At 53.5% G+C, this 119,999-nt stretch overlaps 2 protein-coding genes and 1 long non-coding RNA gene across 7 annotated transcripts; 1 reads left to right on the top strand and 2 right to left on the bottom strand.

Annotated features, from left to right (window-relative positions):
* Positions 1–2,122: 2,122 nt before the first annotated feature.
* VAV2 (vav guanine nucleotide exchange factor 2) lies at positions 2,123–107,539 on the bottom strand. Of its 5 annotated transcripts, XM_061352379.1 has the most exons (29): positions 107,027–107,538; positions 81,556–81,672; positions 46,039–46,097; positions 35,725–35,793; positions 26,944–27,046; positions 25,999–26,097; positions 24,559–24,627; positions 23,832–23,932; positions 20,919–21,018; positions 19,600–19,695; positions 19,023–19,091; positions 16,446–16,532; positions 15,015–15,100; positions 14,632–14,764; positions 13,908–13,922; positions 13,386–13,495; positions 12,742–12,843; positions 12,550–12,638; positions 12,040–12,056; positions 11,816–11,837; positions 10,576–10,703; positions 10,332–10,406; positions 9,740–9,792; positions 8,907–9,023; positions 8,716–8,803; positions 8,502–8,625; positions 7,672–7,758; positions 5,462–5,616; positions 2,123–4,850 (listed from the first exon to the last, which is right to left on the bottom strand). In XM_061352379.1, the coding sequence occupies exons 1-29, from the start codon at positions 107,228–107,230 to the stop codon at positions 4,803–4,805; spliced, it is 2,622 nt and encodes an 873-aa protein (XP_061208363.1). In that variant the 5' UTR covers positions 107,231–107,538; the 3' UTR covers positions 2,123–4,802. The 5 variants fall into 5 exon arrangements, with proteins under 5 accessions (XP_061208363.1, XP_061208364.1, XP_061208365.1 ...); XM_061352380.1 differs by lacking the exon at positions 13,908–13,922 and having other exon boundaries at positions 107,027–107,537; XM_061352381.1 differs by lacking the exon at positions 7,672–7,758 and having other exon boundaries at positions 107,027–107,536.
* Positions 107,540–112,506: 4,967 nt separating this feature from the next.
* Positions 112,507–113,373, top strand: BRD3OS (BRD3 opposite strand). Its single transcript, XM_061352304.1, has one exon. It carries the CDS (start codon positions 112,543–112,545, stop codon positions 112,810–112,812), a length of 270 nt encoding a protein of 89 aa, XP_061208288.1. The 5' UTR covers positions 112,507–112,542; the 3' UTR covers positions 112,813–113,373.
* A 2,886-nt stretch (positions 113,374–116,259) lies between these two features.
* Positions 116,260–118,246, bottom strand: LOC133211778 (uncharacterized). Its single transcript, XR_009725281.1, has 2 exons — positions 117,676–118,246; positions 116,260–116,655 (listed from the first exon to the last, which is right to left on the bottom strand). It is a non-coding gene; the product is annotated as an uncharacterized LOC133211778 (long non-coding RNA).
* Between the last annotated feature and the right edge of the window lie 1,753 nt (positions 118,247–119,999).

Here is a 119,999-nt window from a genome sequence, read left to right on the forward strand (position 1 = left end):
GCAGCATCGAGCGCCCCTGGCCCAGGGAGCCCCCAGCAGCCAAGGGATGGTGCTTTGGGGAACCCCAGCATTCAACAGCACCATGACCCTGGGAACAGCCCTCACTGCTCCCCTGATCTGGGCTTGCATCCAAATCCCCCAGCTTGAGAAGGGTTTGAACAGCAGTGGAGGGGTTCCTTGTTCTAGCATGAGCCTCTATCTCCATCAGCATTTCTCTCCCTCCCAAAGATAAAATCAGTGTCTAAGTTTTAAAGCAAGAGCCCCAGTACCTCCAGACTTCTCCATGGACTAATTGCACAAAACAAACCACAGAGATGCAAACAAATCTAACCTCCTGTTTGCAGTGGGGTGTTTCTGTTTGACAGGCCAGAACCATTTCATCAGCATGCACTAATTATAAACATGACCTTTGGGTCAAAACAGATCTAAAACAGTACAAGCCTGAATAGGCATTCAGCAGCCCCAAAATCAGGACAGACACCTCAGAAAGCGGCACAGACTGCGGTCCCTGGGGCACTGGTGCAACTCCAGAGCAGGAAAAAGGTGGTTGTCCTTGATGGAGGGAACCTACCCCAGTTCAGGCTTTGCACTGTAATCCTTAGGTTAATTCTGACATGAAGGAGCACGGTGGTTTGCGTGCGCCAGCTGCAGTTTTCCAGGTCACAGAGAACGTTTTAGGTAATGCAGGAACATGACAGCCAGCCATGCTCATCACCATGGGACCAGCCTCAGGCGTGAGCCATCAGTGTCCCATCGCACTAAGCCCTGCACCACAGTGAATTTGTGCTTGGGAAAGCTTTCCCAGTTTGCTCAGAGCAGGGGCAGCGCCAGGCGAGCCCAGTGGATGGGGAGGTCACATCAGCACCTGCCACTGCTGGGGATAACAGAGGAAAGAAAGAAACCCGTGCCTGGCGCATCCCCTCTTGGGGCAGGTGCTGTGCGCAGCTGGAACCAGCCGTGCTGCCCAAGTCTGGAGATCCATCCTCCTGTTAACACCCCTGGGAGTGCTGCTCCGGGTCTGGTTACAGCACCTGGCTGTGGCTGTGCTCCATGAATAAATGTCCCATTTATCTATAAGGCATCAGACCCGGCGTGGGTGCAGCCTCCATGGGGAGGTTTAGGCATGGAGCCAGCAAAGCCGGCTGTCGAGGCAGCCATCGGCCCAGGCTGCAAGCACCCCCTGAGGGTTACATGTCACCTGCTGCCAGGGATGCCCCCAGAGCAGGACCCTGCATGGAAGCAGGTCACTGCATTTACCTGCTCCTGCAGCCATCAATCGGTTCCAGGCTCCAGCGCTGCAGCTGCAGTGCGATGGGCACCCGATGATGATCCTGACCCACACAGGGCCCAATGATCACCACCCAAGGAGAGCACCCAGGTACCAAACCCTGCGGTTCCACACGTGGTGCATGTTGGAGAGCTCCCCTCAGACTGAACAGCATTTATCCAGGCAGGGGTCATCACCTCAACCAAGGCTAACTGGCTGAGCAGCATCTTTCCAAATCATCATCCAAAAGCTCATGTCCTGCTCCTCTGAGTAAAACACCTCAGCTCACTGCTACAGCGCCTTCCAGCTGACCCTGTGAAAGCTGAACCAAGAAAGACAAAGCTCTGGGGACTCCAAGAGCAGGAAAAACGAACACTGTTAATGAAACGACCCGACAGCTCAGAGCAGCACCTCGTGCGCTGCTCTGGGGTGAAACCTCCAGCACAGCCTCAGCCATTTTATAAGTGCAGTGTCTTTCCTTGCTCTGGGAATGATGTTTTGTGCAGGGATGAGGAGAGGAGACTTGGGAGTGACTGAAAGCTATGGAAAATCCTCCTCTCCCCCCGCAGCGGGCTCAGCTCAGGAGGGAGAGGAGCCCCCGGAACACTGCCAGCAGGAGCCTGGGACAACTGTACCAGGCAGCTGCCCCAGGGACAAAGGGAACCCGACAGGCTTCAGGGTGCACACACGGTTCGTGGCAGGGACTGGGAAGGCTCCATCCCCAGGAGCACACACCCACCATAGTCCGGCCATGCCATCCTTCAGCTCCAGCACAGCCATGGGGGCTTTAGTGACAAGAACCCCCCCGCGAGCCCAAGGCTCCAGCACGGTAAAAACCATGGCTGGGAAAAGCCCTATCAGCAAAATTACACTTTATTTTTGCGTTGTGGAATTTACTTTGATGTATGGTAACTAAAAAAAAGTCTGGAAAAACCACATGCAAAAGGGTTTCTAAGTAGCAGCTGAAGTGTCTATTCCAGCATTACAAGCTATTCCAAATGATTTCCAGATTCCCAGCTATAAACTATTCCATAAACAAACAGTTTTATCTTTAAATCCCCTCCACCCTACCCCACTTAGTGCAGTGCAAAGGAAAGACCCAAGGAATTTACATATTATTTTCCAACGTATCCCATTGCAATTTTGACTGACCTGCGATGAACTAAAATATATACAATTTTCTCGCCATCATAAAAAACATTTCCCTTTCTTATTCACAGATATATATTGTGGCAAAGGGCTGAAGAATTACTTACAAACAAAACAATCTTTTTAACAAGTTTCTTACAACAGTAAACACGGGAGGGAGCTCTCCACAGAGAAGGGGCTCGGAGGGGAGCACGGGGGGGCAGCGGCTGAGGTTGGGGACCGCTCTGGGGCTCCAAGGTCCCCGTGATGGGGCACGTGCTCGTCCAGGGGGATGTTCTTACAGAACCAGCCACGTTCAACAGGAGGGTTCTGTAAGGCTTTAGGATCTGAGGCATAACACGAGCCATCATTCATCTTGCTTGTTTGCGAGCATCCCATCCAATTTAAATACTCCCTTGGCTTCAGCACAGCTACAGGAATGGAGAAGGGTCTTTTGCTTTGCACAGGAGGAGCAGGGCACCACCAGCTCCCACCTGGCTGCTCCTCCTGAGTGCACCCCAAGCTGAGCTGGGAGAGGTTAACACGAAACAGTAGCGTGGGGAAGCCCCGAGTCCCATCTGCACCCCTACCTCGCAGAGCAAGACCCTAGTGTGCATCTACCCCAGCCAGGCCCTGCAGCACACAGAACTGGGGCACCCATGGGGCTCCACAGTGAATGGGCACCAAACTGGGGCTGCTCTGGGCTTGTCACTCAGCAACAACAATTTCCAAGTTACTATCTTTCCCTTTGCCTTGAGAGCCCCAGGCTCTTCCATTTATTACCCCTTGCTGCTCCATTTGCAGCAAGGCTTCGGATGCAGCTGTGCTACCCACCATGCCAGGGATTGAGGGCATCAGGATCACTCACCCACCCAACATTGGCATCTCCCAGACCTGGACCACTGTGGTGCCAAGAGCTGCCCTATGGCAGGACCACCACTAGCGACAGGGGAACAGCATCAGGGCATAGAACCACCAGCTCAAAATGCCACCCAGAGAGGCTGGAAGACATCCCTGAGGCTCAGATACTGGATAGAAAATAATTGTTCCCTGTCACACTCCTGCACACGTATTTGTTCATATTTGCATTCTGGAAGGAAGTTCTGGAGCTGGAGAGCAAAACCAGTTCCTGACAGAAGAGAATGGCTGGGATTCGCACCCAGCAGCTCTGCCTACCAACCCCGGGAGCTGCACTTTGGAAAGAACGGACTCGGATGGACAGTGCTCAGGACAGAGCAGCAGCGCCAAGACAGAAGGACCTTTACTCAGCAGCAGTAACAGCCTGTGGAAGGGAGAGGCAATGTTCACTGCCCCCGAAGCTGCACGCAGCTGGAGAAGAAGAGATGCTTTCACAACTCTGCGAGAGCAATCAGTTGATCCCTTAGCCCTTCTCAAGTGGGTTTGTCCCTCTGAGCTCAGCAAGGTGGGACATATCACAGCTCCAACAAGAACCAGACTGGCTCAGAGGGGCCTGCCTACAGCAGAGCCAAGCTGGGAGCAAGTGATGGACAGACCCACGGATGCACGCTCCCATCCACTCCTGTGTGTGTACCTGGTGGTCCCCAAAACCCTGTGTGGCAGAGCAGATCTTCAGTCCTGCAATGTGCCGACACCTCCTGCTCACCGGTGGGACAGTTCGCACCCCTGGCTGTCCCCACTGCCCGCAGCAAGGCCGGTGGGACTGACGGCAGTTGTAACAAAAACAAGCTGGGGGTGTCAAAGCGGCTCCTTCCCCTCCTGTCTGACCTGGACATCCATTTCCAGCCTACATTTGATGGTCAGAACACGTTCCTGGTTGCATGGGTGGCATCCTTCTGAGACGAGCAACAGCAGTACCCTGCTCCTGGGCCGGGTGCCCCCACTCTGCCCCTCGCCTGGCAGCAGCGCAGTGCTGCTGAAACCACGACCAGGGAGCCCCCCAAGCAGAGTGTGCGTGGGTTCACATCGCCTCCTCGGGGTGAGGTGCTCCCTCCCCAGAGAAACCCCCAAATTCTCACCTTGACGCACCCAGGCACCAGCCCAGGTGCAAACCTTCAACCTCACCCTCCCACCACCATCACCGTGGTGGCATTTAAACACCTTTACTGACAAGGGTTTGGACCCCATCCTCTGGTGGGCACTGCACAGAGTCTCTCAGCTCTGTCCATGCAGGGGAGCACGGCTTTCCCGGTACTCTTGAGCAGCTGCGACTCCCGTTGGTTATCCGACAGACCAGCAATCTTCTATACACGCAGGAGGAGCGAGGCCGGTGGCCGCGCACACTGTACACAGGAACAGCTAAAGTCTGCAGGAGCAGTCCCGGGAGGCGTCCAGCTGTGTCCCATGGGAGCCACGGCACTGGGACAAGTGTGCACGGGCTGCAGCAGCTCACTCCAGGCGCTGGCGACATCCATCTGACATCCTGCAGTCACTGCACGCCTTCCTCTTCCACATACGTGGAGGGAAACCAGCCAACCTGCAGGGGAAGGGGAGAGGTGAGCAGGGGCCTGGGGAGCTCCAGGGACCTCCTGTCCTGCTGCTGGGACTATTCCCCTGCCACCACGTGCTGTACCCACGAGCCATTAGCGCAGTGCTGGATGCACCCACATCCCAATGCACAGTGGTGGTGACAGTGCAGCCATTACCCTAATCTGGGACAGAGGTAACACCTATACATTGCCTGGGCACATGGCTTGTCTACAACATGTAAGGGATTAGGGCATGAAGAATCTGTCCCCAGTACTGCAAACCCCGAGGGACACCAGGTCAAGCCATCTCCTGCTGTTTCCCTAGGATGCTGAGCCCTTCACCAGCAGAGCCACTCCTGTTTCAGTCCCCTGCATGAAGGTTCAAGGAAGTGCAGACTTGGATGTGTCCTGCCTGCTCCTGTCCACCTCCATGCGTGCCACTGGGCAGGACCGCGGTGGCTCTCCTGAGATGACAGCCCACTGTCACCTGAGCTGGGAAAGAGCAAGAGGGAATGGGATATGTCCCCCTGCCCTCTGGTGTCCTACACTCCAGCTGGGTAGGCTGAGAATGGGGAGGACCATGCAGGAAGGGGACAGGACAGGATCTGGATGCACTCACTCTTCCATTGGTTTCCCCCTTCCACCATCCCTGGTCCCCGCCGATCCTGCTGTAGATCTTCACCACGTCACCCTCCCGCAGCGACAGCTCCCGCATGTCCCGCGCTGCGAAGTTGTACCGTGCCACTGCAGTGCCTATGACCCGTGGGGTGAACACTGTGGGGACAAACAGAGGGAGCTGGGAGCTGCCCCACGTGTGGCACCAGCCAAAGCCTAGGGAAAGCTCCGTGAGGTTCAACCTGGGTTTTCCACCATGGCAATGGCTCCCATTGCAGCGCCACGACCTGGAGCAGCCTGGATGGTCGGGCCAGCCTCATCCCAATTACCCAGCCCCACACTGACTGGGGCAGCTGGGGTTAGAGTGGATTCCTGTTGGGCTTTAAACAGCTCTGTGGGCTTGGGAAGCCCCTTTCTGCTGATCAGGAGAGTCCAGGAGGGGCTTGGTGGGGATTGCTGTGGTGAGGGGTGCTTTTGTGAGAAAGTGGGAAAAGATTCCATGGCAATATGCAAGCATTAACAACGAAATCATGGGAAAATCCTGTTCCACAAGCACCTGATGGGACAACCTTGTCAAAGACTTCACAAACCAACTTTTATTTAAATTAACTCAAAAAATTGAGTTATTTGGATTGGATTCTCCAGGAGATGCTGAGCAAAACCTGTGTGTTTTGCCGTGAAAAGGAACAAGCTGCTAACCTGGCATCCTCCCTGCTCCTGGTCCTTGCCAAGGCCCTTGGAAACTTGGTCCTATTTCAAACCAAAAGGCACAAAAGACCCCTGCAAACCCTAATGCTGACAACACTGATGAGGAGTGTGCCCCCATGAGAGACCCCAGGAGCTGGCCTCTGCCAGCACTGGCACGGCCCCAGCACCACGGATCTCCATCGCTTTGGGCGGGGAATACTGGGGGAAGGCACAAGAAGAAGCAGCAGCGAGAGGGGAAAGGCAGAGCCAACGGTCAGCATCCCTGCCCCAGGGCCTGGGCAGGGGAAGGAGGGCTGGAGGTGATGCTGGGAGAGATGGGATGGGCAGAGGAGAAAAATGCACCTCTGAAGTTTGCAAAAGCCCCCCCTGAGCGGATGCGGCGCTGCAGTGCCTCGGTGCTGCCACCCCCCCCCCCCCTTTTGTGCCAGGGGGCCTTTGAGAATTAATTTCCACTTTGAACGTTTGCAAACCAAGGTTGAACTAAGTCTGAGGAAAAGCTTTGCCCAGGTTTTCAGCTCTTGGGATGGAAGGAGATGAGGATGGCGATGGAGATGGAGATGGTCCAGACACACGTGCAGTCACTGGAGGGCTCGTCCGTCCTTGCCAGGCAGGCCGGAGAACGGAGCGAGCACCACGGCAGCTTTGAGCTCTTTCATCAGGAGCTTGCTCAGAGGCCACTGCTGCAAAAGGGACTTTCTGCAACACCTTCTATGCAGTGGAAAGATCACCAATTCCCAGAATGACATTCCAGTACCTTGAAAAGTTCAGCGTTCTTCCCAACACTGCACCAAAGAAAGCACACGTGGCTCTGCCAGGGGTTTTCCCTGTCCAGGCTTATAAAACCCCTGAAAGGTAAAAGCTTAAATGGGAAGAAATGAACTGGCACGATTCTGCTCTGATCCTGCCAAACAGGGAGGATGTTACCAGCCTGCAACACATGTAATCAATGGGGTTCAAAGGCCGGAGCACCACTGGGCTCTCTGCAGGGAGCCTGAGCCCCAGAGCACATTCACAGTGCAGGTTCCCCCCCATGTCCTCAGCAAGGGGCTCCTGAGCAGCCTCAGATGCCAGAGCTCAAGAACTGCCGGACATTGGGATGTTTTCCTTGTAGAGCAAGGAAAATGGTCTGGAAGATGTTGTGATGCCAATGCTCGTTTGGTGAAACACGTGGGGTAAGCAGGTCGAGCTTGAAGTACATCATGAGATCCCAGTGTGTTAGGGTCATTGTTTTGTTAATTTAGCCCCCTTTCTCAAACAGCAGTAACTCCATCTTCTCCCTGCCTGCATTCTGGAGAGCGGGGGCAGCATTTTGCTTCCAGCCAAGTCATGGCTAATAACTTATTTCCAGGTTGTGCCCCAGGGCAGCACTGGGGAGCCCTGAACTGCCTGTGGGTGATGGAGAGACAGCAGGGACCCACAGGTCCCTCTGGCGATGGCTTTCAAGCTGGGGCTGCTGCAGCCTGGGGAGGGCAGCAGGGTCTCTCCGGCAGGGAGAGGCACCGGTACCTGACCAGAAGGGACTGGAGGAGCTCTGAGAAGAAAAGTTGAGGCCCTGAGGACTGAGAAAAGAAAAGTTGTAGGAAGCGCAGGAGGCTGCAACGAGGTTAAAGAGAAACAGAAAGAGGCAGAACACACATTAAAAAGGAGATTTAGAAAGGTATTACAGCGCACAATGCTTTAAAAGCCAACGGAGGAACATGATGCAGAGCATGCAGGACCTGTGCGGGGAGCTGGGGCAGCAGCTGGTCTGGCCATGGCCCCATGGCCAGTTTGGGGCTCAAAAGTCATCCTGGGGTTGTATTTATGTGAAAGGATTTTTAAACAGCTTTAAAAACCTTCTGCCCTTGGTTTTCTTTTTAAATAACCATGGAGAAAGGTTTTTAAAATGCATTTCCCCACAGAGCAGCTATTCCTGCACTCAGGCTTTCAGACAAATGGAACAGTTTGCAATGATGCACATTTGGCTTTCCAGTTCTTCTTTGTTTTTTTCAGGCACAGACTTACAGTTTCTCCCATCATCTCCATTAAAGGAGTCCTACTGGGATTCCAACCACCACAGGTCACACTGGAACACGTGCACAAAAGCTCACATGGGCAGGTAGGGCGCTCCCCATGAAGCTGTCAGAGCATCGCGTCCCTGCTGGGCTTGGAGCAGCAGGGCCAGGCAGCCCCAGCTTGGCCAGACCCTCCCAGCCCCACCACCTGCCTTGAGACCCGGCCTTGAAGGGCCACCGGCCGAGCAGGAGACTTGGCTGCAAACCGGGGGGGCTCAAGCCCCACAGCAAAGCTGCAAATCCCTTTGTCAGGCAGTGCTCCCCCCTTGCTGAGGGCTGTACCTGGAGAGCGGGTGAAGGTCCTGGAGGTAGAGCGCTCCCGGGATTTATAGGGGTATTTCAGTGTCGTGTCCAGCTGCTTGAAGCTCTCCTTCAGGGAATGGCTCTGGTAGTACTCGACCAGCTCCTGGGAAGGGTGGGAGGCACATGCTGCCTGTCAGCCCTCTGCATGACTTGCAGGGACCGTGCACGTGCTAAAGAGGCTACAGAAGCCTACCAGCAAGCTTTCAAACTTCTTGGCTTCCGTGATGTGAATCCAGTTGTCCTTCTCCACCACCTTGATGTGCTTCACCTCCTCGTTGAACCTGCGAATGGCAGCAAAGGCACTCATGAAAACACGGCTGCATGCCCCAGCCCCATCTCACCCCCCACGAGCAAGACTGAGTAACTCAATGGAGTATTTCTCACTTAATGCTGATGGCAAAGCGCTCGGCCTCAGCCGGCCGCTCCCGGATCAGGTAGGTGCCGCTGACGTGGGACTTGAGCAGGTTGTCTGTCTGCTGCCGCTCCATGTTCCCTGCAAACCTGAGCCCAGAGGGTAACTAGTGCATTTAATGAACTAAAAATTAACACATCTCTTTAAAAGAGGCACGTTTGAGGTAAAAAGATGATGGTTTTTTAAGGCCAGGAAGGTTGAGAAGGCAAAGAGAGAAACAGGTCTCATCCAGAACTTCAGGAGAAGAAAGTGCCCCGAGATACACAATGAGCTGCTCAGGCATTGAACAGGGAGAGTGAGTGATGTGGAGCACAAGCTCTTCCCCTGGACCTTACACCTAGAAAATCCCACTAATTGGGACTCAGTCCCCAGGTAAATGAGGCCTTAGAAGGAGCTGGAGAATGGCGATAATTCAGACCCCTGAATCTGCAAACCTGGCTGGAGCTGGAAGGAAGGAGCAGCAGGGAAGCCAAGCGCAGCCTCTCCCGCCAAGGCAGGAATTGCTTCTTTCCTCCCCAGATGTTTTTCTGGGCACAGAAAACACCGAAAGAAGGAAGAGAAACCAGCGCCTATCCTGCCCCTGCCCCTCTCCATCGGGGAGAAATCCCCATTGATGGCGCGAGGTCTCCCAGATGCCCCTGCAGCAGCTGCCCGGTGTGGAATGCAGAGCACAGCCAGCCTGCATCCCTAACTCGCTGTCAGAGTGGCTTCCCCACAAAGGGCCCATTAAAGCAGGAGCTCAAGGTGTGTTTATGGCAGAGGAGGCCGTGCCCACCCGCTGCCCAGCGCAGGCTGGGGCACTCACCATGGGTACGCTGTGTAGTCGATCTCACGCGAGGGCGGGCGGCTGTTGGGAGGCTGCAAAGAGAACACTGGTGACTGAGGAGCCGGAGCCTCACCAGGCCATGGCTCATGAACGAGATGCTCCTTGCCATGGGAGGGTTTGCATCTGCCAAGCTTCTGCATTACTGGCTTCAGCAGCGGAGGGCAGTGTTGCAGCTGAGCTTCGGTGAGCATGCTGCATTTTTCATATACATGAGCATTTCCTAACTGGGGAACGCTGACAGCAATACAGAACACAGTGATGAAAACAGTGCAGTTTTCCTGTACTGTGAGTGATCCCAGTACTCTCTGAGACAGTCCCAAAGAGGAGGAATGGAGCCTGGATCTGGTCACTCCAACCCCAACCTTGGGAATGAGGCTGAGACCAACCTGACCAGACATTTGCAACCACGGGACGATGGATCCATCCCTGGCTAATTTGGCCCCCGTAAAAGGCCAATGGAAGGACCAAGGTCTTCAAGCAGAAGGCTGAGAGGAGCACTTGGCACCACCAGAGCAGCACCTCCCATGACAGCCCCTGGTGCTCCCAGCTCCATCTCCCCCTCGGCACTCACCCGGGCATCAACGGGGCACGGCTTCACCGACGAGCTGGGGAAATAACCCGACTTCTTTGTCTGCAGCAGCCGCCCCTGCAAAGCCAAGCAGGCATCAGACTGGGGTGTGCATGCAGGAGCAATGGCTTTGCCATGTAGTGATGGGGACAGGCCCTGAGCTCCCGGCACATCCCTGTGCTCTGGGACAATGCACAGGTCACTGGCTCTAAACTTCCTGGGAATTGGCAAGGGGAACGGCTCTCACCTCCCACCAGGGCGAGTCGGGGTCCCCCCTCAGCAGCTCGATCACGTCCCCAATCTGAAACGTCAGCACGGGCTTCCCGGGGGGGGCGGGGGTCCCGTGGTAATTCTGAACAGCCACTATTTTAGGACCTGGGAGAGAAGCAAACCAGTCTCATCACCTAGGCCTTGTTAATGAGAGACGACTCAAAACCACCGCTCCTGAAGGGTGTTGTCCCTTACCCTGAGAGCCACAGATCTACAGCACCAGGGGGCAGGATTCGGGGCAGAAAGTGTGAAAGCAGAGAGGAGCAATGCCCAGCTCCAGAGGTCGTTGCTCCTGCGGTTACACTGAGTTCAGACGGAGCTCCCCCAGCAAAAGCAAACCCGTGAAGGACAGAACCAGGGCCAGGACTGAACCCTCGTTGGGCAATGCTGGCTGGCAGCAAGGCCGCGGGTTCAGTGACTGCAAACGGGACCAGCCAATGCTCGGCTCCCACGGACTGGTTGGACCTGGGACGCAGCCACCCCTGCAGCTCGCAGCCAAAGTCCAGTGGTTCCAGGAGCAACCGCACACAGAGTGAGATCCCAGCTGCACTCAAACAGTGTTGATCTGCAAAACGCTCCCCCGCCGCGGCCTCTCCCTGCCCTGCTCCCTCTGCTTGCTTTTGTTTTAGCCCCCGATTTGATTCAGGTTTCTCTCTGCCAGGCCTGGCTCTCCTCTCCTCAGAGAAAGCACAGAAACAGACTGTTCCCTCTGCTCCGAGCCAGGACATGGGCAGGGCAGGCCCAGCACTGGCCAGGATAGCTTCAGGCAAAGGGAAATCAAAGAGTACTGTGGTAACCATCAGGACTAAGAGCCCCATCGAGGGCAGTGCTGGAGCTTCGCATCCCTGCAGCACACAGGACACACCGGTGGGAAGATGCTCCCCACCATCAACAAGTCCCCTGCCAGGATGGGCCCGGTCTGCTTTGGAGGAAGATCTGACAAAGGGCACTGCACCAGCTCCCCTTGGTTACTGTGGGGTGCGCAGAGGCTTTGCTCGCAGGGGAGAGCAGGGCAGGGGCACAAATGCACCCAGGAGCACTGGGGGCTGAGCCCCGGAGGAGCTGCATCTTTCCACAGGTCCCTCCTGCAGCAGCTCAAGCTCCTTTCTGGTTTTGGAAGAAGCTTCCCCCTCCCACGTGCCCGATGTTAGGGACACCTGCGGCCACCGTCCACACCCTGTCCCCACCTCCCTCCTGCAGTACTGTAAAGCCCTTACCAGGTCCAGCACTCAGTGAGTCCTGCAAAGAGAGGAAGAAGTCTCCATGAGGACACAGCCGTCTCAGCTCTCTCGATAAGCACCCACCCAAAGCCCCTGGGATGAGAAACCCCCTCCCGAAACCTCCCTGCCTTTCCCCAGAAGCCGCCTGCACTGGGACCGGGCAGGGATACAGGCTGTGCCCAGCGCAGAGGAGAGTGGGAAAAGGGCAACCAGCAACATACCTGGTCTGCTGAAGAACCTGCAAGAGAAAGGGGGAAATAAGTGGTGAATGTAACAGGCAACAAACCCCATTATCTGTTTCTCTTGATACTGTGGGTATCAACAAACCAGTGTCAGTGCTTGAACATGATGGAGGAAGCCCAAAGCAGAGCCATACCCCTGCATGGGGCAGGCAAGACCGAGGGAGGGGCTGGAGCTGGACAAGGACATTGCACAAAGTTCTATGATTTTGTTCCTTCCTCCCTGCACCCAAAACCTCCCCAAAGACACCCCGTGAGAGCCCCTGCACCCACAGAGCCGGGGCTCTGACCAGGAGAGCAGAGAAAGCCACAGATTTGTCCTATTTAGACCAAGCACACAGACTTTTGCCATATTATGGGGTGTTTGGGATCCAGGGGTGGCAGCATACTGAGATTCTGTCATGCACTAACAAGCATCAGTGCTTGACAGAGCGAATCTTTCAGAGCACCCACCTCCATGACACAAGTTGCTTGTGATGGGAAATAACTCACCGATTTTGCAGGGAGGAATTATCTCCAAGCACTCCTTATGAGCACCCGCTCCACACCTGGGGCAAAGATAGCCCTGGTAGAAGGTTCCTCTGTGCAACACAAGAAGTCAGAAAGTCCTAATTCAGCCTTGGCTTTGGGATTTTCTGTCAGTGTTTTAATGCAGATGCAGGCAAGCTGCAGGATGCTGCTCACCTCAGGAACATCCTGCAGGCTTTGCAGTTGGTGGTCTTCTCAAATGTGTACATCTGGAAGTTATGGTGGTTTGCATTGGCTTTCTCTGGCTTTATGTTGGACCTAAGCGAAAGGACCGGGGGTTATTGCCCTCTCAGCAGAGCGATGCTGCACCCCAGACCTGCCACAGCAGCTCTGTGTGTTTGCGTTTCAGTCCAAGTTCAGGAACCACAGGGGCAGAGATGAAATCAAGTGTGAAAGGAGACTCAGGCTGGACTGTGCAGGGAGAGGTTTGTGCCCATCAGCCTTCCCCGGGTCAGCGTTCATGGATCTGCCATGGCCCAGCCCCTGCCCTGCTCAGCACCGGTCCCCCCAGCAGCAGCCTCCCCCTGCTCCTCCTCCTGCCTTCCTCCAGCCCCAGCTTCTCCCACGGCCTGACACTATGGCCAGGGCTCATTTCAGAGATGCCCCCAGATGGGTTGGTGCAGACCCTCAGGGTAGAGGATTTCATGCTGGACCTGAGCTCTCTTTGTACAGGGGACCATCCAGGGAGCTCACACCAGCTTCCCCGTCACCGGCTTTGCTGTTGGAGCTGCATCTCCAGTGACCTGCTGGTCCAAGACACTGCTCTCCCATGCTTAGCTAGAGCAGCCACTCATGCTCACATTGCCATTTCAAACTGCTCCATCCACTTCCTCTTCATTTCCTCCGTCTTGCAGAAGAACTGGAAGCCCTGCTTCCCCTGGAGGTGGATTAGGTAGAAGCCGTATGACCACTACGAGAGAAAACAGACCGCTGTGCTCCCACAGCTGAGCAGCAAAATGCACCACGCTTCTATTCATGCATTAAACAACTGATCCCAGTGCCTGTCCCTGCTTCTGATGGGCTGCTGAACCTTTGCACAGGTAACGGGGGGAAGGGAGAAGAAATGCTCAGTGTTTCCCAAACACATCACAACTAACGATGCTTTGGCACTGTGCACTAGGGCCAAATCGGATTTTATGGTGGCAGATGAGCAAACCCAGATTTTTCTGCTCCAGCGGATCCTCCCCAGCCATCACCTCTCTCCCTGACAGCATCTGACAGCCCAGGAGGCAGATCTGACCTGCCCACTGCACATATGCTCTGCCTGTCTCCTTACAACACTGCACAGGAAAACACAAGAGAAGGCTGTGTGCTTTGCTTACCATTTTTCCATGAGACTAGAAAGCATACGAAAGCAAAGTGGAAATACATGTCATTAAAACAAAGCTAGCAGCATTTCTTCAGCATCCAAGTGGTAAAATTGGCTGTTCTTACCCAAATGTTACTTATCCCATCTGTACCATACCTCTTCCCATTGCATGTAAGTGGATTAAGCTAATGGGGCACTGCTAAGTCAACAGCTGGGAGGTTTTCCTTCGTGGCTGCAGACTAAGCCCCAAACCACCGGCAAACGGTGCTGCTCCAGTGGCAACCACGCTCCCAGTGCTGGTTCTGGCAGACTGGTTGGCAATGCTCATGCTGCCTTTCCAGGCCCCTTCACCCCGCGACTCATGCGAGAGAGAGCATCCGGACAGGACGGACCTTCCCTCCCTGCCCTGCCTCCTCTCCATCCCATCTGCAGGTTGCTCCCTGCTGGACCATCGCTGCTGGAAGGCCAGGAAGCAGGGAGCAGCCTCCTGTGGGACTCAACCATCCCAGCCTCTTCAGGGCTGTTTCGCAAGGATGGAGGTCAAGGATCAAGCCCAGCCCCACGTTAATAAACATTGCCCAATGCTCTGTAAGGCTGCCCTGAAAGCTGAGCACCTATTTTCCAGCTTATTGCAAGCTCAGTTTCCATTTTAAAAGGCAAATGGGAATGTACTACCCAAGGATGGCTGAAACAGCTCCAAAATGCTCTCCAGCAGAGCTAATTCCTGGTCCACCTACCTTCTTAATGTCCTTGTTATTCATAGGGTCATCAGTCATCTTGTGGAAGAGCAGCTCAATAATCTCTTTCAGCTCATAGTTGTATCCTTTCCTTTTGCAGACAATCACCACTTTATCAAATAAAAATAAATACCTGCCCAAAGCAAGCAAATAAAGCAGCAACTCAAACACCTGCCTGAAGTTCTCGTTCAAGGAGAGGGGTTTGGAAAGCTCTGCCGAGCTCCGCAGCCAGCGCAGCTCAGTGCTCGGCCCTGCTGCAGTTTCACACTGCTGGTGGATTCTGTCAGCGCAGCTCCAGGAAATCCCTGGATACGTGAGCACACCGGGAATGGCCAGACGAAGGCACACTGAGGCTGGGAAAACCGGGCGCTGTTGTCACTCACCTGTCCTGCTTGGTGTGGTTCACTATGGAGCGGACCTTCAGCTCGCCGTCGATCTTTGGCCTCCCGAACTCCTCCAGCTTCACTTGCTGCAGGAAGCAAAGCAGGGCTGAGACCCACAGCCAGCTGAGATGCCTTGGAATGGTGGAAACCCAAACCTGCCCGAGGGCACGCGGTTCTGGGGCATCCCCAGCAGCCCTGCCGCGTGCTGCTGAAGCTCCTGGAACAGCACCGCCCTCACCAAGGGGAGCCTGTGCATGGCAACGGGACCACGGGAGGTCCCTGGAGCTCCAGCACCAGCATCCCAGGGTGAGGCTCAGCAGTCAAAGCTCTTTTGCAAGGTTTGGGATCCAGAAAGCAGCCCCCCAAAATAAGCTATTTCCCAGGGGTTTCTACAGAACCAGGCTCTTGTAGTTTTGAGTCCCAGCCTGAACAGAGTCTGGAGATTCTGGGGAGGCTGGAACCCAGCCCAAGGGTTTGGTCAGTTTGTCTAGTGGCTCAAAAGCCCTTTCTCACTGCCTGGTGCAGCCTGGCCACGGAGCCACAGGGCTCAGTCCCCTTGCACAGCTCTTACAGGAAAAACAAACAGCGTGAAGCATCACACTGCCCAGGGCAGCAGTGTGTGTACTGCACAGTTACTGCAGTGCCCCGCCAGGGGGGCTCTGTCTACATAACACCAACTGCTCTACTGCGTCCTGCCTGCTGCAGCGAAAGGAAAGGGGGAGCAGGATGTGTGGGGGTTTTGCTGACACCCCATCTCCTGATGTCAAACCTGCTCAGGGGCTGCTGCAAGGAGCAGAAGGGGCTGCTTCATGTCCCCAGTACAGTCCTGTTGTATGGAGCATGATGTCTGATTGTTCACACAGATCAGGGTTATCATGACTGCTTCAACCACAGCCTGTGAGCCGCAGCAGCCTGTATCCCACTGCAGAATTTTTGCAGGTTCCTCTTGAAAATTCGGGATTTTGCCTCTCTGTTAAATAACCACCAATTAAAAGTTCCCTATTTCCAAATGAAGTCAAAGCTCAAAGCCCCAAACCCTCTGTGGAGCCCCGGGGCAGGCTGTGAAGCACCTCAGGTGTCAGCACCCACTTTCCATGATCCCAGCACCAAGTGTGACAGTGGAGCTGCTGCACCCATGGCTGAGCAGATCCCACCTCCCCGGTGTGGGAACAAGCTTGTAAGCTTGGAGCTCTGCACTGGGTGTTACGTTAATGGGCTTGCTCAGGGCTGAAGCGAGTGATGGGTTGCATAGGGTCAGATGATGCACAGTAATGGGACCAAGGGCCTGACTCCTCTGGAGCTCGGAAGATGAAATTCTCCTCAAAATACCTGGTACTTGGGTAGCTCATCAGATTCAGCAGTAAGTGCACAGCAAAAGCATGCTATTAGCAATCAAATTACAGTTGGGTGCAAGAGGGTTTTCCAACTTACCAGATTTTCTATAGAGCTCTGAAATTCACTTATTTTCTTTAGCGTCTCTTTGTCTCTCTTTACTTCATTTATGTACATGGCCAAGTCCTTAAAAGCAAAGTGGATATTGGTTTTAATCTTCCACATGGAGAGCACCTCACTGAAGTGGAACACGCAGGATGTGGCTCCCAAAGCCAGGCTGCAGGAGTGGGAGCAGGATTCCAGCTGCAGCCGGGACACGCTGGGCACGGGCTGGTTGTGCCCATGCTGCTCGGGCAGGAGCTGCAGTTTTGATCCTTTCCCAGAAGAGGGCAATGCCCAAACCCAGAGCAGCAAACCCAGTCCACGGCTTGTAGTGGGTGAGGGACCGGTGAGCATCCCTGCACTGGGGCCTCTGCCCCGCAGCAGCCTTCCCTCCCAGCTCCCATCACCCTCATTCCCGTCATCCCCCTGGATACAAAAGCTGGGAGCGTCTCTGGTGCCAAAACACCCGTGTCTATGAACTAACCCCTCTGGACACCTGACTGCACATTAGCTGTGAACAGCACTTGACTTGGCGCTGCCCCAGCTCGAACTGGGATACCCTGAGGGGGCATCCCCAGCTTCAGCACCTCCGGGTCTCCAACACCTCCCATCACACAAAGGCGGCGTTGTAAAACAGGAGACAGTTCATGGAGCTTGTTCTCTGCCCTGAAAAAATCCCTCCTTACCCAAATTTTAACCCCTCAAAGAGCAGGAACCTCATCTCTTCCACAAAAACAACTTCTTACCCCCTTCAGAGCATATCTTCTGTGGCTCTTTGCTTCGTATCTGCCCCCTGCCCCCTTGTCCTCAACAACAGCTCTTGTCAACTTGGATTAAATCTGAGCACAGGATTTGTGAAGACATCCCCTGCGGGTCAGACCTTCCTCAGCTTCCCAGTGTGAGAAGGGTTAATCACAGGTGATAATCTCAAATTTACATGACAATACCTATCACATCACAGTGTACCCCACTGTGCCACCCGCAGGGATGGTTATGAAGCATGTCAAAACCAAAAGCCTATGAAGCAGCATCCTCCATCATGCTGGAGCACTGAGCTCCACTCCCTCCTGCTGACCAGGCCATCTCCTACACTAGGGGGGATCAACCCCAGGATCAACCACGACTTCAAACAGCAACGTGCAAGCCTGGACTATGGGATGAAGCCAGGAACCCACAGTGCCCTGACCACCGCATGGGCTCAGTTCTGTGTACTCACGTGGAGGGTTAGTACCTGCATCAGGCACTCCCACATGCAGGGTTTTGGTGCAAATCCTGCCCCTGCCCTGTGCAAACAACCACTGAGGCAAAAACAATGTAATCCCAATCACCCCCTGCTTGGCTCTTGCCCAGACACAGCAGCGCCTGTGCCTGCCCGCACAACAGACGGAAGTTCTGGGTTCCCGATGAAGAACATTACTTGGAAGCTAAGCCTCGGTTTGCAGATCAATTTGAACCAAACCGCACAGCTCCCAGTGCCCCGCCGAGCCCAGAGCAGCCCAAACGGCACCAGCGGTGCCATGGGGTGAGGAAAGAGAAACCTCACTGATGGCTCCGGGCAGCCTCCTGCGGAACCCGCTGTCTGCAGCGCAGCCGGTGCGGATCCGAGGTTATTGATCAGCAGCGCACGGGGGGTGCTGTGCCACCAGCCAGCAGCGGGGTTTGACAACTGCCACCAGGCTGCGTGCCCGAGGCCATGGCGAGGCGCGGGGCAGCAGCACTGGGCGCAGCATCCTTCCAACAACCTGAACTGCAAAGTGACCTACATACATATGGGCTGTGGGCTCCGGGCGCTGGGGGGCATGGCTGGAAAGGTCACCCAGCTTATGTAAGTGTGAGGAGATGCGGTGTCCTTGCACAGCCTGAGAAAACAGTGACCCGGGAGCACGGACCCTGCGGTGCGCTCCAGAGAGAGAACCCGGAGCAAAGGATCAGCCTCAGGCTGCGCTGACAACGACCCCGTGGTGCAGGGGGGATGCGCCTGAGTCAGAAAACATTTGGCTGATTTTCCTTGTTGCTGCTGGTGGTTTCCCTGCGGCCTTGGGGGCTTTGGCTGAAAAGCTCAGGAAAACAAACCCTCAAATAAAGCAGAATTTGGCGCAGCTTCCATCCGTGGAAAGAGCAACTTCCCTTAACAAAAAACTACGACTAAACCTGGATGAAAGGATTCTCCAGCAGCGCTGGCTGAGAGCGCACGGCCCGTGCTCCACACAGGCACAGGCTCCATCACTGGAATCCCTCTGACTTGCTGATACATCTGGACTTCCTCCAGATCCCTCCCAGCAAAAACAAGAATCTGGCACAGCCCCTTTACACACAATAGCAATTAGTGAAAAGTCTTAACTTGTCAACACATACCAGCATCCCCAGCTGCTGAAGGAGGAAGATAACAGAGCTGACTACAGATCTGCTGCAAACAATCGCATCAAATGGCAATCATGTCCAGGAGGAGGAGATGCTGCCTTCCCCCAGGCTGCTGGCTGGGCTTTGCATCTCAGGCTTTGTTGCACAGAGGCAGGGGGTCCCATGCTCTGTTGTACCTCGAGACCCCCACTCTCTGCTCTCACCCTCCCATACCTGCATTGCCTCCAGAGCCTCCTTCAGCTGCTGCTTCTCCGGCCGGTCTGATGAATGACTGAGCAGCTCCTGCAGAAATAAAGTGAAATAACAGTAGATATAACAAGTTTTGGAGTGCTGGAAGCTGCCACACGCTGCCTGTGCCTGTGAGCCGCTGGGTGGTGGCAGGGATGCTGAGGTGGCAGTGAGACACCAGGGGTGGCAGTGGGATGCCAGGCAAGCAGCTGTGGCCAGCGCACAGGGAACACGCCAAGTGGCTGGTGCTGGGGAGAGCTGTTACATGGAGCTGACGGGAGGAATTTCACACATAATCAGATTATATGCAAGCTTATTTTATAGTCATTAACTGCCTCTCGTAGCTAACAAGTGCAGAATGAGCCTAGGTCACCGTACTTCAGGAGACGGCACAAACATTATGTCATGTTAAGTAGTTCTAGTAATTATTTCATTTGAAGGGGGGGAAAAACCCAACAACCCACCCTGCATTTGGCAATGATTCACTCTCCACTGTAAAAGTTGACCGATGCTACGGCAGAGGATGGCAGCTGGAGAGCAGCACTGACACCGAAACACTTACTTTCAACAGGAGATGGTATTTCAAAACTCTCTGCATTGGAACCACCAGCAGATCTTGCAATTTAAATTTCCCATCCTGGACCTTTAGTGTGCATTCCTATGAAAGAAATCAATACATCAGCAGTGAGGCAGCTGGGGGAAACAGGTCCCCATGACAAAAACCCCATGTCCTGTGGCTGGTAGGTTTTGCTTCTGTAACCCAGCCCATGGCTCGTGGTCCCTCTGTGCACCTAAAGGGGTTATCAGGGAATAGAACACAGGGGCTGGACTCTAAAATACAGCCGTTCCCACTGAACAGAGCTACTCCAGCTCAATGAGAGACTGCTCATTAGGGGAGCTCATGGATGCTCTCAGACCTCGGGAAACGTCAGAGGAGGTGCATTAGCTGAGCTCACCTCTTGGATGGGCTGAACTAATGCGTTTCCTTTGCAAGGCGCTGGCAGCAAGCACAGACGGTCACTGCAGCTTCCCTGATGAGCATCAGGTCATTGAGATGAGCAAATGTGATCACAGGAAGTTCTGTGACTGGTCCCTTCACCCAGACACATTCAGATATGTGACCTGGCCACAGCAGCTGAGAACCCCTATGTGCCCCCCAGAAGATGAGGGAGGGGAAGCAGAAGCACAGGAGCAAGTGGGTGCTATGACCGCTGGCTTGATGTGAGATCCAGAGAACAGGCTTTAAAAGATGATTAAACCCAGTTTTAGCCCTGAGCTGGGCTGCTGCTTCTGCACAGCAAAATCAAAGAGCATTTGCAGAAAACGACATAACATGTACAGACAGCCCAGCAAACTCAGATTAGCATCAAGACCAAAGCAGGAATTAAAGCTGGGTAAAAACAGCAGCATCCCTTCTGGGGCTCCTTTGATTTACTGAATACCTGGATCAGACCCTATTTACACTAAGCCTATCCTTTGGGTAGGAGGCCAGGGAGCACCCTGAGTGTTCGCCTAGGGACATGGGGACTGTCCCTGACACTGCATGTGACCTTGGGAAGCCACACAGCTCCTGGCTGGGGACACTCAGCACCTTTGGGTCTCCCTGCATGACTCAAAAGAGGAACTTGTCCACAGCCAGTCCCTCTGCAGCAGCCACCTGCATTGGTTAACCTGGATAAATTCGGGGATGAGGACAGGGAGTGTGTCTGTGGGGAGATGAGGGCAAGGAGGGGATCAGGACAAGACAACCCCCAGCTTTGCTCCCTCTCTGGGCAGCACAGGCTCACCCCACATCCCTCCCCTCTCTGGCTAAATCATTCCCAACACACTGCTCTCCGGCAAGGCCCCGGGGTGGGCAGCCCTCACCCACTGCCCACTCACCTCCACCTTCTGCCTGACGTCCTCCCTGTTGGCCAGGAGGTGGTTGAGCGTGTTCTGGGCGTACTCCATGTGGCTGCAGTACCTGCCATAAATCAGCAGCCTGGAGAGGGGAAATCACTGAGTTAATCGGAAACACTTGCTGGCAGTTATAACCTGTTATAAAAGATATATATGCTTATATACAGCAAAAGGACAGGGCAAACAGCTATTCCCATACAACTGCTTAGCAAAGTATTAACACTTTTTTACTACATGGCTTTTTAACATTTAAATCGTTTGAAGCTTCCAGGGCTGCAGCCCATGGGGGTGATTCAGCTCACACGAGTGGCCAGAGAAGCCCGTTTCTGGAGGCTCGATGCCTCATCCCTCCACTCCCCAGTGGGATGTATTTAACCACTTCTTCTCAGAGCACCTTGAGAACCAATGGAACCCCAGCTTCATAATGAAAGACCTTCCCTGGAGCAGTTACGAAGCGGTACCCGCACCCCAGGTATGACAGCTCTAATATGCAAAGAAACAGGAACGAGATGGGGCCGGCCTGTGCCCAAGCTGCTTCCCCACCAGTGCTCGCCTGTCCCACCCCAGCGAGGGTCTAGAGCAGGAGGGGGTGGGTGCTGAGCCCTGCAGCCCAACCTCGGCTGCCAGTCAGTTGTTCTCACGACCCCACCTTCACCACAACCCCCGCTCCGGTGTTCCGGCTGTGCCGTGTCAGCACCAGGACCCGTGAAGGCAGAGCCGGGACGTGTGGCAACACCGAACAATGACAGAAATCCATTTCCTGAGAGCATTTCCGCATGATCTCGCTCAAGCCCATGCGTTCATCTCCCCAAGAGCATTCATTTCCTGAGTCCCAGCTGCTCACAGCCCAGAAAGCCATCGCCACCACCGTGGCTGGTGAGTGTTCCTCTCCCCAAGGCTTCCCGGGTATCTCACCAAGTAGGGAAGAAGGCAGCAGGAAACTCCTGATCCATGAGACATGCCCCAAATGGACAATGGATGATAACTGGCTTCAGATCCCCTTAAAACCCAAGGGCACATCCCTTGCAGGATGGGCCACAGGGACCTAGAGATCAAGTGACTGGGTAATATGGGAGAAGAAGGTTGTCACAGCCTTTGGAAACATGGTGAGGCTCTGTGTGCACACCCAGAGCTATAAATCTAAAGACTGCCAAAACCAGAGCAGTTTTACTGTGGATTCCCCCATTTTCCTCCACTTCACTCATTAATCCTGCATGACAGGTTTGGGTTTTCCCCCCTTCCTTGCTGTTAACTGCATTGCTGCTGATAAGACACATATGCCATTACACGCTGCAACTCATCCATTATTTTGGGGCCTCGTCTCTCAATGGAGACACTCTGGGAGCACCTGACCCGGTGTCACTCCATGAACATGGGACTCTCAGACCCTGGCAGGGAACTGAATGGGGAGATTTATGGGAGCCGCAGTCCCCGGCGAAGCAGCAGCCAATGCAGATTACTCTTGTGCCTTTTCCCCCTGACAACTTCTGAACATGCACAATCCTATCTACCTTGCCAGCACGCAGGGAATTTCAAAGAGGCTTCAGGAGCATAAATTCAAACCTCTGGCCTTCAAGAAAAAGATTTACAAACTATTTCCTGCAAAGCACCCCACCGAAGCCCAACCTGCAAAGCAGAGGAGCCATACATCATTGTGCCGGGAGGTGTCTGAGGGTGCGCAGGGAAGCGAGAGCTGTTTGTCACAGATACATGTGATGGAGGAAGGTCCTGTATACAGGAACCAAGTGGGCACTCTGGAGGCCCAGGTTCCCTTCTTGGTGGGGCAATGCTGTGTCCCCAGGTGAGCTCACCTCCTGGTCCTGCACCCCCATTTCCGTGCTGTAATGTGGGATCATGGACTTCCCTGACATAGGAGAAGACCCTGCCTATTTAGATCAGGTTGCTCTAAACTCTTCATCCCCAAGAGCCTGGTTTTGGTGGCTTTGACCCCACATTTTTAAATTATTTGCATTCTTCTTTGGAGTTTTTTTTTTCTTTTAATTTAACTCAGAGAATATTTCCTTTATAACAAGGGGCTGTCTCTGGGAATGATGGAATATCTGACCTTACGGTGTGTTATTAATGCAGATGGTATTTCTGCAGTTATTGACTTCTGAATGGCATTTCTGTGTCTAGACACTGGTTTAATCACAGTGAAATAACACCCTGGCAAGAATCCATGATGATTCAGGCCTTTGATTACTATTAAGGATATTAAAGGCTTTTATTAACTTTATCTTTGCGTTCAGGGGTACTCCTGCCTTCAGCTGCCAAAACACAGAATCTATTATGTTTGCGAAAGCAACTTCTACGGTTACACACATGCTATAGGTGCACGACAAGAGTGGTGCCAAACCCGCGGTGTTTGGGCATGAGCCATCACCCTGATCTCAGCAGAGCAAGGACTCACCCCACCCACACCACAGCCCCTCAAAGCCCCACTGCTGCTTGGGGGAGGAGACTATGCTAAACCCATGGAGACAAGTGAGGTTTTACTCCATTCCAGCTCACCATATTCATGATGTTCCCATCATTACATCCCTATAAACACATTCTATGCTCAGCCTGCGACCAGCCAGTCTCATGTGGGATGCGTTGAGCCCAGCAATGTTCAGGCATGGACACAGGCATGCAGGAACAAGCACCCACAGGAGCCCTATGCCTCAGCCAAGGTGGTCAGAGAGATGTCCCGACCTGACGTGTTTGTGGCTGGATTTGGGTGCTGAAGTGTCAGCACCGAGCGATGTTCCAGCCACTTGAGAGCACTCAGCTGTAAAGGATACAAACCTGGTCTGCTGTGACCTGCATTTCTGCCCAAAGCTCGGAGATGAGCCCTGCTATTGTTATCCCAGCTCTGTTAAAACTGGAGCTGCTCGGAGACCAGGGCTCCTTTACCTCTCTTTGAATTCCAGAAACACTTTTGCCAGGCTGCTTCCTCCAGACATCATAGAGACATCGATGGCTCTCAGGAAACTGAAGTGCACTTTAATTAGGTCCTAAACCGAAGAAACAATCAATACTTTAAACACATCCAAAGCGAGTGGGCACAAACAGCCTGAAGCAGCACACATTCACTGCCTGATCATAGGCATTTCCTCTTCTTTTTTTTCTTTTTTCCCTTTTCTTAGCTGCTTTTAGAATAAGTTGTTCTAGTGAGATGCAGCCCTAGATGGCCAGGAGTACTAGGGTGGAATTCCACCAGGAGGTTATTCAGTAACAAATGCCCCTGGATTTCCATGTGTATGAAAGTCCCTTTTGCAGGCCTGGAGGCAGCAGAGCAGATGGGCAGGCTCTGACCAAGACCCCAGCATGGAAATAAATCCCTTCATCCCAGTGTGCCCCAACCACCACTAAGTATAGCTGAAATACACAGCCCCAGCCCTGGAACATTCTCCGTATAAAACTGTTTTCTTACCTGCAGTTCATCTAATCCCCAACTCTAAAACTGAGTGTTAAAGAATACCTCCTAAACCGGTTCAAGCTCCGCAGCACATGGGGGACTGAACCTCCACAGGTGAATGCACAGATCTCATATGAAATCTGTCCCCCCCCTCTTAAGCAGAAGAGGTCTGAGCTGCCGTGAAAGGAACACAGATTTAAGCCACAATGCCTGTGCCGTTACCTCCAAATTGATAAAGATAGCTTCCATGTCTTGGGGAGTCAGTACCAGCCGCAGTGGGTTCATATAGTTCTGCAAGAGGTAAATGGGAAAGGGACTGAAACACTGGAGAGGCAAGGCAAGGACAAGGGGGTTTGTGCAAAGGTGGGGGGGTCCTGCTTTACCGGCTGCGGTTAGCTGGCAGGGAGAAGCTGGGTTTTAACCAGTTTAAGCCCTTGCAAAGGCAGATGAACGACCATGTGTTTGTCCAATCCAGGCTGCGCCAGGGACCCCAGCAGGGCCAGGAGCCCCCTGAGCTCCCCGCGGCATGAGGAGGTGCAGGACCCCCACCCATGGGATCGCACCCACAGAGATCCTTCCCTCCCTGCAGGCAGGAAGAGTTCCGCTCTTTGATTATCCCACCAGAATTCTGCCCTTGGGAAGGCACCCATCACGTCATTGCTTTGGAAATGCCTTTCTGAACAAATACACCTTAACAGAAACGTCCCCATGACTTGTAACTACAAAACCATCTCTCACGCAATGAGCCAGAGACAGGACCCTCTACCCATACCCCACCATCAGAACCCACGAGGCCTTTACGAACTCCTCTAATGGATATGAAAGCTGTAATTTAACTCTTCCTTTGGAGTGAACCAGGAGGGCTGTGGCTGTTTCCAAGGAACAAGGGTTACTTATGTGAATGACAGGTACATTGGGATGTTCTCATGGAAAATGGGAAACGTTATTCCATCGTGCCGGCTTCCCTCACAGTCTACGATTTTTCACAGGAACTTGCAGCAAACAGAGGCAAATCATTGCAAAAGGGGAGGACCCAAAAGCGTTTTGGGGTGATTGGAAATGGCAGCTGGATTTTCACTATTGTTCTTCATTCCTGCTGCTTTCCTCAGGGCAAAAACCACGCCAGGCTCCAGCCATGCCTACCACTCCGCTGCCGTGCTGAGGTGCTCATTCTTACTTTGATTTGAAAGACACGACGATAATTTATGGAAACCCATAAAACCCTGTGAATTTAAGCAACAAAATGCTACTTTTAATGCAGCTAGTTCCAATGAGAAATCAGCACTTCTGGAAATCACCCCGAATGAAGAAATGATCCCATAGCAATCACAGCGATGAGATCTGCAGACTCGGCTCCTACGGGCACACACAGTGGCTGAGCCTCCAGCCCGGGCAGGGGACACAGTGGGATGGGTTCAGCCTCTTTCCAATAGGCACTGAGCAGACAAAACTGTGCTGGTTGGCTCCTGCAGTTCTGGGCTGCGCACTTGTGCCTGTCAGAATGGGGTTTCTGGATCTCCCTCCTCTCCAGTCTTACATGTGAACATTGATCCTGCCCCAACATCTGCCAGCTCTCACTGTGACAACCAGTACAGCGAGATTAATGTGAGACCCAGCGATGCGGGGAAGGTGATGGCATAGAGGAGATGCCTCAGTTCTTACCTTTTCTATCTCTTCAAGTGTTTTGTAGTATTTGGCCTCAGTTTCTTGGATTTCTAGCAAACAGCAATTTCTTTTGTCATCTTCTGTCATTCCCATTTTCTAGAAAAAGGAAAACCAACACATAATAATCTCAGTGGTCCAGCCACCTTCTCATGCAGCACAGAGCTCCAGTCAGCCCTCAGGGAGAGCAAACTCAGAACCAGCTCAAACCTGGGAGGTCAGGAGAGCTCTGTTACTGCTTTATGTTAAAGAAAGTTATTTTTATCCAGAAAAACTAGGAAGGATCCTGTCTGTACTATCCAATGCATTCCAACACATTCAACATGATTCAGCAGTGGGGTTTCAATGCTCTTGCACAGGAACGGGGACCCTCTGTACACCCCCTTATGACCCCTAGTTTAGACCTATGTGCTGGATGGAAACCAGTATTTCAATCAATGCATCTTACCTGCATGTATCTGATCTGAAGCATGCAGAAATACAAGAACTGAATTAGCATGACACACACGTAACTGCAACAGATCTTTACAATCCCAACACTTGGCCAGACATGGGGGTGCTTCTATTTAAAACGGACTTTTTAGCTCAGGGAAGGGGAGGAAGGGAGTCGGGGCCATGGGCTCCATCGCTGTGCAAGCAGCGTGCAGGGAACGGACAACACTGAGGAGGGGACAGTGGTACATTGCCAGTTACGGACCTGAACCCTGCACTGCCTGGCTGTGGGACACCGGCCGCCCCCTGGTGCCCCTCGGAGAAGCCCTTTTGGGTGATCCCATCCCACCTGAGCTCACTTCTACTGCTTGCGAGGGAGCTCCGTTTCAGGATTCAAAGCATTCACTCCCCTGCAGCATTGCTTGTCATGGGTGGGTGGTTATTTATTTAATTGAACCCTCCCACTTCCCCTCCCATCAAGGTACAGCTCTAAAAATGCACATAAATTGTTACCATGGGCTGTTGAACTTCCACTCTGATGATATCTTCATAGATATCATCGCCTTCATCCTCGCAGGGGACGCAGTCATAAATATCCTCCCCCAGGTCATGTTCACTGGAACGAGAAGGGGAGTGATTTGCCGGTACTGCCACGGTCACTGCCTCTGCCCAGGCCAGCCAGTGACCGCCCTGGCACCAGGACAACCATGACAATACAAAAAAGCCCACAGCGCCGATGGGCTCAGCCCCCAGTCTCAGCACCAGGAGACTCTGTTTTCCCGGATCAGCACCCACTGCACATCTCTTCCCACTCACCGGAGGATGGGGAAGGAGAAAGGCACAGGCAGGGATGGCAGCCAGGACACTGCTCTGAGCCCCATGCTGAGCGTGTGGCGATGCTGCTCCAGCATCAGCCGCCAGCTCTGCTCCTGCACAGTTTGTGCTCATCCCATAGAGCACCCAGCGGGACCATCAAGGTGCTGCAGCCACCAGGGCCAGCCCCACCTGCCTCCAGAGCTGCCCACAGCCTCCTCTCATCTCTTGCCTCCTCTTCAGCACAGAGAGCAGCTCCTGTGCCAGTGCCTTTACCTACATTACACTTAGAGAATACACTTTAGCGGGTTGGATGTTGGCATGTTAAATCACTGCCTCATTCCTGGTCTGATCATGGTTTCTTCCAACAAAAAAGACCTCCTTCATGCAAAAAACATCACTCCCTTCCCCCAGTGGGGGCTGCAAGCTGGTGAAGGAGCCCATGTCCATTCAAACCGGTAAAGCTTTGAATAATCACCCAGTAATCACTAAATAATCACCTGATGACTCTGTGCACAGGTAGAAGCATCCCAGCCCTGCCTCGCTGAGGGGGAGTGTGACAAGGCTGTGCAGGACCCAAAGCGATACCCGGACCAGCCACAGCCCCACTTCCCTCCAGTCCAGGTTTAAAAGCAACAGATCCAGCTTCTCTGGGGATACACCGAGTCCCATAAAGCACAATCCCTGCACTGATGGGCAAACTGGGCGATTTCACCTCTAATGTTACCCAGAGGAGGGGAGCGCTCTCCTGGTCACCATAACGTGCGCTTGGCTGATGCTCAGCCTGGTGATGCTCAGCCTGGTGATGCTCAGCCGCAGTTCTGAGCAGAGGCCAGTGATAACGTTTACAACAAAGATAAATTAAGCAGCCAAAGTCACGCTCTCAGAATCAGCCACATCGCTTTGGAGATGCCCCTGCAAGCACCTGCTTGAGAGGCATCACTAGAGCTCAATTTGTGTTTAAAGCTGATGCTGTGAGGCACTGAGCTGCCATCTGAGCTTTTGCAGCCCTGCCAGGGACTCCCAAACCTTAGAACACTTCTGAAAATTCAACCCATAGTAAATACCAATTAAAGCAGTAATTTTAGCTCTCAGATCCACAGGTGTTGATTGCTAACGGCTCCCACTGAAGCCAGCCCCATGGGATCAGCACAGCATGAAACGCTGGAATATCAAACAGAGCTCGGTGTTTTATGAGCTGTCTCATTCAACATGGGTATTAATTACAGACAAATATATTTAGGTGTAGAACTGCACTCAAACTGTAACACTCGACATCTCTGCACTACACAGCACAGAGCAGCAGAGTACATCTGCTTGCAAAGCTGGGCTTTATTTCTTTTCTAAATACAGTTCTTTTTATTTTTATAAACAGATTTATTTAATAAAAATTTGAGGATTTTAAATAAATACACTGGCATGATGTATCCACCCCGTCCACCCTGAACGATGCATTGCAGCTGCTGTAATAATGCCTACTAATAGCTGGTGATCCATCTTCCCCTTCCCAAGTGTCGCCGTCACCAGCATTATCTGTACCAATATTTATATTCTCTCACTCCTTGTCCAGACCAAGTAACTCCCAGATCTTGACGAATGTTCCTGCCCGCACCTCTCAGACTGCTGCCTGTCTCTCCATACATCACCCCCTGGCTCGAGGGCCATGACGGAGCGCACGGTTGGGTTAATGTCCCGAGCAGAGACCGGCTGGTGTGACACAACTGCAGGAGAGCTGCGGGATGCTGCTGCTGGAGCTGAGCCCTGATGCCGCTCAATGGCTGGTATGGGCCATGTGCAAAGGGGAACAGAGCATCCTGAGGTGACCCCGGAACCCCACATCCTGAGCATCCTCTCCCCAAGCAAGCACAACCAGGTGCCACATCCAACCCTCAGACCCCAGCCTGCTGCTGCAGAGGGGCCTCCTCTGCTCCATCACCAAGGAGCCACCAGCTCTGGTCCGTGGCTGGGCACACACCAGGACATCACTGTGAGGAGCCCAGTAGGCAGCATGAGATGCTGATGGGGTTTTGCTGAATCTCAGGCTGTCTGGAGAAGGACGGGGGTCCCATGGACCTCCCCCAGCCTGGCCCTACCCAGAGCTCCTCTGGGCCACCAGGAAAGGGGCAGGAATGCCCACCAAGAGACAGCACAGCAGATTTGCCCGCAGAGCTGCCAAGAGCCGTATGACAGATACTGCACCCACCACATGGAGCCACATCCTGACAGCACTTCACCACTTGCATTGCCCTATGGAAGGGGCTCAGCTCCACTGTTTCCCTTGCTCCCGCCCATCCACACCAATACAAGCACTTCCCATCCCAATTCCTGGCATCAGGCAAAAATTAGGAGCAACCCCCATGTCCTGAGGCCATCTAGAAAGACACCTCCACTTCAGAGCTTAGGGGAGAGGCACCAGAGATGCTCAAACCCAATAGCCATGGTGGTATTCGAGCAACAGCACCTTTGTCCAGCAGACCCTTATTTATTAAGCCCATGCCCAGTACACCTCTGAGGAACACCAGAGGTGCTGCTCTTATGGGGAGCAGTAAAACGTGCAGATGAGCCTCTCCTGGCGCGTGCTCAGCGGCTGATGCTGCTGCTTTGCTCATGTTGATCTGCACCAGTCTCTGCACTTTGTCTGCCAGGGCTGAAAATACACACACCCCTTCCCCATCATTAACAGAGAACAGGCTCTGGGATGATTTTAGCCAGTGGCAGCCTAAGAACACGCTGGTGTTAAATGCCATAAGGGAAAGGAGATCAAGACAGGTATTTTCTATGTTCAGCACAGACCCCTGCTGTGGGAGGCAATAAATTCAGCATCCAAAGCATGTCACGCCTAGACTGAACAACCTGAGCAAGGAAAGCCACACCTTCACCTTGTTCTTCACAAAGAAAAGCAATTTACTCCTCCAATAAAAGCAGCAGAGCCTGCGAGTTATCCGTGGGTATCAGAGCCTACGATCTACTCCTGGATTAGGAGATACATTGACAGCTCTGGGTTTAGGAAGGGATTTTATGAACCCTTCAGAATTTATGCCAGCATTTGCAATTACTGCTATTGGGATGGATGGGACCAGCTTTGGGCTGGCAGCATCTTGCCTTGCCAGGAAAGCTTTTCATACCTAAGGCAATTTCAGGCAAAACCAATGCCTTTGGCTGAGCTCCTCCTCCCTGGCCATGCCTGCTCAGTACGTGCCCAAGCAGGCAGCAGCCATGCCAAGGAGCATCTCCCTTAGCAGTGTGACTGGTGCCAAGCTGCTGCCTCAGAGTAAGGAACAAACAGGGATACAGAAGGAGGGAGCTGGGGAAGGGCAGGGTCCCTCCGTGATCCCAGTACCTCCCAGTGCCATTCCCCCAAATAGGAAGCCAAAATTGAGTTAGTTTGAGGAAGAATCTCACTGCCTTGGGTGAAGGCACCGGTCCCACTGTTCCCACTGCTGGGAGCCCATGTGGATGAGGAGGGCAATGAGGGAAGCTCCAAGGGTCTTGAGGGCCACTGAAGAACCTCTTAATCCATTAAAGCTGTTCTGGGAATTTGATGAGTTTGTACCAGGCTCAAGAATTGGAGGATGAGCCCAAGCGAGGCTGCAGGGCAAACCCTGCTCTCGCTCTGAACCACCAGAGCCCAGAGCAGAACTCAGAGGAGCTAAAATAAGACAACCCAAACACAGCTCCAGATCTGCAGCCTGTGGCTGAGGTTCAGAGCCAGAAGAGCTCCGAGCCCTGCCAGGTGAGGCTGGAAAGGAATGTGCAGGTTCCCCAGGACAGCTGCCAGGCTCCCGTTCACCCCAGTAATCCTCCACTTTCTCATTCCCACTCTGCACTTACAGCTATAAACAGAGAGTTCATCCAACGAACCCCCTCATTCAGGGTCCCTGTCAGACAGGGACAAGCAGAGTCCTGTATCTGCAGCGCATCCGGCAGGCTTGCGTTTCAGGGTGAAGGAGTGCAAGGTGTGCAGCCCCTGGACTCGAGATCGTGCAGGGTTTTAGTTAGCCAGACTGTACTTGGATGGAGACATGTGTCTGGGAATAGCAGGAGAAGCCTTTTGCCATCTACTCCACTCAGGTCTTATGTTCCCCATTCAAAGTGGAACATTATAATCCCAAGAATGAGCCTCACCCAGTTACAGCAGCTAGCATGATCCCAGCAATGGCAGTAGCAGCACACAGAAAAACCTTTACTGGTGACAAAGAAGAAAAGACACATTTACAAGTGCAAAGGCTCGAGTGCTGTGTCCCACGGAGCCATTCATTAAACTGGCTGGCAAGTGGGGCTTTTCCAGCACTACAAAAACCAGGAGAAAAGTGGCAGCTAACTTATCTCCCCTTGGCTCCTCTGCTCAGTACTGCTTTAATGCGCTAGAGGAATTCTGCTGGGCACATCACTGCCCTGGAAGATGCAAGGAGGCAACGCTGGTGACAGCAGTGAAAGAAGGAGAACCTTCAGCAGGAAGCTGGTGGCAGAAGACAGGTTGGGGGCAGTCTGTGCCCCACTGAGCTGCATCGCTTGAGGAACTGAGGCCAGGCAGATCTCCTGCATCTCCCCTTCTCTATGGTGAAAGGTTCGGGAACACCTCACTACCCCCAGTGCTTCCACTGGGGACAAATCTCCAGTGAGATGCAGCTCAGAACAAGACCAGGAAACACCGACCTGTGGGATGAAGCTCCTGGCTCCAGTGCAGGGTTTGGTGGGGAGCTTCTGTTGAAAGCACTGGCTTTGCCCTTTTTTACACCATCACAGCTTCTCCCCTCAAACGAATTCCCTTTGAAAGGGATTAAAAAAGAGGTAGAAATCATGCAAAAAAGAGGTAGAAATCATGCAAATCAAATGTTTCATCATGTCAAACTATTCATAGCAATTCCACCTGCCTGAATTCCTCAAACAGCTACCAAACAACCCAAACCCCACCCCACATGGTGGGTGCAACCCACCAAACCGCCTGGCCTTTGTGCCAGCACAGAGAGACAGTGCCATGAAGCGCTGAAGATTTATGGTAGAAACATTCTGGTGCTGTGAACAGGACCGGAATCAAAGGCTCTCATCAGCTTAATGAGAGAAAATAACTGGAGAGAGATTAAGGGGCAGCAGAGCAAGTCTAACTTAAATGTGAGGTGCACATTGCAGAAGCACCAGAGTGGTCTGGGGCAGCTGAAACAGCCACCAGAGACAGAAAGCGGCCGGTGGGGAGGATGCTCAGCAGCCACGTGGGAAGCAGCAGCTCCCATCACTGCAGACCTGCGGGAGCATCCTCAGCACAAGCACCAGGGCACTGATTGCAGGGGCGAGCTCCCACGAGCTCCCCTGGCCTGGCTGGTGCTGGGGTCAGGGCTCACTGGGACAGAGCAGGCAGCAGGGGGGGCACGGCCCTTTCCTGCTCCCCAGCACGGGGGAGGCTTCACTCACAGAGGCCGCCCTTGCCATCTGCCCCAGCAGCAAACCAAGGGGCCAGCGGGCTGGGGACAGGGAAACAGAGAACTCCCAAGCTCCCCTGACCCCCCCTGTGCAGTGCCCCCGTCCCCTCCCCAGCACCAGCTGCTCTCTTGGCTCCTGCACTGGGGTTTAAATAAAGAGCTGCTGCCAGGCAGTTCTCTGCCTTGACCTGCTGGGGCTGACCCAGTGCCGGGGAGCTGCACGCAGCCCAGTGTAACCCCCTGATCCTCAAGGTGAGCACCAAACCGCTCCTCATCCTCAAGGTGAGCACCAAACCGCTCCTGATCCTCAAGGTGAGCACCAAACCGCTCCTCATCCTCAAGGTGAGCACCAAACCGCTCCTGATCCTCAAGGTGAGCACCAAACCACTCCTGATCCTCAAGGTGAGCACCAAACCGCTCCTCATCCTCAAGGTGAGCACCAAACCGCTCCTGATCCTCAAGGTGAGCACCAAACCGCTCCTGATCCTCAAGGTGAGCACCAAACCGCTCCTGATCCTCAAGGTGAGCACCAAACCGCTCCTCATCCTCAAGGTGAGCACCAAACCGCTCCCGATCCTCAAGGTGAGCACCAAACCGCTCCTGATCCTCAAGGTGAGCACCAAACCGCTCCTGATCCTCAAGGTGAGCACCAAACCGCTCCTCATCCTCAAGGTGAGCACCAAACTGCTCCCGATCCTCAAGGTGAGCACCAAACCACTCCTGATCCTCAAGGTGAGCACCAAACCGCTCCTGATCCTCAAGGTGAGCACCAAACCGCTCCCGATCCTCAAGGTGAGCACCAAACGGCTCCGTTTGGGGTTGATATGAGGAGTTCTGATGCTCTCCGAAACAGCCGCTTTTACCAGCCCCCAAGATGTCTCGTTAGAACCAGCTCAATATTTAACCTGAGCTTATCCCAGCAGCACAATGCCCAGGGAGAGCTCCCTCTGGGACACTCATCTCTCCCAGAGGTGCTGAGTGCACCGGGATCATCCCTCCTCAGCCCATAAGGGACAGAGGGCTGGGTACTCGCAGCAGCACTTCTTACAGTGGTTTTACGGACAGAACCATTCAAAATGGACAGAACCTGCCAAAATGATCCAGAGGAAAAACCAATCACTCAGCTGCACTGATGCACCACGTTAGTATGGAAAAAACACCCACAGGTGGAGGGGTCTCTCCTCCAAAAAGGAGGACTGCTGCCCCCAGCTTGGTCACGGTTCCTTTCATGCACTGCTTGCTGTGAAAATCACTTCCTTGCCTCCAATGAAGCTTTTTTGGTGCACTTGGATCTTCCCAAGGCTGCTGGATCATCAGCAATATTAAATGCAAAGACCCTGGATGGACTGAATCATGCCCAGCTTGTGAATGATGCCTTTGTTGAGATGTTTGGAGATCGGCAGCAGCAAAGAAAGAGCTTTTCTGATGTGGTCCCACGTTTGCCAGCGCCCAGCAGCGGTGCCCAGCATGCACCATTGTGAGCAGCAAGCTTCCAGTGAAACTTCCCTTGTCAAGCACAGAGAGATGCTCCTTCTCAAAGGAGAAAGGGGGACTCTTGCTGGTGGGTCTGGAGGCAGCGGGATGGCAGCACTGGTGCCGAGCAGCTCCCGGGGTTTCTACATTAGGGGTGAACCACATCCCCTTTCCATGACTTGTGTTTCCATGCACAACCTGGCTGCACCAGGAGCACAGACTTGGATGAAGGAATTATTGCAACACCCCCATGATTTACAGGAGCCTTCCCCCAGGGGTCCTTACTGAAGATGTAAAGAAGAGGATTTTGCAGAGAATGGGGGGAAAGAGAAAGTTAAAAATTGGAGACAACGTGGGACAAAGCAGAGCGATCGATAAGGAATAAACCTTGAAGCCATCCAAGTGCAGGACCTGGGCATCCCAGACCCCCTCACAGAGGAGCCAACTCACAGCCACGAGCAGAGGTCCAGGGAGCAGTTTGGGGAGCTTCACCTGGACCCCCTGCAGGAGCCACCAGCGCTGGGTGCGAGTGCACACACAAACCCTTCTCCAATTAACAGCACACTTATGTGTGAGAATCGGGAATGTAAAACCCAATATTGCAGTGATTTTGAGACCTTTACGAGAGGGAGAGAAAAATGTTCTTGAAAGGATGCCTTTAAAAGTTAAAACGTTATTAAAGTGTAGCTGCCGGAGCAGAGGGGAGTGGGGGCTTCCAGGGTACTCCCTTCCCTCGGCTAGTAATTTATGATTTACTTCTGTAATAACTGAAGCCATAAGGAACTCATTGGATTAAGGAGCCTTATTATTTATGTTGTGGAACAATAATATTTAACTGTATAAAGCCACATATCCACCCATGCAGACTTTCCCTCCAGATGAAACAGACTGCAACTTCATAAGTAAAACCCTGGCTGGTGGGAACGCTGCCACTGAATGCCGATAGCGCCCGCATTTCACCGTGCATTGTTGTAGTTCAAGGTTGCTTTTAAAAGCCTGTTATATCATCACCATGGGCAGCAAAACACCAGAGACCCAGACAAACACAGACACAGAAACTGCAGCAGCATCGCCCCACAGCCCACCAAGCACCAGGGACAGGCGGGACGATCACATCCCCTGTGGTTTCGGCTGGTGTGGTCTGAAATCACGCACAGGGATGCAGACCCGTGTGCCAGCACCCACACAGCCCCAGAATGCCATGGGGGGGGTCCAGCACTGAGTTAGCAATAGGTACCCTCCTGGACCCAGTGAGCAGCTTGGCTTCAGCCAGCCCGGAGGATGGATCCCAGCCCTGGACCTTGCAGCTAACGATGGGTTTAGCAGGCTCAGGGAGCTCCCCATGGGCTCAGCTACCCAAATCCCCTAATAAGCCTCCCATACACTCAACCCTATTGCAAGTGATGCCTCCCAGGGCTCTACGTGGGAATAGACAAGACTACTGCGAGAGCACAGGGATCACCTGGTATGATGACCAAAGCAGCTGACACGGCTCTCCCAGTCCCGCTGTCACCTTTCATCCCACTTTGCTGGATCCGCAATGAAACTCTTCCCTTTCCATGTCCCCCCATGACAAGGTGAGGCCACTTACTCTGCCAGCTCCTCCAAGCTCCGATACACATCGTCATCGTTTTCCGTGGTCTCCTCCGAAGGGAAGGGCCTGGGGAAGGACAGAAACGACAGGACAGCGTTACTGGTGTGTCCGCACGCAGCCGGTCCCCGCAGCCCAGCGCAAGGACCCTGCTGGGCAGAGGGCGTTTGGAACAAAACATTCATTGCAAATACATTTTCTCCTATGGAAGCATCAGCCAGGACAAGCCCATCCCCGCTGCTCCCCATGGGCACGGGAGGACAAAAAGCCAGGAGAGGCTGGTTCCCTGCAGGGCACTGGCTGAGCACTGCACCATTTAACCCACCTCAGACAGCCGGGTCTGAGCTGCAGCTCCCACTGTGCTGGTGCTGCACAAAGGACTCGGTACAAATCTCATCCAAGTGTGTGCTGGACTCGCTGAGCAAGAGAAGCACCCTCCTGTCCCCTGTGATGAAGCCTCTCTACCTGCAGGCTCCTGCCTGCCCAGCCAGGGCACTCTGAGCTGCTTCCCACCAGCATCTCCCACCCCTGCCAGCAGCCAATCCCACCAGGATGAACGAGTCCTTAACAAACCCTGGGCTTCCTTGTCCTAACAGCTTAACGATAGCTGAAAGAAGTTAAAACCTGGGGGATGAGGGAAAAGAGACCAAAAGGGCAAAAGGAAGGGGGCAGAAAGCACATTAAAAAAGCAAGGGAGGGAGTGAGGGGAATACAAGAATTCCTTGGCTCGTTCTGAAGTAATAACCAAATAATGCATGAAGGAGATGAAAAATACTGCTTTAATTAAACCCAAACTATTATTGCTGGCGCAGGGCCACGCGGGCTGCGGCTCTGCAGGGCTGGATGCACCTTGCGGCTGTGCCGGGCGAGCCCCACTCCAGCTGGAGCCAGGGAATGTGGCTGCAGCCCGGCCCTGGGGCACCGCGCGCAGGCAGAGGTGTCCCTGGGATGCTGATGCCATGGGGAGCAAACCCGGACCTGTGAACTTTCAACTGCCCCATTGGCAACTTCCCCCTCTTCCCTCCACCCTCCCTGCTTCACAACACGGTGCCTCCCTGAAGGAGTCAACACACGGCCTGGCTACCCCCAAATGTGCTATTTTTGGATGCTGTCTCCAGTATGAATCCGCCTGCCCCCCCCAGCTTCACTTCACCCTTCCTTTAAGGAGCAGCTTTAGACCAAGGGTTTGAAATAGTGCCCGAACCTGCAGTGAGTTCAGTTAAAAGCACAACCAGGTGGTGAGCCCAGGAGGGAAAAGTGACCCCAACCCCAGGGCAAGGCGATTTCATGCTCCAGCAGCTATCCCGGCTGCCATGCCCCACGCAAGATGCAGACCCATGGGACCCATGGAGCCTTGAACCATGCCCATGTGCAAAGCATCAATGCAGGGGGAGCACAGCGATGGGTGGGAAGAGCAGATGGGGCTGTGCTGGCTCTCACAGTCTCATGGCAAGGCCAGTGCCATTGGACAATGGTCCCAACACCCCAAACCCGGCACAAGGCTGCCTGTGCATTTGTGGCTGGGGGATGCCCGTTCTGGAGAGAAGCTGCAAAGCACAAAGGTGCAGCGAGAGGCTGGAGGCACCCAGGATCGTTACCAAACCCGTGTTTCCCCTCCCCTTCTGTCCCCTGGGGATCAGTGACAAGTACAAGAGCCATGTGAGGCACAGGCAAACATGCGACCAGCTCTTCCTGCAGTGACAGACCCCATCATGGGAACCTGCCTCAGAGCTCAGCCCCAGCTGGTGAGGGGGAGGTATTTCTCCAGTGAGACAGGAGGCATCGGCGGTGACCTCTGCTTGAAAGCACTTGTTAAAAGAGTAAAAGATACAACCCAACGCCAGGCACGACCGCCTTTCCTTTACACGCATCTTCTGTTAATCTCTCCTGCCTTCTCTTTGCTCACCGCGCCAGAAAGAAAGCAGAAGAGCCACAAAGAAAATTAAAATCACAAGCACATATTTCCAACCATAAATCTGGGCTTGCGGTGTAATCAGTTCCTGTGATAAACCTTCCCGAGTCAGACAGGGAGACAGCAAAGAGAGAAAAACACTTCCTAATGAGAGTTTCATGGGGACAGCAGCTCCATCAGCCCCGGCTTCACCTTGACCATCAGTAAAGCACCGGAGTGAAAGTCAGGGCAGGGGAGGAATTAATAACCTGTATCTCTGCCGTAGCAGCTAATGGCTAAATAAGGATGCACAGAATGCAATTAGAAGGGAAGTCACGCAAGGAGAGGGTCACCAAATGGACCATCTAAAACCTGGAGCTGAAGGATGGGTGTTTGGAGGAAGCCTGGGGTTTGCTGTGCTTGTGCCTCCCCCTCCTGCCTGCAGCACCAGCGGCTCCGCAGGAGCCTGATCCCACTCAGGAGGAAGAGCAAAAGCCCCAGAAACATCAAACACCCCCAGCACAGGCTCTCAGAGATAATAAACCTCCCAGAGCAGACTTCTGCACAGCCAAACCCCACAGCATCCAGCAGCATCGCTCCTGGAGATCAAAGAGGAGAACGAAAGTGGGGTCGATCTGATGTTTGTGTTAGCGCCTAGAAAAGAAGAAAAGACCAAGTAATTTGTTCAGAGTTTAGAGCGAGCTTCTCCTCTTGAGGACACGACTTAGAGCAGATGAGCTCTCGACACACGATGCAAAGCACCCCCTTGATCTTACAAAACACTCAGGCTACTCTGTGAGTTGGAGACTTGCACACACGCAGCACACAGCGCCCTGCAATGCAACACGCTCTGACAAGGAAAGGCAGGAGCAGTCCACAGCCACGGCACAGCACACAGGGATGATCAATCTCTATTGCACTGGCACCTAATGCAGAACCCCTGCCTTGCTCTTGGTTGCCCATGATCCATCCTGCACCGTATCCTCATCAGCCACCCCCATGACCCTCCATGAAAGTGAAGGCACTGTGTGATGCACAGCCTGGATGCACTCCCTCTGAATTATTTAATGGCAAGAGCCAGGTAGGCTGTGCTTCCAACAGCAACAGCAGGAAGACTTACTTATTTATGAACATATTTCAGCACCTGGGTGCCTTGTCCTAGCAACTGAAGCCAGCTCTTCACCTCTGCGGTACCGTCACAGAGAATACAGAGGGTCAGGGGTGGGTCAGCTTTAGTCTGATAACTGTGTACAGCAGCATCTTAGCCTCAAATCCAGTATGCGACCGAGCAGGGAGGATCTGTCATCATTTATTTTGTCTTTTCCCTGTCTTCATTTGATTTCCTGGGGTCTAACACCAGCCCTGGGAACAGAAACACTGCCAAGAAGCAGGCAGGGTGGGAATGTCCCACTCGCTGCCCCCCATCCCATGGAGCTCTTCCTACCAGGGGATGTTGGCGGTGGAGATGCTCTGTGAGCAGGTTTACATGACTTGTGCAAACACCACAGAAGGGTGAAGGATTTGGTTCAACCCCTACCGGGAGCAGGACTCCAGCCTCTGACACCAGAATCATCTCCTGCTGTTGTCCTAAGCCCAGCGAACACATCTGAGTGCTTTAAAAAGCAGGTAGAGACCATGAGACCCAGGAAACATGAGCTGCTCCCATCTGCTGCCCCTTCTGTAAGGGATCCCTTCAGCAATGGGAAGGACCAGAGCCTCAGGCTGGTTCAAAGGAGCTTCTGCAGCTCTGCTGGGATGGACAGGGCTGAGCAGAGTCTTCCTGGCTCAGGATCTGGCAGATAAATGCTTCCACAGCATGGCAGCTACAGGCCACAGTGACCGGGGAACACTGCTGTACCCTCATGAGCTCAGGAGCTGTCCAAAGAAAACCATGGGGGTTCTGCCAGGCGCTTGCACTCAGCTGAAAGCGCGTTCTTCAGCAGCAGCTTTGGTGGGATCAGGCAGATTAAAGCAGCCTTTAATTTACTGCTGTAGCAGGAGGGGACTGCTACTGATACAGCTGACCAGGGACAAAGAAAGAGGTGACCTGGAGCTGCTCCTCCAGTCCCACTCTCAATCTCCGAGTTTCCATTCCCATTTGTGAAACGGGAACAGTCAGGGAATAATTTTGGTTCAAGTGCTGCAAGATGGATGACAAGCAGGAGATTAATGCCCAAGAGCCATTTTTATAAAGCAGATTGGAACCAATTCTTTCCCTGCAGAACAAGACACATTGGAGCACACCAAAAGCTGCTGAATTTAATTAAAATCATACTATTGTGTTACATTACTCATCTCTGGAAAGAAGCGCCTCATGCTGTGCCAAATTTCAGACATGTCCTCTGAAAAATTATGATTTGCTTTTATTTGTGGTCTGGAACTTGCAAAAATTCTCACAAGATTAATTCTGATGGAAATTCAGTGGGGAAGCAGCAAGCTGCATCATCAGATAGCAGGGATGATGATTCTGCAGGGGAGTACTCGCAGCGTTCAGCAGTGCTCTGCGGTGCCCAAGGGTTAGCAGCGTGCCCTGCTTTATCTTTATCTCAAATCTGAACAGAGCATTTCTGGAGACTATGAGACAAGAAAATAACAGCTCGTATAAATTTATGTTTCACCACATTATCGCATCTTTAAAAAATTCTCATGTCCCTGTGCTTTGCTCAAGAAAGCGGAATGATTTCTCCACACTTCAGCTCCACGCTGATGATAACAGATGGGTAAAACCAAAAGGGGAATCCAGACACAACTTTCTCAAGAAGAAATCAGGAAAAATCCCAACCCCAAAGCCTCTGGGTTAACAGCACAACCAGTCACTAGGAAACGACTTGACCCACGTTAAAGAAGACTCTGGGCAGGCGGCACCGCTCACTGGGGAGCACAGGGATAACTCACAGCCAGGACGGACAGACCTGGGATGTACCCCATGAACTTCAGCAACATCCCCACAGGGCTCTGCAGCTGCCTCACTTTGGAAAATGCTGCTAAAACAAAAGCCTTGAAAGCCCCAGTTTTAACTTGTGGCAGAGCAGCACAAGGGAATCTTTTAGCAGGACGAGGAGCAGTTTCTCTGCTGCACCCGAGCCTGTGCAGTCCAAAGAAACCTGCCAATGAAAACAAGTAACTACCTAAACATCCATCCCTGTGGCTTCCAGAGCAGCACCCACACTGCTCTCTGCATGAAACCAGCACCAGTGTGTCCTGGCCAAGCAGGGTCCTACTGCGCAACGTAAACCAGATCTGAACAATCTCTGCTGAGCAGCACCTTCTGTGGTCCGTAAGGAATAAAAGACCTGCATTTCCTGCTCTCCGGAGTGCTGCAAAGGGACGTGGTTGGTCCCAGAGCATCCAAGTGCACCTCTCGCCAGGCACAGCCCATGTGTTCCCTGTCTCCCCGTGCTGGAGACCCCAGCTTGGGACCAGCCGAGCCTCAAGCCCTTTACCCACACGTGGGACAAGGGCTGCATTTCAGAGAGGCCTTTCCAGCACCCCTGGTGTCAGCCCATGCGCTGCCCCTGCTTGGCAGAGGAAGTGGATGAGCAGCCACGAGGCAGGCACACCCCAAAACCCAGCGAGCCCTGCGTGTGACTGTTAATCAAAGCTGAGCACACTGGAACTGTATCTTCATTATGCAAAGCGGCTGGTGAGGAGGGGGCAAAAGAAACTGCCTTTGCTTTTATTAGCAGATGCTTATGGGGTGACCTCAGCATCTCCCAAGCCTACAAAGCAGCCGCGCAGGAAAACATGTCAATGATATTTTTCAGGCTCTCTGAGGAGCAAGCCTGTGAGGATACGTACTTGCCAAAATAAATGCAGTAAAAGCGCTTTTAGCTGAAAAGGAACTGCTTTTAGCCAAGGATCCTGCTCACTGACAAGGGAGGAAGCCCTACGGTCACTCCTGAAGGTTTGCCCATGTCACTAGGAACCATCTCCACTCAGCCCCAGATCTGTGGCTGGACCTCCATGGATCCATGCTGGTCAGTCCCAGGACTGGTCCCACCCAGTTCCTGACTCCCTGGACCACAGGAGAGCTCTGCACAGCAACCATAGGTGCTTCCAGGCACAGATTCCTTCCACAGCCTTCTCCACTCACTTTAGAGCAATGCTTAAAGCACGCACGATGAATACACCCCGTGGCAATAAAAAACTAATGGGCAGGGTACAACTACAGAGAGCACACTGGCAATAAGCAGAACAGTCCTCATAAAACCAATCTCACAGGAGAAGAGGTCCCGTAACTCCCATAGCACCCAAGAACCAGCACCTTGGCTTGTATTTCTGTATCTGTCTAAACACCAGGTAAAGCTCTGCCCAGGGCAGTGTGCTCTGCTCACTACATCTGCCCTGAAGGGAGACCAATGTCACTTGTTCTGCCAACAAGCTCAGCCAGCCACAGACCCAAGGGGGTCCTGCCTTGGTTCCAGCACCTTCTCCTTCCCTCCACCACCCGACCAAAGCACGGCCACTGCTCCCGCAGATGAAAACCTCCCTGTGACAAACAGGGCTCACCCCAACTCCCCATTCGCAAATGTTTTTACATCTCTTTTATTAACTGCGGGGCCTTCTGAAGTCACTGAGAGGTTCACTTCATATATAAAGGATTTTCTTAGATTAAGGGCCTCAATGAAAGGCCTTTGAACACTCCAGCTCCTTCCCGTTTTCAGATGGTTTCACTGTGCACACATTAAAAATGCATGCAGGCAGCACGAGCCAATATTCCTTAACCTCCTGCCTCTCTTGCAGAACTTGGCTTCCAGGAAAAACATATATCTTGGGGAGATGAAAACACACGTGTCCCCCACTCACAGCTCACGTTGAGCACACAGAGCTCACAGTACAAGGTGGACAACAGCCGGAGCCCAGCGGACACCGGGACGTGCCATGGGCAGCAGGAACAGGCAGGGCTGCAGCAGGGAAGTGGAAAGGGAAAAGAAAGCTTTAAGGAAAAATAAATCCCGGTTTACTGGGCCCTGCAACAAGAAGCCCCATTGTCCTCCAGAGAGCCGAGTCCACTGGAGGGAACCTGGGAAGAGTGGGAACTCGTGCTCCAGAGCACAGGAAAGCCTTTGCACAATACCCCAGTGAGACCCCGCTGCTCCTGCCTGCTACAGAATCCTCCCACCAAGGTGGAGCATTTAGTGCCCCGTGAGGAGCAGGGTAAGGCCTTAGCAGGACACGAGTGGGGTCTGTGGTGGGAGCTCCCCGTGTCCTGGCTGTAAAATAAAGGCTCTCATTCAGCGACAGCCACGATGGGCAAGGAACACGATGGTAACTTCTCCCTGGGAGCACTAACGGTCCTCCAGACAGAGCAGGAAAAGGTGAGAAACAACAGCAATTAAACATATCCCCATCTCCTAAAGCACTGGGCAATGCTCACAATGAGGATCTTTTCTGTGTCCCCACATACAACAGCCCTATGGGACAACAGTGAAAACTCCATGAAAAGAGAATTAGCGCATTCCTGCAGGACCCGTGCTGCCAAGGCTGCCTGTGCCCAAGGAGCAGCAGGTCTCCAGCCCCACAAGCCAGGTGAACAAAGGCTTTTCTCCCCTCCCCATTTCTGAGACACACACACAAAACTAAGGGATCTACCCAGGGCCACGTACAGCACCCGAGGCAGAACAAAGATCCTGCTCTCCCTTCCACACATCTTCCCTTTCATGCATCACCTTCCCTTCTGCATGTCTGTATGCACAGAACCATCTTTCTTCCAAATGCCTTGAAGAGACAAAACCATGTCTTTTTCTAGGAGGCATCAATAAGCCTTGGCACATCAAGGGTTTGTTACATGGGGCACTACCCAAAAATAACCCAGTGTGGTGCTGGTGGTCCTGGCAACTACACACTGCTTCAGTTAGTGGGAAACGCCGCCTGTGCTCTTCACACAGCCTTGTGCAGGAGAGAAACATGTTATGCTACCATAAGGGACCATTCCCTGCTCGGGGGGGTCAGCAATGAGCCGTGCTGCAGCAGGACACTGCTGAAACCTGCATCATGGCTAGAACAGAGCAGGGGAGGACAGACACAGGGGCTGCAACCCGGATCAAGCACAGCCCCAGCAGCGTGCTGCAAACAGCATCGCAGCAGAGATCATTTTCTGCCATGTTTTGTGCTTGTACCTTGTTTCTTGGAAGAAACACTCTGTCATCTCAACACAGCTATCCTGATAGCTATCTGATTTGCTCTGTGAAACGGGGCTTCTCTGACAAGGTTCATGCATCCAGGAATCATCAAGACAGAAAGGATATTTTTTTCCATCACTGAATACCATACAATATTGATTCCTATTTTTCTACCCTACCTGCCATGAAATTTATTTAAGGGAAGTAATAGGCTCAGGGATTTCTTTCATTCTCAATTTGTCTGATCCCGATTCTTAGATCTCAAAATAGGGGATGGAGCAGAGCCACGTTCATGCACCATCCCACCTGCACTCTATTTACCATGGTCCTGAGCACCATGCCTAAGCCAACGAGACTTTTCCATTTATTTCAATGGCAGCATCCTCATAGTGGGAGGGAAGGTCAGGGACCCCCAGCACCAGTGGGGACCCCAGTGAGCTGAGAGGCAGCAGTGGCTGACGTGAGCAGTCCCTTTGGGGAGCCAGAGCTGCTGCTGGTCCCCACAGACTAAATTAACTCATCTGAGATCAGTTTCTGTCTTTGAGGCTTTTCTGGTGGTGTGGCAAGAAATCACCTAATCAAGAGGGAAGAGCAGGCAGGGATGGACAAGGAGAGGGCTCTGTGCGCTCAGGGCAGCGGTGATGGGAGCGGGCACCCCAGGAGGGGATTTTCCAGCTAAAGGAGCAACAGCGTTTGCTGTTCTTGCAGTGCTGGCAGTGGGGAGGAGCTGGGTTAATGAGCAGGAAAACAGGGTTAGAAGCAAAGACCCACTAAGCTCTGTGCTATTCTTGTGTCATTACGGTGCCAAAGGCTTTCAAGATAAGGGTTCTTAGTGGGAACTGTAGATGCTGTTTGTAAAATGAAGAAGCAAAAGCCACATAACCACGAGCCTCCCTGCCCTGCAACCCAGCTGTCGCCAGCCCTGACAGCAGGAGACCTCAGCAGAAGCAACAGGGATTCAGCCAAAGCCTTCCTAAGGCACAGCCTGCTCCTTCACCCTCTGCCGGACACCAGGACGCCCCTGTCTGGAAGGGCTTTGCCAAGGCTGACACAGCAGAGCCTCTCCCAGTGATGCCCCGAGGCTTAAACCCAGCCCTGGCAAAGGCACTGCAGCCTGTGTGTGGGTTCCCCCTTGCCCCCGCCTGCCAGCGCCTTGGATGTTCCTTTCTCTTAAAATAATAATCACTGCATTGCTCAGGGCTACCCTTAATAATAAATAGTCCTTAACTTACAGCACGTCTTTATTCCTCAAACCTTAACCCCGGATCTCCCCCCGGGTCCTGGTGGGATCTGTCAGGTTCGTGTTTAACAGATGGGAAGGCTCCGAGTTTGTTTTACACGTGAAAAGCTGCTTCCCTCCAGCAATATCAGTGCAGTTAAGGCAGTGAAAATAAGTTCAGACAGTGGAAACGGAGGCGTGGGGTGGTGGGCACGGGCAGCAGGGAGAGACGTGAGGGGGGCCCATCCACAGCGTCCCCACAGCGTGGCTGTGCTGACCCCGGGACACAGCCGGAGCCCAGTGCCATGATACACCCTGCCACAACAGCCAGACACGTTCCACAGGGCAAAGCAAATGCGTTCTGCACCTGAGGGAAAGAAACAACCCCCCAAAAAAGGAGGAAAGGTACTTGAGGCTGAGAACTCGTCCCAGTTGTGTCTGTGGTCTTAATGAGATGGTGCCAGATTAATAATGAAAACACACAGTACCGAGAAAAGCAGTCGCAAACCAATCTTGCAGGGAATTGAACAAAGACCACGATAACAGCTCTGCTAAACAGGGCTCTCTGCTGGTTTCAATCCCTTCCCCATTGCTCCTTCCACTTCCAGAGCAGGAGCAGCCCCACAGGCAGGCAGCCCACCTGGGGCACCGGGGCTGGGTCACTCCTTACCCCCCCTGCCCGCACAGCACTGATGTGCCTTTGCCAAGGCCAGGACGACATTTCCCAGTGTGCAGTGACAGAAAGACCACCTGAATGAGGTGGGGACAGTGGGGTGACACCACAGCTCCATGGGCAGGGCAAAGGGTGCTGCTGGCTTTCCTGGAATCCCACTAAACCCACCCGCTGCCCCGCCAGCAGGCACATCACACACAACTCATGACACTTACTCTCTTTGTAAGCTATTCCTGAGCAGCCTGCAGGTGCTTTTGCATGTACCCAGTTACACCTCAAAGGCATCCTTGATGTCTGTTTAACCTTAATATATGTAGCTTCTAAAGAGTCTGATGTGATTAAATACTAGAAATATGGATAGGGAGAGATAAAAACATCATTTAAAGCATCAGGTTGAAAAGGATCTTACCTAATTCCTTTGGTTTGAGCAATACTGTGGAAGGAGAGTCTGGATACTGCAGAGATCACCTGGAGAGAGAAAAAGACGCTGATGTGCTTACTGATGATAGAGAAAGGTTTGGTGGGAACTTGAGGTACCACAGCCTGAACACCCACTGAAATGGGTGAGCTCCAGTGCCCCATCTGTGTCACAGGACAATGCCACCAGGGCTTGGGGGACACTGAGTGTGAACACTGCTTCTGGTTCTGTTAATGAGCTTAAAAAGCATTTAACCCTTGGTTTATAAAACTACTCATTCGACAGTGTTATCCGAGGAAACTTCATCCCCCCACTCACACGACACATCCAGACCTGCTCCAGCAGGTTTACGTGACACCGAGAACCACTGAAAACCCCTCTTACTTCTGTGTTTTATTACGAAAGGTTTATAGCTCCTTCCTTCTCTCCCACACAAAATGATCTTACTGGGGCCACCTGCCAACACCAAAGGGTTCTGACTTCTTGCGTTTCAGTACAGATACATCATCAGTTTGTCAGAGGTGAGCACGGACCATCAGCCTTCCCTGCCACAGAGCAGCCACAAGTGATTCAACAACGACGTATTTCCATCAGCATTCAAGCAGGAACAACAAGACACCACCTCTCCCTGAAAGCTCCAATTCCTGGTGGAACTTTAATTGCTACACAGAATCTTCAATTATCATTTCTCAGTTCTCAACCACAAGGAATGGGTTCAGCGCCTCACAGACCCATTTTACTCTTGCCCAAATTCATCATTGCAAAGCTACATTGAAAAAACAAACCTATTATTTTTGGACTGGTTTCCCACCCACTTTCACAAATAGAGATGTCTGGATCCTGGACACTGATAAAGGGCTTCCTGAGCTGTCTGGGCTGCCCAGGGCCCAGCCCTCCTCCAGGCACCTGAGCACCATGGGGGGTGCTGCTGCCTGGGGCTGCCCTGCACCCAGCCCAGAGGCACCCCTCAGCGCTGCCTTCTTTAGGGACCGGTGCTGGGGGATGCTAAAGCACCTCCGCATGCAGCACCCAGGGGAGCAGGAGCCCCCAGTGCCCGACTTCATCCCTGGAGCTGCCACTGGTACTTGAAGCTTTTCTCCATCCCACATTATTACCCCAGAGCATCAGAGCTGCACCAGGGATCCTCATGCAAATCCTTCCCACTGCCAGAGCCACACAAGCACAGGCTGGTTTGGGGGATGCACACACACGGCTCCTCGGGACTGAGCAGCTCCTGTGCCAAACCCCCTCCCCTCCACCTCTTGCGACCTTCCTCACTCCAATTTTCCTGCTCCTTTCCCGTGAGCTCCCGCTGCGGCTGCCCCACGCGTGGTCCCAAAGCTGGGGCAGCAACAAAGGAACTGCCACAGGTTTGTATTTGGGGTTGACTTTCACACGGAGAGCAGAGAGGCTGAATTGTTCAACAAGGCACCCGAGACTGAATGTCAAAACTTGGCCAAGTTTCCCCCTGGTATAAGATGTCACCAAGGGGAGCTCAGCACAGAAAGGAGCTTCAGAGCAAGAGGGAATTTCCCTTGCACCTGGGATGCTCTATTGCCCCTGCACAATGCTTCTCGCAAGAGGGCTTCAACAAAGCATTCTTCCACATTTTGGAGATGTTGCCTCCGACACTGCCTGCTTAGCAAAGGATGGGGATGAAGGATTTCTTTAATTAGACAAAGCACTACTTTTGCTACTGCTGTCATGAGCATATTTGGGCCAATTTCTCATTCTCAAGAGCCCATCTGGAGAGCTACCAGACCATCACCCTGGCACGCCTGGTTTTACAGGGATGCCCTGGAGCCACTGATCACAGCCCATAATACTGTGCAGCTAGAGGAGGAACAGGAAACCTTCCCAAGCACAAATTCAGAGCCACAAATGCAAACACGATTAAGTTCCTCATTTTACTGCAATCTAACAAAAAAGCAGCTCTCCTGGCACGAAGCTCCCAGTGACACTGCCACCTCCACAGGAGGTGTTAAGCAAACCTGGCTCTTTGATTCCTTTTCACACCCCATCTCTTATGTGAGACTGTCTCTCATGTGCCCTGGCTTTGAAGAGCATCAAGCAAAGATGTGGCTTCTGGTAACGTCATGTTTCAGTGAGCAAACCCAAAGGGGCTGAGGAAGCCCTACCTGCAAACCACCTCCCTCCTGGTGCTGAGGGGCACACTGTTGTTTCAGTCTACATTTTTAAACAAGGTTGGCTTTGCCTTTAGAAAGGACACGAACAGCAACAGGAAAAAGCAAGTTAAAACAGAGCCAGGAGTCAAAGAAATCAGGTCTCACTCCCCAGATTGCCAGCAACTTTAAACACCGCTCCAGGCACCTTATGAAATCTCTGTGCTGCAGTCTCCCACCACTAAAATCCTCCCCAGTTAGGGAGAGGAGCTGGGACTCAGTTCATAAGCACCCAATAAAAGCTCCAGGGCTTGTCAAGGCAGAGCCATGGCATGGAGCATTGCGGAGCATTGCTGCCCGCCAGCGGGACCTGCACAGGCTGAGCCCAAACAGGGCGCAGAGGTACCACTGGCACCCCTGCTCCTGCTCCCACAGGGCTTAAAGCAGTCCCAGGGAAGTGCTAGGCTGACGAATGAGGCTCTCCTGCAGTCTATTATTAGACTTCTGAAGTAAAACATCAGTTTATGAATCGGTTATACCGCAGGTTCTGACTTCCAGGGAAATCCGAGAGCAAAGCACGCTGCTCCCCGTGCCAACTGCTGCTGCTTTGTTCTTGCATGAAAAGCCCCAAGCACTGAACATCCCAGCACATCAAAGCCTGGCACCTGGTTCCAGTGACGAGGCAGCACACACCGATGCGCTTCCCTCCTTGCCTCCCCGTGCTCCAGCTCCCAGAGCAGTGCTCAGGTACAAGAGCAAAGGGACCCACTTTGAGGCTCAGGTAAGAGCCTCCCTGAGCTCGGCACCTCCGAAAGCGTGGCTGTCCCGGCATCAGGGAGTGCTTTTCCAGCAACTCCCGCTGAGGCAGTAGCCAAGAGCAAGAAAAGCCAGGTGCAACCCCAGCTCCTCTTACAGCTCCTGCGCTCCAGCCCCAGCCAGGGAAGCCCTTAAGCATGCATTCAAGGGTAAGTAATCCTCCCAGTTTCAACAGGATTAAACAACATTCTTTAAAGTAAGTCAATCCTTGTGTGTTTGCTAAACTGTGCCTCAGTTTCTGTGCAAAGCAGCCTCTCATTTGCACAGAAACCCAGTAACATTTCCTGCCACTCCCAGCTCCCTGCGTCGTTTCGCACCCGCCTGCGGCCGCTGGCACCCAGGATCCCTGATCTCAGCTGAGGCTTTTCGGTCCTGCTGCAGTACAGGGACACGTTAATACCACGAACACAGGCAGGACGCTAAGTGCAGTTACAGCTCACTGGTTATTTATTCCTCCCCTTTCTCCTAGGGCCGCCTGGAAACGCGGAGTCTTTGGTTCCCAAGGCAGATGTATAACCAAAGAAAAAAGATTTCTTGCTGTGGGGCACCAATTCTCTTCAGGTCTGTGCTGATCACTTCATCAGCTCAGGTCTTTGGGCTTCCCCTCTCAAAACCACCTGGGAATCCAGCAGAACTGAGGCTGCTGCATCCTGGAAGTGCTCCTGGAGCACACCGGGACTAAGAGCTTCCAGATGTGCCAGTGCCTTGAACCAACACTCGCAAAGGCTTCAAGGACTGACACATCCTCATGGGTGAGCACCAGGTCAGTCAGTGGGGAGCACTGGGGGCTCTCCCGGCCCCATCCTCATGCAGCAATGTCCTGGGGAGCACCACTCAGCACTGGAAGGCGAGAGCATTGGCAAAGCCACTGGAATGTGCTGCTTGGGAAAACTACCTTTATCTGGGCATTTGTCTACTGAGAGGAGGAGGGCTGTGGGCTTACACAATGGGGGCTTAATGCAGATTATTGCTGTTATTACTTCTTCGCCCATTTCTCAATGCAATTTCCTCCAAGAAAACTGCTTTCAGCTTGAAAACATTACCCTGAAAGCTATAAATAACATCCTGCTGACAGTAAGATGCCACAAACAGAGCTATAACGGCAGCAGTGCAGGCGATGCGCAGCCAGATTTGCTCTACAGCCGACCTGCGAAGGATTAGTGGGAAATTTCGAGTGGTTTCACTGTCAAAGGTGAGGGATGCCCTTCACATTCCCGACCTTCCAGCTTGCCTTGTACGTTCAGGCACGAGCTAAATCCAGCCACGAGCTGGGCATTGCCTGACCACCACAGGCATGAGATGTGATCCATGCTGGGAACCAACAGAACCAGACACAGAGCACAAGGACCTTGCCTCTGATTTTAGGGGCTGAGCTGCAGAGGTCTTGTGGAGACTCCAGTTTAAAAAGGCACCAAGTTCTGCTCCGCATGGGAAAAAGAAAGAAAAGGGGGCGAGAATCAAGTGTGGGCCTGGCTCTCCTCACATTCACTGGTCACTGCAAGAATCCTGGATGAGGGAAGAGATGGGATAAACCAAACAAAACTATCCCCCACAGCAGCACCTCCAGAAATCCAGCCCTTTTCCTCTCCCTTACCAGGAACACTTTGCTTTAGGAATTACACATTGGAAAATAAACTAAAGCCAAACAAAAAGCAAAGGTTAAGGTTGCTGCTCTCCTGTTTCCTCCAGCGCTGCTTATTGCTGATGGCATCTGCCTGCGTCTACAAAACTCTCAAACAAACTCACTCCTTGCTTGAAAAAACAAACTACCCAAACCCAAACTAACACCTGCTTCTAACGAGGAGCTCTGCAAGCAGGAATAACACGGGGCAGAGGCCTCGAGCTGCCATCTCTGCACACGCTTCAGAGGGGTGGAGGGTGAAGGTGATTTCAGAGCCTGAAAGTACAGGGAGCAGCATCCTGGTTTGCCCCTAAACCCATGAGGAGCAGAAGAAACCCCCAGGCCTCCGGAACAGGCAGCACAGGCGATTGGTGAGTGCAGCTGGGGCAGGCACGGGCTCTGCCCTCAGCACACCAACAGCACGGGGTGTCCCCATGAGGAGTCCCCACACCTGAGCTTTGCTTTGGAGTGGGCTTGCAATCAGGAAGCTGCAAGCCAGGCAAGCACAGAGTCACCTCTGCCTCTGGGAACTGCGGGGATTCCAGCCAAGGGCATTGCAGAAGTGCAGGATGCTGCAGGAGAGGATCCCCCTTCCCCTGGTATTGACAGGATTTGTTGAAACAGATGGAGCAAACAGCTCGGCGGCTGCCCAACACGGCTCTCCAGACCTGCTTCCCAGAAACTGGCTTAAGTCCGTATTAAGTTTAATCCTTTTTGATCAAGCCCTTGGATGTAAGCAAAAAATATTCCAGATTTTGCCATACCTTTAAGCCCCCATTTCCACTCTGCCCTGAAACGGAGCTGGGCGGTCCGAGAAAAGCATACGGAGACCACGAAGAGGCTTAGGGACATTTTGCAAGTGCAGGTTGCTCTGGTTGGAGCTTTAGATGCTCCATAGCCAGTGATAAGGAGGAATCCCTCACACACACCAGTGCCTGCCTGTTTCTACCCTCGATCTCCCTGTCCTGCACACCTAAATTGGAGGGGTGCGTCCCAGCCCTCTGCTGCCTGACCCTGACATTGGCCTGAGCCGCTCACACGCCTCCGTCACCTCTGGCTCTCCCTGCAGACACAGAAAGCAGCTACGTTACATGTCAGAAGCCAAAACGGGCTTTCCACCGCTAATATTCTGACTGCAGAAACACCCTCAGTTCCTGCCGCTTCGTTACTCAAAGGATGGCTCTCAAAATAGCAAGCACCGACTTCCCCAAAGCCATGATTGACTCGAAGCCTCAGCAGAGACTTTCAGAGAGGATCTGGCATCCAGAGCCCCCTCCCAGAGCGGTTCCTGTACTCCCAAAGGGACGGCACGGGCGGTGCCATCAGATCACGATCTCTGACGCTCACAGCCACGTTTTTTCCAAGGCTTAATTCCATTATGCCAATTAATCTATTTACACCTGCAGAAAGGAGCCTGGCGCTGATGGAGAAGCAATCCTCAAAGCAGCTTCCAGAGACTCCGACAGCCAGAAACCACCTCCCTTCCTCACACACAGCAACAGTGGAGAAATACACCCACAAAGTGCTTTGATTTGACTATGTTAAATTTAGTCTCTGCTCTGCCCCTGCAGACAGCACATTTACTGCTGTGTGGGTGACTGAAACACGCATCACTCACAGCACACTGCAAACTGGTGCACGAAGGAACTGCAGTGAAAGACACTCAAACACCGGCCCCCTTTGCGGGGTGTGCAAGGTCACAGCTCACAGATTACAGGGCAGAAGGGAAGCTGGGTGGATTTCCACGGTCACTACGGTACAGAGGGTGAGACAAGGTGACCTAAGGGTCCCTCCAGACCTAACAAATCCATAAAGCTGTGAAAAAATACAATACAAAAAAATGTCATAGGCCAGGTCTTGGCTGCCTCCAGGAAAGAAAAGATAAGAGTCAGGCATGAGGTTTTCAGTCAATGATTTAAGGAATGTAAATAGCTTTGTTGAAGATGCTCAGGCAGATTTCCCAGCTGGATGCTCGGCCATGAGCTCAGTTTCACTCTCAGGACCTGCAGCACATATCAGGATGGTTTAAACAGCAGGAAAAGCAAAGGTGAGTCCTGGCTCCACCGGAGCAGGGTGGGAAGCACTGTGCAGAGCATTCACAACCCAGGGGAACACGGTCCCAATGCCCCGGCACAACCCCATTCAGTGTGCGGTGATGGGAGTTACATCAGCTCCTCAGTGATACCGTGGGACTCCACAAGTGTCACAAGCTGTTTATCTGCTGCTAAAATGTGTTTAAAAATTAATAGGAACAGATTGAGCAAGCGTGGAGCACACAGAAACCAGGAGCTTTGAGGAATCTCAACGTGCAACGCTAAAATCGCGCTGGCTGGAAAGAGCAAGCTCCATCCCCGGCACAGGAAAGGGATGCCAAAAACACACACCCATGAGCACACGTTCATCCACAGAAAGGGAAGAGCAGCTCCAGCCACTCTGCGCTCTTTCTTCCAGCCCCTTAGTCAGCCATCTGGGACAAAGAGCAGTGGTGGCACGGCGGGGTGCAGGGGGAGGGAAAAATAAAGGACTCGATCTCTGTGTTCATAGAGGCTCCCTTCAGCACAGCCCATGCTAAGGGCTCGGGGTGTGGATGTACGTCGCTAACAGAGGTCATCCGTTCTGCAGCAAGATGGATGTGAGCCCTTGACAACGAGAGAATAGCAAGGCCCCGGCACCACGTCGGGCATTTACCAATGGGCTAAAATGGGGAGAAAACCAGCAGAAAAGGAACAAGAATGACTGGTCCCCAAAAGGCAGGGCCGCAGAGCTCTGGACAGCATCATAAATAACAGCTAACACCTAGAACTGCATCCCAAGGGCCACTCATGCAAATCTGAAGATGAGCTCAGAGCAACCATGACAGAAATAACTGCTGTTGTTAGGCACAAGCAGGCGAGGAGCAGAGCTCCACAGGAAACTCCTCCCTGGAGCTCCTGTCCAGAATAGATAGACTGCAATAAAATGGGCTGTTTTCTGCAAGTGAAGCTCCTGGAAATGCCTGACAAGTATTTACTTGTAGTAAGGAATGGAACAGGAAACTAATATTTGTTCTTAGCCAGCTCTCTTGACATTTCCTTACGGCAGTAGGGGCACCAAGAGCACACTTAACCTGGAGGTTGAAGTCTTACTGACTTCACCACAGCTAACAAGGAAAGCAGCTGAGGTTGCACTGCACACGGCATCGTACATAGCACGAAACTCAAAAACCACCCAGGTCAGAGCGAGACCCTGCTCCGGTACCTCACGGGGGGCTCAGACACGGCCACAAGCCCCGCACCATGAAAACCCAGGCTGCAGAAAACTCAGGAGTGGGACAGCAAAAAGAAGAGACAGCTTTGTGCTGGGATGTTTCCCAAGAGGAATGTTGGGGTTATCCAATGAAAAAATTAAAAAGGCAGTTTTTCATTCGAATCCACAAACATTCAAACAAAATCTTTTCCATTTTTGGACAAAAACACCGCAAATTTCCCCTGAAAATTGAGTTTTAATGACTTTTCCCCATCTGCTCTAAAGGACGTTCTTTGTTCAATGCATTTCTTTTCCATGACATGTTTTGCCCAGATGTAGATGATGTGCCTGGACTGCAGAAAAGAGCATTTGATAGCACCACCAAAAGATAACCAGCTCAGACTAACCCTCGCAAAAGGAAACCTTTCATTTCACATCAAGTCCTCTGCACTGAGCTGCACCGATATCACTTCATCAACCCGCAGAGCAAACCAGTCCACAGGGATGGATCTGAAAGGCTTGAGTAATTCCACATCAAAATGAACCGTACTTGGATGAGGCTTCCACCAAAGCATCAAGACAGAACAAGACAGGCTGCGAGAGGAAAGAGAGAAAATACATTATTGTCAAAAAGGCATTCCCCTTAGGAGTACAATCTCCACAAAAGCGCTTATCCATGCGCACTGTGTTCGATTCCACATTCCGCACTTCTGACACACATTGTGCCGGGTACTTGGATAATTATGCTTGACTTATCTAGCAATATAACATCCACACGTGTGGCTTTACAGGAGCAGAATCCGTGTCTGAGCAAGGGAAGGGAAGAGACCTCTAGACAACGGGTGTCTGCTTATGCGTGCTCCCTGCTCTGAGAGTACACAAAAGAAACGCTGAAGTGAACTGTCCCTCGCTGGCTGTCAAGGGGATTCCAGCAGCACGAGTGCTCAGCAATGAGGGAAGTGTCAGTGAGTGCCAGGGGACTCATGTGTTCAAGAACCACAGTGTGAGCTTCTGCACAGCACCAGCAGCGCGGGCGGGCTGGGATGGACACCTCACCCCAGCACAAGGGGAAATAAGCAATAATACAAACAAATACATGAGAAGCACAAGCTGTGAGCATGCAGCTGTGGGGCTCTGCCTGCTCATCACCTGAGTTTGCATCTGGGACATGTAAGCACTCTGCTGCTCCACATGCCATTCCCCTCAAGCCCAAACCCAGTGTAAAGAAGCATGTTGGTAAGGTATCAGAGTGGAAACGGTACTCCCTGATGGGGAAAAACTGCAGAAGAAGGGTCCAGAACTGTATTAAACTGTACTAAAAAGCTGGCGCAGAAATAAGTCCAAACATCTATCCGTAAAGCAGCTCAGCTCTCCAGGGCTCAGTTTAGCAGACATCCTTTCATTAGAGAGTCACTGAAGATGACTCTTGAGCAGTTCCAATAAGGAATAGGTGGATAGAAAGGGGAGACTTTTTTCCCCACTAAGATTACAGAAGGGCCTGAGACAGAAATAAGAGAAAACCTGATCCAGGCCTTGGTTGCTGCCCAGCTCATTAACCCACACAGTGAGCACCAAGGTCTGGACTGATCACAGGCTGAGAGCTCTTTCACTTGGAGGGTCACTGGACTCCAGGGTGGCTCATTCAGAGAGACAAGCGGTAGGCACATGAATGATGCCAATGAAAAAGCCTAAAGGGAAGGGGATGAAAAGTGGGGCTCCACGGCCAGCACAGCAGCAGATCTGCTCCATGTGCACCTCTAACGGAGCTGGCTAGCACATGGGGTGAAGGGCCCGATGCCTTTTATCACAGAAACCCCCAAACAGGAATGCAGCGGCTTGGAAGAAGCTTCCACCTGCACCGCCCTGGAGAAAGATCTTTCACATCTTCTGCCTGGCTCCCCCCAGCCGAGGGCAGGAACTGCCCCGTCCCACCACGCAGCAAGGAAGCAGCATCCTCCCTGTGAGCACCGGGGTGAGGCTCCCACGCCACAGCTGATGCTTTTCAGCACCAAAGCGCTGCCAGTAACGACTCTTCCCAGGCCTCAGTCCTTCCCGCTAAACCTTGGGTCCGCTCCAGATCCATCACTGCTGTACATTATTTACCCTCATTATCATCAAGGCCTTGGTGTGCAAGCACAGACCGAGGTGCTGTAAACTGATCTGGTGGTTGTGTGCCCTCCGAGCATGCACTGCACTGCCACGGCCCCTTTCCACGACAGATAACTCTGATTTCTCAAACACGGCACAAGCAGAGGAGCTGCTCCAACCATCACACAAATCCCCACACAGCAAAGAGGAGAGGACAAATACCTGGAAAGCACTGAGAATGAAATGGAAAGGATTACAGAAATCATCTAATGGGCTTCAGAAGACCGCAGCCAGCATCAGCACCATGGGCTGTCCAGCTACCAAGGAAGACAACATCAACCTCCACCCTAAGTTTCAACTAAAACATTAAACAATGATGTGACATGGTCTTTGCTACGTTCCGGGTTTAACCACCTGATGGTTTCTACCCACAGCCCTGTCCCCAGAGCAAACACTTAGACATGCTGCATTATCTAATCCCAAAGGTGGCAGAAACGGGATGGAGATTTTAACAGTGACAATCACATCACACTTCAGCTTTTTCCACTTTGAATACGAAGAGAGCAGGAGTTGTGACATGTAAAAAACCGCACTGTTAACAAGAACATTAAAAATGCAGCTATTTGGCCCTAAGGCCCACAGAGGAAGAAGTTTCATTATCCAAGTCTAAGAACATCATTATACTTTAATATTTTTTGCAATACAAAAGGGAAGTGTTTTGGCTCACTCTGCACTCCTAAGGCTGCACCTGAACAGGAACCCTGAGGTGAGCACCACTTGCCTGTCCATGGCACCTGGGAGCCCAGCGATCCCCCGGAGCAGCCTCCCCCAGCTTACCCCCTCCACCTCCCACACATGTTTGTGAACAGAGCACCAGCTCTGTGCACCCCTGTCTCCTCTCCCCCTCCAGGGAGATGCTCATTTCAGCCAAAAACCAACATTATCATCAACCTTTAGGAGATCTGACAATTTCAGCGTCACACCGACAACCTGTACCACCTTAACTGGGCTTCTCCAGGCACTGGGGCTGGCCTGCCAGAGCCCCCCAACACTGGGCTGGGTTTTGCTGCTGCTCTCACTCAGGCCCATGTGCAGCCGGTGCCGGATCCAAGCAGCTCAAATCCAAGCCGCTTGCTTGGCACTAAAATCTGGTTTCCATAGAAACAGTTACATAGCATGTAGGAGCTAAATCTTATTTACTTAGTAAAAGAACAGGGCTTTCCAGGCTGTGATTTAGACCTAGGGGCAAGTGCAACATTACTGGGAATACAAAGATTTCATGGTGGCAAAAAACATGCCTTTTAAACAAACAATTTAATATCAATTATTATAACAAACTGACACTCGTCCTCTTGAAAAGGTCCCCAACCCCCTGGCTTTCCTCAGGAATACCTGAATTTGATTTTTTAGTAAATGCCAGTGGGGTTTGGCAGATTGATTCCTTTCCTCTTTCTCTGCTCCCCCAGTCAGAAATAATCCCGCTCACAAATGAGGAAACCTGCAGTTAGTTAATGACTGCAACTTGGGCATAGCCAGCACTTAAAGTGGCTTGACCTCAAGTCTAACGAGATACCCTCTAACTAAGCTCACTGCTTGGGCTCTCAGTTCTTCAGCAGATATATTTAGAGCAGAACTGGTGCAACGTGCACAAATCACTTCTCTCTCCTGTTACAAGTAGAGACAGGCACTGATCACCGGAACACCTTCACTGTGCTGAAATGCTGTGTTGTTTGCAGAACACTTAATTCTGGGTGCATCCCGTGTTCTCTGCTAAGAGCAGCAGTTACTTGTGTACCCCCAAACACAAGCACACACAACCTGTTAATGCTTTGAGCCATAAGATTTATAAGTTGGAGATACCCTTAAAATGACTGTGCCTTGCCCTGAACAATTGCAGAGTTGGAATATGTATTATTTCGGATGAATAATACATGATGGTGATGTAAATCCAGTCCCAGGTGAGAACATGCTCTCCAGCAAGGAGCAGGGAGGTTTCGGGATGCACTGTGCTGTCTGGAGGTAGCGTTCATCTCTTTGCTAACAAAGGGAGTTGCTGCCCTGGCACAGAAAAGGGGCTGCAAAACTCTAATGGTATTCAAACCCTGTGCACATCGCTCCCCATGACAGCCCAAATCTCTTCCCCCCAGAGCCCCTGGGGCCAACGCCAGCCCAAATCTCTTCCCCCCAGAGACCCTGGGGCCAACACCAGCCTTGCTACTGGGAACTGGGGTCCATTTAAACTAAATGAAGCACTTGCAAACATTCCCTTACCTGGGGATGGGGGGGAGCAATTGCTTTGGGAAAGGTCACTGGATAAAGACGACCTGCACAACCTGGGGAAGGATTCTGCCTGATCCCCTTTAACAGGGCCCAGCCACGCTCCTGCCAAGGCACAGATTTTGCTGAGTGTGGAGAACAGCATGGGCTGCCCCGGAACAGCCTCGTCCCCGCAGTCCCTGTGCCACATCTCACCCATGAATCCAGAGCAGCTCCTCCTCAGGCCATGTCCTGCTGCGCTGGACCAGAACACCCAGAAACCATCACAGCTCTGGACAGACATCACAAAGCTATTCTTCAGATGACTGTGGAAGGGAATTCTGAAGCCAGCCTGACAGCATCTGATGGCTGCTCATTAGCAGAGCCTGCGATGACATTGCTCGTGGCTCTGCCAGGGTAATAAAGGAACGAGCCAGCAAACAAAGCAAAAATCAATATGGATGAGTGTAATATTTTTCATAATGTCTTTATTGTGCACAGCTTTCCTCACACAGCTATTATTAGACACTTTCTCTTCCTTTCGCAGGGAGTGAAGAGATGGGAATTGTTCTTATTCACAACTGCCACAGCAGAAAGTCATACACTGATTTCATCATCCCCGAAGAGTTTATGAATTAAACCCAAATAAGACCAGACTAAGTCAAACATTCATCCTCACTGGTGGAGCTGGTTTCGCTGCTCATGGGTAGCTGGGGACATCCATGCAGCACCGGGTATCCCTGAGCTGCGGAGCAGGAAACAGACTGAGCCCCTGGATGCTCATGGTAGGAGGAAAGGAAGAAAAACTCCACTCAACAGGAAACTTTGCCAGCAAACGCAGCAGAATCGCATCCTTCCCGCCAACATCCTTCCTATGAAAACAGTGACCCCAAATGACTGATGCCAAAGAGAGGGTTTTGCACTGGATGTGAAGGCTCAAAGCCATAAGCAGACCGTGCTGTGTCACAGGGAACTGTGCTGGACACCGGGCAGACAGATGAGAGATGGCTCATGAGGGTCCTCCTGCCCCAAAAGAGGTGACACACAGTGAGAAGCAGGGCTGGCTTGGGGAAACACCAGGCTTCCACCACCAGCAACCTGGACCAGAGGCTGACACACTGGACACCACCTCCCTGAAGCCAGGCTTCCCACACCCAGCAGTGCAGCACAGGGGGCTGAAGCCCTGGTTTTGGGGTGCTTTCCTCTCCCTAGCATTATGGGTGGATCCACTCCAGGCTGCATTTACTCATTGCACAGGGGGTGCTGCAGGGTAAGCTTGGAAGCACCATGATTCCAGGCAGGAGCACTGCCCAGCAGGCACCCCCCCATCCCTGCTGGGACTGCAAGGGATTGATGCCTCCCAACATCAATTAGGGACAGTGAAAATTACCTTAATTCCCCGCAGTGAACCAGCACCCGCCAAGGTCAGAGCAAGCTGCGCTTTGAGGCTCAGTGTGCGAAAAGCTCTTGGACACAAAGGTGAAACACTGACAGCAGAACCTTTGCTGCACAGCAACAGGAGTTACCTGCCTGCCTCAAAAAGCCACTGCCACCCTCCTCTGTCCCCTGTGTCTCCTCCTGACAGCCTCACTCCCACTGCTCGGACTGCTCTCTGGCACAGTGCAATAAGAGCAATGCTTTCACAAGGTCCTCAGTCTGTGAGCATCACCCCCTGTCAAAGGACACTGGACCCTTATGGCACCTGCTGGATGCAGAAAGGGTTCTTACACATTGAGGTCCTCTTGTCCTGCTGCTGCCAGCACAGTGCTGGGCTGAGCTCACCTCCAAAGCAAACCTGAGGCTGCTGAGCCCCAGGCCCACTGCAGCCGGGTGCCGGCCAGCACTGGAGCCTCCCCAGAGCCACAGACACCAACACACCTTGCTGCTGCCTGGTCACTGTGCTCTGCCCCACTAACAGTGCAGCTGATGCCTTCAAAGGCTGCAGGGGAATCACTGCTTTTACGTGCAACCAGGTGGGTTTTGATACCTGTACCTGGGCTGTTGAATATAATAAGGGACAAAAGGAAATGATTCCTCTGTGGCTTTTCTCTTGGTGAGTACGCAGAAACCATTGATTAAAAATGAGAAATGAGAAGAGGAAGTAGCCCTCTGCTTCATAAACAGCTTGAGATACAATGGTTTATACTGTACATAAATTTAAACAGAGGAATAAATAGCCTCCTCCTGGATACTGGCCTAAGCAAAACGATGGCAGGACGGAGACAGCGCTGCAGGGCTGGACCATCTGCACTTAGCACGGACGATAAGACCTAAATGAGGGCAGATGAGGAGGTTTTACCTGTCTCAGAAGTAGCTGGGCTCAGCGCGAGGTTCCCGGCCCAGCTCAGGCCCTGGCAGCGGGAAGATGCAGCACAGGAAGCAAACAGCACAGGCGGAGCAGATGTGCACAAACATCACCAGGGCTGCGGCAGCAGTGGGGCTCTGCAGCCCCGCAGCACACAGCAAGGTGTGCACAGCTGCAGAAGAGCCCCAGCACAGAGCTGGGGGAGCGCCTGTGCTCCTCCATAGGAGCAAACCCACCTGTGTGAGGATCCCTCACAAAGGCAGAAATCAGCCTCTGCCAGCCCAGAGCGCGCTGCTCTGCTTTGGGCTAGAAGGAAACCACATCCTCGGGAGCACTCCGCACAGCAGCAGGTCCCACATGAGCCCTGCCCAGTCCCGCACTGGTGCTCCTGGTACTTCTCACCTCCAAACACGTCCCAGCCATTAACGAACCCCACAGAACCCCTGGGAACTCTCAGTGCCATTCTTCAGATGGAAAAACTCACGGTCAAAGACGTTGATGGATTTGGCCAAGAGGAGGAACAGGCGGATGGTGCTGGGAGCCCCAGGGCAGGGAGGGAGCTGAGCCATGCCCCACGCAGCCAAGTAGAGCAGAGCTGTATTTACATCAACCAGCAGGTCTAAAAGCAGGGAGCCACGGCAGGCAGGGCAGCTCTGTACAAAGGGGAGTGAGAGCCCTGTGCTGAAGTAGTATTTATTCTACCGAGCGCTCGTGGGATGGTGCGAGGCACCACGGGCTCTGCCACCAGTGTAACCACGACCGTGCCGCACTGAACCGGGCAGCTCGGGCCAGGCAAAGACAGAGGAAAAGCTCAAGGATAAGACACAGCCCGGTAAAGGGATTTTCTCCTGCACCCTCGTCCAGATTCCCACCAGGAAAACATGAGCGAGTTAATTCACTGCACCATCGGGTCCGTGGGGCAGCGGGTAGCAGAGGCTGAAGAGCGCTTGCTTTTGGCAATGCAACCTCCACCACTGTGCCAACCACTTGAGCCTTGCACTGCGGATGGGATCTTGGAGGTGTTATTGTTGGAGACAGCAGAATAAATCTCCAAGGGCATCACGGAAGAAAGGGAGGAATCAAACCCTGTTTAACTCTTTGGGAGTGAAAAAACAGTATGGAAAATACACTTGAGGATGCAGAGCATAGCGGGGCTCCCTCCTCCCTTTGCTTCCCCAGCAAAATGTGCACAAACACATCCTGTGGCTGGCGCTTTTCATCCGCTGCCAAGGAGATAAAGCGAATTCCTGCTGCTCAGGCGGTGCGAGGCCGCGCCAGCCCCGGCTGGAGCCGAGGCAGGCTGGAAATGTGCCCTTCCTTCCAGGGGACACGGGGTCCTGCCACCACCCCCTGCGGCACGGGGCAAGGGGCAACGGCCACTTCGCAGAGCTTCAGCCACAACCTCAAGCCATGGCTCCTTTAGGTGGGCCATGGGGAAGAATGACTCTGTTTATCCCAGCAGCAGCCTGGCGCAGCTGCTGCATGTCCACACAACACAGACCCATCTGTCTACGCTTCCTTAAGCTCCAACCCAGCATCTGGGCAGGGGAACCAAGCAGCTAAAGGCCTGCCAGAATGGTACAACCTGGCTCCCAGCACAGCGCAGGAGGGGACGGGGAAGTTTCCCTTCTAGTTCCCAGTGTTTCCGCACGCACTGGCAGCCACTTTCTCCATTTGCAATCAACAGCATCCAACAAGCGCGCGGCGAGGAGCTACGGCAAGGTTTGCCCGTAGAGGTTTCTGCATCCATCTCCACAGCATCAAATCAAACCATCTGAAACCCCAGCTGAAAGGTGCACTTCCTCACTGCCAAACCTCCCTCTGGCACTTCTGCACATCAGTGGCCCCAGAGAGTGCTCAGCAGCACTCACAGCGTTAGCTGCTCACACCATGCGAATGCTCCCAGTGCTGAGGCTACAAGTCCGAGCAACCCCAGATTTCCAAAAGCATCGGTGGTTTCACAGCCTGAGGCAAATCCTCAGAGCTCTGCTCTGCCTCTGAAGCGCTGAAGCACCACTCGCCTCCAAAAAACCCAGCGTGGGGCTTGTTTCCTTAAATCTGAAGCCACTGCAGACCCTTATCTTCCTAAAAGCTTGGCCCTGTTCATCGTTTAATCCCTGCACTAAGGATACAATTGCATTTTAGCAGCTGGATCTTCTCCCCAGCCAAAAGCCCCTTCCCGAAGTGCATCCCACAAAACCCCTGGCATCAGCGCTCGCCCAGCCCTGCATCCATAGGCAGAAGAGCAGCACCACAATAAAGCTGCATCAGCAACACCATGGTACAGGGCTGCTGCTCGACTACTTTAATTTCCCACACTCATGAAGCACCTTGGGAACTGATTTATAAGTACAGTAGAAAACCTCATTGGAATCAAAACTAATTTATAGACTCAAGAGAAACAAATTGACATTTTCTAGATCACACAGCACCGCTGTAAATCAATTTCCATTGTGTGCCCCTGGTGCAGGCTGCTTCCAGCCTCTGTAAATAAATGCCACGGGTAATGAGTTCTGAAACAACCAGCCTGAAAGTAACACGGAAAATGACAGTCACCGAAAAATCCTCCTGCTGCCAAGAAGCCCAACTGCAGATTAAAATGATTGCCCAAATCCAAGTGACGAGGTGGAGGAGAGCAAGGAGCTGAGCAAGGAGCTGATTTTGTGCCTTTTGTTTGCTTTAGCTCCCTCCTCCAAAGCCAGGGAGGATGCCGAGTCCTCTTCTCGTGAGTGACTGCTCCTCCATAACAATAATAATAAATGATGATGATGATGATGATGATAATAATAATAGATAATCACTGCTGGAGGAGGGCAAGCTGTGCCCCTGCACAGGCAATGAACCTCCAAGAGATCTCAGTAAGGCAGGAGGGAACAGTTGCCAGCCCTATGCAAGGAAGGGCTTTTGCATGGACAGAAGAGCTACAAAGAGCCCCACAAACCCATAACGCACTCATTAGCACACCATGGGGTCAATGAGGAAATTGCAAACTGTCACTTCCTGGGGGATAACTGTCTCCTCCAGCTGAAGCTGTGTAAGTCAGAGTTTGAAGATCCCATCACCATCACCTTCGCTCTGGGAAGAGGCAGGAGATGGGTGCAACCCAGGTACCAGGTTTTGTACTGAGCAAGAGAGGAAGTCTTGGAAAAACCTGAAAACCACCTGGGATGAGCGCACCCATCACTGTACGCGTGAGTTCCTGTGTTCTGTCAGCTCTGCTGCAGACCTGGCTGTCATGGAGCAAGATGCTTTCCATGCCATCTGCTCTTTGATTCTGAAGGCTCAACTCCACGGGGAGAGGCAAGACTCTGTTTATCAAACCTGAGGGAGTTCACATGCTCCTCAGGGCATCTCTCCTGGTCCTCGAGCATCAGTTGAGCCAAGCGGGAGCAGCCCCTGCCCTCTGGCTGCTTCCTTGGCAGGGATCCACTGTTCGCATGAAGCTTTAGGATGCTTGAGGATGAAAGGTGAAGGATGGCAGCAGGGTCAGCAGCTAGGGCATCTCCCTGGGGCCTGCCAAGCACCCAAATAACCCCTGATACAGAGCGGTCCTCCGACCACTTGATGTACAAAAGAAATGTGAATTTATGTAATAGAAATGCTAATTCAGCCCTGAGGCCGTTCTCCTGTACGTGCCCAGGAGCCTCCCAGCACACATGTGCTTCAGAGGCGAGTTACTCAGAAAATAAGAGCGAAGCTAATTACTGGTCCCAGTGCACTAAAGCTTTTGTTATGGTTCAGAAGGAAAAGAAACAAAAAAGACCAGTGTAGAAAGAACTGGAGTGACTCAAATTTGTCTTCCATTAAGAAAAGCCTGGCTAAGACGGATCTGCACTCAGCGAAACGAAAGGCAAGGCCGGGTCCCATCTGTCCCTGTCTGCAGCACACACGCCGTGTCCATGTGTCCATGGCAGGGAAGGGGATGCAGACTGAGGCGATGGGGGAGCAAGGGCAACCTGAGCCACCCTGGGTCCTCACACCTGGGCTCTCCCAGCCCCAGCTCACCCCCTGGGGATGGGGATGGGTGCCCGGACTTTATAAAATACTGATGTGTAGAGAACTGGAAGACTCTCTGGGAATGAGACAGGCTTCTTGAAACAGACACACAGTGACAGTGGTGGGCTAGCAGCAGCACTGGTCCCTGTCCAGAGACACTGCACAGCCCAGAGGCAGCCCTTGCAACACACAAGTTCATCATCTCCTACCACAGGCAATGGGGATGGAGCTCCCTGCGCTCACCCTCCTGCTTGGGAAACGCAGCACCCAGCAGAAACTAAACTGGGCTGCAGTGCAAAGTTTGCAGCTGAGAGCTCAACAGGGTTGATTTGTGCTTCCCAGCTACAAAGAGATGTCCCTGTTTGCCAAGTATTTCACCTTGGCTTGGCAAAGAACCATCAACCAAAGGCACCTAAGTCACGAAAGCTCACCATAAAAGCCTTGGCACTGAGTAAAAGCAATATCTAGGTGTCCTGCTCAAAGAGGGACTGAGAGACAGATGGAAACTCCATATGACTGCTTTATATATCCAACAGCTTTCTATACTTAGCCACCTGCAAAGGGAAACGTGCGGCTGCCGAGAACAATGGCAGCAGCTCCTGACACCGCGCCGTGCCCGGGGAGAGCTGCGGCAGGAAAAGGCCTTTGCCCAGTGAGCCCATGAGGGAGCCAAGGCCACGGTCCCGGCACGCGGCGCCTGGAGCACCAGCCCCATGCAATCCCCATTGCTCCGCAGGGCTGCTCCTGGCACGAGTGGAGAGGAGCCTCACTGCGACCCAGGGCAGCCTGCATCGCTCTGGAGGAGCACTGAGGGATTGATGGCTCCAGCAGCACCGACCCAAACTGCTGGAGCTTAAGCAGGCCTCCAGCTCGAGCAGAACGATACCCCTGAACACACAGTGATGCTGTACACGTGTAACATCCCAGCACAGGCATGAGGGATCTGTGTAACACACCCGGGTGTGTATGGAGGGGAGGACACTTCCCTCTATGTGACAGCCGGATACATCACCGAGGTTCAGCTGTGGGGCAGGAGGACACACATTAACTTGCATTACAATTTTCTGTCTGCTTTAAATACTGATAAAACATTAACATTCATTTCTATAATGTTTTTATTCAAAACCTACTGTGCCGACACTCGCGTGTCTGAATGAAGGAGAAACCCAGGTCTATGCAAAGTCAAGCGAAAAGGAGACAGTCTCCTTGCGACTGACAAGATAAAGCCTCCAGATGATTGACAGGACAAAAGACTTTGGTTTTCAGTTGATAGGCAATGCAGTAATTTTCTTTAAATGGCATCTTTTCTCCCCAGGTCTTCCTGGAAAAGCACAAACCACAGAGAAACCCCGTACTGAGCTGTATCGATCCCTGCCCAGCCAGGGGCGTGAAAGCCCTTCATCACCATGTCTGCTACGGGCCACAGCCCAAAGAACCCAAGTTAATCCAATATAAGCTTGAGAGCCAGCCCTGCTCCCACAACAGGCACAGCTGCTGTGCAAATGGGCAGCAGCAACATTGGTGGTGGAACATCAGATCATTATATCCTGGGTAAGGGGAGCCTTCCCTGATAGCAAATCCTGCCTTCCCTCACAGAAACCCTACCACATCCCTGCCCATTCTCCTCTTTTTCCAAGCTCCTGCCCACACTAGATTCCCTTCCCCAGCAAAAACAAATTCAATGCACAGTGGTGACAAATTCATGTCAGATGTGCTCTGCTGACAGGCCCCTTGGAGGGAATGGGGTTTAGCCCTTATGGAGCAGCCAGGATGCTCCATGGGACAGGCAGATCAGGGAAGGAGAGGGTAACCCCGGCCAGGTTTGCTCTCACTGCTCTCCCCCTCTGTGCACTTCCAGCTCTCAGAAGAGCCCCAACCACAGGTTAGATATGATTTTCACGGAAGGAAAAGCAGATTGTGAAAACAAGGAAATGCATCTTCTCCAAAAATGCACTTTTCAGACAAAACGATTGGCTGCACTTCAGCCAAATTTAGGAGTGTTTTCAGTTAACAGCTTGTTTGGGGAAACAGATAAATAAATAGATCAATAAATTAATAAGATGAGCAGCCCCAAGCTGCCGGTGCCATTCTGCCCTGATGTGACCCGCTGGCTGCCGGCACTGTTATGACAGTGAGCAAGATGCTTTGCTCTCTTGGGAGTGCATGAGGCAGCCCATGCAGGGGGCAGGTCCCTGGCACAGATAACCCACACATCTGCTGTTTATGGAAGAATTTGAGAATAACCCAGAGTCATTTACCAGCAAATCAAAGTGCAAACAGAAGCAATCAGGAGCATCTGCCCTGCTTCTTGGCAAAAGCCCCACCAGGCAAAGGTGATGAAGGGATGGGACAGACCCGTTCGACTCCTGGAAGCCAAACCTGACCATCACAGCAAATACATACGCGCAGAAAATACATCTGTGCAGGTCTGTCACAAACATCCCTGTGTCCCACAGAGCCCATTCGACTGAGTCACCAACCAGATTGACCCCAACAAGAAGCAGGAAACATCTTCCTTTGCCAGCAGCAAACCCCAGCAAGCCAGAGGTAGAACTGCACGATCAGCTTTCTGTGGCAGAATCACAGCTGCAGCCCAGATACAGCCTCCTCCTTAAAACTAATAGTAATCTATATGTGAGAAGGACAGAAACATCATGCCTCGCCTATGAATAATGACTTAAGACACCAGAAAAATACCCCACACATGTTAAATGCCACGGCTGTGAGACCAGCTCGCATCTGTTTTCTGCTGTCGTCGCTCCTTGTTTCTCTGGCTTTCCTGAGTTCATACATATTTAAAAATGCCAATAGCTCCATTACCCCTCACTTCTTATAACACTGGAAGATTAGAGCCCATAAGGGAGAGAAAAGAGAAGAAAGCATCGTGGGGAAGAATGTCACCCTGGCGCTAGAATAGTATTTACCCCAGTCCCGTGTCTAAAGCAGCTTTCCCTGTGGGGGCTGCCTGGGTGGGAGCAGGGACAGGGCTCGGTTTCCTCTGCAGCCACTGCTCTCAATGTCCCCCTTGTTCTCCCAGCAGCATCAGGCTGGAAAACTATGAATTATGAACCAGAGCTGGCACGCTCCCTTCGCTGCACAGCAATGGGGGGAAAGAGAGCCCAGCTCGCTCTGGCTCTGGAGAAGCAACTGCAGAGGCGGGCACTGGGCACACGGGGGTGTTTTGGGCGAGTTTTTGGGCACTTCCCCCCCTGCACACACCCATCTCTGACTGAACTTTCAGCCCCAGGAGTCCATACCCTCAATTACCAACACTTCAGGCTCAGAGCTCTACGCAGGAACCACAAAGCTTCACAGCACAGCAACTCGAACATTAAAGCAATAAATATTTGCGTGTTTATATAAATCTCCACATAAATATTTTGGTCACAACCTGCACCGATTTGTTTTCTTTTCCCCTCCCTTCTTGCTTCACTTCCACACTGTTGATGTGGGGATATTTTCTTGCATTACAGGAACAGTTTTCCCTCTCAGAAGGAAGCGGATGAAGAGTCAGCACCAGCCGCGAGCGTGCCGACAGCCACACCACGAGAGCTGAATCCTTCCAAAGGCTGAAGGAGGACAATTTCAAGTGACTTCATCGTAACTTTAACCTTATTTCATTCCGCTGATGTAGGGGCAGGCTGCGAGCAGCCGGTGAAGCTGCTCTCCATGACGGTCCTCATGGGTTTGTGGGTGCGCAGCAGCAGCTGACTGGGATTTAGCTGAACATTTCTACAATGCCACTACTACAAAGCTCTATTCTTCACCCTGCCTGGGTGGTGAGCTCCATACACCACAGCTCCTCTCCCAGCCCCGCAAAGCACTTTGCTGGCTCTCAGGAGTCGTGATGGACTTGCAATGACAAGTACCCGAGTCATTAATGGTTTACACTGGAACTCTTGCATATATACCTTGCCTGTGGGGCTCCAGCTGGACGGGCGCAGGCTGTACGGACAGCAAGGCTTGAGGACACCCACAAGGCTGGCGATGCTGAAAATCATGACAGTGAATGGCAGCACCCACCTGCGCATCACCCCTGGCCCAGGGCACAGAGCGAGCTCCTCACGCAGGGTGACAAAGGCGGACACCAGGGTAGCAAAGCAGCACTGCAGAGGAGCAATCACCAGGTCCACCTTCAGACCAAGAAGCAGGGATGGAAGCAAAGCACAAGCACTGCTACAGCGAGGCCAGCCCGGCTGCAGCATTTCCAGCGCACAGGGAGGCGCAGGAATCTAATTTATTTGGGTCAACTCTGTTTTGACCAGGGGACAATCGGCTGGAGCAGGAGGGGACAGAAATGCCGATTCTATGTCAATTTTAAAGCTGTTCATAAAGTTCCAGCTCCACACTCTTGTGCATCCACACACATCCCGTGCAGCACTCTGCTCACTGCTGTGCTTCAGCAGCTCGTGTGTCTTTAGCGGCCAGGGCCCCAACACTGCTAACGGGATTTAACTTGCTCTTACTAACATTTTATCCATGGTACTAGGTCATGTTTCCCTTTCCACTTGAAAGGCATCTCCGGCTTATTGGCAGCAGTGAAATTAATAGAGAAATCATTAGAAAGCATAAGGCCCAGGCCATGCAAATCGCACACCACAGAGGATTATTTCCAAACAATAAAATTAATTGGTGTCATCAGCCAGCAGCAGGAACGCAGAGAGAGTTCGCATTAAAGAACATAGAGGATTATTGACAGCCCGTGCCTCCTCATACATAAAACATCAGATGGCATCACTTCATTGTTATTCCCTATGCATGAAGGCTTTCCCCATGTGGATCTGCGGAGCAGAGGTGAACCAGACGGCAGGACACAAACGGGACAGGGGCACCACAGCAGCACCTGGTGCTCGCCTGCATGGGTCTGCAGTGAAAAGCGCTCAACACCTTCTGCAAGTCAAGCTCTACAAAACTGGGCTGTCTGGACCCAAACTGATGCCTTCTTTTGGGCACCTGGGACACAAGGACTTGCTGACTGTAAGCACTTAGAGGGAGCAAATCCCACAGCAAAATACCCAGTCCTGACACAACCCATGTTCAGCTCTCAGCCACTGAAGCAAACACCCTCCTGATCCTCCAAGGTGCAGGTCTGGGTTCCCACCACAGCAGGGACTGATCCCTTGGTGACCCATGGATGCCAGGCAAGCACAAGCAGAGCACCTGGGCCTGGGCTGCAGTATTCTCCCCCAGTATTCAAACATACCCGTACTCTTGAGAGGCAGAGAGAGCCATCATCTGAGCAAAGCAGAGCAAATACAGTGCTGCCATTGCCACAGAGGTTAAAAAAGAGAGCACTCAGTTCCGGGGCTGGAGAAGGCATGTACGAGTTTGTTTTGTTTCCGAAGAAAAAGAATAAATAGTAGCCTCAAGTCAGGATAATATTTATTCACATGCTTCGCTTTGAAGTTCAGCCCCTGTTGGCTTCACGTGGTTAAATCTCCTGGAGAAGAGAGCTCTCTGAAACCGCACCCTGAGCGAGGGGAGGAAGAAAGGAAACTGTTCAAACACCGGCATTAGGGAAGCAAAATAAGCGGCGGCACTGGGGGAATTATCACTGTCCCTCAAAAACACAAAGGAGAACTCGAACAGGTTTGTTCCTGCACCCCCCCAGACGGTGCAGAACTGTAGAGCAACAGCTCCGGTTCAGGGAACTGCGTTTCATGGCAGGACAAGCAAAATGAGAAGAAGAGCCCTCTTAGCCTCCAAGGTAAATCCCCATCCACTTGTTTCCTGCCCTCCAGGGGGGTTTCTCTGTACTGCATTTCTCTCTGACAGAATCTGGATGTGTTTCCGTACTTGCATGAATATCTGGAGAGCTTTAGGCCGGGAAATGGGTGGGAGCAGAGGCAAAGACGGGCAGAAACACACGGGGGCTGATGGCAACGCATCCACAGCAAAGCCTGGGAAAACACCACCACATCCAACATCCCCAGCCCCAGCAGCAGGACCTGCCCAGGAGCTGCTTCAGGAACCGGGTATTTTCCTTCTCCACACGTGTGCCCCAGCCAGGACCCGCAGGTTCCTGCCCACAGCCCCTGAGCTCTGGTTCCCGGGTCAGGCTCCAAACTGCACAGAGCAGTTCCGCGCACGCTGCGGTGCCGGTTTGCTCAGCACATGCCCAGGAGCAGCCAAGCGAACAGCCCTGCCTGTCCAAACAGGAGCAGCACGAGGGCTGCGCCACAGAGCCGCCGGGCAGCTCCTGCCTTAGTCCCAACACAGGGAGCGCTTTCCTTCCGGGATTCCAAGCACACCACGGGTAACCACTGGGATCAAATCCCTCTTCCACTGCACATCCTGTGCTGCCCACAATGTGAACACGCAGGACAGGGAAGTTCCCCTCTCCATATCTTGCACCTCTTATCTCTCTCCACGGGTCCTCTTTGCTGAACACGTGGGTAAGCCAGTATGCCAAGTTACACCCTGATACCCTTAAACTGTACTGGGTAATGCCTCTTATCTGACCTTTCTTTTAGTCAGGTCACTCATATTTGTAGTCATGCTGCATTTTTCCTGAAGTGTGCCCTAGTTATGGCATTTACTCATTTATGTTTCAGAAGAGAACAGAGTAAAAATGGAGTTAATGGAGCTGGAAATAGGATGAAGCCAAACCACAAAACTCTACTGATCTGCTTGTCCTTCAGACCGCTTACACAGACAGGAACTTGCTGCGACTGACTCTCATCGATTGCAGCCTCTTTACAAGCCCTTCTGTGGCAAGACTGAGCTGGAGAAGAGCAGAGTGCCTGAAATTCAGTGTTTGCTGCTGTTACTCACTCCTGTAACACACGGTGCAAACAGCAGCAAGCGCCTGTTGCAGCTTGTGGTGCGACCTCACAGAACCCAACAGCTCCCAGGACTGGCGCAGCCAAACCCCACTGCCGGAACAGTTTGCTCAGCAGCAGCACCCACCAGCCCTGCCATGCAGCTCCTTCCATCCGCTGCCAGGGCTCCCAGCGCTGCCCCTTCCCAGCACTCTGAAGGGATGAAGGGAGAAAACAAGAAGCCCAAAGCTGAGCATCCCTGGCCACGGACTGGCTGTGTCCCTGGGCAGTCTCCTTAGCCTGGTCCAGGACAGGTTTCCTGAACCTTCCCTTGTGTTTGGAATCCCCCCTGCTCTGAGGACCTACTGCAAGTGCTCTGGGATCAGCAGATGCTCAAAAGCTGCCCAGTCCCTAATGTTACAAAGAAAACTTCCTCCCTGGCATTTTCCTTGAAGCCTCAGCCCCAGGAGCCCTGCAGTTGCTTCTTAACTGAGATGTCAGCTTTACTTTTCAAGGATTTAGCCCCTCACAAATGCAGAAAACCCAGAGCATCACTGAAGTGCCCCCTGCTCACCTGAAGAAAAGCCTCTGGAAACATTCCCACACTATTGTTGTTTTTAAAGGAAACAAACCCCCTTTGAGAGCACGTAAACCATACCCCTTGGATTCTCTGCAACATCAACAGATGACTGCACGGGCACAAGAACCTGCTGCAACTCCCTGCACCCAGCCAGGGAGCAGAAACTCCGGGCAGAGCTGACAACTCCTTCCTCAAGGGCCAGACACTGGGGGGACACAAAGGAGTGACCACACGCAGGCAAAGAGCACCACAAACATCCCTGCTCCAAGGGGGTTCAGAGCTCGGCCTCCTCAACAACCGCATCTCCCCAAGCCCTTCCCTGAGGACCAGCAGAGCTCCTGCTCCCCAAGCCCTGCACCGCAGCCAGCCCCGGCTGGCCCAGGGTACCCCCAGAAATCCACTCTGGACCCTCATCAGCAGAAGCAGCTCTGTGAATACAGACCAGCAGGACCCAGAGGACCAGGGTCAACTCCCACATTGTGCTCATGGTGCTCCACCTCCAGCCAACAGAACCAGCGTGTCCCGGGGTGCCCGGGAAGGGTGGTGGAGAAGTTTGGATGCAAGGACAGGCTGGACGCTAATGGGCAGCCGGCAGCGAGGGGAGATTTCATCAATGCACAAATGGAATCTGCCAGGAGGCATTTTAGGAGTCAATTCTTCACACTCCAGTAATTAGAACAATATTATGAGAGCAGGCGAGGTGAGGGCGGGCGGCAGCATGCGGGGACTTGGCTGATGCAGGGAATGGGCTGAGCAAACACCGGAGTCAAGTGGGGCCTCAAGGCAAGAGCCCTCCACAGGGCTCCCTGCAGGCTGGACTCAACCCAACAGTTTATCCACTTCCCAGCTGTGGGTTTTTCTGTGCACACGTGAAATTCAATTTCGTATTTAGATTAAACACAGACCAATGACCCTGACCCAACTGCCTTCCTTACCTCAAAAATACCAGCAAGCTCAACAGGGGTTTTTGCTTCCGGGGCAATACATTCAGTTCAAGGTCTGCTCCAGACTCTGCCAGTGACTGGTAGACACCTGTGCATGATCTTAGATGCCATAGAAGTCTAATCCCATTGAGCACTCAGACCCCAAAACCAGATTCCCACAGAGGAGCTGTCATCTAAGTCCATAGCAATCAGAACATCCCAAACTGCTGCATTAGAGGAAGATGCTCAAAGTTAGCTTCCTGCCCAGTGCCTACTACAAGAGGATGAAACATCCCAGCTGAAAAACAAAACCAACCCAACCCACACGCTGGTGGATCCATCTCCAACTCCTCCCTGGAGCAGCCCCTCCGGGACCTGGAGGGCTCCATGGGCTGTCCCCCACACTGGTGTACCCACATGCAGAGCCCTCGCAGGCAGCTTCGCTGTGTTACTTCCAGGAGCCAGAACTTTCATTGCTAAAGTAAAACTGATGTGCAAAAGCTGCTCCTTCAAGGGCAGGATGGGAGCAGGATGTGTGTGCGGGTTCAAGACGGACCGATGCTGTACAAGGGGTATTCATATCTGCTGGAAGTGGGACTCAGCCACTGCAGTTCCCATCTGCAGTGAGCTGTGATCTCAGCTCTGATCCCGGAGCACAGAGGTCCTTTTGATGAACGGCTGCACACAGGGACTGAGGCACTATTGCAGCATCGAAGAAAGACATCCCGTTCTTTAATAATCCTCCCAGTCCTCTGGCTCTGAAAGCCAAGTTTCAGTTTCCCATCGGGAAGCTGCTGCACCCCAAGGGGCTCAGGCACATCGCCGGGAAGCAGAGAGTGATGCTCCAGACTTGCTGCTCACCCAGCTCTCCGGGCGCTTCTTGTAAATCACAGCACAACCTCCAGTTGCTTTGCCATTTGCACGTGCCCAGAGGAGAGCAGGGTCCCACAGAAACCCCCTTGCTATCACCCTCAGAATCCCCCTGGGATCCCCAGCTCTGGTTTAGCTCAGTGCACACTCCTAGCACCAACATGGAAGGTCTGTGCATGGGGAAGAATCTTTCCATTTGCCCTCAAGTACTGACCACCTTTTCCAAAGCTGGAGCCACAGGCTGTGAAATCCCCCCCATCTGTTAGCCAGGGAGAAGCCTCCCCCGCAGCCCACCCTCCTCTCCCACACAAGCCTCGCTCATCGCTAGGAGCAACAGCAAGCATGATGGCTCAGAAGTTCCTGAAATCCCAGACAAGAGGCTGGGAATAGGAGACCCTGACAAATGCCACAGAGTTCAGCGTGTCCACGTCATTAGCTTCACCCAGGACGCATTAAGGATGCTTGCTTGTTACCATAATTACGTTGTAATATATAATTAGTGGGAAGAGAGCGATGTCGAGGAGGAGAATGTCTCACTTACACACACACCATTAATGCTGAGAGTGCAAGTGAACCAACCAAACCAGCCACAGCCTCACCCCTGATGGGTGATGCTTGTGACCTGCAGCAGCAAAGCACAGAGGGCAAGCGCTGCTGTCCCTCGGGTGCACAGCCCCAGCCTGGCCAGGGCTGGGGCCAGGAGAGGAGCAAGAGCTGGAAGAAAGGAACAGAAACGCTGGGTCTGGGAGCCCTTCAAGCAGGACCCTGAGCACTGGGGCGGACGGAGCTCAGCTGTGCCAGCACCTTCAGACCAAGAGCTTCACTTTTGCCTGTTCTGAACCCTGGTTACACGCCTGCGCTGATCTGCTTCAGGAAATGCTAATGATCACTTGTAGCCAAAGCTTCGGCCTTGGGACGGTCTCAGCAGCAGATGCTGCAGTTCCAAGGAGCAGAGAAATCTGAAGAGTTCGTCATGAAATACAGGATTCCTTTCATTCCAAGACTCCCTTAAGCAATACTACCTGGGAGGTTCTTCCTTCCCATCCCCAAGCACATGCACCCTGAATGGTTAAGCTCAAGTGATGGCAGACGCACTAACCGGGCACCACAGCATGCAAAGACTGACTCTGCCTGCAGCATCTTCCAGTCATGAGGATGCTCGGTGCATCACCAAGCCTCAAATGCCCAACAACACAGGAAAGGAAACCACGCTTTTTCCAAAGATAGCCAAACCCTGTTGGGTCACCCCGAGCAGCCTGGCTGGCTTCTGCCCCCTCCCCTTTCTGGAGACACAGACCAGCAAGTGCTTTAGCTTTCCAAGGGAAAACAGAATCCTTTTCTCCCAGATCTTGTCTAAAATTACTGGAAGAAGAGCTCAGACAAATCAGGAAGGTACAGAAAGATCAATTTCATGCACATTAAGGGTACCATTTATCCCGTCCTGATCAATACCTTGGATTCCTCACCCATTAAAACACTTCCATTGCTGTTTAAGGCTCAACTGCAAAATTCTCCCATTAGGACAATGGAAGTTAGCAAAGACCCTGCCCATACTCGTTTGATCTGAAACATAAACCCCCCTAATGTGACCTCTTGGAAAAATACAGGGGAGAGCAGCCAAGGAGGAAACAAAACGCAGAAGGAACATCCTGGCTCTCGCAGCTCCACCGAGGAGCTGCTCAGCTGTAAACGGAGCAGAGGGAAGCAGGAAGAGAGAAAGGGGAAGAGCAGGGAGAATTTGCCACAGCACAGCTAAAACTGGTGCTGAGGTGAATCCCAGAGAGCCACCAGCAGCGGTGCCTGGCTCCTGCTCCAGCCCAGGAGCCCCTTGCTGGGACACGGCCTTGCCATCGCTGTGCTGGACACCAGGTCCCAGCCTCACAGCCCCAGTGCATGTGCCGAGGACCCCGCAGCACCCCCTCCCTGCTCTGCACCAGCGCAGCATCACTCATGCAGGTCCTCACCGAGCAGAGCCCTCAGAGAGGCACCGAGCCCGGGGCAGGACTCCCTGGAGCAGCCCCTGGCAAAGCCCCAGGGAACCACAGGAGCGGGTCTGGTGCCAGCGGGCACTTCCTGGCACAGAACCCAGCCCCGGTGAGCGCAGACCTCGGTCACCCGCGGGTGCCTGCTCTCAGCTGTGCAGGTCCTCACCAGCCCCAGCACAAGCAGAAGCCTCTGCTCCCCCAGTGTGGTGGGAGCCCAACGGGATCCCCTCACTGCAGGAGTGATACCAGGGCCACAGCTCCAAGCCACCCCCCAATGCTCGTGAACCCGGGTGCTCCTCAGAGGGGTTTGCTTTCGGATGCACTGAAAACCCAGCTGCAGCCATCAGCAGCTTGTTGCCTATGCATGGTTTAAGGCCGTGGTGCTGTTACCAGCTCTCTGAAGACCACAAACACATTAGCGTGCCCCTGTTGACATTAACAGCGACAGGCAGCTGGGGAGACTCACAGCCCACCAGATCCTTTCAGGGCACTATTCAGATCGCAGCAGGGAGAAATTTCCAGGCTATGGAGCCTAAAAACACACATTACTACAGGTGTGGTAGCACCTACCACATCTTCATGGCAAACACCACCCCGGTAACAGTCCCACGCAGCAGAAAGCTCTGTCTGGTCCTCGCTTCACTTGCCACAGAACTCTAATACATGTGCCTTGTGTTTTGGGGAAGTTCAGAGTCAGGGTTTCCTGTAGACAATTTTAGCATCCCAACTGAAAGCATCTGCTGGGCACGCTGCAGTGGCCAACACTGCACGAACCCCAGTTGATGGGATCATGGTGCCAGGAGCAGGAGGATGGGAGCAGGGTCCCTGCATCACCCCATGTCCAACAGCATCACCGAAGGTGAACCTGCACCGCTGGTGTGTCCCAGGCAATACAGAGCTCAGAACACACGGAGTGTGAGACAAACAGCCCCCAAGCCCAAATGATCCCTCAAGATGGCAAGGCACGGGGATAAACCCAACCCATGTTGTTCCCATCTGCTTTTGCCATTTGAAGTGTCCGTTTCAACACCCAAGCCTCCAGCAAAATTCCAGCAAAGCCGTTTAAAACACTGGTGGACAAACACCGACTGACCTGGCACCAGCCAAGCAACCAGCAGCCAGCACGGAAGGACCAAACACCACCCCCAGCTCCTGCAGGCAACTGGGGAGTTAATCATCAGCTGGCAGGGTGATGGCCCTGCACAGGCACCCACGGGCTGCCTCCCACGCTCCCATACAATTCCTGGAGCTGGGGCTGCTCCCTCAGGCAGGGACCGCAGCACCCAGGGCTCGAGGCAAAGCCCTGTGGGCAGCAGCAAAGTTGCACATGAACCTTCAGCTGCTTGGAAAAACAAGCACAGACCCAGCCTGGTTTGGGCTGAAGGGACCTCAAGGCTCCTCCAGCTCCAGCCCCCGCCACGGGCAGGGACCCCTTCCACTGGAGCAGCTTGCTCCAAGCCCCTGTGTCCAACCTGGCCTTGAGCACTGCCAGGGATGGGGCAGCCGCAGCTTGCCAGGACAGGCGGTGAGCACGTCCCTGGCCACTCCACAGTCACACCCAGGATCCTCTCTGCAGTTACTGCACTGCTCTCTAGGGAGTTAAAAGAAAGAATAAAACAAAACACACCCTTTTGGAGAATTGCCCTCCCCACCTGCAGCACACGCTGGGTGCAGCTACACCGCAGTTAGAAACACTTTCCTCTGCGATAGCATCTCCTTGACACGCATCCAACCACCACGTAGCAGCATCTGAGGCACTGGCACAGAGGGACACAACCAGGGGGGTCCGTAAGAATGCCCGGTCCCCTGGGATCTGGGAACAAGCAGGAGGCAAAGGCAGAGCCACAGCCCCATCCCAGCACTGCAGAGCCATGCAGCACTGCTCTCCCCTCCAGACCCATGGCTTCATGCACTCAGGAAAACCTCTGCTTTTAGCTTGCTCCTGGCTACAAGATGCCAGGAGAAACCCCCAGAAGTGAGGAATGGGAGGAGGAGGGCTGGTCCCAGCACCAGCAGGACACCGCGGGAGGGCAGGCACTGGGCTTGCTTTGGTGCAGCACCAAAAGGCAGCTGATCTGAAAGCCTTGTAGTTTCTGGCTACCTGCACTATTCCATGTAAATCTCCCCGTTTCTCCCTTCATATGCCCAATCTCTGTTAATAAAGCACCCTTTAAAACACTGCTGCAAGGCCGTTGACTTGTACATGAGGTCAGAATTGGGGGAGGGAGGGGAATTCTCAGCAGAGAAACAGAAACCCAAACCACCACGTCTCAGTTATTAATCCCTTCAGTAACTCTGACAACGCTCCCCACCCTCCTGCCTCAAACCCAGCACAAACCAGTTTTCTGGCTCTCTGGCAAGCGGGTGCTGTGTGTGCTGGGAGGGGGTCAGGGGATGATGCAGCTGAGTCCCTTCATGCTCCCCAACACCCTCCCACCCCCAGGTGGACGGGGGTGCTGTTACACCAAAGACACCAATGCTTTACAGCGGGGACTCAACGCTTCAACTCCAATGGTACCGGCACATCCCCATCCTTTCCCACCACAGCATCACTTGGTATCAGGGGCCAGGGTAGGAAAGGCCCCAGCCTTACATAAAAAGCTCTTCCAAATAGCACAGGACCTTCAAAAGAAGTTGAGGACGATGAAACCCAGGGCAGGAGCACAGGAGGAGCAGGAGCCGACGCATGCACAGGGAGCAGTGGAGCTGACACAGGGCTCCATCGCTTTATGGATATTTGAACTATATTTCTCAAAAAAGTACATTTCTGCAAGTTATTGAAAAAGAGTAACTGCCTCTAACGAGCCCGCTGCCCCCATGCTGCCTAACAGAGTGATAAAGAGTTTAACCCATATTTATGTACATGTTATCTCATTATGGTTGGTGCCAATAAATTAGCAAGTCCAACAGGAGTTACATTTTACACCGCGATGCTATTAAAGGTGCATGAAGTAAAACAGCACACGGGGCACGAGCACCAACTTCTTTTGAGCCAGGCTGAACCAGGGAACCTGAGCGCAGCACCCCAGGGCTCCCCCTGCCAGCCCGGAGCCTGATGAGGGACCCAGTGATGTCAGCAGGGGTTCTCTTGTGTGCAGCACCAACACTGCACTGCTTCTGCATCCTGCAGCAGGACACGGCCACACAGGAACACTCGTGCAGATGCCAGCAGTGATCAGACAGTGCCTTCTGAGCCACTTTAAAGGGATAAGATACAAAAAACAATAAAGAGCCAACTTGCATTAATCAATGTAACAACACAGTCTTTCGAGGTGTCAAAGGGGCACAACTAGAGACAGAGGTGGTCAGCATCTCAGGTCACTTCTGGAAGCCTCTGTCGTGACACACAGCATGTCTGGTCACAGTGGGACTGCTGAACAACGGGGCACTGGGGAGAACAGTGGCTGTGAGCAATCTGAAGTGGCTCCTGGGCTCCCTCACGGGACCGGGAAACACTGCACCAGGATTACAAGAAACATGACGCATCTATCTGGGAGAAGCCTGCACTTGCCAATTACCCGGCATCCCACAAAGGCAGAGATGGAGCTTTTCAGCTCCGCAGGGATTTCGGCCGGAGAAGCCCAGATGGCTCCCGATCCCCTTTCACCAGCTGTGATCCTGGTCACAGGAAGGAAGAAGTCACTTCCCAAGCTTAAAACTCAAGGAACTGGCAAAACCACGGACAAAATCCTCATGTTCTGGACTCAAGCAGCCCCCGGCCACGCTTGCTCCTCCAGAGCAGGCTCCATAGGTCCCACAGCAGCTCCTGCTTGATGAAGTGCTGGCTCAGAAGCCAAAGGGAGCTGTGGAAACCCCTCTCGGAACAGCAGCCGGCCACGGTGAGACTCGGATCTGATTCTTCTTCCTCTTTTAAAGCACCAACATTTTTCTTACACTCAGAAGCCCTGAAGGGCCCTGCAGGCTCCAGAGCACAAGCCCTGCGCACACAGGTTGGCTCCACAGGAACGGAAGCCCCTGCCTTTCTACTGTGTAATTACACTGCAGCAAACCCAGATGCTACTGCAGCAGTCACTGCCCACCGGCCCCTGCTTTGGAGAAGGAACCACTTCAGTGGCATCCAGAAAGGAGACACCCAACGCAGCCCCGCCAGGGTTTCCATGTAATTAAATGGTCTCCTGTTACTATGCTGTCCTGCACAGCCTAAGCGCCGAGCAGCCCTGCTGATCCAAGCGATGAACGGCTCCAGGAAGGAGTTGGTGTGGTGAAGCCTGGGCTTGTCCAGTGGGACCGTGGATTAGAGACTCCTTTTGCTCTCACTGGGACTCAGAAAGGAAAGGCGCTTTGGTCGACAGCAGATTTTTCCCTGTTTATTTGCTTTGCCGCTGCTGAACACAGATCTGAGGACAACGTGGGAATGAAAGGTGGCAAAGACAATGGGGATGTTTTGACAGGCTTCCAGAGGGGTTGAGGGTGGTGCAGCCTTGAAGAGCTGATACCTCCCGTGCACTGATAAAAAGCTGCGCTGGGAAAAGATCAGCGAGGATTCTGTGTACAGAGCCTGCGCCTCCCACAGCTCAGGAGGTTGGCTGAGGATGGCAATGCATGTGAAAATAAGCAGGATCCAGGCAATAAAGTACATCTGGATTTCTTGGAAGTTTATGACAAGTTTCTTTCCAAAGTCTCCTAAAAACCTGAACTGCCACAAGGAAAGAGGGAATGGCAAATCCTGTCTCCTCCCCAAGCCACAGACCTGAACGCTCTCCCAAAGAGTAACCATAAGGAGGAGAGAATAGCTGTTCCCTAACCAGACCAAAAGGAAACCAAACTGTGTTCAGCTCACACGTTCCAGCAGTGTTTAACTCTGTTAACAGGCATCTTAGGCAATTTGAAACAGCACAAAGCAAGAAGCAATGCGACAATAAAGCAGCATTTTAATTAGCAGCAGTTCTTTCCCCAGCCCAAAAGGTTCCTTCTGTGCATTCATATTCCCAGAACAACAAAAGCCGCCTTGTATTTCATAAATCACAAAAACTCATAAAACAAGCCCCTACAATTGCACATTCCAGATAATGGTCCAGAAATAAATTAGGCAATAAATATCAAACAATATATCCCCATCAGCAGTGCAATTCTACTCTCTGGATAATCAGAAGAGAAGATGCCTTCCAGCAGTTTATGCCTGGTAGCTGGAAATAGGTAAAACAATAGAGAGCTTTAATAAATCTTTTAACACTTTTTCCACTGAAGAATATAGCGATTGCCCTGTGTAATAGCTTCCCTGAGCGCAGTACCCATCACAGTAACAGCACAGCTCCAATGCTGCTGGTGTCAAAAGCCGGGGTACGGACAAGCAACCACGTGTAAAAATCAGGAAGGATTTTCCTCCCTCTCAGCTGGGTCTGGTTCAGCTCTTGGTGACAACCAGCCCTTACAGCACACACAAACCCTGCTCTCCTCTCCCATGCAGGTGACACACAGCACAGACATTGTTCAACCCCAGGCTGGGATGATGCTTAACACTGGTTTGACAGTAGCATTCCCACAGGGAGGTCGCAGGCAAGGAGGTGGCGTGGCTCTGCCCGAGTCACCCAGCAGGGCAGCCAGAGCTGGGAAGAGGACCTAGTGTTCCAACCCCACAGCAGCAGCAGCAGCCCCAGGGCTACCACCTCCTCCAACAGCTCTTATGAACACACAGATATTCTGATGCCCTCAAAAAAAAGACATTTCTTCATATACTCCCAAGGTTTTTAGATTGCTTTGCAATCTACAGCAGAAAGCTTGAGGACTTCATCTCCCTTCGCTAACCAAGAACGCAGCAACACCATCCCCTACGTAAGCAAATATCCCAAGCACAGGGAAACAGGTGCCCAGTGCATGGGTTAAGGGCACAGAAGCTGCTCAGAAACCCACAAAGCATTGATATATTCATCCAAAGCCTGCAGCATAAGCCCAAAGAACCCCCGGTGCCAGAACCATTACCCTCAGGAGTGACCCTTACCTTTCCAAAATCCCGTACGTCAAAGAGGTCGAAGGGATCAAACAGATCACTGTTTCTTAACCCAAATTTGTCATGACACACTTTGAGGAAGGTTCGGATGTTCTTCAAACAGAGAAACTGCAGGAAACAAAAGAAGAGAGGGGGAAAGGTGAGAAAGGCAGGCACACATCTTAACTGAGATGTACTATGCTATATTCACAACGAGACAAGTTATCAGGCACTTAGAGACCCGCACTGAAGAGCCCGGCACTAGCTCATTTGTCGCCACTGGAGATGCCAGGCTCGAGGTGCCTGTGAGCACTCCTGTGTCCTCAGCTGGGCACCAAACAAACCTCCTCTTGGAAAACAAGGCTCACAGAAGATAACACTGCAGAAGGGCTGGAAACTCGAGCCAGGAGTTCCCCTTTCAAGGCCGGAGCCAAATATAAATTACAGCTGATGTACAGAAACCCGGTGTTGAACATCTAACCATCTCCAGCATGATCCCATTAGCTTCCCTATAGAAGGGACAAGTTACAGCTCCTGCCCCAGCTCAGATCTCATTCCCAAGACCAGGGCAATCCCCAGGACTGTTTCCACAACACTTTGCTCATCTCTAACCTTCACCCATTTGAAGAGGCAGAAATCTCCCCCCCCTCAGGGACCACCCTCGGTTGTTCTGCTGGTCAATGGGCAGAGCAACATCATGTTTCTCTGTCAAGAAAACCCTGTCTTTGACTAGTGCAATAATGGGTCATTTGTTTGGGAAGATTCTGAAGTCTGGGCACTGCAGACAGTCTCACTCCAGCAAAGGACTGAGAACAGAATAAAAACCGCTTCATTTCTGCAGCTGCATCACCTTCATCAGGATGGACTGACTCTGCTGAGCAAGCCAATTTAATGCACTTCTTTCTGCATCCTCGTGCTATTCCACAAAACCCCTTCAATTTATTGCTGTGCTTTTAAATGACTCATTTTTTTCAGCAAATTCCTCACAAATACATAATAAATACGTTAGAGTTGTAAGTAAATCAACCCATGCAAGGGGTGAATTCATCCCCTCATGACAAACAGGCGCAAGACTCAAGCTGCCATTGGGTGGGTTTGATCCATGCAATTTCATGGACCACATGGTGCTGTCTCTGCTCCCCAAGTTGTCATCAAACCAGCACCACGCAAAAACACAGCTTGCAAACGTCAAGTAACTTAACCAGGCTTCATTATTATTAACTTAATAATGTAAAATAGCTTAATTTCCTTTTAATTAAGAGAATCAAAGCAGAGTCTTTGGGACCACCATATCTCCACAGACGTGACAGTGATGCAGCTCATCCTTATCGCTGTGTTTGGGATTACGTGTGAGGTTTGTGGCAATGGATTAGCAAAACCACCTCATTAACAACAGGCTCATCCACCTACACAAAGAAAGAATCTTTCACTCTTCTCAGCCATGCCAGCCCCCTCTACACAGAGCCGTGGAGTGACAGCACAGGACGGCTTACACAGGGTGTTCCCATCACAACAAGAGCCTTCTCCTTAGACAAGCAAGTGCCAGCAACAGAAATTGAAACCAGTTCTGGTTTTCTAGGGCATTCCTCCACCTCGCATGAACACTGCAGTAAACATCATCTGTCAAGACTGAGGCTTAGTTTGGAATCGCTTTACAGCCTCGCACTGATGCGGGTTATTTCATAGCTTCATCTTTTGGTCTCTGCAAGAATTCACACCCTGGGCTTGCAGCAGGGGCGTTTTCTGCAGCGCTGCAGCCTCATTGATTCCCATTTCTAGCACACAGTAATTTTAAATCCCTTTAAGTCTCTGGTTTCGAAAGTTAATGACACAGGTTATAGCCACAATTACACACAGCAAGATGCTGCATGCACCCTTCGCAGTGCTGCCCAGTCTCTGCAGCATTCCCTGCCCACCTCTCACTCACCCCATGAGGGCTGAAGGGCTCGGGAGGAAGGACGTTCACAGTGGTCCCATTCAGCCACGAGAAAGGCACCCACTGGTGGGGAAGCCTGAACCCTCCGCACTGGGTGTTTGTGGATTAAATGCTGCACAGCTCAGAGCTCACCCTGCTGCGGTCCTGAATGATCACGGAGATCCCACATCCAAGTAAGCAACAGGAGCCCCAGCTCCATCCCGGCCAAGCGCAGGCAGAGGACAAGCACCAACACAGAAGCCACTGATCTATTTACAGAGTTGCTGGAAAGGCCTAAAGCAAACCACAATAAACCAAGGCAGCAGCACCATGGTCCTGCTCCACCAGCAAGGAGCTGGCAGCAGGGCCAGGCCACCATGCTGCCCACTGGAAAAGCCACCACGTGATGATGGCCACAGGCTGGGTTTTAGCTCCACTTCTCACGCACAAGAAGTCGGGGGGGTACGAGCCACGTGTGCGTGTCTGTGGCACAGTTTGCTCCTGGGCTATTTCCTTCTTGCCCATCTGCAAGCACCTCCATGTGCTTTTGCTCGCAGGTGTCTCGAGGTTGGTTTGCTGGTGATGGAAGGTCATGAATTGTTGGCTTAACTGTGATACTCAATGGCCTCATGTTAAAATTAGCTACAGTTCAAAATAAGCTGTGCTGAGGCCATTTCATTTACCAGTCAATCACACCTCTGGACAAGCAAACACTCCACAGGAGAAAGGGAGAGAGAGAAATCAATGTTCTCCATGGGCCTCATTCACCACCTGCCAGGCCCAAAATCAATAGTGTCATTTATATGCTCCAAGCAAGACTTGAGTGCTACAATCTCCTTTGGTGCAAGGGCCAGTGGGAGCCCAAGCACTGCACACCCTGAGTTCCACCATCACCCTCCTCTGCACCCAAAACAACCCCAGTATCAGCCAGCCATCACCACCAACCGGGATGCTCAGTTCTGGATACAGACCCCAGAGACCACAGCATCTTCCACAGACATCAGCATCCCTCACTGAACACCGGGCAGGCTCTGCAAGCAGCCATGGCACACGTCCTTGGCATAGGCAGAGCTCCCCAGGCACTGCAAAGTGCATCCAAGGTGCGGTGGAGAGGGAGTTCCTAAAGCCAGAGCAAAGAGGCAATGGGGGCAGGGATGGGACTGTACCACAGCAGCAAGAAACTCATCCACTAAAACAAAGCACCTTGAAGCATGCTGACAGATGAGAGCCTGTGGTCAGTTCTGCCCTGAGCCTCTGAGGGTTATGAGAAGTCAACACTAGAGGCAGTGGCCAGAGCCCCACTCCTGCTGCCGGCAGAAGGGCCCCAGCACCTGCACTCAATGAGCTCCAGAACAGCTTTGCTTGTTTTTAAACACCGTGTAACACCATTGGGTGAATGAACCTGCCCTGCCCTGCAAAGGGCACACACCTTCCTGCTCCCACAGAGCTGCTCGCTCAAGGGAGATGGCAAAGAGGCGGACAAAAAGCTGGTAAATGCAGCAGCATTTGCTCAGCAACCAAACTGCCCGAGGTGGGATCTGGAGGATGCTCATGGGAGCATCGGAGCAGTCCCTGGTCCCTGCAGTTGGGATAGCAGAAGGGAGAGAGGTGCAAAGTTTAGGAGTCTCCAAGAGACATTTAATACCATGAGAAAATGTAGGAAAAAGAAAGAAATCATCAAAACACAGAACCCCAGACTGGTTTGGGCTCAAGGGGCTTAAAGCTCCTCCAGCTCCAACCCCTGCCACGGGCAGGGACCCCTTCCACTGGAGCAGCTTGCTCCAAGCCCCTGTGTCCAACCTGGCCTTGAGCACTGCCAGGGATGGGGCAGCCACAGCTTCTCTGGGCAGCCTGAGGATGGGGCAGGCAGAGGACTCGCAGCTTCTCAGAAAGGGTTTTTGGGGAGGCAGCACTGGCCTGAGCTGAGAGGGGCCGCACACAACAGCCCTGGGCGGCACTGAGCCACGTGCTGAACCACAGCCAAACCCAGGGGCTTGGAATGGGTCCTGCAGCACGTGAGGAATGCCGCAGCGCTGCCCGCTAGCCCCAATAGCCCACTGCCAATGACGAAAGGGACTTTCTTTAGTGCTTCCTGACCATGAGGTCAGATTTCCTCCTACCTCGCTGCCGGCGCAGCCCGAAAGCACCAGGCACAAAGCAAGTCCCAGCCAGGAGCTGTGAACATCTGCTTATCACAGCCTCTGCAGCGGGGAAGGGAGGGTCTCATTGAGAAAACACATCATCTGCAACAGTCAATGGGAGACGGTGCAAACCTCTCAGAAAGCCAAAGCACGCTTCCCCAGGTCACATCAAACTTCCCTGAGCTACCCTGACACTGCAAAGGGGCATCGAAAGTCCCTTTGTTTGCCCCTAAGTCAAGAGCAGCTGAGAAGTCCAAGAGCATCCAAACACGCAGCAGGAACCACAGGGCTGCAGCCAGCATAGCTGCATTTAAAACCATGCAGATCATGACCTTTATCCAACCTCTCCGCCCAATCTCACTCGCCTCCACATCAGGGTGTTACCAGGAGAGTTTTGGGAGCAGTAATAAGAGTCAAAAGCACAAGTGGAGCTTTTACCCCCTCCACCAGCAGCACCACAGCTTGCGTGGCTTTGTTCCTTCTTACGTTTCGCCCCGTTGTCCCCATGCAGAGGAGCAGCCACAGAAATGACACAGAACATCTCCACAGAAACTCTGCCTTCCCCTTCACATTTGGATTCAAGTCGCAGCTCATCCATTACTTTAGATGGACAGATTAAATTTCAGGGGTTTGGACAGCAGATTTAGCTATTGAGAAGCAGAGACTGAAATTATTTCTCAAACAATTTATTGCTATTATTTCCCCCCATTTCAAAGACATTCCCACTGGAGAGAGCTCATGGGCTGGGTGAATTCCACTTGGTGAGATGGGTTAATGAGCCTGAAATGCTGATGAGCACGGACCTCCCCACAGCTTTTCCATCTCCTCATACCCACAAGCAAGGATTAGCCTTTGGAGAGTACCTGAGAGAGAGGAACCATTTATTTTAGCAAATGCCCATAGCTCCCCACTGGAAGGACTGAGGCAAAGCAAACCTGCAGCGAGCAAAGGTGCTTCCCTGCGAGAAGCATCAGCAGAGCTCAGAGGAGCTGCAAAGCCCCCACATAAGCTCACCAGGAGCTTCTACCTTGCTCAACAGGGGCACAACACTGAGCCAGGCAGCATCCTTGATCCCCATCATCACTCACAGGGCCCAAGCAGACACAGAACCCCCAGGTACCTTACAGGAACTTCTCTTCACTCTCTCAAAGCAAAGAGGTGTCTCAGAGAACAATATTAAGCTCACGAACTGGAAGACTGAACATACATACAATCATAAACACAATTCAAAGCCGGGGAGCTTGAATTTCACAGGTTACTCTGACGTGAGAAGGCTCAGCCCCAGAACAGCTCTCAGCAGTGCTCAAGTCAGTGGGCACAGACACTAACCAGAGCTCCTGGACTTCACACAAGACAGGAAGCGTTGGAACAAGGCGAGAACCAGAGGCGAGCACCTCCGAGGTGTCAGACATGAGGAGGACGTGGGAAGAGCAAGAGAAGGGCAGAGGCTCAAAAGATTAAATCCAGTCAGTCACAGGCGCAGAAGCCGCTCAGGGGACACGGGAGCACATCCTGAGGCTGCCCAGGACACAGCTGCTCCCTGGGCAGGAGAGGAGGACCCTGCGCTGGGGCGGCAGCAGCATCCCCAGGGCTGCTGCAGTAATGCACAGCCCAAGCCCAGCACCGCAGGAACATGTCCTGGTTTATCTTAGGAAAGCTTTGCTGACACCCCAGCTTCCCCCGAGGAGGGCCAGGCTCGCTTCCTCCATCCCATACACTCCTCGGGCAAAACAAGGAGGAGAGAACAGAGATGACAGCAGAGCCCAGACGCTCGCATCCTCCAAGGGGAACTCCCAACAGCAGTGATGACATCCCCAAAGCTTAAAACCCCTGCTGAGCCCTCCGGGGCAGGGCAGGGCAGCACAGCACGGGAGGTCCATGAGGGCTTGTTGAGGTCCATCTGTCCGTCCATCAAGGGTCACCCCATGGTGCGCGGGGGCTTTAAATGAGCGGAAGGAAGCTGCAGTTTCCCAGAGCAGATGCGGAGCTGCAGCCAGGGCAGCACTTCCCTCCTTTGTGGAGCCCTCCCATGCCTGCAGGGCCCTGTGAGGCATCAAGGGAAGTGCTCTGATTGCCTTGGAGCACTCTATCAGAGATTCTCAGATGGGCTCTGAGGGTCTCTGCTCCCACACCAAGGGTCCGGGCAGCCCAGAATCCAGCAGGTCCAACGGGTTCAGCACCGCAGGTCTGAGGTTTGTGTCACCAAACTCCTCAGCACTGAGGCTCTGGGAAACCCTCATCAAGTTCCCTGCATCGCAGCAGGCTGCTGACCCGGATTTATCAGACAAGGATACATGCAGCGCCATTCCCAGGAGTAACAAAAGCGCCTGCTCCTCCAGACACCGCAAGCATCAGGACTGAGGGAAGCAAACACACAGCAGCAGTTGTTCCTGCAGGTCCTGGCCTGCACCGGCACCGCGTGGCTGCCAGGGCAGGAGCAGAGGCTGTCAGCAGCCTAAGCTATGGGGAAACCCACCAGTTACCACCATGGAGCTCTGGAGCAGTAGCCGAGCGGGACCTCCTGAGGGCCATCAGCACCGCAGGCAGGCACAGCAAAGGGGTTTCTTTGCGACGTTCCCACAGAGTCAGGGTTAGAGCCTCTGACTCCTGCGTCTGATCCGGGCTGCCTCCGCGGTACGTGGACCAAATCCAGGCTTGGCTTTGGTAAGCACCAAGGTCTGAGACTGCATAAAGCACGGGAACTGCTCAGTCTGCCCACGCTTGGCACCCTGAATGGAGAGTGCCCTTCCACGTTCAGTAAATCCAGCCTCTTCCTCCTCTCCCTGGAAGAGCAGCAGCTCCGGCAGGAGAGCTCAGGTAGGAAAGGGGAGCAGGGAGGGAAAAGTAAAGCCATGTCTTGGCTTTTACTATGGATGTGAAGTCCTGAACTCCTGTTTGCTCAGCAGGGCTCACCCTTCACTCACGAAACACAGCCACAGGTGAAAGATGGGGATTATGATTACAGCTGATCAAGAACCGAGACACCTTCCCACACACTGAGCTCCCAGCAAAGAACATGGAAAACATTTGGGGCAAGCCAAGGCATTAAGATGGGACTTGATGTGAACCATGACAATGGAATTGTAACACAGAATTCAGCTGCTGTTAATGAGTAATTGTGTAACCGTATCTAGTGTTACACTGCAATGACACGCTCACAGGGGCTTTCCAAGCACTCATTGTCCTCCTGCTCCCCAGGCTGGCGCAGGCAATGGGACCGCAATGAGCATCCGACAGGACAGCGATGAGAACAACCACGGTGCGTCTGTGGGATGGGGAAAGCAGCAGGTCAGGAATCAAGCCTTGTCCCATGAAGTACTGGGCCAGAGCCGGGGGAGCCCCAGGCCTGCAAGCCCGGGCCAATTCCAGAAACTCACAGAGCTCATTTCTGCCTCTTTAAAACCAGGCTGCCTTGTAAAAACCCCAAAGAGAAACTGAGCCTTTGGAGGGAACCACGGGGTGGGATCTGCGGGAGGTGCCTGCAATAGCTGAATCCAGTATCGCTTGTGCAAAGCTGCCCGAACAGAGGACTGAACAACAGCCAAACATGTAAGGTCAATTCCTTTATATCAGTTTTATAGGAGTCCCATATGAGCCCAGCTTTAAATACCCACTAATGTCTCCAGACCATCCCCGAGATGATTGTGCCACAGGCGGCCACCGTTCAAGGCACATCCTCATTCCAGGGCATGCACCAGTCTCACTGCAGGCTCCATGTGCTTTTCTGTTTTAAAACATCCCAAGCAATCTTATTCCAACAGCTCTGCCATCACATCAATTGCATGTCATCTCCCAGCATCCCAAAGACTTCTCTGGCAAAAGCTTCTACGGATGCTACTGCATTATTCATCCACCCATTTTTCTCCACAGTCATGATTTTGGGTGACCCACTTCCAATTAGATTCACTTCACTTTCAGAAAGGCTCAGAAATTACACCTATTGTTGGAAAATGTGCTATTTTCCTCACTTCAGGAAGCGCCAGGTCACCTGCCAGGAAGCAGGATTGCTGAACCAAGGAACCTCCTGACATATTCATCCCACTGCACGGAAGCAGCACCAAGGGAAAGCATCACCGCAAAGCAAAACCCCAGCCATGCAAACCCTTGTAACTCTGCATTTGCTGTGGCTGTCACCTTCTAAACTGGCCACGGGGAAGATGATGGCCTAGAATAATTGCACAAGCCTCTTGTTCTGAGATTCGCACAGTCTTGTGCCCCAGACACATCTGGAGATGATAGTTCAGCTTCCAGATCAGAGCTGAAGGACCCAAAGCTGTAGCTGCTGCTGGCATCAGAAGATGGAGATGGTCTGCTCCTGGCTGCTGACACACACTGACACCATCACACCCTCCCGGGCTGCTGCCCAAGGTGCCATCTACTCACAAAGCTTTGCTGCAAATCAGGCCAGTGCCTGACAACGGGTTCAGTGAAAAACGGTTCCAAAATGTCACTGCAGGGGCTGGGGTGCCATTATGAGGAGCAGGAAACAAACACTCCAAAAACTCTGCTTAATGGCACCAGGTAATGATGCTGAAAGATTACCCCCGGCTTCTTCCTGAAGCGCTAATTAAAACCAGAACACTGCTTTTCACATCACAGATAACCACTGCAGACCCGCACACAAGATCAAGCTGCAGTTTGCAACATTAAGCCCACAAAGTGCTTTTAAAAGGTCTCTGGATGCTCCTCAGCCTCATGCCAGCATGCTGGGGCTCTGTGCAGACACCAGCTCCTGGCTGCGGGGATGGGGCGGTCCTGGAGCAGCTCAGAGCCTTTTTCACCTCCAATTGCAACAGGGCCATGGGATGCTTCTGGGCCATCCCTGCATTGCTCCTCCATGCACAAGCTCCCTCCATGGAAAGAGCAGGCGTGTGGAAAGACAGATCCACACCACAAACGCCTCTGCGCAAAGGAAAACTCTCATGGATCACAGGACCCAGCAGGCAGCATATGGAGGCTCCTTGTGCGGGCACAGAGCACAGACCCCGAGTCACTCAGAGCTTCTTCCCCCCCCGGGTTTTAAATAATGCCTGTTTTGTTGCGTTTCAGGCTGTGAACAGACGCTGTGAGCTGCAGAACAGGGACGGGTTTGTTTCCTCTCATCCTTCAACTGAGGATCATCAGGATTTCTAGCTCCACTTTTCTTCTGCAGAAAATGAAGCTGGAACACGGGGGCAAAAGCAGGAGCAGGAGGAGCACTGCCTGCAAGGTGACAGCCTACCATGAGGGACTGTAACACGTGTGCAATGCACAGGAAACTGCTCAAACAAGAGTCACAAGTGATGGACTCACAGCTGTGTGCTCAGAACTCCCCAGGCATCAGGAGAAGCCCCCCCGAGTCCTCAACAGGCTTCAGAGTCAGTCCCAAAATCCCTCTTGGTGTTCTCATACCAGCTCCGAGTCCATTTCTGTGTGTCAGGAACACAGACACGGACACAGACACGGACACAGACACGGACACGGACACGGACACGAACACAGACACGGACACGGACACGGACACGGACACGGACACGGACACGCACACGCACACGGACACGCACACGGACACGCACACGGACACGCACACGGACACGCACACGGACACGCACACGGACACGCACACGGACACGCACACGGACACGCACACGGACACGCACACGGACACGCACACGGACACGCACACGGACACGCACACGGACACGCACACGGACACGCACACGGACACACACACGGACACACACACGGACACACACACGGACACACACACGGACACACACACGGACACACACACGGACACACACACGGACACACACACGGACACACACACGGACACACACACGGACACACACACGGACACACACACGGACACACACACGACACACACACGACACACACACGGACACACACACGACACACACACGACACACACACGACACACACACGGACACACACACGGACACACACACGGACACACACACGGACACACACACGGACACACACACGGACACACACACGGACACACACACGAACACACACACGAACACACACACGAACACACACACGAACACACACACGAACACACACACGGACACACACGACACACGAACACACACACGAACACACACACGGACACACACACGAACACACACACGAACACACACACGAACACACACACGAACACACACACGAACACACACACGAACACACACACGAACACACACACGAACACACACACGAACACACACACGAACACACACACGAACACACACACGAACACACACACGAACACACACACGAACACACACACGGACACGCACTCACTCTGACTCCTGTGATTTGCATTCAGGGTATCGGTTCCTCTGCCTCTCCACACTGCAAGGACATTAATTAACTGAACAGTAACTGTAAGTATCACAAAGCCTGGGAGGCCAAGACAGGAAACCTGAAGGTTACCCAGCTCATTTAATGGATGCGAGAGAGAAAAATCAGACTGAACTTCGATCAGGGGAAGGATGGGCAGGCCATTGGCATTACTGTGATGTTGTTGTTAGCTGCGGGGTTTTAATATTAAAGCCTATATTTTATCTTTACGATATCAGTTAAGCATTTTCTCCATCCTGTGACTCCACAGTTTATCCCTGGTTACACTCACTCAAGAGAGAAAACCAATCAGGAATTTCTCGCTGTAGACAACAGGAAAAGCCCATTATCTCCAGGAGGTGACTTTGCCTCTCTCTGTCCCTGCAATAACACAGCTCTGGCCAAACACAGGTACTTTCCATGGACTTGCATCCCCCTTGCAAAGAACATGGCGATGTATTTACAAGCCAGACAGGAACAGTTCCACCAGCCAGTGTGTATGAGCAGAGCTTAGCCTCCTAATTGGAGTATCTAAAATAAACTCTGTGTAATTGCCTTTGCAGAGCAGGGAGCTTTAGGGAAGGTTGCGTGGCTTTTGCTGTGTTGGTCTAATTAATTTGGTACAAGTTGAACATGGGGATAAGGCCCCAGGGACCTTAGGGCTGGGCTGGACCACTAATGCTGTGCTTCAGCAGGAGGGCTTTGGAGGGGCCAGGAAGCAGCATTTGGGTCCTTCCTGGGCTCAGCTGCATCTTCCCTCCCAAAGCCGCCCGCTCTGCTTTAGTGGGCTGCAAATGATGTGGACATGAAAGGACAACAGTGGGAGCTTCTAACGCAGAGGATCAATACATGCAAATAGGCAGCAGCCCTAAAAACACTCACTGACCCGCACACTAAAGTTACTTTATTGACATGGTTAAGACAGTGTCAAAGCGCAGCTAAACACAGGCTCTTCATTTCCCCATTCTTGGCAACAACCCTGTCCTAAGTGCCACCCAACTGAAGGTCATTTTTACTTAATGATCTTTCTTCTGCTTTGAATGAATCCTTCTCAGCAACTGCCTTCAACAACGCATACTCAGGGGAAGAGGGATGGAGAACATTTAAGCAGAGAATTAAGGCGCAAGAATGAGCCCAGAGGTTTTTCTCAGGCCGACGCACACTCAGCTTTGTGCAGCCCAAAGTAGAAGTTATTAAAAACATTTGTTTGGAAGCCAGCGTGACACTTTTTAAATGTCATACAGCAAATATAAAGACAGGTCTGGCCCCTGTAAAAGCGGCTGTGGCACACATCGGGCTGAGCTGTTAGGAATAAATTGCTCCTCTGCATAATGCAATCAAGACTGTACAAAGAAGGAAAAGGCTACACAGTATTTTACGGGGCCATAAACACCAAGGGAAATAAAACATCTCTCTCTAAGGTGCAGCTTTCAATGCAAAAAGCTCTTATTCACAACAGTGCTTCCTCGGGCTCCACAGAGGAAAGGCTTCCAGCTGCGGAGTGCCTCTTGGGGAAGGAGCATAAATAACATTGCATGTAAAGTCATTACGACCCATCGCTTCTGGTTGCATTCAAGAAGCAGACTGAGACATTTTCTGGACCATGCTCCACCACAGGGAGCGCTCCCTGGCCAGGACTCGAGCAGGGACCGACATCCATCTGATGGACACCTGGCAAGGGGCTCGCATCCCAGCGGGATGAGAAAGCCAAGGCAGCGCGCGGCCTCCCTTCCTGTCGGATGAGTAACAAAGCCCGTCCACCTTGGGTTTGTACCTTGACTCAAACCCACGTGCAGAGCACCCCACGTCAGCCCCTGGCAGCTCCCCCCAGACATTCACCCCCTCAGACCTCAAATCACTGCCTAAAACAGCCCGTGTGCTACCGGCTCACGACAGACCCAGACTCCACACAGAGCTGACCCCGTGGGTGCCTGGCACTGGTCACGCAGGGATGTACACACACACACACAAACACACACACACTCCTGTCCACTGCTAAAGGAGACTCCTACAGAGCCAGGGCTGGAAGCAGCCCACAGCACACACACAGACCCACAGCAGTAGCAGAGCTGTCTCTTTGTTTCATGGTTGCCTTAACCCCAGGGCTGCGCTGGCAGCACCTCACTCCCGCATGCAGCATTCTCACTATCCTGTTTTAAGCCACCCATAGAAAAGTTTTCTCCCAAAGAACAGCAGGAACAACGATGCCAAAACACCCGCCAGGGAGCTCGAGGCTGCGGCAGGGCCATGGACCCAGCAGCACATCAGCTCCATCAGCCCTCATCACCCCAGCCTGTCCCAGAGTGAGGATGTCCAAGAGCCCAGGAGGGCCAATGGGAAATGGAGATGGATCTTCAGCTTCATGGGCACTGAAAACATTAAACCCCAAAGAAAGGAGCCAGAAGGCGTTGGCTCCCTGCAGGGGCTGCGGGTGGGACATCCGAATGTGCCAGACGGCGTTTGTTCTGTTTGAGTAAAGCACCAAGTGGGTGGAGGGAGGAGAAGCTCCACCGTTATTCTTCAGCACTCAAACACATGACAAAGCCTGGCTGCTAACGTGACAAAGACAAAACCAAGCCGTTATTAAGTTACCCTGAGCACAGAGACAAGTTAAATACCCCTTTTTGTCTCCAGTTTCCTCCTGAGCTCTGTCAGGAGCCGCTCCTGCTCCACACAGCTCCTGACAGTCCTGCTGGGGGGAATAACGGGTTCCTATGGAGTGATAACACTACCTGATGCCTTGTCTTTATCACACAGCATCTCCACACCATGGCACTGTTATTAGAAAGAGTCTCCCAAAAAACTCCAAATCATAGGAAAAAGAACCACTCGGAAAGGGGATTTGAGCAGCTCCTCCTTCCACGTGTGCACAAGAGCAGTGCTCACTGAAACAGGACTTGGATTCGCCTCCCCAGGATCAGAACAGGCAAAACCTGGTGGCTACAGAGGTGAGGTAAGTCCTTCCCTCTGCTTCAGCTCAGGTTTAACCCATGAACACGGCCTCCTCCTCGGCCAGCTCCTCCCTGCCCCATAGAATTACAAGGCTGCTTTACACCTGAAGTTTTCCTCTCACTCCTTTTAATTACAATCAGTTGAAACAGACATTTAACATGCTTAACATCATCCTCCTCCATGCATTAACAGATAATACTATGGACTGAGTTAGCCTTTGCTGCTGGAGCCCAAGCTGAATGTGGGCTGTGTTTAGTTTTACTTTTGCATCACTGCACAAGGAGGCAGACCCAAGATCCCACCACCCGCTCCTCAGGAATCCTCCTGCTTTATACATTTTAAAACTTGGGTGTTTTAAATTCGCTTTCAAGTCTATGAGGCATCAGAGAGCGCTTCAACCATGGGTTTATGCATAGAATCACTAAATCATAGAATAGTTAGGGTTGGAAAGGACCTTAAGATCATCAAGTTCCAACCCCCCTGCCATGGGCAGGGACACCTCACACTAAACCATCTCACCCAAGGCCTCGTCCAACCTGGCCTTGAACACTGCCAGGGATAGAGCATTCACAGCCTCCCTGGGCACCCATTCCAGTGCCTCACCACCCTCACAGGAAAGAACTTCCTCCTTATATCCAATCTAAACTTCCCCTGTTTCAGTTTGAAGCCATTACCCCTTGTCCTGTCACTACAGTCCCTAATGAAGAGTCCATCCCCAGCATCCCTATAGGCCCCCTTCAGATACTGGAGGTACCTCCCACAGTACTGAAAGCATCACCTTCCACGCCTGCTCCTCTGACTTCCCGCAAGGAAAATCAAAGTCTCACCTCACAGGATGCCAGGAGCTGGCTCCCCCAGAGGAACCCCACAGAAACACTTCCCACACCGCTGATCCCTGCTGCTGGCTCCAAGCTGCAGGCGAGGCACCCACTGGGGCACAGCAGGATCCCGATCCCGGGACTGACGAGGGGTGGAAGGGAACCAGTGCGGGCAGATGCACCCCAGCACAGAGCTGCAGCCCTGATGAACACAGCAAGAGCTGGGTTACAACAGACACCTTCACAAGCAACCCAGACGTGCTGTGGGCATCTGGCTGAGATGGCAGACGGGCCGAGGCACCACAGCCAGTGTGGGTGTCACATCGCCACTGGGCTCATAGGGACCCCTCGCTGGAGGCTCTTGCCCTCCCTACTTCAGCCTGAGATGAAAGCTAAATCACGGCCTGCACAGAAGTGGCAGCCTGAAAAACCATGGCCAAGCCATCCCATAAGAGCCCACCACGAGGAGCTGGCTTGGCTGTGGGTCCTGCACTTGGAGCATCCCCATCCAGGAAAGCAGAGCTTTTCCAGCAGATAGTAAATAATGAGCCCCACAGCAAGCCAGCTCCACCCAGGCAATAGGACTCATCTGGCAGGTTGGACCGTGCCAGAGAAACATTCAAAGAGAACCCAAAGCAGGCAGGATGAAGGCTGAAACAATAAAACAAAGGATGCTCCACTCTTAACTGTCCATCAGAGTCCCATACCCCAGCACCGTCCTTCCCCGCTGCAAAGGAACAGATTTTGCCCACACTGCCAAAATCACCAGGAACTATGAAAATGCAATGAGGCTCCATCCTGCACCAGTTAACTCATTTATCCCTCCACAGAGCCAGTCTCCACCCCAGCAGCTGTATGCTAATTCCTCCATGCTGCTTTATTATCGCTCGGAACAGATGTTCGAGCCGCTCCACAACCCAGAGGTTACAAACCCCATTAACCTGGGCTGGGAGGCGCCCAGCACCGGGGGAGCACCGGCTCTGCCCTCCTGCAGCCAGAGGAGATGCTCCTCCAGCGTGGCACCACCAGCAACCGGGGACGGGGCATGGGGAACGGATGCACTGGTAACAGATAAAAGTACCCCCAAACACCGTAGGACAAAGGTGGAGAGTCCAAGGGTGGGAGGCGATTTACAGGCTTGCTCCAAAGCTCAGGGAAATCAGCTGCTTCCAAAACCTCAGGCACAAATGTGATGCAATAACCTTTTTTCCCCATTTTTGAGGGGGGTCTGTCTCTGCTGGGGTGCGTGTGCAACACACACAAGATAAACCCGACTGCGAGAGGTTTAGTGTTCCCCATGGAGTGGATTTCTCTAGTGCAGCCCAGTGCGGCTCCTGCAGTAATTAACGCCAGAATCTATTTATGACCTTTGCATAAATTGTTCTTTTCTGACAGGAAAGCTGTTCAAAGCTTACGTTGGCAAAGATAATTAAGAGGGAAGGGGGGGGACAAAAATCTGGAATTAAATCTCTAATTAGAAAGAGCTTTTTGTGACAACCTGGCTAAAACCCCACTCTCGAGCAGATACTGTAGTTTCGTTAAAGCTTTTTCGTTATCCCTCCTGAGATAACTGAGCCATCAGTACAAGGGAAGTTTACCTCTAACCTTTGTCACTCCTAAGAAAAACAAGTGCGGAGGCATCCCTCCACATGGGTAAAGCCTGGGGACGTGCAACCCCGACACACCAAAGGCTGTAACACCTTCGGGCAAGGGATGAGCAAAACCTCTGCATGGCCATGGGTGCTGCATCAGGTCTGCATCGCTGCTCCTCACCTCCCGGTCATGGGTCACGGTGCAAGGAACAGGTTTTGCTGTCAATGGCTTAGGGTATTTGACCAAGTTTGCTGTATCTCAGACCCAGTCCTTGCTCCACCAGCACAAACATCCCACCCCTGCCACTGGAGAAAGCAAAACTGAACTGATGCATGAGAGGAGGTTAAAGCTAGAGAATAAACTGCCATGTTCGAGACCTTCCAGCACTTGGAGACCAAACCCAGCACCCAGCCCTCACCACTGCGACATGAACGTGCAGAGGGCAGGATCGCATCCCGCCAGACCCAGATCTATTTATTCTGAAGGTATGTTAGAAGGCCCATAAAAGACTCTGGTTTCACATAAACCTCCCTACACTCAAGGAACGCGTTCCCCTGCATCTCAGCTGGTTCCACAAGCAGAAGATGACCCCTGCTGCGAGGTGAGGGGTGACCAGGAACAGGGATGCAGGGGGCGCAGGGACACCTCCCTGGGAACATCAGCAACCCCCAGTGCAGCCCCCTCACTGCTCCTCCTGCAGCCTCGCACAGGAAAGCGCACCCATGCAAGGGAGCCCAGCACCAACAGGCTGCATCCTCCCCTCTGGGGCTCACCAGGGACTTCCCTGGAAAATCCCTCATGTGAGACAGTGCTTCCCATAAACACAAAGGGTCTCAATGCACTCACACTGCTGCACACGTTTCCTGTCCTGGGGACAGGCCATTCAGCCTAGGATTTCCACTCTTTAACTCCCTCCAGCTCTTCAAAACACATCATTTTACTTACACATACCTCCCATTGCACACATGCATCTGTACCTCCCACTCTTGTTGTTCTGCCACAGACATGAGCCCAACCTCTCAGTGCCAGGGCTCTCCTTTAAGGAACACCTGTATCCCTGCAGGAACCTGGATGCTCCCAGCTCAGCTGTGAACATTCCAAACGCCTGAGAAACCCAAAGGAGCCAAACAGCCTGTCCTAGAAAGCAGAATCAGTTTACACAGACAACTCCCTCAGAGCAGCCCAAGGGACGCGTACTCAGCAAGGACACACGGATGGGTCCCGTGCCAGGCGCTGCCACAGGGAATGGGGAGCTCATCCCATCCCCAGCTCTTGTGCTGCACCGGCTCCATTGCAGAGCACAGGGCGCTGTGCTCCCGGCGCAGGGGACACGGGTGCTCCACGCAGCCCAACGCTTCCGTCATGCCCGAGCTCAGCAGCTCGCACAGACAGCTCTGTGTTCGCAGCAGTAAACACAAATCACTCCTCCCGCTCCTCCCCTTCTTGATCCACAACCCTCCTCTGTTCCCTCCTCAGCCCCTTTCCAATGCCAGATGTTCCATTTAGCTCCAAAGCACTATAAAACACAACAAAAGATACGAATGCTACAAAAGAGCCAATTTACCCCTCCTCTCCATCAGTTTTAAAGTGTATGCTTGAAGAGAAAGAGCAAGTTTCCTTTATGGGCATCTTCCAACCTCCCCATCTGTCAGACCCAACCCCTGTGGGCAGAGCTGTGGCTCCAGTGCAGGCAGGAGCCAGCAGCTGCCCCAGATGGAGCTGGGCATGGCCCAGAGCTCATTGCAAGCAGGGGATGCAAGCCCCAGAGTGGGCAAATCCCTCCCACGTTCAACCCTGCTCTCATCACATCCAAGAGCAGCATCCCCTGCACCAAACCAGGCTCACCCCATCAGCAGGGCCTGGGACAGAGCATGGAGCTGAGGCTGCTCCTGGCCAGGGTGCACAGGGCACCCACAGGATGGGAATGTTCCCCAGGTGCAGCAAGCCTGGCAAATCCAAGCCTGAGGAGTCAAGCAGCATCATGGCAAATAAAAGCTGATTTAGATCTGGGTCTCTACCACGGGCAACGCTGCAGAGTCTGCGACAGGGAGCTCACTGGATCACACCAGCGAGGAGCCAAGCGAGCAGAGCAAGTCAGGATATGAGTCAGGCTGGTGTCTTTCCAAGGAGGCAGGGGAGGACCTTCCGGCTCCATCCCTGCTGTCCAGACGGGGCAGGCCCTCGGGTTATGAAACAAGAACAGATTTCACATCGCCTCCAGCTCCCCCAGCACGGCAGGGGCGGAAGAGAGACAATGGGCAGCAGCATCCTTGGTCCGTGTGAGGGGACGGGAAGGGCTGCAGCCCCCCGCACCCCGGGTGACAACAACCGGGTGACATCAACTGCTTCGGGGACTTCAGAAGGAAAGGGCTCCCAAAAGGGGAGCTGCTCCAACGCCCGTTCTGCAGGAGCTGCCAGGCAGCCCGAGCTTGATGGCAACAAACTGCTGCTCTTCAGTGACTTCTGCCCAGGAAAACGGGGGTTTTACAGACCAGGAGGGCTTTGAGCCTCCACGCAGCTCAGGAGCCTGACCCACCTGCACCCGCATGCTTTCCAATCTCCTTCTGCAGTGGAGTCCTTCTGGCTGTTACCAGAGCGAGAACGCCTCTGACACCAGGAGAGGACCCCAATGATCCAATTACCTGTGATAGATGTGTCCCTGTGGAAACCTCCCAGGGCAGGGCATCTTAGCTGAGCCTCAGCATTAACACAGACTGGACTCAGCGAGGCTGAGGTGCTCCAGAGCAGGATCCAGGTCAAATCCCGCAGGAGCAGCAGCACAACAGAACACCCGTGCCCTGGGAGCAGGCTCAGCAGGCGTGAGGTCACTGATACACTCGAGGTGTAGGAGACCAGGGGAGAGGAGCTCGAGCAGCACAGTTCTGCATACACAGCCCCTGCACCAGGCAGCACCAGGCAGGAGAGCCCAGCCCTGCCTCACCACCAGCAGAGTGGAGGGCGAGGGGTGGCTCATTGAGCTGTACCATGGATGGAGGCCAGCCCTGAGCTGCGACCAAAACAAACGAAGGGGTGGGGAAGGACTCCGATTATTAGAAACAGAGCTTTCTGCAGGCTCCTTCCTGAAGGGGAGAAGTTGTGTCACTGACACCGAGCCTGAGCCTGAGCCTGAGGCTGTCAATGCAGACTGCAGTTAACAGCTGCCCTAAGGAGGCTCTGCCCCTCCAAAGGAGGGCACAGCTTCGAACAGGCAGGACCTGTGACGGGGGTGGCCCTGGAAGCCAGGAGGATGCTGAGCGGTGACACAGGAGTCACCCCAGGATGAGCCCCCCCGGACGTCGCCAGAGCAGAGCCCTGGGGCTGATACCCCCCGGTCTAACACTGACAGCAGAGCTGGGGGTGACCCAGGCCAGGAACAGGACCAGGCTTTGCCTGGGGCAGTGCTCATGGAAGCAGCACTGTGAGCCCCCAGAGCGGGGATGCTGCAGGGGCAGCTGGGCAGGCGGATGGACACTGCATGAACACAAGAGCAGGTCACCCTAAGGGGGCACCAGCAAGTCTTTGGGTGGGATGGGACACTCAAAAAGCTGTGCTGGCTGCTGGGAGAGCAGCCACAGGAGCCTTTTAGGACCTCAGAGAGTCCAAGGGGTCCAGCTGATGCCAAGGGCAGTGTGAGGGAGGGGAGAAAGGGAAAGAACAAAAAGCTGCTGTGGAAGGGGATCCATGCTTTGAAAATCAGAGACTCTTCACATCCAGAGGTGCTGCCAAGCCCACTGAACCCCACCTGAATCAATGGGACCCCGCCTGTGCTGCTGGGACATGTGCGAGTAGGGACCACTAAACACGGACTTAGGGGGAGTCAAGGGGAGAAGGCACAAAGCTGCAGGGAGAGGTTTGTCTCTTGAAGAGGGGACAAAGAAGCCGGTCAAAACATTTACCCTCAGGTCAGTGTGGAGCAACACTGAGATGGTGCCAAACCCAGGTCCCTTCTGGCCCCACATGAGCTGGAGAGAGCAAAAAGCCCATGGGCCTGGCCAGGGGCTCCCACACCCAGGAGCCACGACTCAGGGTGATGGGCAGCGGCGAGGTGGGGATTTTCAACACAGCCCCCCCCCCCCGCTGTAACCAAAGCCCCAGCTCACATCCTCACATCCTGCTCCATCCAGCCCCAATTCCTCACCCAACACGGGATGGCCACCACGAAGGAGGGACAAGCTGAGCATTGCTTACGGCTCATCAGCATGCTGCTGAGATAGAAGGCAGCTTCCAAGACTGGTCCCAACTTGAAAAGCTACCAAATGGCCTGGTTTCTTGGCTTTGTGTTTTAAAGGCACCTATTCATCCGAGTGCTCCTGGTAGGATTTTAATGCAGGTATTTAATGCCCATCAATCATTCTGGGGAAAGAAAAAAGTTTTCACTGCTTTTCATGTTTCTTGGCAGAGCCAGCAGGATCCATCCGACACCTTCCGCCTTCGCCTGCCCAACAGGACTCAGGAGCTGCAGGTTCAGTTGTAACTTGCAGCTTGGCCAAACAGCTAGAAAGAGGACACTGCCTCCAGCTCACACCAGGTTTTAGGGTGCTCTTTGACATGCAGGAGGCAGGAAGGGGGCTGCCAAGAAAGCCTGAAACCAGCTCCTATTTGCAAGGGGCTCACAAGACAGAGCACCTTTTTTTCCCTTTGTAAAGCTCAGCACATCCAAACGGGAAGTCACTGAGACACAGTAAACAGGGATATGTAATGAGGCCATTTTTTATAGCCTGTTTTGGAACAGAACCCAATTTCAAGAGGCAGAGAGTAAATAAAAAGCCAGAGAACCTGAGCAGGGTAGATGAGAGAGCAGCTACACAGCCCCTGCTCAAACAACCCACTACCCCAAGAAGACAGAATCGTACCTAGCTGCTATCATGACATATGGAAGTAATTACAAGCACTGTAGCTATAAAGCCTTTAAGTGGCATGTCAAAAATCCCGAAGCCTTGTGAACGATTACAGACACCAAACAGGCCAACGTGCCTTCATCTCCCACACAGCCGAGGGAAGCAGTTGCCACAAGCCACCCTGGTGTGACAGCAAACGAGTCCTGGAATTCCAGAGTGGTTTGGGTTGGACGAGACCTTAAACCTCACCCAGTTTATAACTGGCCCCCTGCCCCAGGCAAGGACACCTTTCACTAGAGCAGGTTGCTCCAAGCCCCATCCAGCCTGGCCTTGAGCACTGCCAGGGATGGGGCATGACGATAATAAGCACCTTCATCACTGATAAACAGGACTTTGGTATCAAACTATTGCCATCCTGCAGACCCTTTCCCAGGCTCCCTGCACAGCTCGGCCTGGTGCAGGTGGGACACCCCCCAAACCCAGGCAGTCAGCTGTCTCTGGGGCTCCTTAATAAGAGCAGAACAGAGCAGTGGGCAGCCAAGTCATCACACCAATTACATCTGCTGTGTCTCAGCAGTCTCGAGAGCCCCAGTAAAACCTCCAGGCACTGCAGACCGAGATGGATTATCTCTAGGGAGATGTCAATATGCTTCAAAATAAGAATCCTTAATGAGCTGCCCATTACTGCTAACTCGGAGCCTGCACACACAGATACACACATCACATACACAGCTGCTGCATTTCAAGTATCCAGAAGATTCTGAAGCAGGGAAAAAAAAAGAAGATATTTAGCAGTGCCCAGGCTAACCCTAAAAGAAGGGTGAATGGGGTGTGTTATCAACAGCAGTCTTCATGTTAAAACAAATCCTGTGATCAAGCCCTACAAAGGTGCAGCTGCTTCGCTATAGATAACGATTTCCACTTGTCCCAGTATAGAATCACAGAACCCCAGACTGGTTTGGGTTAAGGGACCTTAAAGCTCCTCCAGCTCCAACCCCTGCCACAGGCAGGGACCCCTTCCACTGGAGCAGCTTGCTCCAAGCCCCTGTGTCCAACCTGGCCTTGAGCACTGCCAGGGATGGGGCAGCCACAGCTTCTCTGGGCACCCTGTGCCAGCACCTCAGCGCCCTCACAGGGAAGAGCTTCTGTGTAAGGAGGAATGTCAGTGCCATGGCAGGTAACACCACAACAGCACACCCAGGCAGCCAGGACAGGGGCAATGGGGAGACGGGGCTCTGAGGCTCCCATCTTCAGAGGTAATTCCTCTTCCGAGGTGAGCTCCACCTGCAAAGGTGTCCGGCACCCACAAGGTGTCTGCTCAAGCAGGAAGCCCTCATCCCAGGGCTGCGCTTCCCTGCACACGTCAGCGTCAGGAAGGGTCCATTTTATCCAAGGCAAATGCGAAAGAAGTTGAACACTAACAACAATCCCCAGAGCAAACCTCGCACACCAAGCAGCAACCTCACCCACACCCACAGGGCTCTGCTGCACGCACTTTATATGCCTCATCATGCTGAAAGCCCAGTGAGGAGTCCCTTGATTTGTATTTGACCAGAGAGTTAACAAAATTACAACTGAAACCTCATTATCGATGAAAATCCACAGCTGGGACATCTCCATCTTATAAATGGAGCTTGGGATGCCAGAGCAGCCCCGCAGCACTGGGAGTTAGAGCCAGATACTGGGAACAGGGAGGGAAGCGGGAGTCTGGAGGTGGCTCTGCACAGAGATGAGGAGAAATCCTGCACAGGGGACACAGCTTGAACTGCACCCCCGAGCTCTGATCACAGGAACAGACACAAGGATCAACCAGTACTGAGGGCGAATGCACTCAACCCACCCCTCCAGCCAAAGCAAGCAGCAGAAACGGAGCTCTTCTCCAGGCTCATTGCAGGGCACGTGGGGCCAGAAGAGAACCGAGCTTTAGGACTGTTCTCCTGGTTATTCTGTTAGTGTCTGTGGAGGTTCGGCAGCTTTGGGTCACCCCATCCCCATCCTGCCGGGCTCTGCCCAGCACCAGACTCGGTGTTTGGAAACTGAGCAGGAAAGCAAAGCAAAGCACACTGGAAACTGCAACCCGTGGAGGTGATTTTACCCCTTTGCTTCTTTGCTTAAGTACAAGTAAACAAACCAGTGCTGTGTGGCCGGCCTGGGCTCCCTGCGGAACGGGCACGGGAAGGCTTTAGGAGGACGGGACACGGGCTCAGCTCTCCACAGCGCACAGCACACATCCCTGCAGCCTCCCCCATGGCAGGAGCAGGACCCAGTGCTCCAGCTCCCTCCCGCTCACCTTCCTCACACCTTCCCCGCTGCAAGACCAAAGCAGCACAGAAGGGGATTAAAACCACACAAACATACACACCCCAGTGTCTGCATCCTGCAGCATTTCTTTGCAGAGATGGGATTCCACCGCTGGCCTTTGAAATGATGCTCACCTCGGGCCAAAACCTGTTTCTCATTACACACCTGCACAACCCCATTTAATTCACTGAGAAAGGAGGATGACAGAACATTGCTGGGTGTTGCAAGTCGAGCACAAGTGTCTTGCCCCCTGGCATTCTGACTGATTACTAAAACCCCACTAATCTCTGCAGCAAGGCAGAGCTGTGAGCAGCCCAGCCAGGCAGAATGTGCCTCTAGCATCAAACACAACCTCAGAAGTTTCCAGGCACATTCTGTCTTGCACATCCCTTCTGAACACATCACAGCTGTGTGACAGAGATGGGATCCTACACTCTTCTGCTGGAATTCGGCCTGGAGAGACCAAACCATTCACAGGCCCTTCCCCACAGCTCCCAGGCTGCTAGTGCAGCAGAGGCACCAAGGTGAAGAGCAGCAAGATGCCTCCTGTCTTTAGCTACCCCAGGGGAGAAGCCGGATTCCCAAATCCAGGAATAGCCACAGGAACACCAAACACATAAGAGCAAGAAGGACGACTCAGATCTGATTGACTTGGGTCCCATCCTGGCTGAGGACAAGCACCCATAACATACCAGACAATGGCTCTGCACATCCCCAGGACTCAGCTTCCTCCAGGTTGTGCTGGTCTGTTCTGACCACCGACCCCTGAACACTCCTAAAGCTGGGAGCACCCAGGTGGGCTGAATAAAAGTGATTTCATTAAGGACAGCTGGGCTGCAAACAGCTCCAACAAGCACCACCTGCCTGGGCAAGGGCAGCAGGAGCCTCTGCTCCAAGCCACCCCTGGGATCTTCCCTAGCTCACAGGCACCATGCTTCAACCCCTCCTGCATTCCCCACAGGGAAATACTGAACCAAAATTAGGTTTGCAGGATCACAGTATTTCCTTACAACTAAAAAAAGCAGCGCAGTGCCATTCCCAGCACATTCTAGGAACGCCCCAGTCCCCACACACCTCCAGCTCCAGCACAACAGTTTATATTTGGAAGCATCACTCTGTACGGAAGACAGCTTGATCAGTTTATAGCCTGGAAAGCCAAGAGGAAATCTCAGGGCATTGTTCCACCCGGGAAGAGCCTCTGGGGCTGTGTTGTTATTTACTCTGCACCAGCAGCTCTCACGGGCTGGGTTCACCATGGGGCTGAGGCTCCGCACCCTGGTGCCACGCAGGATCGGGGTCTTTGGCTCACGAGCAGCCTCAGCCCCACGTTCAGAACCCCAAAGCACACCCCCACGTCCCAGTCCCCAGGACCGGGTGTCCTGGCCTGCAGCAGCTCCCAGCGCCCAGGGTCACGTCTGGCTGCACAAGGAGGCACAGCCTGCACAGCACCATCACCCTGGAACACAACTCCAGGAGAAGGGAAAGGCGCCGGCCGCGGAGGCAGGGGCTGCCACAGCAGCTCCAGAGCTCGTGTTCACGTTATCCATTATTCATCTCCCAGTGCTTCCATAAAGTTAAAGGGAGTCTCACATGCCCTTGCTACCAGGAAATTTCCCTTCGCTTTTACCAATAACGCCTGTGGCTGCTCAAAACCAAAAGCCAGGAGCTGACATCCACTCATCGCATCAGGGGCCGCGGGCAGGGGGCACACAGCACCCCACTGCAGTTGTTTCCGATTGATTTCACTTCCCGATTCCCATGCAAATGCCGCGCCGCTCGGCTTGCAAAAACAAGAGCCGAGCACTTACACCGCGAACGACCCGACACGGGCTTCATTCCTGTTTTCTCCCGTTGGTTCAGGCCTGCTCCCACCCAAACAACCGGACCCGGGAACACCTCCAGGGAGGGAGCCCCGAAGCTTCCAAGGGCTGGAAGCCGGGTGCGGCGCAGGGAGCGGGGCCCGAGCCGCTGAACCGGGGCCGGGGTTACCGGTTACCCCACGGTAGATGTGGCACCGGAGCTCCGGCCCGGGGGAACAGGACGGGACCACGACCGGCACCGCGTGGCCGGGCTGGGGACAGGGCTGCGGAGCACCCCCGTTAGCGGGGGCTGGGGGGGGGGGGGTTCTTGGCTTTGTTTTCTTTCTCGGTCGTGCTGTAGAGCTTTTATTTGCTCATTTTGCCTTTATCTTCCCGGCCAAAGTCCTGTCCTCGAGGCAGCACCGCGCGCTCCTCCAGCCCCCCCAAGCACAACTGCCGCCTCCTTAACCCGCCCCGGAGCCATCCCCATCGCCTCCTCCTCTTCGCCCTATTATTTGCTTTTGTTCCGCGCTGACTGCGCACAGAACGGGGATGTTTCCCTCTGTCCCGGGGGGCGGGGGGGTTCCTCGGTCCCAGTTCCCACCGCGCTGCGCCCCCCGCTCCCGGCACGACCAGGGGCAACCCGGGGTGCAATGGGGGCCCGGAGCAGCCGGTGTCCCGCGCACCCCCAAAACCCGCTCCCATTCCCCGTCTCTCTAAGTTCTGCAAAGAGCAACACCCAGCCCGGGGCAGGGCGCGCTCCGGGAGCCCCGCACCCTCCTACCTGGGACATCTGGGGCCTGAAGTTGATGTCCTTGAGGTCGATGGAGCCGGGGGAGAGGTTGTGCAGCAGCTGGCAGAGCAGGACCCCGTCCCGCAGCGCCTGCGCCAGGTCGAAGACCACGGCCGATGGCCAGACCACCCGGTGGTTGGGGGGCAAAACTTTGCAGTCGATGAGCCAGCGGCCGCACTGCCGCCACTCCTCCATGGCCGCCGCCGTGCTCGCGCTCCGGCCTTCCTCCTCCTCCTCCTCCTCCTCCTCCGGCCGCCGCTCAGGGGCAGCGGGCGGCTGCTCTGCTCCGCGGCACCGCGCTACCGCCCCGCTCCATCGCCGCCCGCCGCCCGAGGAAGCATCGCTCCGCGCCGGGGCTCTGCGGAGGAGGAGGAGGAGGAGGAGGAAGAGGAGGAGGAGGAGGAAGAAGAGGGGCGGCGCGGAGTTTTCCGGCCGAGGGCAGCCCCTGCCCCCGCCGCGGCCCCTCCGCCCCCCGGCTCTACGCGCGCCGCATCCCCCCGAACAAAGCGGGGGCTCCGGGCACGGCACCCACGGGCACGGCACCCACGGACTCGGCAGCGCTGCCCCGCGCCCCCCGGAAACCTGCCCCCGCCCCGGGCAGGCGGGAGGAGCCGCCCGGCCCCGCCGCCCCTTTGTCTGCGGGAGCCCGGCCCCGGGCGCGGGGGGGGGTAGGGGGGGTTCCCGCCGCCTTCGCTGTTCTCCCAGTGGGAATTTCCCCTTTCCCCTTCCCGTGCCCCCTCGCTCCCTCCCGCCGCCGCCTCCCGCTCTAGGAAGCCGCGGTGCCGCTGCCGGGGCTCCCCCGGACCCCGCTGCCCGCACACACGGGACGGGCGTTGTCCGAGGCGCGGTCCAGGTGCTCCCCCGTGTTCGGGCTGCAAACACTGCAGGGAGAGCTTGAACCCAGACACGCGGTCGGATTCCTCGAGTTAAGCATAAGGAGCACTCCCCTGGTTAATTACCGGGGTGTTTCTGGACAGCCTCAACTCTCGGCCATTGACTCCTCGGCAGCGAACTCCTGAGAAACCTCAGGTTTCCACTGGTGATTTCCACCCGAATCAGGGCCCTTCAGAGCAGCCCCTTTGCAAACCTGCTCCGAGTTCGCTTCCCAGATCCCCTCCCCAGAGTTTGCCCATTAATTTCCAGCCGCGCTTCCCAGCTCAGCAAAACCGGAAGCCGAGGCTGGGACGGAGGGAAGCTCTTAACCTGGGTGTCAAGCAGCGCTCCGCTGATCTCTTCCAAATGGAGCCAAGCAGAGATGAAGAAGGAAGAGCGACTCTGCTGGCACGAGCCTTCGGTCTCAGCGGAGGAAAGAGGATCCCCCCGAAGAACAAGACTCAATTGTTCCACATTCCAAGCACAGGCTGGTTAGTTTGAATGAGACCCCTTTAGCCTGATGGGCTCAACCTGCCTCGGTCGGGTGCATGTGATGCCGAGGGGTGGGATGATCCAAGGAGCAGATCCACAGACCCCAGCCTCACAACCAGAACCCCCCTGCCCCGGGGGCCCTCTGGGGTGACCTCAGGCCCCAGTTCCTGGTATCCCATGGATGTGGTTTGATTTATCAGAATGAGTTTCTCAGTCTCTGAGTTCCTCACAAATCTTTTCTCTCAGGTCCCCCCTGGGTCTCCAGCAGCACCCGGGGGCACTGGGGCTGCCGGGGGGAACTGGCTGACCCTCCACTGATGTGCCCTGAGGGCTCAGATCCATGGGTAGGGACAAGACGAGGTGACTGAACGCGTGTCACTGAGCTGCAGGCTGCAGCCTGGCCTTCCTGCGGCCCCAGCAGCGCTCGGCCCTGGAGGGAGCAGCCGGTGCAGCTGCGAAGGCGGCCGCGGTGGGAGGTGTTGAAGCGAGCCGGGCTCCCACCGCCCCTGCAGCAAGCACAGCGCGGGTGCAGAACGGGGGGGACGGCAGGGAGGAGGTGAGCGGCCGAAAGGCAGCAGCGAGGCACGAGAGGAGCCTGTGCCCGCACACGCGGCGGTGCCCTGCGAGCCACGGATCACAGCAGCATCCTAGGGCCGGCGCTGCCCTCGGTGCCCCTTGGCACTGCTGGGGATGACGGACAGCGGGGGCTGAGGCTGCTGCCCCACAGGCAGGGCCTGCAGTACCCTCTGCTGGACACCCAGTGCAGAGCTGCTCCTTCGCAGTCCAATGTGGCATAGGGAAAACTAGGAAGGGAAGAAGGGGAGGAAGGGAAAGAAGGGTAACTTCCATGCACAAACGTGTGCAAGGCGGTTGGAGCTCACAAACCAACCACAGCACATGGGCAGCTTCCATAGTAAAAGGTATTTTCTGTTGTGTTGGCATCACTCCAGGGAGCAGCCGTGTGAAAACACCCCTCATAGACAAGGGCCGGAGCTCCGAACCCCCGTGTCCCGGTGCCAGGGTCTGTGTGTTGCCATTGCCACCTCCTGGGTTACACTAAGCATGCCCCAGCCCCTGCTCAGCCCAGCCGGGACCCAGAGCAGATCCTGCCCCAGCCGCTATCACCAGCAGCAGCTTCGTGCATCCCCATCACCCTCGGGCCCTGATCTCTCAGAGGCTGTTTTGGAGACCTGTGCAGGTCACAGCTCCCCGCAGTAGTGGCTCAGCAGTGAGGGACACACTGCGGGGTGCCTTCACCATCAGCTGCGCAGGCACCCGGTACGTGCAGGGGTTCTCTCCCTGCTCCATCCACTGCTGTGAGCCCGCACCCTCCTGCCCATTAGCAGCAGTCACTGCAAGGACCCTCCCCTAAGAGCCCCGTGCTCCTGCCAGGGGAGCTCAGGGAGAGCAGGGACATACCCTGGCACAGCGCAGTGCAGTGCATGAGGCATGAGCTGGACTCTGTGCTGGTACCCGTGCAGCATCTGCTGCCATCCTGTTTAACCGGGATGAAAGCAGTGCCTGGGAGTGCAGCTCCACTGGAAAAAGGCTCCCAGGGGGTTGGCATGGCCCCGTGTGCTCAATACAAACACCAACACCATCATTCTGCTGCTGGGACACCTTCCTCAGCACCTTCCTCAGCACCTTCCTCCACCTCAGCATCTTCCCTATCAAAACCAAACCCACCCAAAGCATCTCACAGCCCTAAGGAGCAGATGAGGGGACCTTCACCCAGCCCAGCCCCATGCACTGCCACATCTTACAGCAGAGCAAGGCCCAAGCAAAGCAGATGGGCACAAGGTTCCCTTGGAGGAGGGAGGAGAGGAGCTAAGCATTGGCCGGGCAGTGCTGGGCTTTCACCTCCCCAGTCCACTGCTGCTGCTTCCAGGGTTCATGTGGGAAGGGTCCCGCTGCAGATGTCACAGGGACTCGCAGCAAAGGGCTCGAGGATGCTCAGTGTGGCCATTGGCTGGCAGAGGTTTGCCATTCTCAGCCATTCTCCTTGCCTTATCTTGGCACCATCCCCACGTGCTGGCTGCTCTGTTGCGCCCGGAGCTGATGCTGACAGGACCGGTCACATTCCCACCAGAGCCAGGAAACAGAGTCGGGATCCAGCAAACGATTCTGCTTCTCGTTCTGCAGCTCCCACAGGTGCGGCCGGCAGCTGGTGCTGCTGGGATGCGATGGGGCAGCAGCGGCGGGGCTCTTCTGAGCCACTGCTTCGCCAGCAGGTTCAGGTTTACTTTCTTCTTCTTCCTTCCCTCTTCTTTGTGTTTGGTGTGGGTCTCCTGGGACAGGGAATCGCAGTTTGCCTTCTGTCCGATGGAAGAGGATCCCTGCATCGCGGTTGTGTCCTTGAAGGCCAAGTGGGACAGCACCAGCACCTCAAGCAGCTCTGACACAGTGGCTGCATCAGCCCCTTCACAAGAGGTTAGGTGGTGCTGTGCTAGCAGGAGATAAGAAGATTGAGAGCTTACATTTAGCACCATCTGAAAAGGAATAAGCCCCCCAGCTCTCTCCAAACCTGCTTCTCCCTGTGCCTGGAAGGGCCAGGCTGTCCAAGGAAGTTGGGAATACTCCATACCATGGCCTTGAACAGCCTGCTCTAGTGGAAGGTGTCCCAGCCCGTGACAGGGGGGTGGAACTCGAGGATCTTAAGGTCCTTTCCAGCCCAAACCATTCTATGATTCTATGGTATTTGGGCCCAGGACATGCACCAGAGCGATGATTTGTGGGGTACCTCAGATGCTCCATCCCACTCCTCCCCATGCAGGATGGTCGTGTGCAGGTATCAGCTCACATCAGGGTGTTCCTACCCCCCTCACCCCTCACAGGGGTGGTCACAGGGTCATGTAAGTAAAGGGGTCCAAAGGAGCCACTCACCCTGCAGCACAAACGGCTGCTGCTCCAGTGACCCGCCAGGAGACTGGGCAGCGATGGGGCAGTGATGGGCAGCGATGGGCAGCGATGGGGCAGGGATGGGAAGAGATGGGGCAGCGATGGGGCAGCGATGGGGCAGCGATGGGCAGCGATGGGCAGCGATGGGGCAGGGATGGGAAGAGATGGGGCAGCGATGGGCAGCGATGGGGCAGCGATGGGCAGCGATGGGCAGCGATGGGGCAGGGATGGGAAGGGATGGGGCAGCGATGGGGCAGCGATGGGGCAGCGATGGGCAGCGGTGGGGCAGCGATGGGGCAGCGATGGGCAGCAATGGATGGGCAGCGCAGGCACCCATGGTAACCGCCCCCCGCTCGGGTCGCTCCATTCCCGCGCCCCGCCGCGGCCCGCCCCGCCCCTGCCAGGCTCCTCCCGCCGTGATGCGCTCGGGAGGCGCCTCCGCGGCTGCTGCGCCGAGCGGGGCCGGGCCGGGCCGGGCCGCGGTGAGCACGGGCCGGGGCCGGGGCCGGGGGCGGGGGGGGGGGAAGAGGGGGAGCCCCCGGGGCGGGTGCGCGGGGCCGGAGGGAGCGCCCGGGGCGGGGGGGGGGGGGTGTGCAGGGGCGGGGGCGGTGCCGGGGCAGGGACCCGCGGCCAGGCCCGGGGTGACCCCGGCGCGCACCCCCCGGTGCAGCCCCGGAGCGGGGCCGTCAGGAGGAGCCCGGGTCCGTTCCGGAGCGGGGCGGGGGCAGCGCCGCTCCCGCATCCCCGCAGCGCCCCCGCCCATCGGTGCCGGGGCTCCCCGGGGCTGGGCGCTGGTGACCTCTCGGCTCTCACCTTCAGGTCTGCCCTGCGGGCTCGGGACCCGGCCTTCAGTGCAGCGAACCTGGTCCGGAGCTGCTGGGCCTCGCCTGCCAGCCGCGGGGCGAGCCCAGCACCGAGCCCAGCACCGCAGAGCCGCTGCTGAGCCCATCGAGGTGCTTCACAGACCGACAAGGAGCAGCTCGTGTGCGTGTGGTCCCTTCATCAGGTGCACCATGGAGCAGCATCACCACTGGAGCAGCTTTCTGAAGTCCTGGCCCGTTCTTTAAGCCAGGCCAGGCCGCCCCTTGTGTACCCCTGCTCCATCCCCTGAGCGGTGCCAGCACCGAGCGGCAGCTCCTGGGTCCTGGGGATGCTCCCCCTTGAGCCCGAAGCAGCAGCAGTCGACCTGGACCGACCCCGCGGGCTGTACTCGGGAGCTGCCGGTGGGAGCCGTCCCCGAGCAGATGACTGACACGGTGATGAACGGGAGGGTGCCGCTGCCGGAGAAAGCCTTGTCCGAGGGCTATGCCCGGCTGCGGTACCGGGACACCTCCATGCTCATCTGGCAGCAGCAGCAGCAGAAGCTGGAGTCGGCGCCCCCCAACACGTACCTGAGCCGGAGCCGGAGCATGTGGTACTCGCAGTACGGCAACGAAGCCATCCTGGTGCGGGACAAGAACAAGCTGGATGTGCCCAGGGACACGGGGCAGTCCAAGTTTTGTGCTATTATGTGATCGCTCTGGAGAGCGGCCAGGCTGGCCTCGGGCTGGAGGGATGGGGCTGCAGCCCCTGCAGGGCAGACCTGCACAGGGCAGGCACAGCGCCCAGGCCAGGAACTGTCTGAGGTTTGTGTTTGCTGTCGCTGCTGTAGCATCATTCTGCACGTCGTGAGGTGTGTGTGAAACCCGGCCTCAACCGGAGCTCACGAGCCTGTGTCTGCTGCCCAGCATCCTGGCACGGTTCGTGCTGGACCATGTGCTCTGGGTAAGTGGCTTGGGTACAGTGAGGATCACCTGCGGTCATCTGGGAGCTGTCCCCAGCCAGCACGTCCATCTCTAGTCCATACGGATTCCAGAGCTCTGCAGGGGCTGGCGGGAGAGGTGGGCACGGATCCGCTTCCATCAAGGCCAGGATTATAGGAAGGTTGATCCACACAGCTACATGGCCATCACTTGTTCGGTGTGCGCTGCCTCCCTGTAGTTACGGCCTGGAAGAGGTCTCTTACATCCAGGAATAAGGTGATTTATGAAGGGGAGGAGGGAAAAACGTGCTGAGAGTTTCATCGGAGCCTCCAGAACCCCGTCAGGAAAAGGCACTGGAGTTCCATCCAAAGGGCCCTCCCTGGAACCACAGCCGGGGACCAGACAGGACCTGGGCACTGCTCCCTTCCCGCAGCTCCCCCAGCCCCTGCTACCGAGGGGGCACCTGGGAGGGAGGGACGGGCCCAGGAGGCAGCAGGGAGGAGGTGACTGTGAATCACATCTGCAGGGGACACACGGGAGCCCTGCAGCGCTCCTGCCCCGGTGCAGCTGCACTGAGCCTTGGTGCACGCAGCAGCTCGGGGGGGTCAGTTCTGACCGCGCTGGAGTGGGTTTGGTGGGTTTATATCGTGTCGGATGGAGGGCTGCAGGAGGGAGGGTACAGCCGCACCGGGGCAGGGGCTGCCTCCAGGCTGCCTCCCTTGGAGCCCAGTCCCCACTTGCTCAAGGCAAGATCACACCGAGAAACCCACCCCAGCGCCTAGAGCTCATTGAGACCAGAGCGGTGCCACCTCCCGGGTGCGGATTACACCGGGGCTCAGCACTGAGGGGTAACGCTGGGCTAATCACAGCCTCCCTTCATGCCCTCCCATAGCCCTGTCCCCCAGCCCAGCAGCAGTTGAGCCCAGGCTTCACTTCAGGCACATCAGTATTGGATGGCGGCTTCGGTCTGGGTTATTTACCTGCCTATGAGTAGGCACAGGCATTGTTCTATTTACCTAAAACCCCTCCTGCATTTTGTTTGAGCACTTTATTTATTTATTTATTTATTTTTAATAAGGGGAAGAAGAATCTCTGCAATGCACACGCAGGGCTGCTGAGCAGAACTTACCTGTTCTAACAGGAGATGCGGGAGGTTTGGTGCACTCAGCCCTGACCCACAGCACGTGGATGCACTGCAAACCAGGCAGCTCTTTGGGGGTTCTTAGCGCTGTTTATGCATGCGTTGGTACCTTACATGTGTGCTCATAAAGCCAGACCTTCACGTGCTCTCATCGCCCTCATGACCCCGCCAGCACCAGCTCTGGCTGGGAAGTGCTTTGGTGAATTTTCCAGCTGGGGAAAACCCATTCAATGGGGCTCAAGGAAGCAGCAGGATGGGGAGGGCTGCAGGGCCCTGGTGCTGGGTGTTCTGTGGAGCAGTGCCTGGGGTGTGCAGCCACCCAGCTCCAACCACTGCCTGGTGCCATTGACAGCCATGGGCTGGACTGAGCCCCAGAGAGCTGGGGGTGAAGGGACCCAGAGCACAGGAGAAGGGGGTTCAGCAGTGCAGGAGCATGCTGGAACCTCAGGAACAGCACAGCCCAAAGTCATTTCCTTCACTTTTCTCATAGGAAAAAGCCCACAACTTGTTTTTCTGTTTAATTGAGAGTTGATTACTTTGGGCCTAATCAGGCTCTTTTTGTAAACCTGGCTGGTAAACCAAGATTCGGTTACTTGAAGAGTGTTAACTGAAATACTCATGTGCATGAATTCCTCCAGGACTGGGGCTGGATGGGACAGTGCAGGAAGCAGGACTTGCTCGCCCTCACCCTGTGAATGTGACTGTGTTTCATTTCCACATCCGTGTCCTCTTTAGTCACAGCAGGGTTGTGGAGTGGCTGCTGTGAGCAGTGCTGTTGTGTTAATGCACTTGTTTGACCGCTGTTGTAGCCTCTTTGGTAAAGAGCATTAAAGTGATTTGAACGCAGCATCATGAGTGGCCGGTTCTCTCCCGGGTGCTCAGCACTTGGGCACACTGAGGGTCACAGCCACAGGCACCCCCCAGCCCACAGAGGGAAAGGCAGCAGAGCAGGAGCTCCCAGCTGGGAGCTGCCTCAGTTACAGGTGGGGCTGGGGGTCCCCTGTGAGGTGCAGCCCATGCAGAGAAGCCTGCTCCAGGTTCCCAATCCCAAGAGCCTGGTGAAGCCTCAGCGATGCACTGGGCTTGACCCAGACCAAGACACATCTGAGCATCACACATACAATGAATGATCTCCACTGCTATCAGTGTGAGCTGAGCCTCAGACAGGTTGTGCTTGTCCTCAGCCTCCTCCAGGGCTGTAGGAAGAGACACTGATGCACCCAGCACTAATTCGCTAGTAAATACCAAAGAAAACATCCTCCTGTGGGGCAACTGTGATTGTGAGGATGGGTTGAACAAGCACGGCCTGCGGGGTATCACTAGTACACCACCACACAACACAGCTACACCAACAGGAAGGCAAAACAGGTTTGCCAAAACCTTAAATTGTGACTTTTAAGTGCAGTGAGCAGGAACAGGGTTAGAGAAAGATTAACCCTGGGTAAACTTGGCTGTTGTAACCCTTACCTTATAAATAAACCATTAGGCATGCAAAGCAACCCAACAGCAAACCCAACCTGAATCCTCCCAAGTGACCAAAACAGAACTTGGCCACCATGCAGCAATGTCAAGACTGGGCCATGCCTGTGAGCAGCACCTCTGGGTGCCCCTGTCCCAGCAGTGCCCTCCACATCCCCATCACCCGGGGCTCACTGACCAGCCCTGGCTGGAGGAGCTGGTGCTGTTGCCAGCACTGGGACATAAACCTGGGTTAGGATTTCCATCTGCTTCCCAGCTGAACTTCCATCACTCAGATGCAAGTCCACATAATCTGTAGGAAAAGTCCTTCCTTGGCTCTCCTGGTGCGTTAAAGCAGCAGAGTGCGTCCCTCACCAGCACAGGGGTGGATTTAGAGCATTTGCATGCTACTGCACTGACAGCTGGACCTGAGAATTACTCCTCAGCAGCTCAAGGCTCACAGCACTGGGACTCTTCCATTACTCCTGTCTGTCTGCTGGCAATGCCACTCATTGCTCCATCAAAGCCCTACAGGTCTGCAGCTGAAGCAAGCACAAGGAGACAAGGAAAGGGAGAGGGAGAGGAGAGGGGGAAACGCAGGATCAAACTGCACACACAAAACAATTTCTCTTTTTATTATGAAAAGAAACCGAATGCCCGGGCCCAGGGTCCGTGATCACCAGTAACATCACAGAGTACTTTCTAACTCTTCCTTTTAAATTCTGTCGTGTTTGAGGCCAGCAATTTGCAAAGAACAAGCTAACACTACTTACATTGACTCGTTTCTCCTCAGTAACGGACATTTACAGGAATATACTAGAAATGGCACTAAAAAGGCTTAAGAAAAAGTTACGGTAAACTCGCATGCACATCATACAGAAAAGTAACATTCTTTTAAATATTAAAAAAACAAAACCCAAAAAATACACCAACAGATCTGCCTGCGTTGGTTCCGTCAGGACCAGGGGAGTTCCCGGTGGCCTGTGCCAAATCCCGTGCTGGTGGTTTGGTTAGTTCTAAAAATGACAGTTACAAAGAGCTGCAAATACCAGTTGTTAAAAAAGCATCTGGTTGTTCACAAGCAAGAGGATGCTGCAGTGGGATGAACCCATCCCCAGCAGCACAGAGCCTGCCCAGTCAGCCCCAGGGAACTGCTCCATGAGAGAGCAGGTCTCTTTAAAACCCAGGATTACAACAAAGGTTGTGGGGTTTGCGTCATGCCCGATCCTTCCCCCGGCTCCAACCCCAACTGTAAAAAACATCATTCCTTTCAAAACAAGGAAAAACCTAAAAACTGGTCCGAAAGTCCCCAAAACAGAGAAAGAGCTAGGTTAGGTGGCTGCAGTCTGCTTCTACCACATGGAGAACATGGAAAGAGACCTCACAGGGGAACTAATGTGCACACGAGCACGCAGACTCGCTCGGTACGCGTGCGGCTATCACACACACAGGGTACACAGTCCTGAAGTGTCGGCTCCACAGTTACAAACCCTGTCGGTAGGAAAGTTTAAACTCACATCGATACAAAAGGGAATGCTTCTGTACAGACATTTGGTTCGCAGGAAGCTGCTGTACCCAACAGACCCCTTGAGTAGCTCCCACTGCCCTCCTGAGCCCATGGCTGATGAACAGCGAGAAACAGGCTGAGCTTATAACCAGATGGAGTCTACAGAGCCTTCAAGGTGCAGGGGTGCTGGTTCATAACAGGTCTGGTCAGAACAGGAGTTTCTCAGAAAAAAACAGTTTCAACAAAACTACTTGTGTGTATGCATATACCTGAAATCAGACTGATTTCAGTGCAGCTTCCCCTGGAAAACAAAGTTAAACTTTACTCCTTCAAACAAAATTCTGCCATAAAAATTTCAATTTTCTTTATTAAGTTTAAAAAAAAAAACCCTGTTATTTTCAAACATCTTATGTTTGATCGTTTTAAAGTTCTCATGACACCTGCACTGCCAGGTCATGCAACACAAACTCAGTTAAATAAATGCTCTATGGTTTCAATTTCCAACTCATTAAGGGCAGCTGCTACTTACTATGGACTGAAAACAGCTCTTCTTTCCTGGAGACACTCTGCTCTGCAGGTACAAGAGGCACCACTACTGACATGGCAGGAGAGAACCAGCACTACAAACAACACGAAAATAAAGAGTGTAAGAACAACATTTGGAAATGGGGAGTCACCAACTTCTTTCCTGAAATGAAGGTCATGGCAACATGGATTTCTCCTGTGAACTGCCGTCCCGTAGGGAGCACCTTACTTGCCATGAAAACACGCAGTTTCCCACTAACTGGAAGCTCAAGTTGCAGCAGGTTTATGAGATGCGCAGGTTGTTCTTCATGCTCCTGCTCCTCAGTGGCTCTCATGCCTTGTTCTCCTTGCAAAGCCCCAAGCTAGGGCAGGTTTGCCAAGTACAGTGGGATCCTCCTCCAGCGCTGCGGGGCCCTTTCCATCACTTTGTGCTTGGTCCCCAACCCTTTGGCTCCAGCCTTCCCACAGATTGCGGTGGGACAGAGGAAGTTGTGTTCCTGGTGCAGTCAGTTTGGAGCAGCGATGGTGGCACCCTGCAGAGCCAGTCCCTGGGCCTTGCGTGGTGGTGATGCTGGTGACTGGGTGGGCTTTGTTCTCCCCACGGAAGTGACCACCACAGCACAGCAGCAGCATGGCTCCAGGCACTGTGCTCAAGGAAAGGTTTCAAGCAGGGAAAGCTGGGAGCTTGTTTATCCAAGTTGCCATGGTACTGAAGTGGCTGCAATTATCTTAATTAAAACACTAGTTGGCTTTGCTAATGCAAGTCTCGGACAATAGGAAAGACACAGATGAAACCCCAAGCCATTAAACCCCCCAAGCTCTTCTTTAGGTGGATAGTACATTTCCTCAGAGGAAATCCTGAAAATATATTGCTAAGGATCTGGTGAGGGGAAGATTTTTTGAGGGCAGAATTTAAAATACAGGAACTAAATAACTCCATTGGTAACTGCAAAGAAAAAACATTCATTTCAGTAAGAATCAGAATTCCCCGCTTCATCCAATTCCAAACGCTATGGGAAACCACGTGCAAAGACTCGAGAGCCTCGTACTCCCAGGCCAAGCACCCTGGAGACTGCAAAACAAGCCAAAGGTACCCAGAGACTCACAGGAGGAGCTCGGTACCTAACAGCAACACAGCTTCTCGCTCAGCCCGAGCCAAAACACAGGGACTCTTTTCTACAGCCAACATGTTATTGCCAGGACATGGGTTAGACAGAGACAGAGGCACATCAGCTGTGCCAGACACGCACTAAGCACCCTGGAACACTGATCTGACAGACACTGGTAAAGACAGTGAAGTGTCCAGCTAATGAAACCTCAGCCGATGGGCAGCAAGTGACTGGCAGCTGATACAGATGCTGTCAGAAGGGCAGACCATGCAGTGCTAGTAACAGTCTGGTCCTGGGCTTCCCAGCAAAGGGCCATCACTCAGACACCACACATCCCAGCACAGCATCTCTGGGCTGTGGGTGCATTTGGAAGCCTGGGCTGGGGTTGAGGGGCCTCCAGGGCCACTCGCCTATGTGAAAAATACAAGCTGGTGCAATCTGTACCCCAGGGCCTCTGGCAAAACACAGGCTGGGACCCCAACAGCAGAGAGGCAGCACTGGGGCTGGTGGTGGGAGAAGGAAAGGCATAACGTTGTTAAACTCCGTACACTTTGTCTTTACAGTAAAAAGTCCAGAATCTGTAAGAAGTTCCTGCCCCTCAGATTACAAGGTATTACAGTTACAGGACTGGTGCTTTCCTAAGGCTGGATTACAAGAGAAAAACCCCACTGGTCTACAAACAGAAATTAAAACCAGAACAAGGAAAAGATTTCTGGAACATTACTGAGAAAACAACAGCACCCTGCATCAAGAGACTCTATCTACCTGTATGGCTCCAAAATCTGTACAAAACAGCAAAAAGGGGGGTAAAAAGAGAAAGAAGAGAATGAACAAATCAAAACCCAAACACACAAACATGACAGCACCAGACACAGGCTGGCCCATAGAACCTGTGAGTATCAAGTCCCATGTATTTACATGAAGCCTCAGATGTTTATGTTCTTTATTGCTGGTTGCTTGTTTTTGAATCTGGTTCCAATCACATCCGATGTTTGTCCTTCTGCTGCTTGCAGGACGCAGCTTTGCTTTTGTTAGTTATTTCATTTTAAACAACCAATGGTTTAATAAATAAAGGACTTGTATATACATGAAATTAGGGACAGTGAAAACTGGCTGCATTGCAGCAAGCGCGGGCCAGAACATCAGGCCAGACTCAAAAAGTTGCTGATGTCTCTTCTTTTTTCCTTCCTCCCCTCTTTTTTCTTTTTCTTGAGGTAAG

This window comes from Neopsephotus bourkii, unplaced genomic scaffold (genome assembly GCF_033783945.1).
Source record: "Neopsephotus bourkii isolate Nb327-2 ecotype Australia unplaced genomic scaffold, CSIRO-AGI_Nbou_v1 NB_659, whole genome shotgun sequence".
In the NCBI taxonomy this organism is placed as follows: Eukaryota; Metazoa; Chordata; class Aves; order Psittaciformes; family Psittacidae; genus Neopsephotus; species Neopsephotus bourkii.

What these genes read in the sequence shown, in the direction of transcription:
- VAV2 (XM_061352379.1), bottom strand. Translation starts at nt 107,230, where the DNA reads ATGGAGGAGTGGCGGCAGTGCGGCCGCTGGCTCATCGACTGCAAAGTT. An exon ending in AATACCATCTCCTGTTGAAA is followed by an intron (nt 19,092 to 19,599) that starts GTAAGTGTTTCG and finishes TTATTTCTGCAG; the next exon opens with GAGCTGCTCAGTCATTCATC. An exon ending in AGAAGTTTGAAAGCTTGCTG is followed by an intron (nt 8,626 to 8,715) that starts GTAGGCTTCTGT and finishes CACCCTTCCCAG; the next exon opens with GAGCTGGTCGAGTACTACCA.
- BRD3OS (XM_061352304.1), top strand. Translation starts at nt 112,543, where the DNA reads ATGACTGACACGGTGATGAACGGGAGGGTGCCGCTGCCGGAGAAAGCC.